Below are 144,179 nucleotides of genomic sequence, written 5' to 3'. Positions count from 1 at the left end.
AGGCTGTAAAAGAGGAGATGTAATTGTGAAAGAACCTGTGAAAAGGTTAGGAGAATCTACTGGGAGAGAATAATGGGTAGCATGAGGGAATTTAGGAGTGTGGAGATATTCTGGGAGATATTCAGGGAAAAGAGAAGAGGTGGAGAGAATCAGGCAAGAGGTGGAGATATTCAGGGAGTGAATCATGGAGAAATCAATGGGATTTGATGCTTGATGTAAACACTATAAATTGAGGCATAGCCCTAATGAGAATTTGCTGGTTTTTGAGTATCCATGCCTACATTAATCTATTTGCTAATTATTTACTAATTACGTCTTAATCATTTCTTAATCACTTTGTTAATCATGTTGATTCTAGTGTATGATCCACCATAGCTCATCATTATGCTCAAATTTCAACATGGTATCAGAGCCATGCCTAGAATCAACTAGATTTATGAGCCCATTAGTGAATTAATCAGGATTAGTAGGTAATTAGCAAAATAATCAATTTTTAGTGAGTTTTTTCATTTCCCCTTCACCCCCAGCCAGTGGAGGGTCTCTAGCATCCAGCACAGTTAAAATTAGGTCATGAGCTTCTAGCTTAAGCTAGCTAAGCTCATTAGCTTCAAGCCCATCCACTCCACGCTGCAAACCGCGCAGAAATGAAGCAGAAATCAACGTTTGAACCGGTGCGTTTTTTCTGAAGCAAACTGCAGATTTCTCTTGGCTCCAGTCAAATTACTTCAATTCCTCCTAGCCCAAGGGGTAATCAAGCATGCTCTACAAGCTGGTGAAGACAGAAATCAATTTCATCAAGTCTACAGAGAGATCAAAGCTCTTCATCAAATCTGCAGGTGACTTTGGTAAAACAGAGATTAAGCTTTCATTATTTGGTCAAATCTTGTGTTTCTTGGCTTAATCCTCTACTAGACTCATTGCTATTGATGCCTTTGAAAGCATTTGAGCTCATTTGAAGTGGAAGGCACCAGATCTGAGCTCCCCGCATACTCTGTTTTCTGCACACAAACCAGAGCATTAATTTGCTAATCAGTGATTAATCAGTGCTAATCACTGTATTTTGGTGCAATTGAGGGTTCAAATTAACCATTAGGTATCTGATACAGATCCCTATAACTTCAGATTTCAAATCGGAGTTGGTTTGATACTCCAACCATCCCGTACAAATTGGTTACTCTCAATTTAGTGTAATTTCTGGTAAAATTGTGCTGATAAAATTGTGAAAATCATCATTTTGCATTTAACCCTTGGTTAATGCCTGTAAATCTCACTCAAATTCAAGATTATTCACAGCCAAAATTGCATTTGGAATGTGCATGAGAATGAATGCTATACGCATTATGTATTGGGCACATTTTATCAGTGTAAAAATGGGAACAGACACTGCCCTTGTCCAGATTAAGGCAAGAGGTAAGACCTCCCGCATAAATTTGGGTTTGCATTGCATAATGATACAAAATAAACATAAAAAGCCCAAAGGAACTATCAGCAAAACATTGAAACATGTTGCTCACATGGAGCAAAATGACCTGACGGACGAGCTCATGGCCCCAGCCACGAAAGGAGAAGAATATCTCTTCCCAAGAAGAGGATCCACACCGAGAAGAAGACCTGAAGGAAGACATGGACACGAGAAGAGAAGCTGCCACAAGAAGAGATGCTGCCACGAGAAGAAGACTGAAGAAAAGAAAAGATGTGAGGCTCCAAAGAGTGAGGAGCCATGTGAAAATCTCTGAGAGAGAGAGAGAGAGAGAGAGCCCACAACCCAATGTAACCTGCCCCAATAAAGTAAAACCACCTCTGAGCCACCGATGATGTAGGCCAAGTGGTAGATGTATGTGTGAGCACTTTAGTCAAGGTCGCGGGCACTTATAGTAGCCTTGGACACATAGAGAGAGAGAGTGTCAAGGACTATGGAGTTTAGGGACTTGAGGCACTGGTCGCGGACTGTCAAGTAAGAGAGAAACTTGATACAGGGTCCAGGTGTGCTGAGATAACTTGAGGGGAGGATAGACACTGGTCGCGGACTTCCAAGTAAGGGGAGGCAAACTTGGTATAGGGTCTAGGTGTACTAGGAGTATTCACTTGAGGGGAGGTGTTGAAATATACAAGTGAATAGGGTGTGTGTGGGAACAAGCTCTTGGATAGAGGCTGTAAAAGAGGAGATGTAATTGTGAAAGAACCTATGAAAAGGTTAGGAGAATCTACTGGGAGAGAATAATGGGTAGCATGAGGGAATTTAGGAGTGTGGAGATATTCTGGGAGATATTCAGGGAAAAGAGAAGAGGTGGAGAGAATCAGGCAAGAGGTGGAGATATTCAAGGAGTGAATCATGGAGAAATCAATGGGATTTGATGCTTGATGTAAACACTATAAATTGAGGCATAGCCCTAATGAGAATTTGCTGGTTTTTGAGTATCCATGCCTACATTAATCTATTTGCTAATTATTCACTAATTACATCTTAATCATTTCTTAATCACTTTGTTAATCATGTTGATTCTAGTGTATGATCCACCATAGCTCATCATTATGCTCAAATTTCAACAGTTTTTACGATAGAAAAAAAAAATCCCGGACAGAAACTGTTCTATGGATAGGAATCAACGGCTGTGCCTCTTGAATGGGGAAAAAAGCGTTGATCCCAATGATCCAAGTGCAAGTTTCTTCCTTGAACTGACTAAGTATCTTATAGATGTAATCGGATCATCTCGATCAGAAATGATCTTGACTACGTTAGAGTAAAAAGTTATCCTGGTGGAATCGCCCGTGCTTTCCGGTAGAGGAAGTTTTTCCGGGTTCGGTTTTGGAACAACCGACGGATTAGTCTCTTATCCGGATATCCGTGGGCGAGGCCCCGAGTGTGGGACCCCTGTCCCGCGCGAGAAGCGCTACTTCCGCTACCAGTACCTTGAATCCGTTACTCGGTGGGAACAGGGATCTTACAGTTGGTATCAGAGCATTTGGTTAATAAAGATCAACTGAGAAGACAAATATATCAAAAATTTATCAAGAGACACAAAAAGATTATAATTGTGTGAGATAATTCATACAATTTGATATTCAAACTGAAATTCGTAATTTGGTAATTGAGTCTTCAGATGGAAGTGCCGCAATTATATAGAATCCCTGACGTGCTTGAGGCCTAGACATGATAGTATTTACCTTATAATTCCAAGGGCCGTGACTACCCCTATATACCGAGAGTATACTGCAGCTCTTTACTGACAGTATATACGAGTAAATCTAAGACTTGAAATTATAAGTGTTAATGCTATCCAGATGATGATTTCGAATGTGATTGATATGATTTTTAATTCTGTTTGAGAATTGATGAATTGATTTGGATTCTGATTGAAAATGCTGATTGAAAAATGTTGATTTTTAAAAATTAGTTGAAATATAATGAAACCACAATGAGGGGGAATGGGACGAGTCCCTGTGATGATATTCATAACTAGAATGATGATAATGAATTCAGCCAATCACTATGAGGTTAGTGGGTTGTGCTGTTAGATTGCTACTGTTAATACTTGACCGGTAGATCAAGTTAAGGGATGTCAAATTGAGGACTAGCTTAACTGAAATTCTCGTGAAGGAATGTTCAGAAGGAAATTTTTCGGTCTAATGGACCATTATCATGTTAAAGATATGAATGATAAGATCTGAATGAATTGTTATTATGAGTTCTATATAAGGGATATTTATCCCAGTATTCTGTTGAGTTGACCAGAATATAAGGAACCCCAGAATAAAATTGGATCTTAAGAAAAAGAGTTGTCCTCTACCTTGCGAGATGAGGACATCTCGCACTTTTTAAGTGGGGTAGGATGTAAGATTCCTCCCCAGCCTTCGAGGTATACAGGAGTAAGAATCTCCCTTTCGGATCTTATAATTATTCCCTCTCTAAAATAAAAGAAAGTTTCTGTTTAAAAAAAAGGAAGACCCTTTTCCTAGAATACTTCTCAGGAGTCACGCCTATTTTAAGGATTCAAAACAATGAGTTCAGAAGTGAAAATCGGTGTTTTGGATACCAAGATTTTGGTTTTCATTCGAGTACGGCCCAAAAGAAGTTCTTTATCTCTTGGGGAGTATAAGAAGTTATCCCCCAGATATTGTGATCCTTATATCTAAATTCAATGAAAGTAGGTGACTTAGCCTACAAGTTTCTTTTATCTCCTCATCTCAAAATTCTTAATGCCTTCTATAGAAAAATGTGTCAAACTCAAATTCATGGAAAGACGGTAAAACTTCAGTGGCAAGTTACCGAGATGGCTTCTAGGTTACGCTAGCTCCTTCCTCTATATAAGTCGTAACTTTTACTTGTCGCTCACAGTAATCTTACTCCCATCAATCTCCTTTCTTTCTTAATCTCCTTCATGGCTTGGCAACAAGAACTAGTTTTATCCATGATGATTTCTCACCTTCAAGACGCAAGAGAGTCTGTGAAGAAAGACTTTATAGAACAGTATGAGCGCTCACTTTTTCCTCACCTAGGAACTTCTGTAGCGCAGACCAAATGGCGGACCTATCAAAACATAACTAGGGTAACACCCTGGGGTCAGCAGCACTTTCGTAACAATGTCCGCTTGGCCATGGTTATTGAAGCTTTGGGTTTGGGTCCCCGATACTACTGCGTCATGAGATCAAGACATCTTGGGTTTTCTGAGCGGGTCTTCTTACTGGCGTGTTTTCTTCCTCATGAGAAGATATGCCTTTACCCCGTTTTTGGCTTGCCTCTCAGAGGTCCTTTTGTTGGATCACCTCATACCACTGAGATAGGTGCGGCAATAACCAGCAGAATCATTCCCATAGATGAGTTACCCTATACTTGTGCAGCTTGTGAGGATTGCTTTTGTGACCATATGATGGACGGGCTTATGGAAGTGTAAAGAGTTCTTCTATCTTTACTGTATAAGTTCCGAGAATGAATAAAGTTTAAATCTTGTTCTTATCTTGCCCTCTTTAAGACTTTTCTTGGTGGTTAATCTTGATTAAAATTTTTCTCTAAGTCTCATATTCGTGCATCTTGCGAAATTATCCCAAGTTGCGAGATGAGGACATCTCGCGTTTTTTAAGTGGGGTAGAATGTAAGATTCCTCCCCCAACCCCTTTTTGATGTCTAGTATCTTCCCCTGTAATCAATCCCTCTTCAGAAATATAAAGACCTTGTTCTAACTGTTTTAGCCTAGTGAGAGAAAAATATTCTAGAGAGAGAATATTCAGATTATGAATATTTTTGGATAGAAAAATAACTCATCTTATTAAAATAAGTTCCCCTGAAATAGAAATTCAAAAAGAATTTTCCAATGTGCAATTGGAATTAATTGGAAATAAGTATAAAGAACCTTAGTCTAAGGGTCTAGATTTTCAGAAATTTTTAGATTATGGTCCAATTAAGGTTCCTATGGACCAATAGCATCAATCCATGTGTAGGGAGGAGATAAATCCAATTTGAAAAAGAAGATACCCAAAAATGAGTAAATGCTCACATAAGATGAAGAGTTGAAAATGTACAAGGTTTATTAGAAAAAAAAAAACTATGACACATATGTAAGGAAGAGGAGTTCTTTAAAGAAGGTGCATATTTCACATAAGATGAAGAGTTGAAAATGTACAAGGTTTATTAGTAAAAAATTATGAGCAATATTAAAAATATGAGATATTTTGGGTATCCAAAAATGAGTAGATGCTCACATAAGATGAAGAGTTGAAAATGTACAAGGTTTATTAGTAAATAAACACATATGTAAGGAAGGGAAGTTCTTTAAAGGAGGTGCATATTTCACATAAGATGAAGAGTTGAAAATGTACAAGGTTTATTAGTAAAAAAAACTATGACACATATGTAAGGAAGAGGAGTTCTTTAAAGGAGGTGCATATTTCACATAAGATGAAGAGTTGAAAATGTACAAGGTTTATTAGTAAAAAACTATGAGCAATAAAATTTTGACACATATGTAAGGAAGGGGAATTCTTTAAAGGAGGTGCATATTTCACATGCTTGAATGAGTTTTAAACTCAAAAATAATGTACTGTAAGATCCCTGTTCCCACCGAGCAACGGATTCAGGGTACTGGTAGCGGAAGTAGCGCTTCTCGCGCGGGACAGGGGTCCCACACTCGGGGCCTCGCCCACGGATATCCGGATAAGAGACTAATCCGTCGGTTGTTCCAAAACCGAACCCGGAAAAACTTCCTCTACCGGAAAGCACGGGCGATTCCACCAGGATAACTTTTTACTCTAACGTAGTCAAGATCATTTCTGATCGAGATGATCCGATTACATCTATAAGATACTTAGTCAGTTCAAGGAAGAAACTTGCACTTGGATCATTGGGATCAACGCTTTTTTCCCCATTCAAGAGGCACAGCCGTTGATTCCTATCCATAGAACAGTTTCTGTCCCGGATTTTTTTTTTTCTATCGTAAAAACAAAAGTTTGAGTCTCGATTTACGGATCCATCAGTCCAGCCTAACCCCATCCAATCCCATGGGTTAGCCAACCGCCCAACCACTGTAGTGATGGGATCCAATTAAAAATTTGGTTAGGTTTTGTCCCGGGTACCAAGGAAAAGAGTTCCAAGGCCCCCTAGCCGGATGTTCATGCAAAATAAAACTAGTCACACCACTCACACACCCAATATGAAATTGCCTTTTTCAACCAGATTCAACCAGTTTAAAACAATCCTTTAATAAAACCATAGTATCATTGATCACCATCTTCCAATTTATCCAATTGATTCTTAATTTCCCATCATTCCTTCATCAGAGTATCTATGGCATCATTGGCAACTAGAACGCTCAGGAGCCGTTTCGATAGTTCCTAGCCCATAATACTTGGCAATATAATCACTTAACATGATGGACTCTCGTTGAAGATCAGCAAGATCAACCAACAGATCCATATAAGGAGCCATGGACTCATCCATTGAAGACCAGCAAGGTCAATCAACCAGATCCATGCTCGATTTCAGAAAACAACTCCAACTCTATTCCAATATCTTCCTCGACGCACGCGTGGGTATCCTAGGCGACCCAGAGCCCGAGCACCGTATGGTCAGCACCCTCTAGGATCCTTCGCAGGTAACCTAGCGCTTCACGCATAGGCCGCTTCCTTGGCCCCTCATCCACCGTACCGGAATCTCACCATTTTAATCGCACCGAGGCTGGTCAAGACCTCGGCCGACCTTGCTACGCGAGACGTCCTTCATTGACTCCCCGTCAGCAGGGTTGCAACTTTCTCATCACGGCCTTAATCACAAGACGGTCAAAATGCTCCCCCCAGCATTCTTGACATAAAACAATCATTTACAGACAGCATTTTCAAACAGCATTTACAAACAGTTTACAATACAATTTCTATTTTAACTTTCATTTTTCCACATTATCCCTCCTCAATCTACATTACTTATTCCATATTCCATTTATATGTATACTCATCCCATCACATCATTTCCATCTCATCACTTCAGATTCCCTCACATCACAATCGTATATTCACACCCATACATCCACAACTATATGCGTACATTCACATCTACATGCATACATCTACATCCCTATGCATACATCCACATCCACATTCACATTCACCTCCATACATCTACATCTACATGCATACATCCACTCCACATTCACATCCACATCTATACATCTACATCTACATGCATACATCCACCTCTACATCCACATCTACGTCTATACACCTACATCTACATGCATACATCCCCATCCACATCCACATCTACATCTATACATCTACATCTACATGTATACATATACATCTCCATTCACAACTACATCTACATGTATACATCCATATCGCCATTCCCATCTACATCTATACATCTACATCTACATGCATCCATCCACCTCCACATCCACATCTACGTCTATACATCTACATCTACATGTATACATCCACATCTCCATTCACATCTACATCTATACCTCTACATCTACATGCATCCATCCACATCTCCATTTACATCCTCATCTACACATCTATTTCTACATGCATACATCCACGTCCCATGCATACATCCACCTCCACATTCACACTCACATCCATACATCTACATCTACATGCAACATCCACATCTCCATGCATAATAAAATTCTTTTAATTAATCTAGGATGATAGTTCCTAGAATATGGTAGGAATTCCTCTTTTTATACTTTGAATGAATTTATTTTATGCGTAATTTCTATAAAAATTTTGCCATAGCTCCGCTACTATGACTGATAAATCTCAATTTTTTTCTAAGGGATAAAGCTCATTATTAAAGAAATAATTAGAATGGTCTCTAATTGGATCATCAATCCATAATGGTCTCTAATTGGATCATTAAGAAAACAATTAGAATGGTCTCTAATTGGGTCATCAATCCATAATGGATTGAATCATCATTGTGCATAAACTAAAAGCATAGCAAAAAGCCATTAATTTGGCCTCAAGCCTAGCTTAATCTTGGATTAAGGAAAGGTTTTATGAAAAGCTTCATTTGGATTGAGAATGGTTCATGAGTATGACCATTTCTTGAGTGAGAGAGAGAAATTACATAAAAACCATTAGAATTTAAACATAAATGGAAATTAACTTCTATAGCATTTATTAAATTATGTAACTCTTCACTACTATTCACCAATTAACTTCAATAGCATTTAAAAAACCATACCAATTAAACTTCTCAAGCTTGAGAGGGGTTGAGAAGAGAGAATCATTGAGAAATTATAGAAATATCAAAATTCAATATACTTACCTTATAATTTGCTTGATTCTTTATTCACGGTAGAGGCCCCCAACCAATCAATTGGTTTAGTATGTTGATGGAGCCACCAATGGGGATTGAAGAAAGAGAGAAGTATCAAAAACTAGTGAATTATTAAAGAATTCACAACTCTTGGCTTAGGTAGAGTAGAGTAACAATGCATAAGACACTCTATATTTTGGCTTAGGTGGAGTAGAGTAACAAGCATAAGACTCTATCTAATTTGGCTTAGGTGGAGTAGAGTAACAAAGCATAAGACTCTATCTAATTTGGCTTAGGTGGAGTAGAGTGACAAAGCATAAGACACTATCTTTTTTTCAACAAGGGGAGGCTTCTATTTATAGGAAAATTTGAGCTCCTAACCAAACAAACTGATTCTAGAATTTTCCAAGTCAGTTTGGTTGAATTTGGACTAGATTTGGACCTAGTTTGGTTACTTTTTGATTCGGTTTGGTTCCAAGAGAGATGAGAGATAAAAATATCACATTATTTTTGAGTTTAAAACTCATTCAAGCATGTGAAATATGCACCTCCTTTAAAGAATTCCCCTTCCTTACATATGTGTCAAAATTTTATTGCTCATAGTTTTTTACTAATAAACCTTGTACATTTTCAACTCTTCATCTTATGTGAAATATGCACCTCCTTTAAAGAACTCCTCTTCCTTACATATGTGTCATAGTTTTTTTTACTAATAAACCTTGTACATTTTCAACTCTTCATCTTATGTGAAATATGCACCTCCTTTAAAGAACTTCCCTTCCTTACATATGTGTTTATTTACTAATAAACCTTGTACATTTTCAACTCTTCATCTTATGTGAGCATCTACTCATTTTTGGATACCCAAAATATCTCATATTTTTAATATTGCTCATAATTTTTTACTAATAAACCTTGTACATTTTCAACTCTTCATCTTATGTGAAATATGCACCTTCTTTAAAGAACTCCTCTTCCTTACATATGTGTCATAGTTTTTTTTTTTTTCTAATAAACCTTGTACATTTTCAACTCTTCATCTTATGTGAGCATTTACTCATTTTTGGGTATCTTCTTTTTCAAATTGGATTTATCTCCTCCCTATACATGGATTGATGCTATTGGTCCATAGGAACCTTAATTGGACCATAATCTAAAAATTTCTGAAAATCTAGACCCTTAGACTAAGGTTCTTTATACTTATTTCCAATTAATTCCAATTGCACATTGAAAAATTCTTTTTGAATTTCTATTTCAGGGGAACTTATTTTAATAAGATGAGTTATTTTTCTATCCAAAAATATTCATAATCTGAATATTCTCTCTCTAGAATATTTTTCTCTCACTAGGCTAAAACAGTTAGAACAAGGTCTTTATATTTCTGAAGAGGGATTGATTACAAGGGAAGATACTAGACATCAAAAAGGGGTTGGGGGAGGAATCTTACATTCTACCCCACTTAAAAAACGCGAGATGTCCTCATCTCGCAACTTGGGATAATTTCGCAAGATGCACGAATATGAGACTTAGAGAAAAATTTTAATCAAGATTAACCACCAAGAAAAGTCTTAAAGAGGGCAAGATAAGAACAAGATTTAAACTTTATTCATTCTCGAAACTTATACAGTAAAGATAGAAGAACTCTTTACACTTCCATAAGCCCGTCCATCATATGGTCACAAAAGCAATCCTCACAAGCTGCACAAGTATAGGGTAACTCATCTATGGGAATGATTCTGCTGGTTATTGCCGCACCTATCTCAGTGGTATGAGGTGATCCAACAAAAGGACCTCTGAGAGGCAAGCCAAAAACGGGGTAAAGGCATATCTTCTCATGAAGAAGAAAACACGCCAGTAAGAAGACCCACTCAGAAAACCCAAGATGTCTTGATCTCATGACGCAGTAGTATCAGGGACCCAAACCCAAAGCTTCAATAACCATGGCCAAGCGGACATTGTTACGAAAGTGCTGCTGACCCCAGGGTGTTACCCTAGTTATGTTTTGATAGGTCCGCCATTTGGTCTGCGCTACAGAAGTTCCTAGGTGAGGAAAAAGTGAGCGCTCATACTGTTCTATAAAGTCTTTCTTCACAGACTCTCTTGCGTCTTGAAGGTGAGAAATCATCATGGATAAAACTAGTTCTTGTTGCCAAGCCATGAGGGAGATTAAGAAAGAAAGGAGATTGATGGGAGTAAGATTACTGTGAGCGACAAGTAAAAGTTACGACTTATATAGAGGAAGGAGCTAGCGTAACCTAGAAGCCATCTCGGTAACTTGCCACTGAAGTTTTACCGTCTTTCCATGAATTTGAGTTTGACACATTTTTCTATAGAAGGCATTAAGAATTTTGAGATGAGGAGATAAAAGAAACTTGTAGGCTAAGTCACCTACTTTCATTGAATTTAGATATAAGGATCACAATATCTGGGGGATAACTTCTTATACTCCCCAAGAGATAAAGAACTTCTTTTGGGCCGTACTCGAATGAAAACCAAAATCTTGGTATCCAAAACACCGATTTTCACTTCTGAACTCATTGTTTTGAATCCTTAAAATAGGCGTGACTCCTGAGAAGTATTCTAGGAAAAGGGTCTTCCTTTTTTTTAAACAGAAACTTTCTTTTATTTTAGAGAGGGAATAATTATAAGATCCGAAAGGGAGATTCTTACTCCTGTATACCTCGAAGGCTGGGGAGGAATCTTACATCCTACCCCACTTAAAAAGTGCGAGATGTCCTCATCTCGCAAGGTAGAGGACAACTCTTTTTCTTAAGATCCAATTTTATTCTGGGGTTCCTTATATTCTGGTCAACTCAACAGAATACTGGGATAAATATCCCTTATATAGAACTCATAATAACAATTCATTCAGATCTTATCATTCATATCTTTAACATGATAATGGTCCATTAGACCGAAAAATTTCCTTCTGAACATTCCTTCACGAGAATTTCAGTTAAGCTAGTCCTCAATTTGACATTCCTTAACTTGATCTACCGGTCAAGTATTAACAGTAGCAATCTAACAGCACAACCCACTAACCTCATAGTGATTGGCTGAATTCATTATCATCATTCTAGTTATGAATATCATCACAGGGACTCGTCCCATTCCCCCTCATTGTGGTTTCATTATATTTCAACTAATTTTTAAAAATCAACATTTTTCAATCAGTATTTTCAATCAGAATCCAAATCAATTCATCAATTCTCAAACAGAATTAAAAATCATATCAATCACATTCGAAATCATCATCTGGATAGCATTAACACTTATAATTTCAAGTCTTAGATTTACTCGTATATACTGTCAGTAAAGAGCTGCAGTATACTCTCGGTATATATGGGTAGTCACGGCCCTTGGAATTATAAGGTAAATACTATCATGTCTAGGCCTCAAGCACGTCAGGGATTCTATATAATTGCGGCACTTCCATCTGAAGACTCAATTACCAAATTACGAATTTCAGTTTGAATATCAAATTGTATGAATTATCTCACACAATTATAATCTTTTTGTGTCTCTTGATAAATTTTTGATATATTTGTCTTCTCAGTTGATCTTTATTAACCAAATGCTCTGATACCAACTGTAAGATCCCTGTTCCCACCGAGCAACGGATTCAGGGTACTGGTAGCGGAAGTAGCGCTTCTCGCGCGGGACAGGGGTCCCACACTCGGGGCCTCACCCACGGATATCCGGATAAGAGACTAATCCGTCGGTTGTTCCAAAACCGAACCCGGAAAAACTTCCTCTACCGGAAAGCACGGGCGATTCCACCAGGATAACTTTTTACTCTAACGTAGTCAAGATCATTTCTGATCGAGATGATCCGATTACATCTATAAGATACTTAGTCAGTTCAAGGAAGAAACTTGCACTTGGATCATTGGGATCAACGCTTTTTTCCCCATTCAAGAGGCACAGCCGTTGATTCCTATCCATAGAACAGTTTCTGTCCGGGATTTTTTTTTTCTATCGTAAAAACAAAAGTTTGAGTCTCGATTTACGGATCCATCAGTCCAGCCTAACCCCATCCAATCCCATGGGTTAGCCAACCGCCCAACCACTGTAGTGATGGGATCCAATTAAAAATTTGGTTAGGTTTTGTCCCGGGTACCAAGGAAAAGAGTTCCAAGGCCCCCTAGCCGGATGTTCATGCAAAATAAAACTAGTCACACCACTCACACACCCAATATGAAATTGCCTTTTTCAACCAGATTCAACCAGTTTAAAACAATCCTTTAATAAAACCATAGTATCATTGATCACCATCTTCCAATTTATCCAATTGATTCTTAATTTCCCATCATTCCTTCATCAGAGTATCTATGGCATCATTGGCAACTAGAACGCTCAGGAGCCGTTTCGATAGTTCCTAGCCCATAATACTTGGCAATATAATCACTTAACATGATGGACTCTCGTTGAAGATCAGCAAGATCAACCAACAGATCCATATAAGGAGCCATGGACTCATCCATTGAAGACCAGCAAGGTCAATCAACCAGATCCATGCTCGATTTCAGAAAACAACTCCAACTCTGTTCCAATATCTTCCTCGACGCACGCGTGGGCATCCTAGGCGACCCAGAGCCCGAGCACCGTATGGTCAGCACCCTCTAGGATCCTTCGCAGGTAACCTAGCGCTTCACGCATAGGCCGCTTCCTTGGCCCCTCATCCACCGTACCGGAAGCTCACCATTTTAATCGCACCGAGGCTGGTCAAGACCTCGGCCGACCTTGCTACGCGAGACGTCCTTCATTGACTCCCCGTCAGCAGGGTTGCAACTGTAAGATCCCTGTTCCCACCGAGCAACGGATTCAGGGTACTGGTAGCGGAAGTAGCGCTTCTCGCGCGGGACAGGGGTCCCACACTCGGGGCCTCGCCCACGGATATCCGGATAAGAGACTAATCCGTCGGTTGTTCCAAAACCGAACCCGGAAAAACTTCCTCTACCGGAAAGCACGGGCGATTCCACCAGGATAACTTTTTACTCTAACGTAGTCAAGATCATTTCTGATCGAGATGATCCGATTACATCTATAAGATACTTAGTCAGTTCAAGGAAGAAACTTGCACTTGGATCATTGGGATCAACGCTTTTTTCCCCATTCAAGAGGCACAGCCGTTGATTCCTATCCATAGAACAGTTACTGTCCGGGATTTTTTTTTTTTTAATCGTAAAAACAAAAGTTTGAGTCTCGATTTACGGATCCATCAGTCCAGCCTAACCCCATCCAATCCCATGGGTTAGCCAACCGCCCAACCACTGTAGTGATGGGATCCAATTAAAAATTTGGTTAGGTTTTGTCCCGGGTACCAAGGAAAAGAGTTCCAAGGCCCCCTAGCCGGATGTTCAAGCAAAATAAAACTAGTCACACCACTCACACACCCAATATGAAATTGCCTTTTTCAACCAGATTCAACCAGTTTAAAACAATCCTTTAATAAAACCATAGTATCATTGATCACCATCTTCCAATTTATCCAATTGATTCTTAATTTCCCATCATTCCTTCATCAGAGTATCTATGGCATCATTGGCAACTAGAACGCTCAGGAGCCGTTTCGATAGTTCCTAGCCCATAATACTTGGCAATATAATCACTTAACATGATGGACTCTCGTTGAAGATCAGCAAGATCAACCAACAGATCCATATAAGGAGCCATGGACTCATCCATTGAAGACCAGCAAGGTCGATCAACCCGATCCATGCTCGATTTCAGAAAACAACTCCAACTCTGTTCCAATATCTTCCTCGACGCACGCGTGGGTATCCTAGGCGACCCAGAGCCCGAGCACCGTATGGTCAGCACCCTCTAGGATCCTTCGCAGGTAACCTAGCGCTTCACGCATAGGCCGCTTCCTTGGCCCCTCATCCACCGTACCGGAAGCTCACCATTTTAATCGCACCGAGGCTGGTCAAGACCTCGGCCGACCTTGCTACGCGAGACGTCCTTCATTGACTCCCCATCAGCAGTTGCAACTTTCTCATCACGACCTTAATCACAAGACAGTCAAAATGCTCCCCCCAGCATTCTTGACATAAAACAATCATTTACAGACAGCATTTACAAACAGCATTTACAAACAGTTTACAATACAATTTCTATTTTAACTTTCATTTTTCCACATTATCCCTCCTCAATCTACATTACTTATTCCATATTCCATTTATATGTATACTCATCCCATCACATCATTTCCATCTCAGCACTTCAGATTCCCTCACATCACAATCGTATGTTCACATCCATACATCCACAACTATATGCGTACATTCACATCTACATGCATACATCTACATCCCTATGCATACATCTACATCCCTATGCATACATCCACATCCACATTCACATTCACCTCCATACATCTACATCTACATGCATACATCCACTCCACATTCACATCCACATCTATACATCTACATCTACATGCATACATCCACCTCTACATCCACATCTACGTCTATACACCTACATCTACATGCATACATCCCCATCCACATCCACATCTACATCTATACATCTACATCTACATGTATACATATACATCTCCATTCACAACTACATCTACATGCATACATCCATATCTCCATTCCCATCTACATCTATACATCTACATCTACATGCATCCATCCACCTCCACATCCACATCTACATCTATACATCTACATCTACATGTATACATCCACATCTCCATTCACATCTACATCTATACCTCTACATCTACATGCATCCATCCACATCTCCATTTACATCCTCATCTACACATCTATTTCTACATGCATACATCCACGTCCCATGCATACATCCACCTCCACATTCACACTTACATCCATACATCTACATCTACATGCAACATCCACATCTCCATGCATAATAAAATTCTTTTAATTAATCTAGGATGATAGTTCCTAGAATATGGTAGGAATTCCTCTTTTTATACTTTGAATGAATTTATTTTATGCGTAATTTCTATAAAAATTTTACCATAGCTCCGCTACTATGACTGATAAATCTCAATTTTTTTTCTAAGGGATAAAGCTCATTATTAAAGAAATAATTAGAATGGTCTCTAAATGGATCATCAATCCATAATGATCTCTAATTGGATCATTAAGAAAACAATTAGAATGGTCTCTAATTGGGTCATCAATCCATAATGGATTGAATCATCAATGTGCATAAACTAAAAGCATATCAAAAAGCCATTAATTTGGCCTCAAGCATAGCTTAATCTTGGATTAAGGAAAGGCTTTATGAAAAGCTTCATTTGGATTGAGAATGGTTCATGAGTATGACCATTTCTTGAGGGAGAGAGAGAAATTACATAAAAACCATTAGAATTTAAACATAAATGGAAATTAACTTCTATAGCATTTATTAAATTATGTAACTCTTCACTACTATTCACCAATTAACTTCAATAGCATTTAAAAAACCATACCAATTAAACTTCTCAAGCTTGAGAGGGGTTGAGAAGAGAGAATCATTGAGAAATTATAGAAAGATCAAAATTCAATATACTTACCTTATAATTTGCTTGATTCTTTATTCACGGTAGAGGCCCCCAACCAATCAATTGGTTTAGTATGTTGATGGAGCCACCAATGGGGATTGAAGAAAGAGAGAAGTATCAAAAACTAGTGAATTATTAAAGAATTCACAACTCTTGGCTTAGGTAGAGTAGAGTAACAATGCATAAGACACTCTATATTTTGGCTTAGGTGGAGTAGAGTAACAAGCATAAGACTCTATCTAATTTGGCTTAGGTGGAGTAGAGTAACAAAGCATAAGACTCTATCTAATTTGGCTTAGGTGGAGTAGAGTAACAAGGCATAAGACTCTATATATTTTGGCTTAGGTGGAGTAGAGTAACAAAGCATAAGACACTATATATTTTGGCTTAGGTGGAGTAGAGTGACAAAGCATAAGACACTATATTTTTTTCAACAAGGGGAGGCTTCTATTTATAGGAAAATTTGAGCTCCTAACCAAACAAACTGATTCTAGAATTTTCCAAGTCAGTTTGGTTGAATTTGGACTAGATTTGGACCTAGTTTGGTTACTTTTTGATTCGGTTTGGTTCCATTTTGATTTGGTTTGGTTCAAGAGAGATGAGAGAGAAAAATATCACATTATTTTTGAGTTTAAAACTCATTCAAGCATGTGAAATATGCACCTCCTTTAAAGAATTCCCCTTCCTTACATATGTGTCAAAATTTTATTGCTCATAGTTTTTTACTAATAAACCTTGTACATTTTCAACTCTTCATCTTATGTGAAATATGCACCTCCTTTAAAGAACTCCCCTTCCTTACATATGTGTTTATTTACTAATAAACCTTGTACATTTTCAACTCTTCATCTTATGTGAAATATGCACCTCCTTTAAAGAACTCCCCTTTCTTACATATGTGTTTATTTACTAATAAACCTTGTACATTTTCAACTCTTCATCTTATGTGAGCATTTACTCATTTTTGGATACCCAAAATATCTCATATTTTTAATATTGCTCATAGTTTTTTTTACTAATAAATCTTGTACATTTTCAACTCTTCATCTTATGTGAGCATTTACTCATTTTTGGGTATCTTCTTTTACAAATTGGATTTATCTCCTCCCTACACATGGATTGATGCTATTGGCCCATAGGAACCTTAATTGGACCATAATCTAAAAATTTCTGAAAATCTAGACCCTTAGACTAAGGTTCTTTATACTTATTTCCAATTAATTCCAATTGCACATTGGAAAATTCTTTTTGAATTTCTATTTCAGGGGAACTTATTTTAATAAGATGAGTTAATTTTCTATCCAAAAATATTCATAATCTGAATATTCTCTCTCTAGCATATTTTTCTCTCTCTAGGCTAAAACAGTTAGAATAAGGCCTTTATATTTCTGAAGAGGGATTGATTACAGGGGAAGATACTAGACATCAAAAAGGGGTTGGGGGAGGAATCTTACATTCTACCCCACTTAAAAAAATGCGAGATGTCCTCATCTCGGAAACTGGGGATAATTTTACAAGATGCACGAATATGAGATTTAGAGAAAAATTTTAATCAAGATTAACCACCAAGAAAAGTCTTAAAGAGAGCAAGATTCAAAATAAGAACAAGATTTAAACTTTATTCATTCACGGGACTTATACAGTAAAGATAGAAGAACTCTTTACACTTCCATAAGTCCGTCCATCATATGGTCACAAAAGCAGTCCTCACAAGCTGCACAAGTATAGGGTAACTCATCTATGGGAATGATTCTGCTGGTTATTGCCGCTCCTATCTCAGTGGTATGAGGTCATCTAACAAAAGGACCTCTGAGAGGCAAGCCAAAAACAGGGTAAAGGCATATCTTCTCATGAGGAAGAAAACATGCCAGTAAGAAGACCCACTCAAAAAACCCAAGATGCCTTGATCTCATGACACAGTAGTATCGGGGACCCAAACCCAAAGCTTCAATAACCATGGCCAAGCGGACATTGTTACGAAAGTGTTGCTGACCCCAGGGTGTTACCCTAGTTATGTTTTGATAGGTCCGCCATTTGGTCTGCGCTACAGAAGTTCCTAGGTGAGGAAAAAGTGAGCGCTCATACTGTTCTATAAAGTCTTTCTTCACAGACTCTCTTGCGTCTTGAAGGTGAGAAATCATCAGGGATAAAACTAATTCCTGTTGCCAAGCCATGAAGGAGATTAAGAAAGAAAGGAGATTGATGGGAGTAAGATTACTGTGAGCGACAAGTAAAAGTTACGACTTCTATAAAGGAAGGAGCTAGCGTAACCTAGAAGCCAACGGTAACTTGCCACTGAAGTTTTACCGTCTTTCCATGATTTGTGTTTGACACATTTTTCTATAGAAGGCATTAAGAATTTTGAGATGAGGAGATAAAAGAAACTTGTAGGCTAAGTCACCTACTTTCATTGAATTCAGATATAAGGATCACAATATCTGGGGGATAACTTCTTATACTCCCCAAGAGATAAAGAACTTCTTTTGGGCCATACTCGAATGAAAACCAAAACCTTGGTATCCAAAACACCGATTCTCACTTCTAAACTCATTGTTCTAAATCCTTAAAATAGGCGTGACTCCTGAGAAGTATTTTAGGAAAAGGGTATTCCTTTTTTAAACAGAAACTTTCTTTTATTTTAGAGAGGGAATAATTATAAGATCCGAAAGGGAGATTCTTACTCCTATATACCTCGAAGGCTGGGGAGGAATCTTACATCCTACCCCACTTAAAAAGTGCGAGATGTCCTCATCTCGCAAGGTAGAGGACAGCTCTTATTCTTAAGATCCAATTTTTATTCTGGGGTTGCTTATATTCTGGTCAACCCACAGAACACTGGGATAAATATCCCTTATATAGAACTCATCATTAAATAACAATTCATTCAGATTATATCATTCATATCTTTAACATGATAATGGTCCATTAGACCGAAAAGTTTCCTTTGGAACATTCCTCCACACGGAAATTTCAGTCAAGCAAGTTCTCAATTTGACATCCTTTAACTTGATCTACCGGTCAAGTATTAACAGTAGCAATCTGACAGTACAACCCACTAATCTCATAGTGATTTGCTGAATTCGTTATCATCATTCTAGTTATGAATATCATCACAGGGACTCGTCCCATTCCCCCTCATTGTGGTTTCATTATATTTCAACTAATTTTTTAAAATCAACATTTTTCAATCAGCATTTTCAATCAGAATCCAAATCAATTCATCAATTCTCAAACAGAATTAAAAATCATATCAATCACATTCGAAATCATCATCTAGATAGCATTAACGCTTATAATTTCAAGTCTTAGATTTACTCGTATATACTGTCAGTAAAGAGCTGCAGTATACTCTCGGTATATACGGGTAGTCACGGCCCTTGGAATTATAAGGTAAATACTATCATGTCTAGGCCTCAAGCAAGTCAGGGATTCTATATAATTGCGGTACTTCCATCTGAAGACCCAATTACCAAATTACGAATTCCAGTTTGAATATCAAATTGTATGAATTATCTCACACAATTATAACCTTTTTGTGTTTCTTGATAAATTTTTGATATATTTGTCTTCTCAGTTGATCTTTATTAACCAAATGCTCTGATACCAACTGTAAGATCCCTGTTCCCACCGAGCAACGGATTCAGGGTACTGGCAGCGGAAGTAGCGCTTCTCGCACGGGACAGGGGTCCCACACTCGGGGCCTCGCCCACGGATATCCGGATAAGAGACTAATCCGTCGGTTGTTCCAAAACCGAACCCGAAAAAACTTCCTCTACCGGAAAGCACGGGCGATTCCACCAGGATAACTTTTTACTCTAACGTAGTCAAGATCATTTCTGATCGAGATGATCCGATTACATCTATAAGATACTTAGTCAGTTCAAGGAAGAAACTTGCACTTGGATCATTGGGATCAACGCTTTTTTCCCCATTCAAGAGGCACAGCCGTTGATTCCTATCCATAGAACAGTTACTGTCCGGGATTTTTTTTTTTTTAATCGTAAAAACAAAAGTTTGAGTCTCGATTTACGGATCCATCAGTCCAGCCTAACCCCATCCAATCCCATGGGTTAGCCAACCGCCCAACCACTGTAGTGATGGGATCCAATTAAAAATTTGGTTAGGTTTTGTCCCGGGTACCAAGGAAAAGAGTTCCAAGGCCCCCTAGCCGGATGTTCAAGCAAAATAAAACTAGTCACACCACTCACACACCCAATATGAAATTGCCTTTTTCAACCAGATTCAACCAGTTTAAAACAATCCTTTAATAAAACCATAGTATCATTGATCACCATCTTCCAATTTATCCAATTGATTCTTAATTTCCCATCATTCCTTCATCAGAGTATCTATGGCATCATTGGCAACTAGAACGCTCAGGAGCCGTTTCGATAGTTCCTAGCCCATAATACTTGGCAATATAATCACTTAACATGATGGACTCTCGTTGAAGATCAGCAAGATCAACCAACAGATCCATATAAGGAGCCATGGACTCATCCATTGAAGACCAGCAAGGTCGATCAACCCGATCCATGCTCGATTTCAGAAAACAACTCCAACTCTGTTCCAATATCTTCCTCGACGCACGCGTGGGTATCCTAGGCGACCCAGAGCCCGAGCACCGTATGGTCAGCACCCTCTAGGATCCTTCGCAGGTAACCTAGCGCTTCACGCATAGGCCGCTTCCTTGGCCCCTCATCCACCGTACCGGAAGCTCACCATTTTAATCGCACCGAGGCTGGTCAAGACCTCGGCCGACCTTGCTACGCGAGACGTCCTTCATTGACTCCCCGTCAGCAGTTGCAACTTTCTCATCACGACCTTAATCACAAGACAGTCAAAATGCTCCCCCCAGCATTCTTGACATAAAACAATCATTTACAGACAGCATTTACAAACAGCATTTACAAACAGTTTACAATACAATTTCTATTTTAACTTTCATTTTTCCACATTATCCCTCCTCAATCTACATTACTTATTCCATATTCCATTTATATGTATACTCATCCCATCACATCATTTCCATCTCAGCACTTCAGATTCCCTCACATCACAATCGTATGTTCACATCCATACATCCACAACTATATGCGTACATTCACATCTACATGCATACATCTACATCCCTATGCATACATCTACATCCCTATGCATACATCCACATCCACATTCACATTCACCTCCATACATCTACATCTACATGCATACATCCACTCCACATTCACATCCACATCTATACATCTACATCTACATGCATACATCCACCTCTACATCCACATCTACGTCTATACACCTACATCTACATGCATACATCCCCATCCACATCCACATCTACATCTATACATCTACATCTACATGTATACATATACATCTCCATTCACAACTACATCTACATGCATACATCCATATCTCCATTCCCATCTACATCTATACATCTACATCTACATGCATCCATCCACCTCCACATCCACATCTACATCTATACATCTACATCTACATGTATACATCCACATCTCCATTCACATCTACATCTATACCTCTACATCTACATGCATCCATCCACATCTCCATTTACATCCTCATCTACACATCTATTTCTACATGCATACATCCACGTCCCATGCATACATCCACCTCCACATTCACACTTACATCCATACATCTACATCTACATGCAACATCCACATCTCCATGCATAATAAAATTCTTTTAATTAATCTAGGATGATAGTTCCTAGAATATGGTAGGAATTCCTCTTTTTATACTTTGAATGAATTTATTTTATGCGTAATTTCTATAAAAATTTTACCATAGCTCCGCTACTATGACTGATAAATCTCAATTTTTTTTCTAAGGGATAAAGCTCATTATTAAAGAAATAATTAGAATGGTCTCTAAATGGATCATCAATCCATAATGATCTCTAATTGGATCATTAAGAAAACAATTAGAATGGTCTCTAATTGGGTCATCAATCCATAATGGATTGAATCATCAATGTGCATAAACTAAAAGCATATCAAAAAGCCATTAATTTGGCCTCAAGCATAGCTTAATCTTGGATTAAGGAAAGGCTTTATGAAAAGCTTCATTTGGATTGAGAATGGTTCATGAGTATGACCATTTCTTGAGGGAGAGAGAGAAATTACATAAAAACCATTAGAATTTAAACATAAATGGAAATTAACTTCTATAGCATTTATTAAATTATGTAACTCTTCACTACTATTCACCAATTAACTTCAATAGCATTTAAAAAACCATACCAATTAAACTTCTCAAGCTTGAGAGGGGTTGAGAAGAGAGAATCATTGAGAAATTATAGAAAGATCAAAATTCAATATACTTACCTTATAATTTGCTTGATTCTTTATTCACGGTAGAGGCCCCCAACCAATCAATTGGTTTAGTATGTTGATGGAGCCACCAATGGGGATTGAAGAAAGAGAGAAGTATCAAAAACTAGTGAATTATTAAAGAATTCACAACTCTTGGCTTAGGTAGAGTAGAGTAACAATGCATAAGACACTCTATATTTTGGCTTAGGTGGAGTAGAGTAACAAGCATAAGACTCTATCTAATTTGGCTTAGGTGGAGTAGAGTAACAAAGCATAAGACTCTATCTAATTTGGCTTAGGTGGAGTAGAGTAACAAGGCATAAGACTCTATATATTTTGGCTTAGGTGGAGTAGAGTAACAAAGCATAAGACACTATATATTTTGGCTTAGGTGGAGTAGAGTGACAAAGCATAAGACACTATATTTTTTTCAACAAGGGGAGGCTTCTATTTATAGGAAAATTTGAGCTCCTAACCAAACAAACTGATTCTAGAATTTTCCAAGTCAGTTTGGTTGAATTTGGACTAGATTTGGACCTAGTTTGGTTACTTTTTGATTCGGTTTGGTTCCATTTTGATTTGGTTTGGTTCAAGAGAGATGAGAGAGAAAAATATCACATTATTTTTGAGTTTAAAACTCATTCAAGCATGTGAAATATGCACCTCCTTTAAAGAATTCCCCTTCCTTACATATGTGTCAAAATTTTATTGCTCATAGTTTTTTACTAATAAACCTTGTACATTTTCAACTCTTCATCTTATGTGAAATATGCACCTCCTTTAAAGAACTCCCCTTCCTTACATATGTGTTTATTTACTAATAAACCTTGTACATTTTCAACTCTTCATCTTATGTGAAATATGCACCTCCTTTAAAGAACTCCCCTTTCTTACATATGTGTTTATTTACTAATAAACCTTGTACATTTTCAACTCTTCATCTTATGTGAGCATTTACTCATTTTTGGATACCCAAAATATCTCATATTTTTAATATTGCTCATAGTTTTTTTTACTAATAAATCTTGTACATTTTCAACTCTTCATCTTATGTGAGCATTTACTCATTTTTGGGTATCTTCTTTTACAAATTGGATTTATCTCCTCCCTACACATGGATTGATGCTATTGGCCCATAGGAACCTTAATTGGACCATAATCTAAAAATTTCTGAAAATCTAGACCCTTAGACTAAGGTTCTTTATACTTATTTCCAATTAATTCCAATTGCACATTGGAAAATTCTTTTTGAATTTCTATTTCAGGGGAACTTATTTTAATAAGATGAGTTAATTTTCTATCCAAAAATATTCATAATCTGAATATTCTCTCTCTAGCATATTTTTCTCTCTCTAGGCTAAAACAGTTAGAATAAGGCCTTTATATTTCTGAAGAGGGATTGATTACAGGGGAAGATACTAGACATCAAAAAGGGGTTGGGGGAGGAATCTTACATTCTACCCCACTTAAAAAAATGCGAGATGTCCTCATCTCGGAAACTGGGGATAATTTTACAAGATGCACGAATATGAGATTTAGAGAAAAATTTTAATCAAGATTAACCACCAAGAAAAGTCTTAAAGAGAGCAAGATTCAAAATAAGAACAAGATTTAAACTTTATTCATTCACGGGACTTATACAGTAAAGATAGAAGAACTCTTTACACTTCCATAAGTCCGTCCATCATATGGTCACAAAAGCAGTCCTCACAAGCTGCACAAGTATAGGGTAACTCATCTATGGGAATGATTCTGCTGGTTATTGCCGCTCCTATCTCAGTGGTATGAGGTCATCTAACAAAAGGACCTCTGAGAGGCAAGCCAAAAACAGGGTAAAGGCATATCTTCTCATGAGGAAGAAAACATGCCAGTAAGAAGACCCACTCAAAAAACCCAAGATGCCTTGATCTCATGACACAGTAGTATCGGGGACCCAAACCCAAAGCTTCAATAACCATGGCCAAGCGGACATTGTTACGAAAGTGTTGCTGACCCCAGGGTGTTACCCTAGTTATGTTTTGATAGGTCCGCCATTTGGTCTGCGCTACAGAAGTTCCTAGGTGAGGAAAAAGTGAGCGCTCATACTGTTCTATAAAGTCTTTCTTCACAGACTCTCTTGCGTCTTGAAGGTGAGAAATCATCAGGGATAAAACTAATTCCTGTTGCCAAGCCATGAAGGAGATTAAGAAAGAAAGGAGATTGATGGGAGTAAGATTACTGTGAGCGACAAGTAAAAGTTACGACTTCTATAAAGGAAGGAGCTAGCGTAACCTAGAAGCCAACGGTAACTTGCCACTGAAGTTTTACCGTCTTTCCATGATTTGTGTTTGACACATTTTTCTATAGAAGGCATTAAGAATTTTGAGATGAGGAGATAAAAGAAACTTGTAGGCTAAGTCACCTACTTTCATTGAATTCAGATATAAGGATCACAATATCTGGGGGATAACTTCTTATACTCCCCAAGAGATACAGAACTTCTTTTGGGCCATACTCGAATGAAAACCAAAACCTTGGTATCCAAAACACCGATTCTCACTTCTAAACTCATTGTTCTAAATCCTTAAAATAGGCGTGACTCCTGAGAAGTATTTTAGGAAAAGGGTATTCCTTTTTTAAACAGAAACTTTCTTTTATTTTAGAGAGGGAATAATTATAAGATCCGAAAGGGAGATTCTTACTCCTATATACCTCGAAGGCTGGGGAGGAATCTTACAGCAACTTTCTCATCACGACCTTTATCACAAGACGGTCAAAATGCTCCCCCCAGCATTCTTGACATAAAACAATCATTTACAGACAGCATTTTCAAACAGCATTTACAAACAGTTTACAATACAATTTCTATTTTAACTTTCATTTTTTCACATTATCCCTCCTCAATCTACATTACTTATTCCATATTCCATTTATATGTATACTCATCCCATCACATCATTTCCATCTCATCACTTCAGATTCCCTCACATCACAATCGTATATTCACACCCATACATCCACAACTATATGCGTACATTCACATCTACATGCATACATCTACATCCCTATGCATACATCCACATCCACATTCACATTCACCTCCATACATCTACATCTACATGCATACATCCGCTCCACATTCACATCCACATCTATACATCTACATCTACATGCATACATCCACCTCTACATCCACATCTACGTCTATACACCTACATCTACATGCATACATCCCCATCCACATCCACATCTACATCTATACATCTACATCTACATGTATACATATACATCTCCATTCACAACTACATCTACATGCATACATCCATATCGCCATTCCCATCTACATCTATACATCTACATCTACATGCATCCATCCACCTCCACATCCACATCTACGTCTATACATCTACATCTACATGTATACATCCACATCTCCATTCACATCTACATCTATACCTCTACATCTACATGCATCCATCCACATCTCCATTTACATCCTCATCTACACATCTATTTCTACATGCATACATCCACGTCCCATGCATACATCCACCTCCACATTCACACTCACATCCATACATCTACATCTACATGCAACATCCACATCTCCATGCATAATAAAATTCTTTTAATTAATCTAGGATGATAGTTCCTAGAATATGGTAGGAATTCCTCTTTTTATACTTTGAATGAATTTATTTTATGCGTAATTTCTATAAAAATTTTGCCATAGCTCCGCTACTATGACTGATAAATCTCAATTTTTTTCTAAGGGATAAAGCTCATTATTAAAGAAATAATTAGAATGGTCTCTAATTGGATCATCAATCCATAATGGTCTCTAATTGGATCATTAAGAAAACAATTAGAATGGTCTCTAATTGGGTCATCAATCCATAATGGATTGAATCATCAATGTGCATAAACTAAAAGCATAGCAAAAAGCCATTAATTTGGCCTCAAGCCTAGCTTAATCTTGGATTAAGGAAAGGTTTTATGAAAAGCTTCATTTGGATTGAGAATGGTTCATGAGTATGACCATTTCTTGAGTGAGAGAGAGAAATTACATAAAAACCATTAGAATTTAAACATAAATGAAAATTAACTTCTATAGCATTTATTAAATTATGTAACTCTTCACTACTATTCACCAATTAACTTCAATAGCATTTAAAAAACCATACCAATTAAACTTCTCAAGCTTGAGAGGGGTTGAGAAGAGAGAATCATTGAGAAATTATAGAAATATCAAAATTCAATATACTTACCTTATAATTTGCTTGATTCTTTATTCACGGTAGAGGCCCCCAACCAATCAATTGGTTTAGTATGTTGATGGAGCCACCAATGGGGATTGAAGAAAGAGAGAAGTATCAAAAACTAGTGAATTATTAAAGAATTCACAACTCTTGGCTTAGGTAGAGTAGAGTAACAATGCATAAGACACTCTATATTTTGGCTTAGGTGGAGTAGAGTAACAAGCATAAGACTCTATCTAATTTGGCTTAGGTGGAGTAGAGTAACAAAGCATAAGACTCTATCTAATTTGGCTTAGGTGGAGTAGAGTGACAAAGCATAAGACACTATCTTTTTTTCAACAAGGGGAGGCTTCTATTTATAGGAAAATTTGAGCTCCTAACCAAACAAACTGATTCTAGAATTTTCCAAGTCAGTTTGGTTGAATTTGGACTAGATTTGGACCTAGTTTGGTTACTTTTTGATTCGGTTTGGTTCCACAAGGTTTATTAGTAAAAAATTATGAGCAATATTAAAAATATGAGATATTTTGGGTATCCAAAAATGAGTAGATGCTCACATAAGATGAAGAGTTGAAAATGTACAAGGTTTATTAGTAAATAAACACATATGTAAGGAAGGGAAGTTCTTTAAAGGAGGTGCATATTTCACATAAGATGAAGAGTTGAAAATGTACAAGGTTTATTAGTAAAAAAAACTATGACACATATGTAAGGAAGAGGAGTTCTTTAAAGGAGGTGCATATTTCACATAAGATGAAGAGTTGAAAATGTACAAGGTTTATTAGTAAAAAACTATGAGCAATAAAATTTTGACACATATGTAAGGAAGGGGAATTCTTTAAAGGAGGTGCATATTTCACATGCTTGAATGAGTTTTAAACTCAAAAATAATGTGATATTTTTATCTCTCATTCAACTCTTCATCTTATGTGAAATATGCACCTTCTTTAAAGAACTCCTCTTCCTTACATATGTGTCATAGTTTTTTTTTTTTCTAATAAACCTTGTACATTTTCAACTCTTCATCTTATGTGAGCATTTACTCATTTTTGGGTATCTTCTTTTTCAAATTGGATTTATCTCCTCCCTACACATGGATTGATGCTATTGGTCCATAGGAACCTTAATTGGACCATAATCTAAAAATTTCTGAAAATCTAGACCCTTAGACTAAGGTTCTTTATACTTATTTCCAATTAATTCCAATTGCACATTGGAAAATTCTTTTTGAATTTCTATTTCAGGGGAACTTATTTTAATAAGATGAGTTATTTTTCTATCCAAAAATATTCATAATCTGAATATTCTCTCTCTAGAATATTTTTCTCTCACTAGGCTAAAACAGTTAGAACAAGGTCTTTATATTTCTGAAGAGGGATTGATTACAGGGGAAGATACTAGACATCAAAAAGGGGTTGGGGGAGGAATCTTACATTCTACCCCACTTAAAAAACGCGAGATGTCCTCATCTCGCAACTTGGGATAATTTTGCAAGATGCACGAATATGAGACTTAGAGAAAAATTTTAATCAAGATTAACCACCAAGAAAAGTCTTAAAGAGGGCAAGATAAGAACAAGATTTAAACTTTATTCATTCTCGGAACTTATACATTAAAGATAGAAGAACTCTTTACACTTCCATAAGCCCGTCCATCATATGGTCACAAAAGCAATCCTCACAAGCTGCACAAGTATAGGGTAACTCATCTATGGGAATGATTCTGCTGGTTATTGCCGCACCTATCTCAGTGGTATGAGGTGATCCAACAAAAGGACCTCTGAGAGGCAAGCCAAAAACGGGGTAAAGGCATATCTTCTCATGAGGAAGAAAACACGCCAGTAAGAAGACCCGCTCAGAAAACCCAAGATGTCTTGATCTCATGACGCAGTAGTATCGGGGACCCAAACCCAAAGCTTCAATAACCATGGCCAAGCGGACATTGTTACGAAAGTGCTGCTGACCCCAGGGTGTTACCCTAGTTATGTTTTGATAGGTCCGCCATTTGGTCTGCGCTACAGAAGTTCCTAGGTGAGGAAAAAGTGAGCGCTCATACTGTTCTATAAAGTCTTTCTTCACAGACTCTCTTGCGTCTTGAAGGTGAGAAATCATCATGGATAAAACTAGTTCTTGTTGCCAAGCCATGAAGGAGATTAAGAAAGAAAGGAGATTGATGGGAGTAAGATTACTGTGAGTGACAAGTAAAAGTTACGACTTATATAGAGGAAGGAGCTAGCGTAACCTAGAAGCCATCTCGGTAACTTGCCACTGAAGTTTTACCGTCTTTCCATGAATTTGAGTTTGACACATTTTTCTATAGAAGGCATTAAGAATTTTGAGATGAGGAGATAAAAGAAACTTGTAGGCTAAGTCACCTACTTTCATTGAATTTAGATATAAGGATCACAATATCTGGGGGATAACTTCTTATACTCCCCAAGAGATAAAGAACTTCTTTTGGGCCGTACTCGAATGAAAACCAAAATCTTGGTATCCAAAACACCAATTTTCACTTCTGAACTCATTGTTTTAAATCCTTAAAATAGGCGTGACTCCTGAGAAGTATTCTAGGAAAAGGGTCTTCCTTTTTTTTAAACAGAAACTTTCTTTTATTTTAGAGAGGGAATAATTATAAGATCCGAAAGGGAGATTCTTACTCCTGTATACCTCGAAGGCTGGGGAGGAATCTTACACTTGGTGATTTTCACATGAACCTTCAACAAGGTGTTATGAGCTTTTCACATGATGGACAGCTTGTGGTATTGGCTGGAAATACACCAAAAGAGCTTTCTTTGATCACTCCAAAGAGACTCAAGAAGGAACTTAAAACTCTTGGTACAGTGTATGTGTTGCATGTCACTCAAGAAGGGATGGATAGCAATGGACAGCACATAGACAAGGATATGGCAGCTCTTCTCAAGGATTATGAGGACATTTTCCAAGTGCCAAAGAGTTTGCCACCAAAGAGGGAAATCGACTATGCCATTGTACTTGAGCCGAATGCAAAGGTTGTGAACAAACCTCCTTACCGGTTGTCAAAGGTGGAAAGGGAAGAAGTGGCAAAGCAAGTGCAAGAATTGCTTTCCATGGGTCTCATTCAACCCTCACAATCTCCGTTTGCATCTCCTGCTCTATTGGTGAAGAAGAAGAATGGTTCCTTTCGTATGTGCATAGATTACCGTGATTTGAATAAGGTAACCATCAAGAATAGATACCCCATACCTCGCATCGATGATCTTCTTGATGAGCTAAAAGGGGCAAAGCTCTTCACCAAGATTGACTTGAGATCGGGATACCATCAAATAAGGATGAAGGAGGGTGATGAAGAGAAGACGGCATTTAGGACCGAAAGAGGATTGTTTCATTTCATGGTTATGCCTTTTGGTCTCACGAATGCCCCGGCCACCTTCCAAGCACTCATGAATAGGGTGTTGGCTCCTTTCTTGTTCAAATTTGTACTTGTGTTCTTTGATGACGTATTGGTCTATAGCAAGAGCAAAGAAGAGCATTTGGTACATGTGAAGCAAGTTTTTGAGGTCATGAGGGAACATAGATTGTTTGCAAAGGAGACCAAGTGCACTTTCATGGTGGTGAATGAGGTTGAATACCTTGGACACTTGGTGGGAGAAAATGGCATTAGGGCTGATCCAAAGAAGGTGGCATGTGTCAAAGAATGGCCAACCCCTACTAATGCAACTAAATTGAAGAGGATTTTTGGGTCTATCTTCTTTCTATAGAAGATTTATGGAGCACTATGCATTAATTGCGGCACCTCTTACCGATCTACTTAAGAGGGAAGCTTTCTTTTGGGATGCCATTGCCGACAAGAGTTTCAATGAGCTCAAGGCTTTACTTACATCAGCTCCTATTCTTGTTTGTCCGGATTTCTCAAAGACATTCTATGTGAGAGCGGATGCAAGTGGAAGAGGTCTTGGGGCAGTTTTGTATCAAGAGCATGGTGTCATTGCATTTGAGAGTAGGAAGCTTTTCGAGAAGGAGATGGAATTGCATGTGTATGAACAAGAGATGTTGGCTATACTTCATGCAATCAAGAAATGGCAGCACTATCTTTATGGTGCTCATTTCAAGGTGAGAAGTGATCATAGGGTGCTGAAATTTTTCCTCTCTCAATTCAATCTTTCTCCCAAGCAAAAGAGATGGTTGGCTATGCTTCAAGGATATGACTTTGAGATATCCTATACTCCGGGAAAGGACAATGTAGTAGCGGACGCATTGTCTAGAATGTGGGCTTGCACCTTGACATCAATTATGGAAGTGTATAGTGAATGGATAAAAGGGATACAAGAGGAGTATCTTGTCAATGAGAGTGCTGCCCATATTTACAAAAAATTATAGCAAGGAGATGGTGAAGAACTTCCTCATTATAAGCTTCAGAATGGTCTACTATGGCACAAGGATAAGGTGTATTTGGTTCCAACATCATCCTACATTCCCAAGGTGCTTTATGAGATGCATTCTTCACCGCTTTCGGGTCATCTTGGTGTTCTCAAGACATTTGACAAAGTGAGCAAAAGCTTCTATTCGAAAGGCATGTGGAGGGATGTCAAGAAGTTTGTTTTGGAATGTGTGTCATGCCAAAGGAATAAGGATAGTCACCAATTGCCAAGTGGTTTACTTCATCCTTTGCCTATTCCGGATGGAAAATGGACTCACATTTCCATGGACTTCATCACAGGTTTGCCAAAGACGAAGCATGGATGGGATCAAGTATTTGTGGTGGTGGATAGACTCACCAAATCAGCTCATTTTATTGCTTCCAAGACTACTTATGGGGCCTCTCACATTGCCAAGCAATTTATGGAGCATGTATTCAAGATACATGGTTTGCCACTCAATATAGTTTGTGATAGAGATACCAAGTTCATGGGCACTTTTTGGAGGACATTGTATGAGAACTTGGGGACTCAAATCACTCCTTCTACAGCCTATCACCCTCAAACAAATGGGCAAACGGAGTTCACAAACAAATGGCTCGAAGTGTACTTGAGGCACTATTGTCATGACATGCAAGCATCATGGGATGAATGTCTTTACCTTGCTGAATTTTGTCATAATTCAAGCAAGCATTTGAGTATTGGGATGTCACCTTTCGAGGCTCTTTATGGGTATCAAGTGCATGTGCCATCTATTGCCTTCCAATGAGGATAAAATGGTTAATCCTTTAGCCAAGGAAGAGTTGGAAAGGATGAGACAGCTTCTTCAATTATGCAAGGATAATATGAAGAAGACACAAGAAGCCATGAAGGCAAATGCGGATGAGCATAGATGCCACTTTCAATTCCAAGTTGGCACATAGATACTATGGACCATATTTGGTAGTCAAGAAAGTGGGTGATTTGGCTTATAAGCTTGACCTACCTCCTTCTACAAGGATTCATAATGTGTTTCATGTATCCAACCTTAAGACGTTTGTGGGATCTCTTCCTCAAGAGATTGAAGAGTTACCACCAGTGGATGAAGAAGGAGAGATAATCTATGAGCCGGAGAGGATTGTGGACAAGAGGACAAGGGTTTTGAGGAACCAGAACATTGATGAATTCCTTGTGAAATGGAAGCGCTTGCCCATAGATGAGGCTACTTGGCAATCAAAGGAGTATGTTCAACAACATGGTTTACTTGATGGAAGTATTCCTTGATCAAGTGGCATGATTATTATGTGAAGAATGGGCATATCATGAGATTTTATATGTGCTATAATTTCTGGACAGCTTTGGTTGGATCTATTGTTGGGGTTACCAATCTATTCAAACACACTTGGAAGATCATTTGGTTCGATGACAAATACGTGGGACCCTTTTGGGTGCGGCTACGCATCATTTGCAGCTCATTTTTATGGAGGTTTCATGAAGAATTTCAAGGGAAGCTTCATCGACAACATGGCTGCCATAACAGTCCTACATGCTATTTTTAGACAAAAAGGATGCACATGTCATACTCACATGATTGAGCCAGTTTGATAATTATTTTTCTGGAGAGATTTTTTTAGAGAAGGATAAGGTTAAATGTGCTACTAATTATTTCATAGGCAATGCAGCTCTTTGGTGGAATGTTATTAAATAGGGCAAACACAAACCAAAGTCATGGAAAGAAATTCCAAAAGCTAATCAAGAAGGATTTCTTACCTCCGTCATATAAGAGAAAAGCCAGACAACAATGGGATAATTTTAGACAGCTTTGAAAAGGAGAACATATCCGTGTATGTTGACAGATTTTGGCAAACTTTATTGCAACTTAAAGCTATAGAGAAAGTGCGTGAAAAGACAAAAAGAGGAAGTTCATAGCAGGTCTGAAGCCAGTTATTAGAGCAGAAGTGAGCATGTTTCATCCTCATTCTCTTAGCAATGCCATCTCTCTAGCAACAAATTGCGAAAAGAAAAATGGGTTTCCGAGGAACACTACAATGATAGATTATCATATTCCTTAGTCTCCTCAATCTACACATTTTGAGAAGTTTTAGCACAAAGATAAAGCAAAGAAGCACAATGGTCCACAAGTAAATGGAAAGAAAATTGAAGCTATGAAAAAGACCAACAATGAAGATCGAAAACCTCATGTGATTACATGCTATAGGTGTGACAAAGAAGGGCATTATGCATATGAGTGTCCAAAGAAGACAAATAATCGAGCCACGATCACGAATATGGTTGAAGACAAAGACAAAGGTGACCAACCCAAACAAGAGGGTACTCCCAATCATGATTTCTACCACTAGATAGGTAAGCCTAAAACTCATACTTATGCATTGTTTAGTTAAATTCAAATATATTAGTCAAGATACTTCAATGATTGATATGTACTTTCTACATGCGGAAGAAAATACATATTAGACCATTCATCACTATCAGGACTTGAGTGAACTAACAATGATGCACATAAGTTTTTCGACTCATCACTAAAGAATGTAAGAAGTTATTGTTATTTCACATTCAACCTTTAAACTTTAACACCTCATTTAAAACACTTTCTTCAAGGTATTCTCTTTTCTATTTTCAAATAAGGTTAAGCAGGTGTCTTTGAGAGATACTTGTGTTAGTGTCTATGAGAGATGCTTGTATCGATGTCTATGAGAGATGCTTGTATCGATGTCTATGAGAGATACTTGTGTTGGTGTCTATGAAAGATACTCATGTTAATGTCTACGAAAGATACTCATGTTAATGTCTATGAAAGATACTCGTATTGGTGTATGTGAAGGATATTCTTTTGATGTCCCCGTGAGGGATAATCTAAGTGATACTTATCTATGACGGATAACTTATCACAATCTAGTGTTGAGAGGGATTCTACCTCTGATGGATATTATATTCTGACTCTCTTCACTCAAGCAAGAGGGATGTTATAGTAATAAATTTATTATTGGGTGACCCAATAAGTGAAAAGAATATCTTGGGTGATCCAAGTGTGATTAAAGAATTATTTGGTTGTGATGAGTGAATCCAACCAACTATGACATATATGACGCATGTAAGAAATGTGCGAGTTTGATTGTGACTGAATCCGTTCAACTCTTTTGAATTAGTTTTTTATGAGGGTGACCTAGTTGGTTGTGAGTGAATCCAACCAGCTGTGAGACGTGTGGTATGCTCTGTGAATACGTGTGACACATATGAAAACAATGTGAGTGAATCCAATGTAGAAGTTTGATTGTGAGTGAATTCGATCAACTCTAAGACACGTTTGATGGATGCAAACATTATGGGAAATTGATTGTGAGTGAATCCAATCATTGGGAGGAGTGAATCCAATGTGGGAACGATTAATGTGTTTGATCACTCGTGCGTGCTCATAGTTACAACCGAGGACGGTTGTCTTCTTAAACGGGGGGACTATCATGGGAGTGAGATTTTTTAGAATATTTTATCATGGGAGTGAATCCAATTAATTACGTGTGATGCATGGTTTATGTGAGTGTGAAGCATGGTATTAAATGTTTTCCATTTGTTAGAATTATTTTTGTGAGTGATTCGAGAGTAATTATGATTTAACATCGTGGACTATGTTGAGTATAGATCACGATTTTGGAAAAACCAAGGTGGACATTTGATGAGATTATCTAGCTAAGCACATGTGTGGTAAATATTTGATTTTGTGTGGTTTGGCCCATTGTACATACTAGTGGCTTTGCCTGTCCTCCCTGACAGGCAAGAGTATTCTTACATTCATATTTGTCGATCACAAATCAGTGCAATAGAGAGAGGTGTTGCTCTAGAGTCCCAACATGGGTTCAAGCCCTCATTTGTGAAAGCGATGGCATGCACGGATGTGTGTGTTTTTTGACCTTCTAATTCCAGCCAATTGCAAAAAAAAAAAAACGCTCATCCTCGAAGGGTAAGTAGGGAGATAAGCCTTATATTTGAAGCCCATGATGGGGCCCATGGTCCCTAACTTGCTAACCTATGTATAAACACACCATGCTTTCCATATATCTCCGTATAGAAGCTCCTAAAGCACTTAATTTCATTCAATAAAGCACCAAACTTGGTGTAAACAAATAGCTAGCATTTCAACCCAATATAATGTTGACGATCTCAACACACCTGAACAAAGATTTAAAACAATATTTGGACAACTGGATTATCTCTCCTTGGAAGCCTATACTCCATGCCTCAATCTAGTAAAAAATATTTAAGAAAAACACATTAACTAATGCAAGATCAACTTTTCGTGGAAAAAAAAGAACTAAAACAACAAAACCTTACAGAACTTATTTGCTGGGTCAATATTTAAGGCGAATGGGGTTTGAACATGCTTGTAGACAACAAACTAAAAAATTTTGTATTGTCCAGTTCCTATGACTCCAAAATCTAACCTATCAGGCTTTTCATAGTCCACAAACATTACATGTACATGAAGTTGATCCGCGATCTTTTGTAAGCTCAGACTGTAAATTCCAAGGAGCCCAAAGCTCTCATTGTAAGGGTCTTGACTATACAAACCCAGAAATAATATGGGTTCTAAAAAATAAAGATATTCCCCTTTGCAAAAAGAATGTTAAAAAAAACACAAAAGCTACATAAAAAAAAGGTTTCTATATATACCGTAAAACATTGGTGCCCTCTAACATTTCAATAATTGGAGATGCTGCTACTTGTCCTTCCCAAAATCTAGGATCTACAATTCAACCATGAATATTACATAGATTATGGAAAATAATAATACCTAAATTATAGCAATCTCAAAAATAATAATACCTAATTATAGCAATCTCAAAAATAATTACCTTCAATATCCTGGCCATCACCATAAATAAATGAAAATGATCTCCTTGCCACCTCCATTCTAAGAAATATACCCCTCATATCAAATATAACACTCACAACACTAATCATTTACATAACACTTTAAATTCTCCCTTTCTCCCTATATATATATATATATATATATATATATATATATATATATATATATAGTTTAGTATTTTGTGCCAAGCAAGAAAATAAATAATGCTACGTATATAAAAGCAAGTCAAAAGTAAACGTTTGCTTATCCAAATGTCAAAAAAAATAGGAACTCACCGACACCCATCCGCCATCTTAACAATTAGAACCACCTCTTGAGAAATGACGAGGCACTCCTTTTTGTGGATCGCTAAATCCAAGTAGATTTATACACATGAATTCAATAATACCACAAAGAGAGAAGTTGCACAGAAAGACAACATAGATTACACATGTTACATCATTGCAAACATTGTCTTCATTGATATAGAGATATCTATGAATGTAGTCTCTAGCGTTTGTAAGTTGCTATATCAATAGCTTGTTCTCTACCTTTTAGGCAAAGATTAAATTCACATCCTGATTCATGCCATTTGGAAAACCTCCTTGTAGACAATATTGGTTGTGAAGACTTTGGTTGAACCTTCTATGCTACTTTCCTATTCCATGTAATGCTTTACACATACTTTTATTGCATCAGATGATCTAACATGTAACATAGCAACGTACAACTGTCCATGTGTGAATACTTGGGTGGCCAGGTAAAGTCCCAATACACTCAATGTTTGTCCTTGGGAATGTATTTATTAACATACCAAAGGCTAACCTTGTAGAAAATTATCTCCTTCTCATGTCAAAAGGCAATTGCAGCATAGTAAGAATGAAAGTTGCCCTGGGAATAAAGACCATGTCTCCAATGTTTGTACCTATAATGCTTTCTGCTTCTATCACCTTTGAGTGACATTGCTTGCATATTAATCTGGTACCATAATAAAGTCCCCGCCAAGGATCCAAATTGTGGCGCAACATGATAGAAGCATTAATCTTTAGAATCAAGCGATGAGGAGGGTAACTATCACCCAAGTTCAAACTGTTCAAGTACTCAATTGGGTACAATATTGTGTCATTTTTGGAAGAAGAAACCAAATCAGCACTGAGGTATTCTCTATGCACTCGTCGAGGCTAGTTCATTAATCTCATCAACCTCTAGATTTCATGGTGCAAGTATAGCATGGTCTTTAAAGAAGCATTATATTCTTCCACCCTCCTCTGAAGATCTTTGTATACCCATTCTACTAAACTCAAAATGGAGTTTCCATGGATCAACATTCGTGGTGGTATTACCACTCTACCTTCATTTTTTGGATGGCCTATAGAGTCGTCTCCGATTTCTAATGTCCATTTGACAAATTCATGTTCTATACAATCATAAGCACTCTGTCTAACCCGTATATTTTGGGTGAGCTTTAGAACATTCACATATCTCCAAATATGTGATCGGTATAATGCTGCATCAACAATGTCCTCATGCGATCCCTTTGGCATAACCGATAAGATTTTCCTGAAGTCACCACACCAAAGAGAATAACTTTCCCACCAAGCATTGTATCACTCTGCATAATGTCTTTCAATTTCATGTCCAGTGCTTCATATGCATACCGTTGCATCATTGGAGCCTCATCCCAAATAATTGAACTTGTAAGCACTTCAACACCTTCGCTAATGGGCTGTTAGATTTGATTCCACAAGTTCTAGAAGCATTGAGCACCAATGGAATTTTAAAACGTGAGTGCATTGTATGACCATTTGAAAGTAACAATGCAACTATTCCAGACAATGCACATGCCAATGCAACTTGATTCTCTCCACGTAATCATGACAGCAAGGCATTATAAAGATAGGTTTTTCATAATCCACCTGATCCATTAAGGAAAAAAACACCACCCTTGTTCAAAGAAAGAGCCTCAAGGATGTGTCAAATGCTCTTGCTTAACAACTATTTAGACCCCTTTCCATGGAAATGAACAAATTAGCCTACAGAACAGAATCAAACATCATCTCTTCCATCAGCAAAAACCATTATTGACACTGGTAACACTTGATCTGTTAGGAATAGGCAACCCTTCAAAATCATGCAACTACTTTCCATGCTGTTGTAAGAGGTCTTGCATTTGTAACAGAGTTTGATTCTTTGCTATAGAATGAAAAACACCATCTTCACACCCTCTCTGCTATAAGGAATGGAAACAATCATCTAAAAGCTCAGTGGAGAATTTATTCCAAAGGTGTCCAAGGGATATAGGCTCACAAAAAACCATTATAATGACAAACAATTGACGCAGCTGGAATCGCATTTTCTGAAATGCAGCTTCTCGGAGACACATATACCACTCCTCATTGCTCTCTAGCATTCCTTTGGCTTCACATGTAGCCTTAAAACAGGGATATAAATGTCCACTCACCGTTCGTAAATCCTCAAAATATTTACAATCTTTGCACATAGTAAGTAACATGCATAGGTAATATTGCTCACCTGCACTCGGACTAACATTATACATATGTCCAATCACATTTTCCCTTTTCCTTTTAGTCCATGAGCGCAAAGCTGAATTCCACACCTACTTACAAGGGAAATCAACATATAGCAGGCTACTTGCATCTGTATGCAGCTTTGAACCATTTAGTCAAAGATGCTCTTTGGTTTTGTCACTCACAACTAATCACATCATGCAAATCATCCTAATAATTGAATATGACATTGTTGTGCATTGGGAGATGGACATGCAACCTTTATATATCAGGCTTTTGATCATGCAAATCATATTGGTATATGCACCAGCATGCCTTTAACACAGACACGTACCGTGCATCCAAATATTGACTAACCTCATCAATAACCCCGTGTGAGTCTTGCAACTCTATAGTAGCTCTATCATGTCCTTTGTATACATACTTATACAAATACTTTACGGCTGTAATGGTAGAGCATACTTCAATGTTTATATGGGATTTGTACCTAAAATTAGATAGAAAAGGGTTATATGGAACAACCCATTGACTATCCACTCTCTGCATGTAAGCTGGATATCCATTTTCATCAATACTAGTAGTCTCAAAAAAAATTCAAGGGTACCGATGTTTGCACCTCCCGTTAACCATGCAAGGAGAGTGCATATTTAGTTCCCCACATGGTCCATGGATATTACAATGACTATTTATAGTGTGCAATTTAGCAAACATCCTCTCCTCGAGGAAATAGAAGAACATATAATAGAGGCATATACGAACAGTGCAAGTTAGATATTTTTTTTATAGTATCTATGCACAAGACTATTTGAATATCTCTATGCCCCACATGTAAATCATTTCCTTGACTCGGCATGATAGGTGCTACCTCGCTTCCTGCAGGAACCAAGTATTGCCTCTTGAAGTTGATCGCGCTTCAGTGATGACCATTCTCAAATCTACATGTGGACTTGACTGCAACATTTCTCTTATTATACAAAGTGCACAAGCATACGGAATATATCCATACATCATTGTTTGTAACCTCTTAATATATTATGATTTAAAGAAGGCATTGCATGAATTCTATTATCTAATTCATGCTCTGTATCATACACATATAGTTGGGCAAGTCGAGGAGCCGCAGCTCATGTTCCATGAGGTATTACAGAACCAACACAATGATAGGTAGTACCATGGATTCGAAAATTAAATACTCCTCCCCCTAGTGAACTGATTATCCAAGTGAGCACCTAGTGAAACAAATTCCAAGGCGTTATTTTAAGAGCGAATATTCTTTATGTATTCCTTACTTGCATTATCATTACCAAGCAACATCTCAGCCAATGTAGGAGGTGGATTTTCCAAAGGTAGCAAAGAGACATTCCCACTTCCACAGCAGTGTATGCCTACATATTGTCTTAGATTTCTTGATGTCTCACATTTCCAAATTAATGCATTACAAAAATGGCACTTATAAGTAAGGGATCCTAATGAGTGAAAAGTTCAATCTCTGGAATACACCACCATAGTTGTGGCTGGTGCTAAACATCCCAAGGAAATGAAAATGCACGCCTTATAGAGTGACATTTGGATTTAATATCTTTCACATCACCAACAACACAACAAATAGAATGAAAATTATCATTTATAGGCGGCTCATTTATAGGCAGCTCATTTAAATCAAAATGACAAGGAGCCTCGTTCAATATCTCTCTGTGGTTGTGCATTTCGATGTTCATTGATAGGTTCTTGAAGTACCATAGCATTGGTAATTGCTCTATTTCTTGTGAGTGGATTCCACCATGGATTCCTCTGTGTTCCTCTTCATTTTCAATCCTTTCACATGTTCCAACTTCATTTTCATTAACTTAATCCATTAAATTAGCAACATTTTATTTTTGAATGCAAGCCCTTGTCCTTGAATGGTTACAAGACGAGACACAAGTGTTGCATCCAAAACTCAAAGTCGACGAACTTGGTTCAAACCTCAAGTATATATAGATCCTAACCATCTTCAAATCTCCTTCAAAACATAAAATAGCGAAAACTAACTTCCTTTTTTAACATTCTTAACTTCAAACACCAACATAATATTGTACTTCAAGAGCCATTATCACACATGTGACCCTGCTCCAAATAGACCCAGCTCAATAACAATGTAGAGAAGTTTTTAATAAATATGTGAGTATAACATATACAAACCATTTCCTACATAAATAAGTGAGCATACCATATACAATCCATCTCTTACAAAGATAAAGGGTAATAACATATACAATCACAAAAATAGATAGATAGTGAGAGAGAGAGAGAGAGAGAGAGAGAGAGAGAGAGAGAGAGAGAGAGAGAGAGAGAGAGAGAGAAGCAAAGAGAGGAAATAGAAGTTGAGACATAGTAAAAAAAGTGCGAGAGAACAAAATAAAAGAGAGAAGTATTGAATTTGAGAAAATGGAACATACATATAGCCAAAAGGGAGAGCAAATTCTGAAAGTTACAATACAATTTGTGCCTTGAGTAAAAACATCATTACTCTCACCAAAACCCTAGGCAACTACCCGGGCTTCTAACATATGGCTCATCTTTTTCATAATAGCATTGAGTCGATTAAAAGATATCTTAAGACTCAATACCTCTAAGCCTAAAGAACGTACTTGGTCTTTTAGAGAATCCACTTGTTCTTTACATTACCCATTATCCATGACATTGTTGATTGAAATAGGTATGTCCAAAAATTCTATCTAAGGCCAAGAAAGATACAATGTTGAGGATTAGAGACCTTGATAATTGGATACCTCTCTTTTTTAATAACTCATAATCTATCACAAAAAAGAAAGTTGCAAAGGCCAACAACTTCTTTTTCACTCTAAGTTGATCATCTTGAAGATTATGCTTCTTTTAGCTTTCTTCCTCTTTGAAAACTTCCAACCACCTATGCCTCTCTTAAGAGAAGTCCTTGCCTTGTTTATAATAGAAAGGTAAGACTTATTTTGCAAACATCTTTAAGAAAGGTTTATCCAATAATTATCTCTATATTGCCCAATCACCCTTATTTGTTTATGGAAGTATATATATGTATGTATGTATGTACATACATACAAACATATATAAATACATACACATATATATGTATGTGTGTATGTATGTACATACATACATACATACATACATATATACATACATACATACATATATACATACATATACATACGTACATGCATGTATGTATATACATACATATATACCTTCTAGGTATATATGTATATATATATATACATATAAATACCTTCTTGGTCATACATACATTTCAAGGCCATCTATATATATATATATATATATATATATATATATATACATACATACATACATATATATACCTTCTTGGTCATACATACGTTTCAAGGCCATCTATCTCATACCTCTTTTTCTAGAAAAAAGAAGGTCTCAAGGTTGGAAATTGCAATATGCATGGTGTTGACATTCAGGGGGGAGGCTATGTATATACATATATACCTTCTAGGTCATACATACCTTTCAAGGCCATCTATCTCATACATGCATCCTCGTGCTGCATACTCCCATTCTTCCGCCGTTGTGATATGCAGCCCCTCGCCGCTCTCTGCTCTCTCCATTTCCTCATGCAACCAATCAACATGGATATCATTCGGAAGTGTTGCTAGATGCTTAGGGTACGCTTACGAGAGCCATGTTGCCTCTTTCTGCTTGCCTTTTTGTCTTTGCATCATTATATCATGTCACCCATCTGCTCATCACATCACTATTAAGGATGCAAGTGAAATTGAGATCATCAATCAATGTTCTGTCAATTACTTTACTCTGTCCTTTTCCTTGAGACACAATAGAGGTCATCCTCAAGTCCTCTTCATTGCTCCATAGTCGTGGCAAAGAGCTGTCCACCTGACCAAGAAATTCTAAAATATATACAAGAGACTCTTATATCAACCAACCCTCGGCCATGCTTCCTTCGGGCCTTGCACTTTGCCTCACAAAGTCTTTTAAGGTCTTCATGAAGCACTCTAGGAAGAACATCCAATGTGCATGCACAGTGCCACATAAAGCAATTTCGTCCACTAAATGCACAATGAGATGTAGTTGACTTGTGAGAATGGTTCGCGGAAAAGTCTCCTCTACCAAACAAACCACCTCCACTGCCATAACACGCGCATCATCCAACATGGCTGAATCAATTGCTTTGGAACTAACATATCTGAAAAATAAATAAATAGTACGTTATACCTCATGCACGTTCATTTTGCAAGGTATAATGAAGGGTGATCTGACATGGGTTTTACATACCTCACAAGCTTGCCCATCTTATAAATACATTTTTTCAAACTCTTATTTGCACAATGGTCGATGCTAGTAGGTAGTATGAACTGCGCATATAAGAGCACATGTATGTATGGTTTATGGCATTACAAAATTTAATTTCAACGTACAAGACTTGGAAAACACTTACTTAGAGCATCTTGTGCCAATCGTGGGACTTCAACCCAGATAGTTGCTCAACGCCTCTTTTCTTAGTGGTTGTAAAGGCTCCCTTCAATGATCTCATGCATCCAGTGGGAGTATGCAAAGTGGTGATGGCCTGCTTTACACGCTTCTCCTCTTTCTTTGATATAATCCATGGTGCAGGCGGAAGACGAACGTGCCCACCCTCCTCTTGTACGCTAACATTGTCTCGTTTACTAATAACATGTTTCCAAATACCAAATCCCACATTCTTGAAGATGTGCATGGGATCAAGAAGATGGTTGATCTTAAGATGGGTCCAATATGGTAGCCGAAAAAAAATGGAGTACCTACACAAGGGATTGTTCTATGTGATCTTTAATCCAATTAGAGACTACACAAAACAAGATTGAAAAACATTACTATACCTAATCATGCCATCTGGAGGAAGAATATTTGACTCCCAAATACGCTTCCAATCTTTTGCACGAAGTGTTTGTGGAGGAATGTTACTCTTACTAGCAACATATTTAGGATGATCTGACGGGAGAAATCGATGATGATTATCGAATATGGTCTTACACAAACCGTCAGCATACTCATGTACTAAGGGCCACAAACAGGACATGCATGTTTACCTGAATATAAGTTAGAATAATAAAGTCAATAGTTATAATTAATATAGTCAATAGTATTAGAGTAGGGAGGTAATTAGAATTCTTACCAAAACAATCGCTGTATCTTGGAAAGTCATGCATTGTCCACATCAACACTGCTTTTAAGTCAAAGTGTCGAGAGGAGGGAGACCTACTAATGTCCACCACCGCAACACCTCTCCATAGTTCCTCCAACTCATCAATCAACGGTTCGAGATAAACATCCATATGCTTGACTTTATGTTTCCCTAGAATTAGAAGGGATAACATAAGATGTCCCTTCTTGATCGCCATTGATGGTGGAAGATTGTAATTCACCAACACAACTGGCCACATGCTGTATGCGGTGCTTTTGAAACCAAATGGATTCACTCCATCCATACCTAGGCCAAGTCTCAAGTTTCTGGGCTCTGTTTTAAAGCTGGGCCACTCATCTTCAATATGCTTCCAAGCAGGAGTGTCTGCGGGAATTCTCCACATGCCATCATCCAATCGATGTGAGGAATGCCATGACATGAGCTCTGCTATGGATTTGCACTTGAACATGTGTTTGATGCGAGGAATTATAGGAAAGTGTTGCAAGACTTTACGAGGTACATCAAAACTCTTCACATCTGTTCTATACCTTGCTTCACCACAAGTGGGACAATGTCGAGCCTCCTTATGCGTCCCACGAAAGAGAATGCAATCATTGACGCATGCATGTATGCGATCATAATCCAATCCTCCAAGAGATGTCAAATAGCGCATCACTATGTCTCTTGAGGTAGGTAGTCTATTCCCCTTTGGAAGCATGTTTGATAATAGCCTGCATCCAATATCATCAATTAGTCCTAAACCCTAAACCACTAATTTAAATTTGCAAGTTAGAATGCTTACTTCAATAATGCATCAAGACTTGCATTGCTCCATCCATAAACTATTTGTATATTGAGTAGTTCAAGTGAAGCACGTAAAATAGAGAATGTGCACCCTTCAAAAATCGGTGTCGATGAAGCCTTGTAAAGATGCTCTTGTTCCATATCATTGTCGTCCATACCTTTGGGATCATCCCTAAAAAGATACCGCACCATATCATCAAACACTTCCTCTTCCACAACTTCGTGGGGTGCAGGGCTATTGTCATCCCTTTCCCACTCATCTCTGACAATAGATCCCGAAGCTCCAGCATCATCTCGTCAACGCTTTGCGTGCTCTCGCCGCGCATAGGACACCATGTAAGGGTGTGGTACTGCATCCTGCTTCAATTAGAGTATATATATTACAACTCCATTAATTTAATTTGGATACCATGAGTTATTCGAATACTATCAATTTACATCTACTCACCTCTAAACCTGTTCGATTCCATTCTCCATACATGGAGATGTGATTCAAGGTAATTCGACGTGCTCGTACAATGCATCCTTGACATCGATTACACATACACTTGATCCTTTGTCCCAACCACACATCGCGATTACGATGATGCATTGTCTCATCCTCACCAGAACTGCTTGAGGAGGTGGATGACATTCTATGTACAAAAGAGCAAACACAAAATCATAATCAGTTTTTAATGAAAGTATAAAAAGTTCTATAAATTGCGTGTAACAGCGCGTATATATCCTTAAAATGGCGTGTATCAGCACATCTACATCCTTAAAATCGCGTGTATAAATGTGGCTACATACTTAAAATCGCGTGTATATACGCGACTACATCCTTAAAATCGCGGGTATAAACGCGGTTGTTTTTTTATACACACAAAAATACATGCGCTGTTACACACGACGACCTGTCTATACCTAAAATAACCCGTCGCCTTCTCAAAAAAACATTTTCAAACTAAGATTTCCTCTCCTTCGTCGTCGCCTCTTCCAACAGAGCACTAAACCTAAGTGCAAGGAGCAGACAAGGAGCAGACACGGGTGAAGGAAACCAGCCAAAAAGAAGACTCACTTTTTCAGAAGTGAGTCAGTTTGTCCTTTGTCGTGTCTCTTTCCTTCCATTTGTTTATGCTATTGTCTCTTTTCTTTATGCGGTTGTCTCCGTCCTTCTCTGGTAGTACTTTTGTGAACGATTGTGACAGTGGGCTTTTTTTATAAGGACGATTTGTCGGTGGTCGCTCGCTTTCAAAAAAAAATTTGTGCAGGCCGCGTGTAGGAATGTGTGTATCCTGTTTGCACAGACGTTCACGCGCATATACACACGTTTTTGGACGGGTGTATACATGCGACTGTGTTTCACCCATGCTTGCGATCCAGGTTCTTCAGAGAGATGATCCCATCTACATATGGCTTGCTTCACAAAATCATATGTGCTAGCTTGCATTTGTGCTTTGATGCAATCATGTATATACTTTTATTTTTGCAGATTCTTCATGGATCCAGGTTCTTCATCCGATCCATTTGCGTACGGCACTTGGATGATGGAGATGCTAAATCATTTTGGGCGCCATCCTGGTCCAGTTGAGCTTACAGAGTACATGTATGTCCATCCCCCTCCTGGATTGCCTGGTATCTATACCCCGCCCCCGAGTATCCATGTCACTCCACTGCCATCTATGCCTGCGAGTCCGATGAGACGGCATGCAGCTTCTCCTCTTCCATGCCCACCGAGGAGACATACCCTGTCCCAAACACACTCACGCACACCCTCCCAGGCACCATCACGTCAGGGCTCACAGCCACCATCACGTACTCCCTCACAACCACAGTCACGTAGACAATCCCCCAGTCGTGACTCCACCTGCAGTACAGAGGAGAGCAAACGCCACAGTAGGAAGAGTGGGAGTAGAGGATGCGGCAGGTACTTTGGTGGGGAGGTAGTAGGGCACGCGATGAGAGAGGAGATAGAGGGAGAAGAGTTAGAGGAGACAGTTCGGAAGAGGAGAAGATGAGAGAGATGGAGAGAGTGGTCTGCTATGATGTGACGGATAGGGGCGGGATAGTGATGGATGCGAGGGGGAGGGAGGTAATGGAGTACATGCGTGGGGTAGTATCAAACTCATATAGAAATTGTTTTATTAAATTTAAAGATCAAAACAGCCGATTAGTTAGGGAGGTGATAGAGGCTGTACATAGTCGGTACCCCAATCCCCCACATGCTACATTCTCGGATGTATGGGGAAGGACGCGAATAAGGGAGATCTTAAGTAATAAAAGATCTCACCTTAAGAAACTCGCATACGATGATGGGCTAAATGTAGCTGCGGCGGGCGGCTATCCTACCAAGAAACCTGCCACTGCGCACAAACGCGAGTGGAAGGAGGCAAAGAAATGAGCAGAGGGTGGCGTGAAGAGCAAGCAGCATGTGGAGGCACGATAGATCTAGATGGAGACCATTGGATTTTTACATTTTGGATCTGGCAGCGTCGAGTCATGGGAGGCAGAGTTCGTAAGTATCTTGCCACTTTATTTGATTGTTTACTTAATTCATTGATTCTATGATTGTTTTAATCTTACAAATTGTGTTAATTATGATACAGCGACGGGTTATGGGGAGGAAGCCCACAGCCCACGATACTGGGTATGCTCGCCGGCATAGCAGACGTGACACGTGGGCCCTCTTCAGAGCCAAGGGACATTTTACGTACGCGTAGTTTGAGATGGCCATGAGACCATACGGTCGACAGGTACTTGAAAACTCTAAACGAATGATTTTGGTTTATTAAATTACATATATATATACTTATATACTATATATTACTTGAACAGGCACAAGCTGCTGCTGCTGCACCTGCTGATGATCCTGCCCACTGATGATCCACCCGCCGCCACTGCTCCTGCTGGATGTGAGTACTACTCATCAGACATTCCGACCGATGTGAGCTCATCTGATCATGGAGGGAGCAGCGAGTCATCATCTGGGTCTGAGTAGTACTTAGACTGCTCCTGCTGGACGTGAGCACTACTCATCAGACATTCCGACCGATGTGAGCTCATCTGATCATGGAGGGAGCAGCGAGTCATCATTTGGGTCTGAGTAGTACTTAGACTTATAGTATCACATTCCATATTGAGGATGTGGTTGTATATATATTTTTGTAACTGAAGCCATGGGCTACTTCGACATATGGACTCCCTTGTATATATGTGTACACATAAAATTTTGATAGTAATATTGAATCGTGAATTGATAGTATTGCATTCATGTCTGTCTTGAATCGTGTATTGACAATGTATGCATTCATGTCGTTCTTGAATCGTGTAATGACAATGCACTAAATCTTCCTCGTGGATGGTGCAATGCACCCAAAAAAAAATACAGAGAGTGCTATTGGGTGCTGGAATGCCGGAACAGCATTCAGGTACCAAATAGCACTCTCTGGATTTTTTTTTTACTCTCTATTTGCGTGTATAGACGCGTCAACTCTGCAAAAGTCGTGTATATACGTGGATACTCTGTGAAATGCACGTATATAAGCGCAGCTAAACTGACAAAATGCGTGTATACACCCTCGTATCAGCACGTCTAAGCGTAGCTAAACTGACAAAACACGTGTATACGTCCTCGTATCAGCGCGTCTGATTACTTCTATACACACGCTTTTACACGCATGTCTCTGGCCGCGATGATACACGCGCTGATACATGGGCCCGTTACTTTTTTCCACGTCATTTTTAGCGGCTAGGAGCGCGGGTATGAGCCCGATCCCTTGTAGTGCAAAAACCAAAGAGCATCTTTGACTGAATGGTTCAAAGCTACATACAGATGCAAGTAGCCTACTATATGTTGATTTCCCTTGTAAGTAGGTGTGGAATTTAGCTTTGCGCTCATGGACTAAAAGGAAAAGGAAAAATGTGATTGGACATATGTATAATGTTTATCCGAGTGCAGGTGAGCAATAGTACCTAGGCATGTTACTTACTATGTGCAAAGGTTGTAAATATTTTGAGGATTTACGAACGGTGAATGGAAATTTCTATCCCTGTTTTAAGGCTACATGTGAAGCCACAGGAATGCTAGAGAGCGATGAGGAGTGGTATATCTGTCTCCAAGAAGCTGCATTTCAAAAAACGAGATTCCAGCTGCGTCAATTGTTTGTCATTATAATGGTTTTTTGTGAGCCTATATCCCCTGGACACCTTTGAAAAAAATTCTCCATGGAGCTTTCAGATGATTGTTTCCATTCCTTATAGCAGAGAGGGTATGAAGATGTTGGTGTTTTTCATTCTATAGCAAAGAATCAAGCTCTATTACAAATGCAAGACCTCTTACAATAGTTTGGAAAGCAGTTGCATAATTTTGAAGGGTTGCCTATTCCTGATCAAGTGTTACCAGCGTCAATAATGGTTTGCTGATGCAAGAGATGATGTTTGATTCTGTTCAGTAGGCTGATTTGTTCATTTCCATGGAAAGGGGTCTAAAAAGTTGTCAATCAAGAGCATTTAACACATCCTTGAGGCTGTTTCTTTGAACCAAGGTGGTGTTTTTTTCCTTAATGGATCAGGTGGATTAGGAAAAACCTATCTTTATAATGCCTTGCTATCATGATTACGTGGAGATAATCAAGCTGCATTGGAATGTGCATCGTCTGGAATAGTTGCATTGTTACTTTCAAATGGTAGTACAATGCACTCACGTTTTAAAATTCTATTGGTGCTCAATGCTTCTAGAACTTGTGGAATCAAATCTAACAACGCATTAGCAGAGGTGTTGAAGCTTACAAGGTCAATTATTTGGGATGAGGCTCCAATGATACATTGGTAATTCATATGAAGCACTGGACATGAAATTGAAAGACATTATGCAGAGTGATACAATGTTTGGTGGGAAAGTTATTCTCTTTGGTGGTGACTTCAAGAAAATCTTACCGATTAGCTATACCAAAGGGATCGCATGAGGACATTATTGATGCAATGTTACGTCGGTCACATATTTGGAGATATGTGAATGTTCTAAAGCTCATCCAAAATATGCGAGTTAGACAGAGTGCCTATGATTGAACAGAACATGAATTTGTCAAATGAACAAATAGGAGATGGCTCTATAGGCCATACAAAAAATGAAGGCAGAGTGGTAATACCACCACGAATGTTGATCCATGGGAACTCCATTTTGAGTTTAGTAGAATGGGTATACAAAGATCTTCAGAGGGTGGAAGAATATAATGCTTCTTTAAAGACCCTGCTATACTTGCACCATGAAATCTAGAGGACGTTGATGAGGTTAATGAACTAGCCTTGAGTGCATTGCCCAGTCTTAAAAGAGAATACCTCAGTGCTGATTTGGTTGCTTCTTCCAAGAATGACACAATATTTTATCCAATTGAGTACTTGAACAGTTTGAACTTGGGTGGTGGTTACCCTCCTCATCGCTTGATTCTAAAGATTAATGCTTCTATCATGTTGCTCCACAATTTGGATCCTCGACGGTGATAGAAGCAGAAATCTTTACAGGTACAAACATTGGAGACATGGTCTTTATTCCCAGGGCAACTTTTATACCTACTATGCTTGCTGCAATTGCCTTTTGACATGAGAAGGAGATAATTTTCTATAAGGTTAGCCTTTGGTATGTTAATAAATATGTCCCAAGGACAAACATTGAGTGTACTGGGACTTTACCTGGCCACACAAGTATTCACACATGGACATTTGTACATTGCTATGTCACGTGTTAGATCATCTGATGCAATGAAAGTATGTGTAAAGCATTATATGGAACAGGAAAGTAGCATAGAAGGTTCAACCAAAGTCTTCACAACCAATGTCTACAAGGAGGTTTTCCAAATGGCATGAATCAGGATGTAAATTTAATCTATGCCCAAAAGGTAGAGAACAAGCTATTGATATAGCAGCTTACAAACACTAGAGACTACATTCATAGATATGTCTGTATCAATGAAGAGAATGTTTGCAATGATGTAACATGTGTAATCTATGTTGTCTTTCTGTGCAATCTTTCACATTGATGCTTCTCTCTTTGGTATTATTGAATTCATGTGTATAAATCTACATGGATTTAGCTAAAGATACCATGTAGATCCACAAAAGGGAGTGCCTCGTCATTTCTCAAGAGGTGGTTCTAATTGTTAAGATGGCGTATGGGTGTTGGTGAGTTCCTTTTTTTTTACATTTGGATAAGCAAACGTTTACTTTTGACTTGCTTTTACATACGTAGCATTATTTATTTTTCTTGCTTGGAACAAAATACTAAACATATATATATATATATATATATATATATATATAGGGAGAGAGGGAGACTTTAAAGTGTTATGTAAATGATTAGTGTGGTGAGCGTTATATTTGATATGAGGGAGACTTTAAAGTGTTATGTAAATGATTAGTGTTGTTAGTGTTATATTTGATATCAGGGGTATATTTCTTAGAATGCAGATGGCAAGGAGATTATTTTCATTTATTTATGGTGATGGCCAAGATATTAAAGGTAATTATTTTTTACATTGCTATAATTTAGGTATTATTATTTTCTATAATCTATGTAATATTCATGGCTGAATTGTAGACCCTCGATTTTGGAAAGGACAAGTAGCAGCATCTCTAATTATTGAACTGTTAGAGAGCACCGATGTTTTACGGTATATATAGAAACCTGTTTTTTATGTAGCTTTTGCGTTTTTTTTATACATTCTTTTCGCAACGGGAATATCTTTATTTTTTAGAACCCAGATTATTACTGGGTTTGTATGGTCAAGACCCTTACAATGAGAGCTTTGGGCTCTTTGGAATTTACAGTCTGAGATTACAAAAGATCGCGGATCAACTTCATGTACATGTAATGTTTGTGGACTATGAAAAGCCTGATATGTTAGATTTTCAAGTCATAGGCAACACAAAATTTTTTAGTTTGTTGTCTGCAAGCATGTTCAAAACCCATTCGCCTCAAATATTAAGCCAACAAATAAGTTCTATAAGGTTTTGCTGTTTTCCTTCTTTTTTCCACGAAAAGTTGATCTTGCATTAGCTAATGTGTTTTTCTTAAATATTTTTTACTAGATTGAGGTGAGGAGTATAGGCTTCCAAGGAGAGATAATCCAGTTGTCCAAATATTTTTTTAAATCTTTGTTCAGGTGTGTTGAGATTGTCAACATTATATTGGGTTGAAATGCTAGCTGTTTATTTACGTTAAGTTTGGTGCTTTATTCAATGAAATTAAGTGCTTTAGGAGCTTCTATATGGAGATATATGTTTATACATAGGTTGGCAAGTTAGGGACCATGGGACCCATCATGGGCTTCAAATATAAGGCTTATCCCTACTTACCCTTCGAGGACGAGCGTTTCTTTTTCTTAGCAATTGGCTGGAATTAGAAAGTTAAAAAACACACACATCCGTGCGTGCCATCACTTTCACAATGACGGCTTGAACCCGTGACCTTGGGACTCTAGAGCAACACCTCTCTATCAAGATGCAATCTCAAAAGCTTGTCAATTATTCTTCTATGCATGCAAAGTGCATAAGTGAACATTCTTAAGAGAGATAGGAAGAATGGGATCCCAAATGTCTTCTTTATTCTTGAACTTACTCAGATCTATAGAGTCTCTCATTGGGACTCTCCTTACTGGTGGTGGTCCCAAATTGCTCCACTCTTTTGATCCCATACCTTCCATACAATAAATGCAAGGATACTTTGCATTAGCCCCGTTCATTATTCCAAGCATACATTTGATAGTCTTTAAGTCAGCACCCAAATGCCATTCCACTTTGAAATTGCCAACTCCATCAACTATCAACATATCTCCAGTACTTTGGGATTGAATGATATTAGGGATACCTGTGTGGGAGGACAACTATTTGAGAATTTGATGATTTTCAGTTGGTATCTAAGCTGCACCAACTAACCAAAGCTCCATCTCCGACTGTATTTTATGTTCTGGTTCCTCTCCTCTACCATTGTTGTACTCAATTTCCCTGTTCATGATGGATATGCTCACTCTTTCCATCTTTTGTCCTTTTTGGACATGTGCCTCATCTAGCTTCAACACGAAATTTAGCACACCACCACATTCTTCTACATTAATTTTATACATATGCACGATTGCAATTTGTACTTTTCTAAGATCCACCCATATGTTGTTGAATGCATTATAGACAAATGTACTCTTTTTCTTCTGCTTCTCATAAGGCAGTATCCCTTCAATATGTATGTACTCTCCAAAAATACTCAAAATTTTTTGATTCATAGCTGTCCTAGCAGTAGAAACTGAAAGGGATCTAGGCAAACCAAAAGCTCTTATTCTCTTGCATCAAAGATTTTGGAACCATAATCCAGAAAGAGCTTGGTAACCTTTGCGACTAATACCCACAGTGTCACAAGTCTACTATTTATTTTGGTTTCACAATGGTCCTTAAGTCTCTTACCAACTCTTTGAGAGTAAGATCTCTTAAATTTGTATTCTCTAGAGATTGAAGAATTCTGACGAGGTCTGCCTTGTTCATGGTGGTTTCCATGAGAAGCTTGATTCTCTCCTCATTTCGATGGATATTAATACCCGAAATGTGAAACACATTTCTTTGCAAGGTGGAGTCTCCTCTTTTTTGAAGAATTCTGACCAGGTCTACCTTGTTCATGGTTTCCATATCAAAAGCTTGATTCTCTCCTCACTTCAATGGATATTAATACCTGAAATGTGAGACACTTTTCTTTGCAAGGTGGAGTCTCCTCTTTTAGCCCCACTACTTTCAGACAACTCACTTATATTCTTTAAAGTTCTCTTCCTCTCTCTGAATCCTCCTGGGGTTTCTTTCAAGTTTACTAGTTTCTCTTTCAAGGAGTGGTTTATAACTTCTAGCTCTCTAATCTTATCATAAAGCTCTAAAATAGTTTTTTGAGATGTTAATAAAGTTTCTTTCACTTGATGCATTTGGACTGAGCACATAGAAGATGCAGAATATAACTTTATATAGTAACCAAGCAAACCATCAAAACCATCTCCAACAAATCTAATCAAGTTATGAACATCTACAAATGGAGGAGGTCTACCAATTGAAGGATCATTGGGATAAATACTTCCATCCACCCACAAATCAATGTGTTTTCTTCCCTCTAGTCGTAGTCTGTTTGCCTCATCTTTGTCCAACAATGCTCGGTGATGAATACTTCTCCAAGATGAGTAGACCTGATCTATGTTAATAGCAAGTCGTTCTCTTGCATTGAGTAAAGAGTTAGAGATAGAGAATAATCCACTATGCAAGGGTATAACATAAAAGAATAGAAGAGAAGAAAACACACACACACACACACACACACACACACACACACACACACACACACACAGAGAGAGAGAGAGCACTCAATTGATGATGAGACAAAAAATGGACATGTTTTGGTGGAAATATTTGTACAATAGACGTTTCAAAAGTTCAAATAACATTGAGAATAATGACTAAAAAGTAGCTCTAACATAATTTAAGGAATGTTAGCGTTTATTGTGCCCGTCTCTTCAATGCTCCAAAAGTACTTCTAAATGGTCAAATTTGGAGATCTCATTCTACTAAAACCTCAACTAATTAGTGTTTTAATCAAAACCGTAAAGGACCCATTTTTCTTCGTTCTTGGCCCTAATGATTTATTTTCTTCAGTTTGCTTATAATAATACTTGTCATACAGCTACTGGTCGATCACCTTTCAAAATTGTGTATGAAAAATCTATTCTGACTTCTAGACTTTCCTACAAAATCGAGGCTTCTCATCAATTCACTGTCGATTTTAGTAGCATTCTGAATGATGTAAAACATCCTATTTTACATGCTCAAGAACAATATGTTAAGAAAATAAATCGTACACGTAAAGCTCTCTCTTTTGAAATTAGAGATTATGTACTTTTGAGAATTGAGAATAGTAGACTTAAGAGTGTTGAAAAATTCCGAACTGTTAAGATTGCTCCAAGATTTTATGTACCTTTTAAAGTGATTCACAAAATTAATGATGTTGCTTACAAACTTGAATTACCTTCTCATTGGTGCCAAATTTATAACTCAGTTCAATGAGCTTATGAAAATCTTTCAGGGGATCAATTCCCACTCATATTGTGTATGAGGAACCACCTCTTATTGACGGTAAAGAAGAAGTTTTGATTTCAGAAACTATCATTGATCATCAAATTACGTCAACTCATACGAAAAATCAATATATCAAATATTTGGTAAAGATTCAAAATCATCCTCGTAAAGATGCAAGATAAGTATATGAGAAATACTTTCGTGTCTTCGTTGAGATCCTCCATTCTTTTCAATAAACCCACAATTAAGAACAATTCCAAACTCAAGCAAGAGAATATTATGAGAATATATTTTAAGCTCTTAAAAATATTATTCTACACTTAGATCATTCAAGGACGTTTGGATTATCTTTGCGTCATGCCAATTCACGTTAATATCATGGGTTATGCCATTATAAATATTAATATGTTTCGTATACATTGACGTATGATTACAACCTCTAATGTTTGTTATACTTGGTTTGTATGGAAGGGTGATTCCTAGGTTACTTACACTTGACAAACATGTGTGGTGATAGTTCGTATACTTATGGAACATTTGTTTACCAATTTATTGTTGTTGTGGATTCTCTAGCATTGCGAATACTGGAATCACCTCGGAGAGAGCACCCACCAACCTGTTTACTCGAAACCAGATGCCACCCACGAACAGCAAGGAACTTTGCTTAGCCACAAATTCCAACACAAGTGTGCAGTGAACTCTAAGAATAGATGATGAGCTACATGACACACCCCGCCCATAATCTCCCCAATATTGGACAGAACACACCACGTCCGAAAAGCCTCGAACAATGAACTTGGAACAGATCCAGTTCATAATCTCTGTTGTACCAAGGATAACCATGTCATGCCAGATGTCTAATGCTTGGAACTCCGATTCACGGTCTCCATGCACCAGTAAGTGGAGCTATAATCAACCCCCTCTCCCGCCCCACAAGGCTCTTCTGACTAGTAGCACATGGGCGGGAACTGCATGTATACTCGAGAAGTACACCATCTGGGTTCTCCTGAGCCGGCAACGCCCTGGGAGCCCTAGAAGTAGTGCTAGAATCTATATCAATATCATGTGTCGTATCTCTATCTTTTCTCTCGGATGAAGCCTTGCCCTTGGTCTTGTCCTTCTTCTTGGACAAACAATCTTTGGACAAATAGCCTCTTTTCCCACAAGCAAAGCAACGACTCCGACCTCCGACTTTCTTTTGAACTGAGGAAAGTGCTTGGTCAAAACTGTTGACCTGACACCTTCAATGTACCCCGTGAGAAGAGCATGGACGACTCCTCCAAAAGTAGAGCTAAGATCATCACAATCCAACTGAGTGAATGTGACCTGGCACCGCAAAGATAAGAGCAAAGAGAAATCACATCATAGTCCAGAGGAAGCTTGGTGACGATAAGAGCAACCAACTGAGAAGAGAACAAAGCAACACCCATTGCCAATAACTAGTCATGGATAACCTTGGCCTTCATGAGTAAAGACTGCATTGAATTGCCTTCAAGAAATAACAAACCATAGAGCTGCCCTTGCAAGGTAACTGCCCTCAACATCGATGTATCTCATGCAAAGAGATCTCCAATTTTGACCGTACCTGATGAGCATTGGTGAGAGTTTGCACGGCCGGTGAGACCTCCTCGGTGATGGTCCGCACAAGCATAGAATGCGCCTTCGAGTCCCGATTCTCCCAGTCTTGTAATTCCACAGCAAATTCATCCTCCTGATCTTGAGTCCACTGCCTCTAGAGTTTTGAGGACGCTCGGGCTTCCTTTCAATACCTTGAACAATGTCCCACAAACCCTTGTGGATGAACCAGATCCGCATCTAAAGCTTCCAATAAGCATACACTACAAGGGATTGGGCTCATACCCGCGCTCTTAGCCGCTAAAAATGACTTGTGAAAAAAAGTAGCGGGCCCGTGTATCAGCGCGTGTATAATCGCGGCCAGAGACATGCGTGTAAAACCGCGTGTACAGTACCTCTCAGACGCGCGTATACACGGGTGTGTAGCCGCGTTTTTTTACACAGACGCGTTAATACACGCCCCTATACACGCTTCTTATTATATTAGACGCGCTTATACACGGGTGTATAGCCGCATCCTGTTCAGTTCCCATGTCCCAGACGCGTTTTTACTTGCGTCTATACACGCGTTTCTTTAATTTAGATGCGCTTATACACGCATTATTGCCAGTTTATACGCGTTAATACACGCGTAATTTCCAGGGTATCCGCGTAGATACACGCGAGTTTTAGCAGTTTTGACGCGTTTATACACGCGAACAGAGAGCAAAAAAAAAAATCCAGAGAGTGCTATTTGGTGCCTGAATACTGTTCCAGCATTCCAGCACCCAATAGCACTCTCTGGTTTAGGGTTTTTGGTGCATTAGACCATCCCATTAGACCATCCACGAAGAACATATGCACGAGGGAGATTAAGACAAGAACGACATGAATGCATACATTGTCATTACACGATTCAAGACAGACATGAATGTAATACTATCGATCAATCAATTCAATATTACTATCAAAATTTCATACATGTATACAAGGGAGTCCATATCTCGAAGTAGCCCATGGCTTGAGTTTACAAAAAAATATATACAATCACATCCTAAATATGGAATGTGATACTACAAGTCTGAGTACTACTCAGACCCAGATGATGACTCGGTGCTCCCCCCATGCTCAGATGAGCTCACATCGGTCGGAATGTCCGAGGAGTAGTGCTCACGTCCACCCTCTGCAGCGGCGGCCGGTGGATCATCAGCAGCTTGTGCCTGTTCAAGTAATATATAGTATATAAGTATATATATATGCAATTCAATAAACCAAAACCATTCGTTACGAATTTTCAAGTACCTGTCGACCGTATGGTCTCATGGCCAACTCAAACTGCGCGTCCGTAATACGTCCCTCGGCTCTGAAGATGGCCCACGTGTCACGTCTACTATGCCGGCGAGCATACGCAGTATCGTGGGTTGTGGGCTTCCTCCCCGTAACCCGTCGCTGTATCATAATCAACACAATTTGTAAGATTAAAACAATTCATAGAATCAATGAATTAAGTAAACAATCAAATAAAGTGGCAGGATACTTACGAACTCTGCCTCCCATGACTCGACGCCGCCAGATCCGAAATGCGAAGATCCAACGGTCTCCATCTGGATCCGTCGTGCCTCCACATGCTGCCTGCTCTTCACGCCACCCTCTGCTCGTTTCTTTGCCTCCTTCCACTCGCGTTTGTGCGCAGTGGGGTAGGTTTCTCGGCAGGATAGCCACCCGCAGCTACATTTAGCCGGTCATCGTACGTGAGTTTTTTAAGGTGAGATCTTTTATTACTTAAGATCTCCCTTATTCGCGTCCTTCCCCATACATCCGAGAATGTAGCATGTGGGGGATTGGGGTACCGACTATGTACAGCCTCTATCACCTCCCCAACTAATCGGCTATTTTGATCTTTAAATTTAATAAAACAATTTCTATATGAGTTTGATACTACCCCACGCATGTACTCCATTACCTCCCTCCCCCTCGCATCCATCACTATCCCGCCCCTATCTGTCACATCATAGCAAACCACTCTCTCTATCTCTCTCATCTCCTCCTCTTCCGAACTGTCTCCTCTAACTCTTCTCCCTCTATCTCCTCTCTCACCGCGTGCCCTACTACCTCCCCCACCTCCCCCACCTCCTCCACCAAAGCACCCGCCGCATCCTCCACTCCCACTCTTCCTACTGCTGTGCGGGTGGAGTCACGACTGGGGGATTGTCTACGTGACGGTGGCTGTGAGCCCTGACGTGACGGTGGCTCTGAGGGAGCACGTGATGGTGGCTGTGAGGGTGTACGTGAGTGTGTCTGGGACGAGGTATGTCTCCTCGGTGGACGTGGAAGAGGAGAAGCTGCATGCCGTCTCGTCGGACTCGGAGGAATAGACGGCACTGGAGTGCCCTGGATACTCGCGGTAGGGGTATAGACACCAGGCAGGGAAGGAGGGGGATGGGCATACATATACTCTGTAAGCTCAACCGGACCAGGTTGGCGCCCAAAGTGATTCATCATCTCCATCAACCAATTGCTGTACGCAAATGGATCGGATGAAGAACCTGGAATATCCATAAAGAACCTGCAACAAACATCTTCATGTACATCATGGGCTGTCTCTTGACTCACACAAATATCATCATTCAAGTCAGTTGCCTGCAAATCATGAAATCTGAAACGCCGCAGTTTTTTGTCTGCAGAAACGCGTGTATACACCCGTCAAAAAACGCGTGTATACACCCGTCAAGAAACGCGTGTATACTCGCGTGAAAAAACTCTGCAGACAGGTTACACGCGCTGCTACACGCGTTCGTACACGCGACCTGCGAAAAAAATTTCTCGAAAAGACCGACCCCCCGACAAAGACAGAATGTCCTTATAAAAGGACTAGCCATTGTCGCCCCTGTCAGGATGCAGTAACCCAATCGTGTGCAAAAAGACAAACCCAAAGAGCAAAGAGCAAAGTAAACAAATCTGACAAAAGAGACAAGGCACAGGACAAAGTGACTCACCTCTGAAAAAGTGAGTCCTCTCTGCTCCTTCTCTGCTCCCTCCTTCTCCCGTGTGTGTGCTCCTTTCTCTGCTCCCTCCTTGCTGTTGGAAGAGGCGAAAACAGGCAAAAACGCATGCACTGTTGATTTCTTAGTTCAAAATCTATATTTGGGGAAGGCGGGCTGTTTTTAGTTTAAACATACCGCCGCGTTTATATTCGCGTTTATGAACGCGGGTATATTCGCGTGTATGTAATTTTAGCTGCGTTTATACACGCGTTTTGCAGAATTTAGCCGCGTTAATACACGCGATTTTTAGGAAGTAGCCGCATTAATACACGCAATTTTTAGGAGATAGCCGCGTCAATACACGCGATTTTGTGCTTTCATTAAGAACATATAATGATTTTGTGTTTTCTGATTTGTACACAGGATGTCATCAACCTCTTCAAGCAGTTCTGGGGAAGATGAGACAATGCGTCATCGTAATCGCGATGTGTGGTTGGGACAACGGATCAAATGTATGTGTAATCGATGTCAAGGATGCATTGTACGAGCACGTCGAATTACCTTGAATCACATCTCCATGTATGGAGAATGGAATCAAACAGGTTTAGAGGTGAGTAGATGTAAATTGATGGTATTCAAATGACTCATGGTATCCAAATTAAATTAATAGAGTTGTAACATATAATTTGATAAATTGAAGCAGGATGCAGTACCACACCCTAACATGGTACCCTACGCGCGACGAGAGCACGTAAAGCGTCGACGAGATGATGCTGGAGCTTCGGGATCTATTATCAGAGATGAGTGGGAAAGGGACGACAATAGCCCTGCACCCCACGAAGTTGTGGAAGAGGAGGTGCTTGATGATATGGTGCGGAATCTTTTTAAGGATGATCCCAAAGGTATGGACGACGATGATATGGAACAAGAGCATCTTTATAAGGCTTCATCGACACCGGTGTTTGAAGGGTGCACATTCTCAGTTTTACGTGCTTCACTTGAACTACTTAATATACAAACAGTTTATGGATGGAGCAATGCAAGTCTTGACGCATTGTTGAAGTAAGCATTCTAACTTACAAATTTGAATTAGTGGTTTAAGGTTTAGGATTTAAGACTAATTATAATTGATGATATTGGATGCAGGCTATTATCAAACATGCTTCCAAAGGAAAATAGACTACCCACCTCAAGAGACATAGCGAGGCGCTATGTGACATCTCTTGGAGGACTGGATTATGATAAAATACATGCATGCGTCAATGATTGCATTCTCTTTCGTGGGACGCATAAGGAGGCTCTACATTGTCCCACTTGTGGTGAAGCAAGGTACAGAACAGATATGAAGAGTTTTGATGTACCTCGTAAAGTCTTGCGACACTTTCCTATAATTCCTCGCATCAAACACATGTTCAAGTGCAAATCCATAGCAGAGCTCATGTCATGGCATTCCTCACATCGATCGGATGATGGCATGTGGAGAATTCCCGCAGACACTCCTGCTTGGAAGCATATTGAAGATGAGTGGCCCAGCTTTAAAACAGAGCCCAGAAACTTGAGACTTGGCCTGGGTATGGATGGAGTGAATCCATTTGGTTTCAAAAGCACCGCATACAGCGTGTGGCCAGTTGTGTTGGTGAATTACAACCTTCCACCATCAATGGCGATCAAGAAGGGACATCTTATGTTATCCCTTCTAATTCCAGGGAAACATAAAGTCAAGCATATGGATGTTTATCTTGAACCACTGATTGATGAGTTGGAGGAACTATGGAGAGGTGTTGCGGTGGTGGACATTAGTAGGCCTCCCTCCTCTCGACACTTCAACTTAAAAGCAGTGTTGATGTGGACAATGCATGACTTTCCAGGATACAGCGATTGTTCTGGTAAGAATTCTAATTACCTCCCTACTCTATTACTATTGGCTATATATATTAATTAGACGGTTTGACTTTATTATTCTAACTTTTATTTATATTTTAACAGGTTTGAAAACATCGGGTAAACATGCATGTCCTGTTTGTGGCCCTTCGTTAGTACATGAGTATGCTGATGGTTTGTGTAAGACTATATTCGATAATCATCATCGATTTCTCCCCTCAGATCATCCTAAATATGTTGCTAGTAAGAGTAACATTCCTCCACAAACACTTCGTGCAAAAGATTGGAAGCGTATTTGGGAGTCTACAACTATTCTTCCTCCAGATGGCATGAACAGGTATAGTGATGTTTTTTCAATCTTGTTTTGTGTAGTCTCTAATTGGATTAAAGGTCACATAGAGCAATCCCATGTGCAGGTACTCCATTTTTTTCCGGCTGCCATATTGGACCCATCTTAAGATCAACCATCTTCTTGATCCCATGCACATCTTCAAGAATGTGGGATCTGGTATTTGGGAACATATTACTGGTAAACGAGACAATGTTAGCGTACGTGAGGACTTGCGGGTCGCAGGACGTATGCGTCAAGCTTGGCCACGAGAGGTGGGTGGGCACGTTCGTCTTCCGCCTGCACCATGGATTATATCAAAGAAAGAGGAGAAGCAGGTAAAGCAGGCCATCACCACTTTGCGTACTCCCACTGGATGCATGAGATCATTGAAGGGAGCCTTTACAACCACCAAGAAAAGAGGCGTTGAGCAACTATATGGGTTGAAGTCCCACGATTGGCACAAGATGCTTCAAGTAAGTGTTTTCCAAGTCTTGTACGTACGTTGAAATTAAATTTTATAATGCCATAAACCATAAATGTGCTCTTATGTGCGCAGTTCATACTACCTACTAGCATTGACCATTGTGCGAATAAGAGTTTGAAAAAATGTATTTATAAGATGGGCGAGCTTGTGAGGTATGTAAAACCCATGCTCAGATCACCCTTCATTATACCTTGCAAAATGAACGTGCATGAGGTATAACGTACTATTTATTTATTTTTCAGATATGTTAGTTCCAAAGCAATTGATCCAGCCACGTTGGATGATGCGCGTGTTATGGCAGTGGAGGTGGTTTGTTTGGTAGACGAAACTTTTCCGCGAACCATTCTCATAAGTCAACTACATCTCATTGTGCATTTAGTGGACGAAATTGCTTTATGTGGTACTGTGCATGCACGTTGGATGTTCTTCCTAGAGCGCTTCATGAAGACCTTAAAAGACTTTGTGAGGCAAAGTGCAAGGCCTGAAGGAAGCATGGCCGAGGGTTGGTTGATACAAGAGTCTCTTGTATATATTTCAGAATTTCTTGGTCAGGTGGACAGCTCTTTGCCACGACTATGGAGCAATGAAGAGGACTTGAGGATGACCTCTATTGTGCCTCAAGGAAAAGGACAGAGTAAAGTAATTGACAGAACATTGATTGATGATCTCAATTTCACTTGTATTCTTAATAGTGATGTGATGAGCAGATGGGTTACAAGATATGAGGATGCAAAGACAAAAAGGCAAGCAGAAAGAGCTCTCTTTCGGAGGCAACATGGCTCTCAGAAGGCGTACCCTAAGCATCTAGCAACACTTCCGAATGATATCCATGTTGATTGGTTGCATGAGGAAATGGAGAGAGCAGAGAGCGACGAGGGGCTGCATATCACGGCGGAAGAATGGGAGTATGCACGAGGATGCATGTCAAAGGTACATAGAACTAATGTTTTGCATTAGTTGTAAGTGATTTGCTTTTAATATTTATTCACATTGCTTACACAAATATTGCTTCTATTTTGGTCCAGTGCACTATGTTCAATGCTATATGGTGTGAAGGCAAGCATTTTCGAACACAAAGAATTGATGAAAAGAGAAATACACAAGATTGCGGTGTCATTAGTAGCTTTGAGGGAGCTAATGGAAAAATGGATGATTATTGTGGCATAATCCAAGACATATTTAGGCTTGACTTTCGTCGCTTCTTTGTGTATGTTTTGGATATCAAATGGCAAATGAACGTGGTAGAAAAAGGGCCTGATGCAACGATAAAACGCCATGCAAGTGGATATGTAACTATTGACTCTACAAACTTCTGGCAAACAAAGAAAGATAGGCTCGTATTGCCACAACAATGTGAGCAGGTATGCATTTTTTTACTAATGTGTTTCATGTACATATATATCTAAGCTCGCGTACCCCTTGACTTTTGATATGCTAATTAATTACTGTACTGTGTGTATTTGAGTAGGTTATCTATCTACCAATGGTGCATGACATCAAATGGTGGTACGTCATCCCTATTGCACCACGTTCCAAAGTGATGTATAATACATTCACTGATATGGAGCATATGGACGATGTAACAAGCCGCAATGAAGATGACGTCGAACATGCCATTGAAGATGTTGTGATCGATGATCAAGAAATAAGAGATGATCGTGATAATGAGGATGAGCATGCCATTTCTCATGATCATGAGAATGACCCTACCATTGAGGATGATGGTGATGTTGATGAGGATAATCAGGACATCGATACCATTATCAATGGAGTACAGAATATCGATAGTGGAATAAATTTAATCGTAGCCTTACCAATTGATCAAATGGATATTGATGTTGATCGTTTGGCAAGGATGGATCTTATTGAAGATGAGATCGAACCCTAACCAATCCGTCACTGTATGTTCTAAATTGATGACATTTCTATCATCTCATATGCATGATTTATTTTTGAATATATTTCATTGTTGTAAATGCATGTAGTGGGATTGTGTAATGATGTATACTGTAATGTACTATGAGATGGTTTAAGGAAAATAGTTTTTAATTTTGTAAAGGAATTCAATTTTTCTTCAGTTTTTCTCTGCCATGCGTGTATTAATCCGTGTATAGTAGCGTGTATTTATCCGTGTATAATAGCGAGTATTAATCCGTGAATAGTGGCGTGTATTTATCCGTGTATAATAGCGAGTATTATCCCGTGAATATTATCGTGTATTTATGCGTGTATTACTACGTGTATATAAACGCGTTTATACACGCGTTGATAAATGCAAATATACACGCGAACTTAAATGCTAAAATACACGCGCCCGATTCTATTCAAATACAAGCGCGACAATACACGCGTTCGTAATTTATCGCGTGTATGAAACGTGTGTATGGCAGCATTGTCTTGTAGTGATAGTTGAGTCCTTTCAACTTGTCATCGTTGTTCGTACAGGGGAGGAGCCATATCCACAGAAACAAAGAACAAACCTTAGCTCTCAAGTGTTTTCCAACAAAGCGAAGCACCAGGAACAATACGCCCCCTCTCAAACCTGGAGGAAGAAGACAATGTAGGGCCGCTTGTCTGGCAGTACCAAATGCAAAGAACTCACCAAAGCAGAAAACACAACCACAACTCCACCTCTTGCCTCTGTAGAAGAAAACGCAACCAATAAGGATTGGCCCTGAAAACGCAACACAATCGGGAAACACAGCCATTGTTGTCTTGGATCTGCAACCAGAAGAGTGATGGAGGAAAAGGCACAAAAAAGATGAGAAAGGTGGACAAATTTGCAAAGCTTGGACTAGCCTGGACCTAAGTCAATGATACCATGAAGGAGATAGCACAGGTGGAAACATAAACAATAAACTTCTAAGAGAGTGCAAAGGAGATTGAGGGAGTTGCACAATACCACCTTTTATAAAGGCAATAAAGCTTTACAATGGCAATACCCAGCAACTGAGTGTTTGAACAATGTGCAAGGGAAGTGGATGAATGAGAGAATAATGGGAGAACTCCTTATATAGTGCAAGAGAGACTTTGGCCGACTGCCTCTAGGGGTGGCCAACTGGCACTGGACAAATAAAAAGGAGTAAAACATATAAAATACCAAATAAATGGTAAAGCCCTAAAACACAAAGATGCACAAATTATAACATCTCTTGCTCTCCTATAGCGCTATCCGGTGCTTCTTTGCTTGTTGTCCATTGGCCAACCTTGCTCTCTCTCTCTCTCTCTCTCTGCGTAAAACAATAATGTATGCTTCTCCTCAAGGCGGTCCTACTATGCCTCCTACACAACTATTCACATCCCAATGAGCAAGGGAAAATGCTGAATCCATAAGAATTTTGCTCGGGATTTCCAAAAATATATATACGGACGCAAATTTCTCATAGCTGTAGCCGCTTGGGGGGAGAATTTTTCAGAGATCGTAGAGGCATTTAGGTATTCAACATTTAATACAATCAACATTTACAACAGAATCAATATAAACAAAGCACTCTTTATGTGCGTTTGTATGTGGGCTAGAAAGATTTATTGTAGATGTTTATGTGGGCTAAGAAGGCTAATTTGTAGCTTTATTTTTTCTTTGTGAATAAAGACAATACGGGTAGGGGGGAAGGACCAAGAAGGCACACTGGTGTGAAACGTAAACCTACTAGGCTCTTGTAGACAAGTTCAACATAACACTATTGTTGAGTTTCTAATACAGCAAAGCGCAGTCAGCCCTTAGAAATTGTGCATGTAAAACATGATTGATCCTAGCAATGATGCACTGCTTGCATTTCAACCGTGTAGCAAACAAAAAGCCATCCCCAACTTCTGGAACCTTGGAAACTGGAGGGACTGTGAACTTGCCACTTGGCATCTTCTTTTGCCTGCCTCTCTTTAAGTTGAATTTGTTAGCAGCTTGGTTAACTACAATGGCATGTCACATGCATTATGGATCACAGTTGAACATGCTAGATGAGAAGTCCATGGCCGATAACTTCACCGCTTCTGCAAGCAACTGGAGCCCAGATACCAGTTCATCCAGTTACCATACCGTAGACACTCAGATTTTTATTGGGAAAAAAAAAGTTGTTAAAAGGGTCCCAAGGTTGGAATTTGTGAACAAGCTCACCTCATACTTCCTCCAGTCCTTACAAGAGCAAGAGGAATAGCAGAGGCAAAGCAGGTACCGCTAGTGACTCGTTGAAAGCCCCTAAGTTCCAGTTGATGCACAAATTCATCACATTCTTTACATAAAGGGCCAAAAGCAGAAACCAGTTGGTGAAAGCCCTTACAAGTCCAAGCCCATCAGACAGGATAGCATCCATAGTTTTCAGCCACTTACAAACCAGCTAGAGTACACCTACAGTTGACCACTCAGCAAGCTAAATAGATGCTAACAGTAAAATATCTTAGCTCAATCATGCCAGCAGCGTAGCACCGAAAACTCCCCAATCAAAAAACCTTGCAATTGTGAAACCGAAGACAAGCCTTTGATCAAGTCAACCACTACAATAAGAAGGGGGGAAAGAGGTGGGGGGGATTGCTCCCTGGTGTTATCTTCTACAAATTTGATCAGGGCTATGACAGTATTGACACTCCAGAAAAAAACTCCCACGGGCGCACACATCGGACTTCACAAGTAAAGCATAAAAAATGCAACTGCCCACATTGACGTTTGGTTGGTTATATACATTCCTGGAATAAGTGAAAACTTCTAGTGTCTCTGTACAAATCTCATGCAAGGATCCAATATGTCCTGTTACTGCCTCTTATTCACACCTGCATTGACACGAGTGCCTTGACATGAGCATGATTTCAAAAACCACACACATCATTGATATGTATTCGGAAAGCCAAAAACAAACCTTGACGACCCAGGCGAAAACCCCCAGAACCAAAAACAACATGGTGTTTCTCCATTTTGGACCTCAAGGTAGCTACGAAGCCCCAATCACAGAGACAGGTCGAACAGAAGATCGTGATGGAAGGCCTAGAGCATCAGCAATACTTCGAACAGCTGCAATCATTGCTACTTGATTTTCCAGCTTATTGATAGCTGAACCAACTCCCTGCAAGCACAGAAGAACAAATCACGACTGAGAGGAGTTTCTGGATCAATAACATTAGCTTTCCAGCAAAATAGAGCACCTAGCATGTGTAATAACATGGCTGCTCCCAGCATGGTAGGGTAGCAAGAAGCTACTTCCTGTAGGGAGCTTGCTACAAGGAGGTACAATTTCAAAAACAAAACTAGCCATCAAATGTCATATGTAAGAATGTAAAGGTAAAACAAGGTACAAGAAAACATGTTTGCCTCAATACATTACTTGTAATTACCACCAAAAAGGGTTGAAACATCGAAATACATATGTAAACCTTCACAAGATTGGAACATACCCAAGCTTGCACTCAATGCACCCAGGTGGAGGTGTGATATCTTCCGCTACCACTCTACATGGCAAGAGAAGAATCCAGCATTTCACAGATAAGCAACCTACACCCGAGGTCAAGCAAACGGCTTGGCTCCAGCCAGGGTAGTATCTTAAACCATGCCAGTGGCCACACATGACATTTGTTTATGGTTCATAATAGCCCTTAAATGACATTCGGCCAAGGATTCAAAAATACATGATATGGACTGCCAATGAGGCATGTAACTTAGGTTGTAAATGTTCTGTTTGAAAAATTTACAGTTCTCTAAAGGATATGATTCTTATTCAGAACTCCCCCCAACAAAGAATCCACATCTCACAGCAATTATGGAATAAGCTGCTATCATAACGACTTCAGCTGTAAGGCCATAAGGGTTGACTATAATGAAATTGCATGACACAATAGAGGGTCTTTGAGAAAGCAAACCCATGACATTTTTCAACTAACCGGTTCCTTGCTTCAAAATTGTCATTGAAGTAGTCTCAATAGGCTCACCTAAGGTCTCTCTTCCAGCAAAGTCAATCAATCATGCACTAGGGTCTACTCACGACTTGGCATTAGCCTGAACATCACACAATGGGTCTTCTTATGTACAATGGAGTCAATATACACAAAGAGATTAGGACTACAATCTGTACATCAAGACGATCAAACCCAACCAGCTTTAGACTCTAAGCCACCAATCACACAATGTTTCATGATTCCAAGATCACTCAAGAAGGGGATAGGCCAACTGGCCACCCAGCCATTGCTCCACACTAGAGCTCCCCCAAGCCTGGGCCTAGACCAACACTGTGTGATGACTCCTCACCCAATTCCTGGCATCCCACACCACCAGGACCCACCTCTCAGGTGTTAGGCTTAAGCTTGGCATAGGCCTGTTCCATCTTGACTTTCCGCAGTTATCCTCTCTCATAGAAATCCCCAATAATGAGCTTTCAACTCCCTTAAATAGTTTATTAAGCGAGGTGCCCTGAAATCAATTTACACTGATAGTCCATTAATGCGGCAGTCCCAACATTCGCATTAGCCTAGCCTCATCATTAAAGTCAAATCAGTTACGTCTTTTGGAAACAGCACCCTTGAAGATATAAAGTTTTAAGTTACAAGACTCCAAGCAACAATACATGACTTTCAGTTAAAAAAGACGACAGGTAAGAGACATACCACACCAGCAGCCCCAGCAGCCAATGCCAAAGGAGCTGTCACGGCACTTAATCCTGAAGCACACATTACTGGAATTTCAACTGCTTTGGAGATAGAGTATGCTGCAGCAAGAGTTGGGGCCGCCTGCCATACAAACAAAGCTGTATTGAATCTGCTTGTGGGAGAGAGGAGACGGTCTGCTCTAAAGAAAATCACTTCAAATCATATTATGCATTACCTTCTCAATCAAACCATGGACTCCTGGATTCAAGGGGTTTGAGCTTGTTCCACCTTCTGTTTGGATGATATCAACACCTTCTTTTTCAAGCATCTCCGCAAGTTTAACCTATAACAAGCATGAAAACCTGGGTCATTAACCACTTCCAGCCATCATGACTAGGCAATCCAACTCACATTTACCCACAAAGACAACCATAAATGTACTACACATTTTCCTTGCCATTAGGCCTACAAGTGCTACCTAGGACTGTCACAACCTACTTGTTCACACATGACCCCATTTGGTGTCCAAACATGGATGCCAGGTGTCCAACTGCTCATTGGGGGCCTTACAAACATGAGCGAAAAGTTAAAGGCTAAGTGATGATGGGGGTGGCTCATGCAAGAAGTTGAGTCTGGAAACCATCCTTAAGGGCCTGTGAGACATTCAAATACATTCTCTTCCAGTTTTTTGAAAGCAAACACAGAATTTCACACAAGATCAGATGCTGTCACCAGTAAAGTATGGACCAACTATAAGATGGGGGGCAACCTGATTCATATGCATGCCACAATGCAAATGTTGGAAACCAAAGAAAGAGCAGATAAGTGACCTGCTCGTCAAGAGTGAGGGTATGTGGGACAGTCACAGACAAAACTGTTACTGGAAGCAGTTTCCTGGTTTGCCTTGCAAGATCCAACACCTGAAAGATTATCCCAAAATGATGAATAAAAATCAAGTACTGAAAGTGAGGCCGCCATTTGGGCCCCAAAGCGGTACCAACTTGAACAGTATAAATTAACTTTCAATGAAAAAGAACTGAACACTTCTCCTGGTGGAAATCAACCATTGGCACTAACCTCTTCTGCAGAAAAGATGCGCTTGCTCTTCTGATAAAAAGAATCATAGTTTCCTATCTCCACCTGCAAAGATAGATCCACAGATGTGGATGAGAGAAATATAAGGGTCTTAAAAGGCCTGCCCTCTGTTTAAAAAGCTGTTAAATGGACAAAATATTAAATAGATAACTGATTATATATACCTTCATAAGATTGGACTATATCCAACCTTACAAATTGAGAGAATAATTGCACTTATTTAACCACAAACAAAGACAAACAAGGAAAACACGAAAACAGGTTTGCAAAGGATACAAGGACAAAGGAAAAAATACAAATTCCGAAAATTTGAAGTTGTAACACAAATGTTCACACTGTCTTCTCTATCCTGAGTTTCGCGAGTTTAGCAATCCACTTTAAGACTTCAAACTTTAAGAGATTTGAGAGAGAGAGAGAGAGAGAGAGAGAGAGATGGAAAACTATACATCGTATGGGGTCCCGAATCACCCACTGAAGGGCCCCCTACCCAGTTATTGGAACAATACTTGCTTTATTACTTTGAAGAGACTGACGGTGGACTGACGATAAGCCAAACACAAGATCTCAGAAGAGAAAGAGTCGGGCTGAACTGTACGCGGCTGTAGAAACACCAATGATGTCCAATCTCGAGCCTATGCACTCTTCCCAATGGAATGAGGAAGGGTTGCAAATCTGAGGCTGAGGTAGGGGCTGTTTGGGATTGTTCTAGGCTATGTATGAATGCTGCAAATGAATATGAATGATGAGTTTTACCTTCACCAATTGGCTGTAGCAAAACGATGAATAGATGAATGCTGAAAACTATGTGTGCGCAGAAAACGCAAGGTTTACTGATGGCTGAATGCTGAAAACTGCTGCGATTTGATGATGGATGCTGAAAGCACATGCTTTGATGCTCCTAGTGGCTGAAGGATGAAATGCTGGCTGAAAACGCTGAAGGCTGAAGTGCTATGGGTGCTGAATCTTCAATCGTTGATGCTCCTGAGGCTCCAACGCTTGAGACTTGTTTGCTGAATTCTGATATGATATGAATGAATGAGCAAAGCACTCCTATTTATACTACTTTGAGGCTGGTCGGTTGGCACTAGATGCTGGCCGGCTGAATATTAAATGCTACATGACTTATAGATGATAGATAAATAGTATTAAATGCTGAAAATTATGAAAAAAATGTCAGATAAATCCTAATAAATATTCTAAGGTTACCAGATGCTATTTCAAGGCTTTTGGAATGATCTATATGCAATGGATGAATGATATGTAATATGCAGAGTGCTTTCTACTGCAAACCCTAAGGTTTCTTTTGACTCTACATGCATGAATGCGTCTCTTCAAGTGGGTTAAGGGACTTGTATTGACTGACTGACTGACTGACTGTCTAAGGTTGAGAATGACCTACGTAGCTCGTGCCTAACTTATCCTAGACTGAGGATTACAAAGGGGTCATGGCGTACGACAAATATCATCCTAAAAGAAACTAATACTGTACAATGTTGCACTGATGATGATGAGCTAGCTTGTCACCATGCACTACAGTGCAGAGTGCATGTGACAAGACCGTCTCCCTTGTCTAGCACTAGAGTCTTCTATGCAACTGTATCATGAGAGGGAGCGAGAGAGTCAAGCCAGACTCTTCTCTAGCTCGTAGAGAAAATGGCCGCCACCCTTACCACAAGAAACCTGACGACAATAGGTATAGTACTTGAGGTAATTGAATGGTTTCATGCACATGGGTTGCATTGTTTTCCCACAGCTTATACCCTCTACACCTTGACCTCTAATGTAGGAGATCAACCAAATCATCTGGGTGGATCTACTCGGCCTACACATACACCAGACTTGGGTGTCATCATTAGAGACTGGGACGAAATGTGAGGTTTACAGAGAGCATTTTTTTGAGACTCGCCAGGGATAGATTCTTTGAGACCCCGAGGTGATCCACATGTCACATGCTATCCACATCGCGATTGGTCAGCTCAGAGTATCCTCCCACCACATTTGAGTAGATCTGGAACGTGGGAACACTGTTCCTCCCATGCGGGGATGTCAGAATGCTCCGGAACAAACTGGAACGTTCCGGGATCTGGAATGGCCAATTGGAACGTTCCGGAACGTTCCCTCACCTACTTATGGGCCATTCCAGAAGATGTGGCCAAAAGCCATTTAAAACGGCGAAAGTAACAAAAAACGCGAACTTTCACCGGCTGGCAGCCACCTGTCTGTTTTTTTTGTGTGCATGCGATGGTTCTGAGTGCTCGCGTGCCAGCATTGCTTCTTGCTTTCCGCTCTTCGCTTGCCAACATCTCATCGCATGCTTTTGCCTGCCAGCATCTCATCGCTTGCTTGCACCTTCTTCCATTAGAAGATCCAATCTAGGCTCTTGCATTAAAAGGCTCATCGCAGCTTGCACAGTGGATAGCAAGCATCTGATGATTCATTGCCTACCCAGTGCCAACATCGCCTAGTTTATGGCCCCCCAGCCTTGTCACTATCTGTCTCGACTCTCCAAGCAGCATGGCTTTGAAGTGGTGGGACGAGGTTGATAGCAACAACAAATATTCTAGCAAGGGAGGAGCAAGGAAGTGGAAGTGCCGCTATTGTGGCAGCGAGAAGAATGGAGGAACGGATAGAGTCCGTGCCCATCTCATTGGAGAGAAAGGCCACGGCATCAACTTTTGCCCTCTCATTCCAAATGCAAAGAAAGCTGCTCTTACCACATTCGCAGCTTCATTGGATGCACCCAAACCGGGGAGGCCACTAGCACCTATGGTATGAGTTGTTTCTTCATCATTAGGATCAGGAGGAGGTGGAGCCCCTAATTACAAGGAGATGGTTTAGGAGTTTGCCAGGATTGGTCCCACTTATGAGCCACCGTCACTCTCATTGGAGATGGTGGGAGGGACACAAGGTCTCGCTCCATTCAAGGCATTGATGTATACTCACGGGGTAAGTCATACTTTGTGAGTTCCATTGATAATGCCGAGGGAGGCAAGACCACAGAGAGACTTGCTGATATTTGGAGTGAGGCCATTGAGTATGTTGGAGCCTCAAATGCCTTGCAGTTTATTGGAGATGGGAAAAATGCCAATAGGGCAGTAGGAGCAATCACTAAGGCATGCTATCCCCACATATGTTTTAGTCCATGCATTGTCCATTGTCTTAACAATCTCTTGAAGGATATTGGGAAATTGCCTTACTACTTGCCTGTCGTTGAGATGGGGAGAGAGGTGGTGACCTTCATCACACGCCATCATTATATTCTTGTGGTCTATCGCAAGATTGGTTCCAAGGATCTTTTGAAGTACTCTGACACACGCTTTGCCTATAACTTCTTGATGTTGGAGCGGGTGGATGAGTGCAAGTTGAAAGCTTGAGAGCTTGAAACTTGAGAGATGTGTGGCAAGAAGCCCACTTGAGGGGGTTTATAAAGGTTTCCAAAAAAACTAAAAGCCCCCAAAAGCTAACTTTGACTTTTGCCTTTGCTTTTGTGTTCAAACAAAAAGATCAGTCAAAGACAAAGTCAAAGTCAGCTAAGTAGAAGTCAAGGTGGGGGGGGGAGGGGGAACAACAAACAAACTCGTACCGTACGGTACGAATAGGTTCGTACCAATACGAGAAACAACCATGCACTTAGTGCAGGGTTCCTTAAAATGTGCCTCGAAGCACTGTCTCTCTAAACAGGCAAGGTAGAAAAGGGGGGCATGCCCTCATGCTAATCTGTCAATGGTGACAGCAATAGTCATACTGAACACGAGCCTGTAAATGCGACTCTAAGGTATACATATATCTTGGCACAATCTCCACTACCCCTTTGTATAGGAAGAATAGTTGTGAGGTGGTCAGCACGTTGGTGTTATATACCATCACTTTCATTTTGCCCAAATTGACTTTTAGGTTGCTCCCCTTGCATAATCTGTCCATAGCATCTCGGTGTTTTTGCAATCCCTCCTCTGAATCTAAGATGAGGACAACCTCATTGGCGTATAGCAATATGCGCACCCTTATTCGGGCCAAAGGTGATCCTCTATCATTAAGCTCTCAGATCAGTCCAAAGGCCTAGCAACACGCACGATCAATTCCAACAGGTGATCCGACACTATGTTAAGGGTAAGGGAAAGCAGGCATGGGGACAACAGTTGAACAAGTGCTCAATTCTTCAGCGAGACTTGGAAGTGGAGATCAAGAGTGAATAGGTTCGTGGTTCCATTGCCGGGATAGGGTCCTCTTTTCTGCAAGAAGACAATGCCGAGTGCAGGATTGGTACCTGACATGGTTGGTGACCAGCCATGTGATAATGCTACAGAATTGTGCAGAGCATGGGGTAAAATCAGAGATGCTACAGTGCTGATTTTCTTTGACCCTGGTGCCCGAGCCAACTTTATTTCACCAGCATTGGCAGCCAAGTTGGGAATTTGCTGAAGAGATGGGACCAGTTGGACAGGCTGATTTGGCATGCCCTAGGCATTCAGTTCCTGTCACTCCTATACTTGGCAAACTTCGCATGCATATACAGAGTTATGTGGACACAGAGGAGTTTCTTATCATGCCCTTGGAAGGATGTGATGTCTTGTTGGGAATTCCATGGTGTCATAGGAAACATGCAGTGTTGGATGCTTTCAACAGGGAAATCACAATTGTACATAGGGACAAGACTCATGTTCTGGATGTGAAGCTGAAAGGAGAGTATGTCCCAGTTATTTCTGCTTCTGCCATAACTTCAGTAATGAAAAATCATCTTTCTGCGTACTTGGTTTTTGCAAAGCAAGTGAATGAAGTTGAAACTGATTTGTCTACACTAGACGAAGGTAGAAAAGCTTTCTTGGATACGTTCAGAGACTGTTTTTCAGAGTCTTTACCAGGAGAGTTACCCCTTGAGAGGCCAGAGGATCATGCCATAGATCTTATTCCAGGGTCTAGTCCGCCCAATAGGCCACCATACAGGGTTAGTGCAGCCCAGCAGAAAGAGATTATGACACAGGTTAATGAGCTGTTTAGAGAAGGGACTAATTCAGCCTAGTAGTTCCCCGTTTTGTTCACCTGTGTTACTAGTACAAAAGAAAGACGGTTCATGGCGAATGTGTATTGACTACAGAGCCTTGAACAAGAACACGATCAAGAATAGATTTCCAATTCCGCGCATAGATGATATTCTTGACCGTTTGCAAGGAGCACAAATGTTTAGCAGGATAGATTTGAAGAGTGGGTACCATCAGATTAGAATTAGACCCGAGGATGTGCACAAGACCGCATTTCGCACTACATTTGGTCTCTATGAGTTCTTAGTCATGCCCTTTGGATTGACAAATACTCCTACCACATTTAACAGAATGATGGACAGAATTTTCCGTCCTTACAGAAGCTTTGTGGGCACATTCTTTGATGACATGATAGTCTATTCAAAGAGTGAAGAGGAGCACAGAGACCATCTGACAGCAATCTTTAATGAGCTGAAACACAACAGATTGCTCATTAATGGCAAGAAGAGTGAATTCTTTCTGGAAGAAATTCACTTCCTTGGGCACATTGTATCAAAGGATGGTGTCACAATGGATCTTGCTAAGATTGAAGCAATCATTTCATGGCCAGATTTACAGACTGTGCATGATGTTCGCAGTTTTCTTGGCCTATGCTCTTACTACCGCAGATTTGTAAGGCATTTTGCAGAGATTGCTTCACCGTTACATGCGCTTGAAAAGAAGGCTATTAAATGGCAATGGACAGATAAAGAGAAATCAGCATTTAGATGTCTGAAACAGAAAATGACTACAGATCCTGTGTTGATATTGCCAGATCTGTCTAAGTCATTTGTTGTGCAGTGTGATGCATGTGGGAACAGCATTGGTGCTGTCTTGATGCAGAATGGCCGAGTCATGGCATATGAGAGTAGAATACTCTTTGACACTGAGAAGAACTATCAGATTTATGAGAAAGAGCTGCTAGCTGTGATCCATGCACTTACCAGTTGGAAGCACTATTTGCTTGGTGCTGATTTTGTTGTGCAAACAGATCATCAGACGCTCAGATACTTTCTCACACAAGCAAAGTTGTCAGAGAAACACATGCGCTGGGCAAATTTTCTATCAATGTTCCATTTTCAGATAGTGCATGTGGAAGGCAAGAAGAATGTGGTTGCAGATGCATTGTCTCGCAAACCACAAGTGTCAGTTGTTTCTATTTCTTATCACCAGGAATTGGATGATATGAAAGAGCAGTATGCCAGTGATGAAGATTTTTCTAGAATCTATGAGCAGCTAATGAATAATCAACATCATGATCACTATGTTCAGAAAGACGGCTTTCTCATGATGCATGGAAAGCTATGTGTGACTAAGCAGTTAAGGCCGAAAGTAATGCTAGAAAGTCATGCTCCACCGTATGCTGGACATCGAGGCATTGATGCTACAATGAAAGCCGTTGAGACTTTCTTTTATTGGCCAGCTTTGAGACGTGATCTTGATGCTTATGTCAGATCTTGCCTAGTATGCCAAAAGGTCAAGTTTGACAGACAGAAGGCACCTGGGTTATTGCAACCACTGCCTATTCCAGAGAGACCATGGGAAAGTATTTCCATGGACTTCATTTTTGATCTTCCAAGGACAACGACAGGGAATGATGGAATCTGGACTGTTATATGTAGATTCAGTAAGCAGGCACACTTCATTCCTGTTAGAAAGAAGATTAAACCAGAGCACATGGTTAAGATTTTCATGCAGAATATCTTTAAATACCATGGTATGCCATGGTCTATTGTCAGTGACAGAGACCCAAGGATGACTAGCTTGTTTTGGAAAGCATTGTTTGAGAATATGGGCACGACCTTGAAATTCTCATCTTCTTTTCATCCTCAAACTGATGGGCAGTCTGAAGAGGCTAACTCTACTGTCTTGGATATGCTAAAATGTTATGTGTCAGAACATAAGGCAGCTTGGGAGCATTATTTGTCATTAGTAGAGTATGCTTACAACAATACAGTGCATTCCTCTACTGGCAAGGCGCCTTTTGAAATTGTTGAAGGTGGCAAGAAAGTACCTCCCATTCTGCAGTCAAAGGATAAGATATTTGAAGCAGATCGGTATGTTGAGGGATGGCAAGAAGCGTATAAGAAGGTCAAATATGCCTTGGAAAAGTCACAAGCTAAGCAGAAAAGAGCTGCTGACATGCATCGTCGAGAGCTCTTGTTTAAAGAGAATGACAGGGTCTTATTGCGCTTTGAAAAGGCACGACTAAGAAAAAGAAAGGGCAAGGAACGTCTGTTTCCTAAGCTCAGTATGCGATATTATGGTCCTTTCCAAGTCTCAGAGAAGATTAGTGATGTGGCATACAGGCTGAAATTGCCAGACACTTGGAAGATCCAAGATGCATTCCATGTGAGCCTGTTGAGACCTTTTATTGGCAATGTGCCAGAAGATATGGTGCCAGAGGAACAGCCTGAAGTGGAGGAATTGGATGAAATTCTGGTTCCTGAGCAGATTCTGGCCCATAAAGACAGAAAAGTGAAAGGACAAGTTGCAAGAAGATACTTGGTGAAATTCAAAAATTATTCACCAATGGATGCTAAATGGATGGATGAGGTTGAACTGGCTGATTCACCTCAGTTAATGCAACTTTACAAGGAAGCCTTCCTATTAGAACCTGCACTGATTTAATATGCTTTTTGAAGCTGAATTCTAAATGACCTGTACATTTGTATTATATGTTTGGCAATGTACAGTTTTGACATTTGTTGTCAATGACTTAATCAATGAATGAACTTTCAGTGCTTTGAAGTTGTATCTGTTACGCTTCAAATGAATGATTTACATGTTGTGACACTAATAGTACAAGATATATGCTATCGCCTTGTGTTGCATCCGGAAACATGTATTTGAAAGGCTTGAACTTGCGATGGCACAAATGGTAGTGGGGAATTCCTATCATCGCCCCGTGTCATCCGTTGGCAGGAGATACATGCGATGACACTAATCACCTGGGGAATCTTGTGATCGTCCTGTGTCATCCGTTTGCATGTGGACTTGCAATCGAGGTCGCTTGCTTCTTTCAAGAGGGGGATATGTCACCAGGAGGTGAAACTTTTTGCAGTTGTTTTCTTTATTTACATTTCTTTATAAATATATATTTTTCTTTTCTTTCTCTTTGGTTGCTGTTGCTTTCTCCCGGGATCTCTTGGAAGGGCTTGGGCCATTGCAATGTCAGAATGGGTCAACTAGTGGGACTTTGAACCAGTGGTTGGCTAAGCCTGAGAACTACACTGAAAGATGAATGACAGTGTCCAGGACATGGCCACTGAATGAGGGCATAGGCCGGTTTACACTAGTAAGTGGCCGCCACCGAAATGTGAATGTATCTTGAATTCTAAGCAAATTCTGAAGTGACCATAGTGGTCAAAGATGGTCAGGAGACCAGAAGGAATGCAGATGACATCATCCCTAAAATCTAGGAAACTGCTATTTTGGGCAGTGTCGGAATTGAAAAGTGTTCACGTCAGTTTGTGCGGAATGTCAAGGGGATCAAAAGCTGACAAAGGACTGTTGTGAGAATATGAACCAGTCAGGAGATTTTTAGCTTGGAAGATTGCATGTGGAAAAGGTTTAAAAATGTGCCAAGTGTCAAATTTATGTGCATTTTCCACATTGAGAAGAGGGAAGCGTGGGAATTTGGGCTGAATGAGGCTCATTTGCAGCCATTATGGTGGATTGTTGCAGGAAAACCAGCATTTGTGGTGCACTCCCTTGCCCTACAACTCATGAATTGAGGGTTGAGCTTGCTCCCCACAGCCTCTCTCTCTCTTTTTCTCTCTCTTGCAGACTATGGAAATGCTCTCATCAGATAAAATCAGGTACAGTTGTGTGAATTTCATGCTTATATGCAAAGGCTAGTTGCCTCCTTGAACGGGAACCGGTGTAGTTAGTTCCTACACCAAAGCAGGGACGGAAGAGGGTAATAACCTCTTCAATACAATGCTGTTTCAGCACTGTTTAGGTGCTGTTTTTGGGCTGTTATGTTGCCCGGTTGATGCCAAAATGCAATAGAACTTTGCTTTAGTTCTCCAAGACAGTACAAGGGTTATTTTGGACTGAAAACAGAGCTGAAAACAAGTCTGTGCAGAAAATTACAGCAAGCTGAATTGTGATGTTTTGGACTCCATTGGGTAGTCTAATGCCTATGGAAGTGAGCCTGTCAGTTGGGACTCATTCTGAGATGTTATGGAACAGTTTTAGTACAGTTATGCTGGCAAATTTCTCCCAGAATTTGTAAAACTCAGCTGGTGCAAGTAGAGTGCTTTGTTGCACTCGTGCTTTGTATTTTACAAACTTTTTAACAATAAAGAATACCGCAAGGGACGCCGGACTTCGGGGCCAATGTGTTTTTGAGCGAGGGAGCGAGGATTCAATGATTGTGTGTCTGAATAAGTCCAGGTTAATTGTGAATGAATTTCCGCTTTATGTGTCCATACACCGGTTTTACAAACTCTTTATGTACTTAGTTTGCTGCATAACAATGCCATCATCTCTGTGCATAAACTGAATGCCAATATCGTAGTGTAAAGGCCCCAAATCTAACATATCAAATTCAGCTTTCACATCAGCCTTGAAATCTGAAATTTCTTCTTCACAAGTCCCTGTTATGAGCATGTCATCTACATACAAGATGACAATGAGAATATTGGCACCAGTTTTCTTCACATAAACAAGGTGCTTTTTCAGCTAGACTATTCACATAACCCTAGCTAGTCAAATGAGCATGTATTTTATCATACCAAGCTCTTGGAGCTTACTTCAAACCATACAATGCTTTGTGTAACCTGCATACTTTATGTTCCTCGCCGGGAACTTCAAAACCAATGGGCTGATATACATATACTTCCTCTTACAAATCCCCATTCAAGATTGTAATCTTGATGTCCAGCCGATGCACTTTCCATCCTTTATGTGCAGCCAATGCAATCACTGAACGGATCATAGTCATCATGGAAGTAGGAGAAAAAGTATCCTTATAGCCTTTAGCCACAAGTCTTGCCTTGTACCTGTCAGAATAGCCTTTAGCCACATGTCCTTTAGCCACAAGTCTTGCCTTGTACCTGTCAATGGTACCATCAGAATTTCTTTTGACTTTATACACTTACTTTGTTCCGATAACATTCCTGCCCTCTGGCAAGTCCACAAGATCCCAAGTATTATTCTTCATGATAGAAGAAATCTCATCCTGCATGGCTTGCACCTAGTGCTCATTCTCCAATGCTTCTTCACAAGAAGAAGGCTCTTCTGAATCAAAGAGACCCCCCATGGCAAATGTAGACTCCCCATGCTGTACATTCAATGCATCGCTCGAACTAGCCCTTGTTCTTCCTGTCCAAGAAAACTGAAATTTTGCTATCTTGCAAGGTTTTCAACAACTATCTAGGCACAGATTTGACTCCTTGAATGGCTGTTTGCTCTTCCCTAACAACATCTTCAACCTCTTCCATAGAAGGGGACTGATTTGCTAGCCGTTCCATATGTCTTATATCTTGTTCAACATAACGCATATCGTGAATAGTGGCTGGCTGAACTGAATCCCAACTAATGGCTATCGGTAAAAGCCCATCAAACATGTTCTGTGAGCCTGTATCATGACTTTTATACAAGCTGAGCATGGGCTGAACTGAATTTTCAGCAAATGCCACCTCTCTACTGACAAAAATCCAACGTGTCACTGGATTATAGAGAAGGTATCCCTTGCTCTCATTACTATAGCCCACAAAGATGCATTTAATTGCTTTACCATCTAGCTTTGTTTTGAGTTGCTCTGGCACATGAGCATATGCCAAACACCCAAATGTACGCATATAATCCACTTTTGGCTTTCCCTTGACCAAACCTCAAATGGTGTTATGGTCTTCAAAGCCTTTGTTGGGCACCTCTTCAACACATGAGTTGCACACATGATGGCTTCCTTCCAAAAAGTATGAGGCAACTTCTATGCTGTCACCATACATCTCGCCATCCCCATGAGCGACCTGTTCTTTTCTTTCTCTCAGCTACACCATTCGGTTGTGGTGTATAAGGCATAGTGCATTGATTTTTTATGCCCTTCTCAAAGCAAATAAACCTTGAATGCATTAGACATGTATTTTCCCCCTCTATTTGAGCGGAGTGTTTGTATTTTACATCCAAACATATTTTCAGCCATTGCTACAAAGTGTTGAAAGCATGTAAACACATCTGCTTTTTGCTTTCAAAGGATATGCCCAAGCAAACCTTGAGTAGTAATCAATGAATGTGACAAAGTAAAGATGCCCCCCGATGGATGGTGTCCCCATCGGACCACATACACCACTACGTATGAGCTGTAATGTATTAATAGCTCCAATGTCCATCCTTGGGAAATGGTTTGCAGTGCATCTTTCCCAAAATACACCCCTTACATACATGTCTTGTTGAATTATTGTCTTGCACGATTGAATGTGCAAAATGATAGACCTCTTGATAGAAAGGGCTATCAAAGACATGGCTTGTGCATCCCTAGAATCCCATCTTCTCTCCTCTTGTGTAGAAGAAAGATGTTCTGTCTTAGCTCCTAGAGCTCTTTGAGCAGCTCCCCTCGGAGGTGTTGCTCACTACAAGGTAGGTGGGTATGTGTCATGACCACACACATTGCTCCAAAAGAAAGAGCCCCTCTCTGGCCCCATCTGTTTGTTTTTTCTTCTTGTCTCCCATGATTGAGACCGGGTCATGAACAAAGCCGTTTCGGCTACACTTTGGTAACTAATGTAAGCATCTTTTCTTCTTCTTCTTCTTTTTTGGGGGGGGGACATATACGGTGTGCCATGTACATATGCATAGATGTAAAATACACAGTCCTAAGAAAAAACAGCGTTAATCTCGCTACCCACCCTTCCCGAGGGTCATGCTTGCCCATGTCTCCACCCTAAAAATACAAGCTTACAAGCTCCCCACATTGTCTATAAATCTTTTTTTCTAAATTCCTTAACATTCCAAAACTTGAAATCCCCAAAAAAAAGTTTAATCAATTCTTTACAATAGTTAAAAAAGTTGTTGATTGATAAAATACATACCGGCGTAATTTTTACATGCTTTAGTTTGATTATGAAAAAAATATATCTTTTATTTGTCTTGATAGAGGAATTTAGATTAGTCATGGAAATATAAATTAATTGAAAGATTGATTAAGATTTTTTATGTGAGCTCTCTCTCTCTCTCTCTCTCTCTCTCTCTCTCTCTCTCTCTCGTGAAAGACTACCATGTGAGCTCCAGCATCCATGGCAGGAAGAAAAGCTTCTGGCTCAACAGATGAAACACAGACCTGCTAATGAAAACAGGAGACACCATAGAAAAAGTGAGTGTGATTTTATTGCACCATAATGCAGACAGCCAGTACGTTTTTTTGCCACAAATATCACAATGATTTGAAATAAATATAAATAGCATATGGGCTGAAGTTGCTGACAGGCACGCTTGCCAACTCCATAGCCAACTTCACAAGATCAGGACTGCAGGCAATATCCACATGTGTTGCCCCTCCCTGTAACACAAAAGGCCCACCAGCATATCAACTCACAAAAAAAACAACTAAACAATTTCCTTGTTCGAATTTCGAACAAGTGAAGTTCTCACTACAACATTTCCTGAATTAATTTGCACACATGCATGAGTGAAAATTTATTTATTTACTTTACTTCCTAAACTTAAAGAGCAAATATAAAACCTTGACTACATGATAAAGCCCAATCCTTAATGGCTAGAGTCCTGCACGTATGTATGACCGGTTACATGGCCTCCCAAGGGTACTTTACCAGATGCCATTGTTTTATATCCCCTCTTCGCAGCCTGACAAGTTCGTTTTGAACTGGACATAGCCCAATGCTCTTACATGCATCCTATAAAGGGTATGATGCATACAATATCTTCCTGGATCTGCTCGTCTCAAGAGCAAACTTCTCTGAAGTTTTTGAGCATTGCATACCTGATGAGAGAAAGGGAGTATAAGAGAACAGTCTACTACAGAAAAGGGTTCAAAAGCCCAAGAAGAGACACTGGGCAACTGAAATTGAAACTGACGAGTTCAAGATGCAAGAAGTCCCCCAATAAAACACCAGCATCATAACTGTATTGGCAATTGCAGCACAGTCTCTGCTATTACAAGGAACTTCCCAAGTTCACGTCAGCGCCAAAGCTTAACTGGCTAGCTGGCTGTTAACACTAATGTGCTGTGGAGAATTGATATCAAAAGTGCTCCTAGATCTGTCCTTTCAAAGGCAGCTCCCAGATGCCCATGGCCACAAGCTCAGTGTTGCCAAACGTTTCAAAAACGGCTCGTACGAGACGTTTCAATCAAGTTTCAAACAGGTTTCATATTTGAATGAAACACTTCATAAACGTTTCGTAAAAGGGGAAGGGGGGTCTAAAGCACTATTTTCAAAGGGTATCAGAATAGAGTAGCAGAAATTATGCAGCTGCTTCAAGGAAAATCTACTAGTCAGCCAGATAAGCAGCCAACCAGAACCCTCTATGGAAGAGAAGCGAGATAGCCACTTTTGTTGCTGTGTCCATCTGGCTGCTCCATATTCCATATTCCACCTCATTGCTACCCATAAATTACAACTTACTGTTGTGACTTTGGTTTCTCTGCCACTCAAGACAAGGGATCTTTGATACTCCGAGGAGTCTTCATCCCCCAAGCTCAAATGGTCCATGGACGTTGTTAATACTTACCCTTCCTTGGCATGCAAACACTAGTGAATCACAAAAGCTCACTTCTCTCTCTGGACTCCCTTTACAAGTGTCATGTGCACACATGGACATGACTGATCTCCAGGCTAATCCCTGTTTGGGCAGCAGATATATAGTAGGTTTAGGGCACCCGAAGGCATTCTCTTGGACAAGGACCATGTCAGCCAGGCACAGAAGGTGTCGGCAGCATTTATGCACTTTATTTGTCCAATGGAGTTGGCCGACCAGCAGTCCGCCAGTGAAGGGGCCTATAAAAAGGCTCTTTTGTACTATAAAATATATTGAAAATACCTCTCTCTCTCTCTCTCTCTCTCTCTCTCTCTCTCTCTCTCTCCATGTCTTTGTTGGTGACTTGCACCAAGGTTCCTATTCAGTTACTTAGAGCTGAAAGAAGGCACATAGAGCTTCCGTGCATGTGACATTGCAATTTTTTTCTCTCATAAGGACATAGAAATCCATCATGAAGAATCCCATCATCGTCAATGTTTTCACTTATGTTTGCATTTTTTTCATCAAGACACGTTTTGCAAATTCCATACCACATAGCTCTTGTGTGTGCAAGGGGCGCTCAGTCAAAGGGCAGGAAAGAGGGCCAAATGCACTGTTGGATTAGGGTTGCACAGAAAACAGAGACAAAGAAATGCACACAGCAGCAAGACACTCAAGAGTGAGTGAGAGAGAATGATGATTGATGCTCAAAGAAAGATAGATACAATGTGTGGAGCAAAGAGGGTTGACTCAACAATATCAAAGGACCATACATGTTGTAAACCGGCCTTCAGAAAGCAAAGGGCGGTGAAACAAACACTTGCACATAAAACACTTCAACGCCATTGAGGACCTAGAAAAGGAAAACAAACAGGGGGAGCTAGAGTGCTCCTGCAAATAGTACACGGACACCGATTGGCCCCAAATCGCAGTGGCGCCCCTTGCGGTATTTCTTTAATTGAATATAAGAGCTTTGATTACAATATAAGGCTGGTAATTCAGCCGTCCCAGTAGAACTCCTGTAGCCTGCAAAGAACCTGCATCTGGCTTCTTGTCCACACGGCATCCACAAACAAATCCAGCCATTGTTCATATCGAAAGACTCTTCTCACATTGAGTCTGCATACAGAAGCTTTCTCCCATGATCAAGGCTGCCACAACCATCCATAGCCTCTCACACTATGAACAGCATCACACCCTGACACATCCAATGCTTCTGCATCTCAACACAGACTCCCAAACTGTCTCTCAAAAGAGAACTCGCATCACAGCACAGCATACCATACAGTTGGCACACCTGTACAAGCCCTCTCTACCTTCCAAGGGTACTATCCATCTCTGTCATGGATTCCCTGTCCCCTGTCCTATCAGTAGCAAGGCTGTACCAAACATGTGTCCATTCCTGTACCTTCTACCTGCATGTGACCTATCTCCTGGAGAAACCCAAAAACACGTTTCCTCGTCGACAAACCTACGACCTGTTTCCACATGAAACCCTTAGGCCTGTTTCCCTTTGAAACTTATGTCCTGTTTCCCATACATCTAGTTACATGTTCCCTCATGAAACATCTGGCAACATAGAGATGCCCATAACTGTAGGTCCCACTGTTCCTTTCTAGCAGGAAGAAAACAATCTGCTCCATGAGCACGCAGCCATGCGAGCTTGCATCACTCCCATGCCAAGAAACATAACCAAATAATCTTGTACTTGCAGCCAAAGACCCAAGCACATAGCTGAATTTGCAACCAAACAAAAACAGCCCATAAACTGTCCCAAAACAGTCCTGAACCCAAAGCAAAGAGAAGCTGAAAGTTCCATCAGTTGAACGCCATCATCATTGATGTCTATGTTCATGAATATCCAGCCCTTGTCCACCTTTGTGTCTAGAGAAACCAATCCTTGTCTACTCTTCAGCAGAGGGAGAGAGAGAGAGAGAGAAAGGAGGCCTGTGTCTTTGTTCTGTAGCACAGCACAACAGCCAGCCCTTTAATCTCCAAAAAGCATGCATAAATAGACACTCAGATGCGCCTATATAGCCTGTAGCGCAGCCCGCCAGCAATACCTTCCTGCTGTCCGTATGGGCCTGCAACTACCACCTGTACCAGCCGCCAGCCAACCTGCAACAGCCGTACAGATCTGCCACGTGGACTGTACCTGCACATATGCCGCCTCCAATCCTGCAGCAGCCGGCCTATCCCTGCAGTCCTGTATAACCACACAGTCTAGTCTGCCGGTATGCAAGAGAAGGAGAGGGAGAGATAGAAAAGCCAGCGCAGTCCACTTCTCCTCTTTCCAAAAAGCTCACACGTGGGTATGCTGCAGTCGACTCTTAGCAAGAGAGAGAGAAAGCCTACGTGCTGTTCATCCCCATGCTTCCTTGCAGCCCACCTCTTCCAAAAAGCACACGTTTCCTCAAGAGTTAGGCGCCTACTTGCCTGCCAGCCCCTCCTCTTTCCCAAAAAGCACACGTGGCCCCAAAATAGCTTATGGGCCACGTTTTCTTCGTAATAAATGGCATTAAAATTTACTTTAAAGGTTTTTAAAACCTTTTAAGTTAAAATTCCTTTGCCCCCTTTCACACATGGGGTTATCCACACATGGGCTTCCATCTTCACTCCCACCTGATGCCATTTCACACTGTCCACCATGTCCCCGTGCACACCTGCATATTATCCAGAGAAAAACACAGGGTCGTGACATATCCCCCTCTTGAAAAATGGCAAGCGTCCTCGATTGCACTCAATGGCACAGTAAAGCATCTAATGAGCAAAGACTCCCATATGGCAAAAACAATGGCCTTCCAATGCATCTGGATGATAGAACAATCATCCTACACAATAAGCCACACTGTCCTCTTGCTTGTTCCTTCAAAACCTACAGCAAAAGTCTAAAACCAAATGGAAACACGTTAACTGTGTTAGCCAAAAACAAAACCATGCATCATTCTACATATGCATGACACATATATGCATTCGCAAACAATATGCTCCTCAAAATGCTCTACCTACTCTACAGTAACAGTCTAAGGGCTGCTCGCAAGCCTTACGCCCATGGGCATCCCGCAGGACCCACGACTGAAGGTAAAACATGAGCATATGCAAGCACTCAATGCATCCAAACACTACATCCACTAAGTACTTTCCCACATATGTCTCATGGCCATCCCGCAGGAGTTACACCCATGAACATAATAAAGCACTTGATGTATCATACCAACATACATGCAGCACTCAACACAATGTAGAGTATTTCCCAATGTATTCTCAATGGTACCAGGATCCAATGGCACCAGAATACAAAAATACCTCTACGTCAAAAAGTGTATGCATACATGCACAAACAGAGTTCGATTCATATTTCCATGAACCAAACCAACTCTAGGACTGCTCGCAAGACTTATGTCCTCCATAAAGTTATCCATAGTTGCAGTTATAGTTCAAGGTGCGGCCGACTATGAACCATACCCAACTTTACCATCATCTCATGTGTCTAGAACACAAAATCATAGAAGTCCCATAAGCAGATGTACTGTCAGCCTCAGTACCTTCGGGTGAATACAAAGATGTCACCAAGCGACTCCTAGATAACAACTGAGCCTGTCTGTAACAAAGGAGCGGAGGTGCTACCCCCTTCTTGAGCATCAGGCAATACTCCAGACCTATGCTCTGCTGAACCTGAATGAGCCGTAACAAGAGTCGACTCCAACTCAAAGGCATCAAGATAAAGCTACAAATCCTGAGGTGAATCTGCTAAGTCACCCTCCTCCATCCACTTCGCATCCATCAGTGAACCTCCTCCATCCACTTCGTATCCATCAGTGAATAGCTCTTGAACTTCACAGGATAGCGACGGGAAACCTTACCCTGTACCTTTCTTTCCTTATGTGCCAGTATATGCTCAGGAATAAGAACCTCGTCAAGTTCCTCCACTTCCATCTGAGCCCTATCTGATACATCCTCAGGCACCCAAAACCTGCTTGCACTCCACCCAAGTGATAAGCACAAGTCCTCGATGAAGCATAGTAGATCACCACTGCTAAACATAGAAAGAAACTGTCTTCCGAACCCATGAAGCCTCTATGAAGATACCACTGGTGACAAACTGTCGAAAGCCATAGCCTTCAACGCATCTCCTGCACCATAACACTTCAACTGCTTCTTGTTCCTGGCCGACTACTCCTTGTCCTTGGTGTCTTTTCTCCTGAGCTTCATCTTCAGCTCTTGCTCTTCACCTCATATAGGCAAAGACACAAAATCCTGTACCGTGTCCTCAACTTCCTTTGCACTTTCCTCATGTTGAAGCTTTTAATGTGACTCTCATGAGACAACCACGAGCTCGCCCCCTTAGGAAAGTTGGCGATTGTCCCGACCAAAGCAACCACGGACTCGCCCACTTGAGAAAGTCGACGATGTGTCCCGGCAACGGAACCTTGTAAACCGGCCTTCAGAAAGCAAAGGGCAGTGAAACAAACACTTGCACATAAAACACTTCAACGCCATTGAGGACCTAGAAAAGGAAAACAAACAGGGGGAGCTAGAGTGCTCCTGCAAATAGTACACGGACACCGATTGGCCCCAAATCGCAGTGGCGCCCCTTGCGGTATTTCTTTAATTGAATATAAGAGCTTTGATTACAATATAAGGCTGGTAATTCAGCCGTCCCAGTAGAACTCCTGTAGCCTGCAAAGAACCTGCATCTGGCTTCTTGTCCACACGGCATCCACAAACAAATCCAGCCATTGTTCATATCGAAAGACTCTTCTCACATTGAGTCTGCATACAGAAGCTTTCTCCCATGATCAAGGCTGCCACAACCATCCATAGCCTCTCACACTATGAACAGCATCACACCCTGACACATCCAATGCTTCTGCATCTCAACACAGACTCCCAAACTGTCTCTCAAAAGAGAACTCGCATCACAGCACAGCATACCATACAGTTGGCACACCTGTACAAGCCCTCTCTACCTTCCAAGGGTACTATCCATCTCTGTCATGGATTCCCTGTCCCCTGTCCTATCAGTAGCAAGGCTGTACCAAACATGTGTCCATTCTTGTACCTTCTACCTGCATGTGACCTATCTCCTGGAGAAACCCAAAAACACGTTTCCTCGTCGACAAACCTACGACCTGTTTCCACATGAAACCCTTAGGCCTGTTTCCCTTTGAAACTTATGTCCTGTTTCCCATACATCTAGTTACCTGTTCCCTCATGAAACATCTGGCAACATAGAGATGCCCATAACTGTAGGTCCCACTGTTCCTTTCTAGCAGGAAGAAAACAATCTGCTCCATGAGCACGCAGCCATGCGAGCTTGCATCACTCCCATGCCAAGAAACATAACCAAATAATCTTGTACTTGCAGCCAAAGACCCAAGCACATAGCTGAATTTGCAACCAAACAAAAACAGCCCATAAACTGTCCCAAAACAGTCCTGAACCCAAAGCAAAGAGAAGCTGAAAGTTCCATCAGTTGAACGCCATCATCATTGATGTCTATGTTCATGAATATCCAGCCCTTGTCCACCTTTGTGTCTAGAGAAACCAATCCTTGTCTACTCTTCAGCAGAGGGAGAGAGAGAGAGAGAGAGAAAGGAGGCCTGTGTCTTTGTTCTGTAGCACAACACAACAGCCAGCCCTTTAATCTCCAAAAAGCATGCATAAATAGACACTCAGATGCGCCTATATAGCCTGTAGCGCAGCCCGCCAGCAATACCTTCCTGCTGTCCGTACAGGCCTGCAACTACCACCTGTACCAGCCGCCAGCCAACCTGCAACAGCCGTACAGATCTGCCACGTGGACTGTACCTGCACATATGCCGCCTCCAATCCTGCAGCAGCCGGCCTATCCCTGCAGTCCTGTATAACCACACAGTCTAGTCTGCCGGTATGCAAGAGAAGGAGAGGGAGAGATAGAAAAGCCAGCGCAGTCCACTTCTCCTCTTTCCAAAAAGCTCACACGTGGGTATGCTGCAGTCGACTCTTAGCAAGAGAGAGAGAAAGCCTACGTGCTGTTCATCCCCATGCTTCCTTGCAGCCCACCTCTTCCAAAAAGCACACGTTTCCTCAAGAGTTAGGCGCCTACTTGCCTGCCAGCCCCTCCTCTTTCCCAAAAAGCACACGTGGCCCCAAAATAGCTTATGGGCCACGTTTTCTTCGTAATAAATGGCATTAAAATTTACTTTAAAGGTTTTTAAAACCTTTTAAGTTAAAATTCCTTTGCCCCCTTTCACACATGGGGTTATCCACACATGGGCTTCCATCTTCACTCCCACCTGATGCCATTTCACACTGTCCATCATGTCCCCGTGCACACCTGCATATTATCCAGAGAAAAACACAGGGTCGTGACACATGTGGTGTCCTTTCACACCTAATATCCAAGGGGAAAAACCCAAAGGGAGAAAATTGCCCTTGTTTAGCCCATGTTCACATGTGGCACTACTCATATCATATGTGGCATAACTCATAGCATATATGCCAATAAATCCCCCCCTGTAGTGGCAATGTGAACCTATACAAGGTCTGAGTAGATCACTGTCTGTAGAAGAGTAAGCCTAATGCTTTGCGCAAAGCTTCAAACTTCTCTCGAGGCAACGCCTTTGTAAATAGATCTGCAACATTGTCCCGTGTAGAGCAGTAAAATAATGAGATCTCTCCTGCATGAATCCTCTCCCTGACATAGTGATAATGAATCTCTATGTGCTTAGTAAGTGCATGAAACACGAGGTTGCGTGCCACGGCTCTAGCACTCTGACTATCAGTGAGTATGGTGGTGGGTGTCTGCTAACACTCACAAAGATCAGTCAGTGTCTGCTAACACTCACAAAGATCAGTCATCAATCTCCTCAGCCATACACAATCTATTGTGGCTGTAAAGGCTGCCCTCTACTCAGCCTCATAAGTAGATGTGGCAACAATGGGCTACTTTGTGCTCAGCCATGATATGCATGAATGCCCCAAAAAGAAACAATTCCCATTGGTGGATTGCAGTGTATCATAGTCACCAACCCAGTCAAAATCACTCTAAGCATGTAACTGCAAGCTGCCCTTCTCCAAGATATACCACGCAAGATCCAGGGAGCCCTAAAGATAGTGGAAGATCCACTTCACTTCTTGCCAATGCTTTGTACCTGGGCTGTGCATAAATTTACTACACTGGGAAAACCCAAACTGAATATCCAGGCGCGTGTTGCATAAGTATATGAGGCAATCCACTGCTTGGGTAAACACTCATATCAAAAGGCTCTCCAACATCATACATGCTCAATTTCCGCCCTGGCTCCATCGGAGTAGAGATGGGCTTACAATCTTGAAAGCCAAATTTGTGCAACAGCTTGTGAATGTACTTTGATTGGTGTACATAAATCCCCACATCTATTTGCACAAATTGTATGCCCAAATAATAATGCAACAATCCCAATCTGTCATCTCAAATGGCGTTTGCAATTCAGCTTTGAATGCTGAAATTTTATCGATGTCATTCCCAATTAGCAACATGTCATCCACATAAAGAATGAGCATAATCAAAGTGCCATGATCCTCTTTCACATAGAGGGTGCTCTCTGTTGAACTATTGCAAAATCCCTGCATGGTCAAATAAGTATGTATCTTCCCATACCAAGCTCGAGGAGCTTGTTTGAGACCATAAAATGCTTTTCAAAGCTTACATACTTGCGGTGTAATGAGCTCATTCATGGGCTGATTTTGAGCACTCAAATACTATCCATTAGGCAAAGTTGATGGCTGATCTAGTGATCAACTTTAGGTTTTCTTTCGTGCCAAGCCTCATATGGCGTGATGGTTTTCAATGCTTTGATAGGACATCTATTCAACACATGCATAGCACACATTATTGCCTCCATCCAGAATTTGTGAGGCAATCCTTTGTCTTTAACCATGCATCTAGCCATTTCCATCAAAGACCTGTTCTTTCTCTCAACAACACCATTTTGCTGAGGAGAATATGGCATCATGCATCGATGCTTTATGCCTTTTTCTGCCATAACTGCTTTGAAAGCAATGGACATGTATTCCCCCCCTCGATCTATAGGGAGGGTCTGCACTTTGCAACTTGTTTGATTTTCAGCTTATGTCACAAAATGCTGAAAACATGCAAATACATCAGATTTTGCCTTCAAGGGATACACCCAAGCAAATCTGGAGTAGTCATCAATAAAGGTTACAAAGTATATACTATAGATGCTTTCCAAAAGATGGTGTTCGCATAGGACCACACACATCACTGTGCATAAGCTGTAATTTCCGAACAGCCCTTGTCGATCCATCTTTTGGGAATGCATTTCTTTGCATCTTACCCAATATGCACCCTTCACATACATGTTTTGGTGGCAACTCTACATGAGGCATATCGTGAACCATTTTATACCTTTGCAATAGAATCAAACTACCATAATTCACATGCCCAAACTTGACATGCCACAATTCTGCCTCATGCATGGCAGGTGTAAGAGTGGTAACCACATGAGCATCAAGCTCTCTTCTGTCAATCCTATCAAGCTGATATAATCCATGGTACAATGTGCCGGAAGTGACCAATGCATAGCCACCTTCACGGTCTTTCACTATGCATCTACCGTCCTCAAAGTTCACTGCATATCCTCTTTTAACAAAAGAGGAGACAGACAGCAAGTTCTTCTTGATCCCTAGCACATACAATACATCTGGAAGACATAAGTTTGCACCATGTGCTGTTGTGAGGAGCACCTCACCAACACCCTGAACTGGATAAGAAGAATTGTTTGCACATGTTACCCACTTGCTTTCAGGGGCAGCCATAAGCTTCTTAAACAAATCCCTGCGTGAGGTAATGTGTTTAGAAGCACCACTGTCAAAGTACCATGTGTCGTGTCTTTCATTGACATTGAGAGAAATATGCTCCAATGATGCATCATAACTGCAAGTAATGAAAGTCCACTCATCCTGCACGAGATTTACTGATGCATCATAACTGCAAGTAATGATACATCATAACTGTCAAAGTACCATGTGTCGTGTCTTTCATTGACATTGAGAGAAATATGCTCCAATGATGCATCATAACTGCAAGTAATGAAAGTCCACTCATCCTGCACGAGATTCACTGATGCATCATCTTTCCCTACAGGTGATGAAGAAGAATCTACAGCCATGCCGCTTTCTTTTTTCTTCTCCTTTGCAAGCCTTTTCTTGCACTCATTCAAGTAATGACCTAGCTTCTTGTATTAGTGACATTTGTCCTTTTTCTTGGGCTTGCCTGCATCATTTTTAGCCTTTTGTGAAAGCAATCCCGAATCAACCTTTGGCTGAAAACTGTGTTTGACTTTTCCCTTGTCTTTGTCTTGGGCAACAAAAGCCCCATCACTACCACACATGCTAGAAGATTTGTTCTTCCGATTCTGCTTCTCTTGTAATAACAAACCAACCAACTCTTCAAACAAGATTGGTTCCAGATTTTCCCGTATAGATAGAGTGAGCGATGTGTGGAAATTCAAGTAAGTTTTTGGTAAAGATGATAGTGTCCTGGAAAACAACTCCTTTTCGGAAATGACCTCATCAATATTGAGGAGCTGCTCTTGAAGATCATGGATCTTCGTAAGATGATCAGCCATACTATCACCTTCGTTCATGTCCAAGTTCTCAAGCTCTTTCTTGAGAAATCCTGGCCCCATTCTTTGCCTGATACATGGTTTCAAGTACATCCCAAGCTCGTCGTGAGATCTTGCAAGACCGAATATGTGGTATGATTGATCGCTTTACTAACAAAGCAATCAAAGCCATTGCTTGGACATCTCAAGTATCCCATCTCTTGTGCTCTTGTGATGGAGGAGTGGATACTACTACTTGTTGAGCACCACGGCCAAGCGTGTTAGGTGCTATGTCAACAAGGCGTACATCTTCACCTGACACATAACCCCATAATTCTTTGGCCACAGCCCAAAACTTATCTACATATGCAGACACTTTCATGCTCTTTTTGTCACAAACTAATGGAAGAAACTGCTCATAAAACTGAATTTTAAAGTCTTCCCAAGACTTTGGATCCTTGTTCTCAAGAATCTCGGCCAGCCACCAATTGCTAGCCGTATCCTTCAATACATGCCCACATGACGAAGTTTAGACTTTTCAGTAAAATTGCCATTCACAAATGCAACCTCAAACTGTCTAATAAAAGAAAGAGCTTTAGTAATATCACATTCCCATTATAAGATTCAAACTTAACATCTTTATCCCCAACCTTGAAAGTCTTCAATCTCTTTGAGGGCTTTTCAATGGGAGAAGGAGAACGGGCTTTAAGTTTAGCATGGCTTTTATGATAGCGAGAATGGCTTTTACGGAGAGAAGAACTGTGGCTAGGTGAAGGAGAACGGTTATGGGCATGAGAGCAAGAGCGGGTATGGGATCTTGAAGAGGCTTCTTGAGAGGCATGAAGTGTTGGTTCTCTCTATGCCTCTTCTTCAAAGACTCAAGAGTATGCTAAATTTCTGGGATGGCCAAAATAGACTTCAATTCAGCCACTTCAGACTGTAATTGCTAACCTCACTATGATGTGGAGAACTGCTCATGATGGCTGTTGGAGTTGCCCTTCCCTCAACAAAGCCAGGGAACACAACTAAAAAATATTGTCGAAGCTGTCCAAAACAATGTTTTGCCTGCAACACAATTCTGTATACCCAAGACCAGTCTCTACTCGCGTCTAAATATGATACGAAATAGTCCGCAAGGGTATAACAGTGCCCCTACACGGACATGAGGGCCACAAGGTCTTTCAAACACGCTCACTGCCACCAAAATCGTTGGTACCTCCTTTCGGAGTGTGACAATAAGACGAGGGCTACCTTAGAATCCTAACCTTCCCTCATGGATAATGATGACTCCACATTCTTATCCAATATCATAAAAAGATTTATGCAAAGTAAGAGAACCGGAGCTCTAATACCACTGTCACAAACGGGGGCATGGTTATACAGAATTAAGTACTGAAATCACAAGATTTATCATCCTTTGATCATTGCCATATCCCACATACATAGCCATAAGTACTGAAATCACAAGATTTATCATCCTTTGATCATTGCCATATCCCACATACATAGCCATAACAATTGATTATACAATGTGGAAGTGCTGAAAAGAAATGATACTGCACTAGGGGCCAAAAGATGGGCTGGTCCCCCTCCCCCCCCCAACCCACATTCTCCCCCTTGAAGGATATGTATTGCCTTTAAGGGAGTAAGAATTTTGCAAGTACATAAAACGGATGGCTTGGCCCAGCCATACACCACAGTTTCTTCCAAAATGATTGAACATGAAAACAACTTACAAAAACTATATTTGCCCACAAGTAGCCCAGCTACAAGCTAGCAATATGGTGCCCAACACCCTTCACTAAGATTGCCCAGCAATCCCGATTTCTGCAAATGTAGCTTAACTTCAATGAGATCAACCATCTAGTGGTTGAAAATCAGCCTTAGGAAAATGCCCAGCACTTCCCAAGGGTTCTCCTGCATAGAACTTGTAGCAACCGGAGACAAGATGATTCTTCCACAGCTTCAATCTTTAGAATTTGTCTTCTTCTTCTTCTTCTAACTAGAGTAGAGACTTTCAATTCTGAAAATCAGAATTCAGCCAGCTTCTAAGTGTTTTGGAGAGGTAAAAACACTATGGTATGGCTGGAAAAATACTCTACAATAATTGTATTAGATAGAGCAATAAACGAAGGCCAAGAAGTGTCTTGAATGAGGCTAGAAATCTGAATTTATAGAGTTCTATTCGACCTAGAAGGAGGCGCCTAAATGAAGAGAAGGAGTGGAGGTTATTGCTCATGAAAAGATGTGGTAGGGAGAGGTTTGTGCAAGACTTTTGGATCAAAGAACGGCTATTAGTAGCAAAGTAGCAGCTCGTGTAGCTAAAAGAGGAGGAAAAGTTTACTTTTTATCTTTTTCTTTTGAGTTAACTAGATTGCACGACTCTTTTGGAGAAAAGTGAGCTTGCATGGTTTACTTTTAAGAAAAGTGAGCTTGCATGGCACACTTTTAGATGCATGAAAAGATAAAGCATTGCATGATGCATGCATGTAGCTGAAAAAGCTTGCATGTCGCATGCATGGGGGTTTCTGGCCATGCATGTTGCATGCATGAGGATTTCTGGCCATGCATGTCGCATGTATGGGGGTTTCTCACCATGCATGTCACATGCATGGAGGTTTCTCATCATGGAGAAGAAGTTTATCAACCATACTTAGCTAGACTGTCATGCATGCATGCATGGAGATAGAAAATCTGCATAAGAGTGGATTGCCTTCAAAATGCCAATTATTCTTGTACGAATCCATCAATACAAGTTAATTGAAGACAAGTTATGCAACATACTACCCCATGGATGCAATCCAGGTGTCCCCAGATCCATGAGCTTCTCATGCAATAAAATACAAGCATTGTCCAGGCAAACAAAACAATACATGCAAATAAAAATAAGCCATGCACACAATTGTATGCATTTAAACACATATTTTAGAAGAAACCCCATCTATTTATATGTACAAGGGCTATGGTATTTGTAAATGAGTGCACAAAGCAGAAGCAAATAAGCACTAGAGTGTGATGAGCAGTGAGTACAAGAGAGAGAGAGATATGGAGCAACCATGCTGAATATAATGAAATGATACAGTCCCAAGCAAGAGACAGAAAGTGTCTCATAAGTGAGGGAGCAAAAGAAAGACTAGGCAAGATGAAAAAGTGAGAGGCCAGTCCACCTATTTATAGGTAAGAGGGGCTAGCCGACTGGGTATAGTGCACCTGGCCGACTGGGAAAAATACATCCAGGCTAGGAAAAATTCCAAAAAATATACAAAAAAGGAGTGGCCAGCCCACACTCAGGGGCCATGAAAAGGGACCAAAAGGGACACCAAATATGGGCAGGGGATGAATGTGCTAACACCCCCTCTCAGCACCAGATGCTGAATATACTCCGAGAAGCCGAAGATGAGAAGCCAAGGAAGCCTGAGAAGCCGGCTTGGTAAGAAAATCTACTGCATTCTCCGCTGAAGGACAATACTCCAAGTGCAAATCTCTAGCAAGAACCCGTTCACAAACATAGTGATACTATATCTCAATGTGTTTCGTACGAGCATGAAACATAGGGTTCTTGGCAATGGCGATGCAACTCCGATTGTCACACCAAAGAAGAGTAGATCCGGTAGGAGGACAGCTAAGCTCCTCCAATAATCTTCGCAACCAAATCGCCTCACATGTAACATAACAAACCGCACGATACTCCACCTCTGTAGAGGAAAGCGCCACAGTAGGCTCCTTTTTACTGCTCCATGAAATGGCTCCAGACCCAAGTAAAAAAACACAACCAGTGGTCGAACGCCAAGTATCTGAATCTCCATCCCAATCTGAATTAGACCATCCAAGAAGAGTGCATCCTTGGCCATAGAAGATGCCAAAGTCCAGAGTGCCATGCAAGTACCAAAGAACTCTGAGAGCACACTGCCAATGCTGCTAACGAGGTTTGGATGAGAAAGAACTCGATAAGCTAACTGTGAAACACACGTCTAGGTCAACCAAACCAAACAACTGACGAGAACCCGATACTGTCCCTAATCAATCCCTAGTAAAGCATCAAGAAGAGAAAGCTTCTCACTAGTATCCATAGGAGAAGATACCGGTTTGCATCCAGCCATCTAAAATCTGTCAAGAATCTCCCGTGTGTACTTCTACTGAGAGAAGAAAATGCCCTTCGGGGTCTGCGAAATCTCAAAGCCAAGAAAATAATGCAGAAGGCCAAGATCCGTCATCTCAAACTCTGTCTCCAAAGCGTCCATGACTGAACGGATCCTCGCAGAATAAGAACCTGTAAAGATAGGTCATCAACATAGACCACAATGATAACAATCGACCCCCTCTCAAAGAGGATATAAAGGTTTGAATCTGCATGAGAACGGCATAGGCCGAGCTTCTGAAAGAACTCATCAATCCAAGCCTGCAAAGCCTGCTTCAAACCATATAAAGCTTTCTTCAGCCGGTACACCTGATCCTATTTGCCTGGAACAACAAATCTTGACGGCTGATCAACATAAACCTCCTATGTAAGCTCTCCATTCAGGAAAGCCGACTTGATGACCATCTCGAATACGGGCCATCCATGATGTCCTGCAAGAGTAAGAACACTGCAAATGGTAGTCATCCAGGCCGTCGGAGCGAAGGTCTCATCGAAGTCGACTCCAGGGCGCTGAGCATAACCCTTGGCAACCAACCTCGCCTTGTGCTTGTCCAAGCTGCCATCAGTTCGGAACTTCGATTTGAAGATCCAGCGCATACCAATCACCTTATGCTGCAGTGGCCTAGGTGTGTGGGAGAAACAGGAATTAGGGTTAGGTTAATTCATGTGGGAGACATACACAGAGAAGAACAAGGGAGAGAGAGAAAGAGTTGTGGGGATAAGTCAACTCATAATGATATGAGTGTGTGACTCCCCTATCACACATGTATATTGCACTAGTACACATAGTGCACTTAGTACATTAAAAGTACTAAGTGTACTATGTACTATAACTTATGGGCTTGTACACACTATAAGGGTGGGCATTATGCCTTTACCCCAACAACCTCCCACTTAAAGGCAAAGTGCCCTTAAGTAAAGGAAAAGAAAAAATCAGCATGTACATGATAATATACAAGGCCATATCAAGGCTGAAAATGGCCTCATCCAATGCCCATCAAGTGTCTGCAATGAGCAAACCACTCCGGAGGCAAACTCTTTGTCAACAGATCAGCCGGGTTGTCATCCGTATGAATCTTAACAAGCTGAATTTGCTTGTTCTCTATCACCTCTCTGATGAAGTGATACTTCACATCCACATGCTTCGCCTTTGCATGAAAGACAGGGTTCTTTGCCAACTGGATGGCACTCTGACTATCACAATGCAACAATGGAATATCCCCTGTATAGCCCAAATCAACCACTAACCGAGATAGCCATAATGCCTCCTTGCAAGCCTCTGTTGGCTGCAATATACTCGGCCTCTATAGTAGATAAGGCTGTGCACTTCTGCATCCTGGATATCCATGACACAGCACCTCCTGTGAATGTAAACACATACCCGGTAGTAGACTTCCGGTTATCTGGATGACCGGCATAATCCGAATCCGTGTAACCATGCACTAATGCATCCTGTTTGCCAAAGCAAATGCACAAATCCTGTGTGCCCTTCAGGTATCTCATGACACCTTTCACTGCTTCCCAATACTTCTTGCCAGGGTTGGCCATGTATCTAGAAACCACTCCCACTGCAAATGCAATGTCCGGCCTAGTAGCAACCATGGCATACATGAGACTGCCACAAGCTGAAGCATACGGAACCTTGGCCATATCAGCCCTGTCTCTATCCGACTGTGGGCTGTCCATAGCACTGAGTTTCACATATGGAGGCAAAGGAGTACTAGTCTTCTTCCCCCCGTCCATATTGAACCTCTGCAAAACTTTGCCAATGTATTCCTTCTGAGACAAATACAACACATGCTGATTTCTGTCCCGAAGTATCCGCATACCCAAGATGTGATTTGCATCACCCAAATCCTTCATATCAAAGGTTTGATGCAGCCTCTGCTTCAAGGTATCCATCTCCTTACGAGATTTCCCGGCAATCAACATATCATCAACATACAAGATGAGGATCAATAGACTGCCATCCAAAGCTTTCTTGGTGTACAAGCAGTGATCTATGCCACTTCTCCTGAATTTCTGGGATTTCATGAATGTATCAAATTTATGATACCATTCCCTTGGTGCCTGTTTGAGCCCATAAAGACTCTTTTTCAGCTTGCATACAAGCTTCTCCTTTCCACTCACTGCATAACCCTCTGGCTGCTGCATATATATCTCCTCATGGAGATCACCGTGAAGAAAAGCAGTCTTCACATCCATCTGAATCAAGTCCAGATCATCATGCGCAACCAAAGCCAACACAGCTCTAAGTGTGGTCATTTTGACCACTGGAGAGAAGATCTCATCAAAGTCCACACCATATTCCTGCTTGAAGCCCTTAGCCACTAACCTGGCTTTGTATCTTGGCTTTGCATCAGGTGCACCTTTGAGCCTGTAAACCCATTTGCATGGCAAAACCTTCTTGCCTGCAGGCAAATGCACCAACTTCCATGTTCCATTTTTGTGCAGAGAATCCATCTCTGACTTCATGGCACGCTCCCAAAGAGCCTTGTCTGCCCTCTGTAAAGCCTCTTTATAACATGAGGGCTCCCCACAGTCAGTAAGCATCAAATAGTCAACCCCTGGAACAAACCTGTCAGGGGCTCTGGAAGGTCTAGTGGACCTCCGTACCCAATGACCATCATTTGCAAGTTGCTGTCCAGCCTGCATATCACCCATTGGTGGCTCCTGTTCCATGCCATAAGGCTGAAATATCATGCCCGGTATTTCTTCTAACTGTGGTATATCCATAGGGATATCTTCTGCCATCTCTGGCTGTCCATTTGGACCATTTTCAGCACCATTTAAGGGCTGGTTTTCCTGCTGTAATGGCTGATTTACAGCCCTTTGTTGTTGTCCATGATGTCCATCATCATCAAAGATGACTCTGCCACGCTCCTGTTGCCTTGCAGGCTCCTTATACATGCATGTTTCATCAAAAATGACATCAGCTGCGTATAATCTTTTTATTCACGGGATCCCAAAGTCTATACCCCATTTCACCTCTGTCACCATATCCTAGGAATATGCATTTGTGAGACTTAGGATCAAGTTTGGTGTGCATTTCCCTGCGTATGTGCACGTACGCAACGCAACCAAACACTCTGAAGTGCTTGTATGACGGAGGCTTCCCTGTCCATACTTCCTCTGGCACTTTCCCACCAAGCCTCGTGTTAGGTGACCTGTTTATAAGGTGAACGGCTGTCATAACAGCTTCAGCCCAAAAACCATGAGGTAACGCAGCATGTGACAACATAGAACGGACCTTCTCCTGAATGGTCCTGTTCATCCTCTCTGCTGTCCCGTTTTGTGGAGGATCATAAGGAGTAGAAAGCTCCCTCTTGATGCCTTTAGCATCACAAAAGTCCTGAAACTGTTTGGACATATACTCTCCCCCATTGTCGGAACGCAAAGCCTTCAGTGTTTTGCCAGTTTGATTCTCAACAAGAGCAACAAACTTCTGAAACACTGCGAATGTATCACTCTTCAAACGAAGAGGATAGACCCACACCTTACGTGTGGCATCATCAATAAAGGACACAAAGTATTTTGCCCCTCCCAAAGAAAGCTGAGGCATCTCACATACATCTGTATGCACAAGCTCTAACTGAGCATCTTTCTATCCAAGAGCTTTCTTGTGGGGGCACTGTAGTTGCCTACCATATATACAATGCTCACAAAACTGAAAACTTGAAAACTTTAGAGAAGGCAAGTAACCCAAACGAGACAATTGCTCCATTCCCTTGACACTCATGTGTCCCAACCGGCTATGCCACATAGAAATTTCCGGCAGCTCGATTGCATTTACATTAGCATGGTGACAAACACCTGCATGCATGAAATAAAGAGTGTCCATGTTACGACCCTGTGTTTTTCTCTGGACAAGATGCAGATGTGCACGGGGACATGGTGGACAGTGTGAAATGGCATCAGGTGGGAGTGAAGATGGAAGCCCATGTGTGGATAACCCCATGTGTGAAAGGGGACAAAGGAATTTTAGCTTTGAAGGTTTAAAAACCTTTAAAATCATTTATTAAGCCCTTCATTAAAGAAACGTGGCCCTTATGCTATATTTGGGGCCACGTGTGCTTTTTGGGTAAAAGGAGGGCTAGCAGGCAAAAGAGGCGCCTATCCCTACAGCAGGCGCATGTGCTTTTTGGCTGAGGAGGGCTGGTCGCCTGAAGATGCATGCTGGCTGCGCATGGAAGGGCTGGACTGCAGGTACAGTGTACGGCTGCTGTGCAGGTACAGTCCACGTAGCAGGTCAGGCGGCTGTCTGCAGGTACAGTCCATGTTGCAGATTTTGGTTGTGCAGATTCTGGCGCCTACTGTGCAGGTCTTGGGCTGGCGGCTGGAACAGTAACTGCAAGCCTGTACGGACAGCAGGTACAGTCCAGTACGGAGGCTGTACGGCAGCTGAATTCAGGTGGCAGCTGCACACTGTTTCGTGCAGGTGGCTGCAGGTTGAGTACTGTTGCAGGCGGCGCATCACCAGGATACAGGCAGCGCATAAAAAGCTAGGCCATGTGTGCTTTTTCACTGAGAGGGCTGGTCGCCTGAAGATACATGTTGGCTGCACACAGGAGGGTTCATGCTGGTTTGTACGACTGTACGGACAGCTGTACGAACAGGACAGAATCTGGTGCTGGACAGTTCTGCTGCAGGCGTGTACAGGCAGCGCTGGACAGAGCAGCGCATGTTCTTCTCTATGCGCAAGGGTCTGGACTGCAGGGCCTAGTCGGCTGCATGGATGATGCACGTGGGCTGAACTGCAGGTACAAGGCGGCTGGCTGGTCTGCAGAAAAGTACAGCTTTGGATTCCATGTGATCAGGACTGTTGGCCGACAAGATCTCTTCCAGAGGGTGGCAAGTTGCAGGAGAAATAGTAGAAGGGCGGAAGCTGCGGCACATGCTCTCTTTTCTCTCTCTCTCTCTCGCGCTTGGTGCACAGGAGAGTTGGACTGCAGGCGTTTAGGGCTGCGTGCTTTTCTCCTAGGTGACCAAGGGCTGGTTTTCCATGAACATAGACATCATGTCGATGGCGTTCAACTGATGGAACTTTCAGCTTCTCTTTGCTTTGGATTCAGGATTGTTTTGAGGACAGTTTATGGGCTGTTTTTTGTTTGGTTACAAATTCAGCTATGTGCTTGGGTTTTTGGCTACAAGTACAGGTCACTTGGTTGTGTTTCTTGGCATGGGAGTGATGCAAGCTCGCATGGCTGCGTGCTCATGGAGCAGATTGCTTTCTTCCTGTTAGAAAGGAACAGTGGGACCTACAGATATGGGTATCTCTATGTTGCCAGATGTTTCATGTGGGAACAGGTAACTAGATGTATGGAAAAAGGACATAAGTTTCAAAGGGAAACAGGCCTAAGGGTTTCATGTGGAAACAGGTCGTAGGTTTCTCGATGAGGAAACATGTTTTTGGGTTTCTCCAGGGGACAGGTCACATGCAGGCAGAAAGTACAGGAGTGGACACATGTTTGGTACAGCCTTGCTACTGATATGACAGGGGACAAGGAATCCATGACAGAGATGGATAGTACCCTTGGAAGGTAGAGAGGGTTTGTACAGGTGTGTCGACTGTATGGTATGCTATGCTGTGATACTCTTTTGAGAGACAGTTTGGGAGTCTGTGTTGTGATACAGGAGCACTGGATGTGTCAGGGTGTGATGCTGTTCATAGTGTGAGAGGCTATGGATGGTTGTGGCAGCCTTGATCATAGGAGAAAGCTTCTATATGCAGACTCAATGAGAAGAGTCTTTTGACATGAACAATGGCTGGACTTGTTTGTGGATGCCGTGTGGACAAGAAGCCAGATGCAGGTTCTTTGCAGGCTTCAGGAGTTCTACTGGGACGGCTGAATTACCAGCCTTATATTGTAATCAAAGCTCTTAAAATCAATTAAAGAAATACCGCAAGGGACGCCACTGCGATTTGGGGCCAATTGGTGTCCGTGTACTATTTGCAGGAGCACTCTAGCTCCCCCTGTTTGTTTTCCTTTTCTAGGTCCTCAATGGCGTTGAAGTGTTTTATGTGCGAGTGTTTGTTTCACCGCCCTTTGCTTTCTGAAGGCCGGTTTACAAGGTTCCGTTGCCGGGGACACATCGTCGACTTTCTCAAGGAGGCGAGTCCGTGGTTGCTTTGGTTGGGACAATCGCCAACTTTCCTAAGGGGGCGAGCTCGTGGTTATCTCATGAGAGTCACATCAAAAGCTTCAACATGAGGAAAGTGAAAAGGAAGTGCAGGACACAGTGCAGGATTTTGTGTCTTTGCCTATATGAGGTGAAGAGCAAGAGCTGAAGATGAAGTTCAGGAGAAAAGACACCAAGGACAAGAAGTAGTCGGCCAGGAACAAGAAGCAGTTGAAGTATTATGGTGCAAAACATTCGACAGTTAGTCACTGGTCGTATCTTCATAGAGGCTTCATGGGTTCGGAAGACAGTTTCTTTCTATGTTCAGCAGTGGTGATCTACTATGCTTCATCGAGGACTTGTGCTTATCACTTGGGTGGAGTGCAAGCAGGTTTTGGGTGCCTGAGGATGTATCAGATGAGGCTCAGATGGAAGTGGAGGAACTTGACGAGGTTCTTATTCCTGAGCATATACTGGCACATAAGGAAAGAAAGGTACAAGGTAAGGTTTCCCGTCGCTATCCTGTGAAGTTCAAGAGCTGTTCACTGATGGAGACGAAGTGGATGGAGGAGGTTCACTGATGGATGCGAAGTGGATGGAGGAGGGTGACTTAGCAGATTCACCTCAGGATTTGCAGCTTTATCTTGAAGCCTTTAAGTTGGAGTCGACTCTTGTTACGGCTCATTCAGGTTGAGCAGCGCATGGGTCTGGAGCATTACCTGATGCTCAAGAGGGGGATAGCACCTCCGCTCCCTTGTTGTTACAGACAGGCTCATTTGTTATCTAGGAGTCGCTTGGTGACATCTTTGTATTCACCCGAAGGTACTGAGGCTGACAGTACATCTGCTTATGGGACTTCTATGATATTGTGTTCTAGACACATGAGATGGTAAAGTTGGCAGTCGCGCGCACTTTGAACTCTAACTGCAACTATGGATAACTCTATGGAGGACATAAGTCTTGCGAGCAGTCCTAGAGTTGGTTTGGTTCATGGAAATATGGATCGACCTCTATTTGTGCATGTATGCATACACTTTTTGAGCTAGAGGTATTTTTGTATTCTGGTGCCACTGGATCCTAGTACCATTGAGAATACATTGGGAAATACTCTGCATTGTGTCATGTGCTGCATGTATGTTTCTATGATACATCAAGTGCTTTATTATGTTCATGGATGCACCATTGGGTGTAACTCCTGCGGGATGGCCATGAGACATATGTGGGAAAGTACTTGGTAGATGTAGTGTTTGGATGCATTGAGTGCTTTCATATGCTCATGTTTTACCATCAGTCGTGGGTCCTGCCGGATGCCCATGGGCGTAAGGCTTGCGAGCAGCCCTTAGACTGTTACTTTGGAGTAGGTAGAGCAATTTGAGGAGCATATTGTTTGCGAATGCATATGTGTGTCATGCATATGTGTGCCATATGTAGAATGATGCATGGTTTTGTTTTTGGCTAACACAGTTAACGTGTTTCAATTTGGTTTTAGACTTTTGCTGTAGGTTCTGAAGGAACAAGCAAGAGGACAGTGTGGCTTATTGTACAGGATGATTGTTCTATCATCCAGATGCATTGCAAGGCCATTGTTTTTGTCATATGGGGAGTCTTTGCTCATAAGATGCTTTACTGTGCCATTGAGTGCAATCGAGGACGCTTGCCATTTTTCAAGAGGGGGGTATGTTACGACCCTGTGTTTTTCTCTGGACAAGATGCAGATGTGCACGGGGACATGGTGGACAGTGTGAAATGGCATCAGGTGGGAGTGAAGATGGAAGCCCATGTGTGGATAACCCCATGTGTGAAAGGGGACAAAGGAATTTTAGCTTTGAAGGTTTAAAAACCTTTAAAATCATTTATTAAGCCCTTCATTAAAGAAACGTGGCCCTTATGCTATATTTGGGGCCACGTGTGCTTTTTGGGTAAAAGGAGGGCTAGCAGGCAAAAGAGGCGCCTATCCCTACAGCAGGCGCATGTGCTTTTTGGCTGAGGAGGGCTGGTCGCCTGAAGATGCATGCTGGCTGCGCATGGAAGGGCTGGACTGCAGGTACAGTGTACGACTGCTGTGCAGGTACAGTCCACGTGGCAGGTCAGGCGGCTGTCTGCAGGTACAGTCCATGTTGCAGATTTTGGTTGTGCAGATTTTGGCGCCTACTGTGCAGGTCTTGGGCTGGCGACTGGAACAGTAACTGCAGGCCTGTACGGACAGCAGGTACAGTCCAGTACGGAGGCTGTACGACAGCTGAATTCAGGTGGCAGCTGCACACTTTTTCGTGCAAGTGGCTGCAGGTTGAGTACTGTTGCAGGCGGCGCATCACCAGGATACAGGCAGCGCATAAAAAGCTAGGCCATGTGTGTGCTTTTTCACTGAGAGGGCTGGTCGCCTGAAGATACATGTTGGCTGCACACAGGAGGGTTCATGCTGGTTTGTACGACTGTACGGACAGCTGTACGGACAGGACAGAATCTGGTGCTGGACAGTTCTGTTGCAGGCGTGTACAGGCAGCGCTGGACAGAGCAGCGCATGTTCTTCTCTATGCGCAAGGGTCTGGACTGCAGGGCCTAGTCCGCTGCATGGATGATGCACGTGGGCTGAACTGCAGGTACAAGGTGGTTGGCTGGTCTGCAGAAAAGTACAGCTTTGGATTCCATGTGGTCAGGACTGTTGGCCGACAAGATCTCTTCCAGAGGGTGGCAAGTTGCAGGAGAAATAGTAGAAGGGCGGAAGCTGCGGCACATGCTCTCTTTTCTCTCTCTCTCTCTCTCTCGCTTGGTGCACAGGAGAGTTGGACTGCAGGCGTTTAGGGCTGCGTGCTTTTCTCCTAGGTGACCAAGGGCTGGTTTTCCATGAACATAGACATCATGTCGATGGCGTTCAACTGATGGAACTTTCAGCTTCTCTTTGCTTTGGATTCAGGATTGTTTTGAGGACAGTTTATGGGCTGTTTTTTGTTTGGTTACAAATTCAGCTATGTGCTTGGGTTTTTGGCTACAAGTACAGGTCACTTGGTTGTGTTTCTTGGCATGGGAGTGATGCAAGCTCGCATGGCTGCGTGCTCATGGAGCAGATTGCTTTCTTCCTGTTAGAAAGGAACAGTGGGACCTACAGATATGGGTATCTCTATGTTGCCAGATGTTTCATGTGGGAACAGGTAACTAGATGTATGGAAAAAGGACATAAGTTTCAAAGGGAAACAGGCCTAAGGGTTTCATGTGGAAACAGGTCGTAGGTTTCTCGATGAGGAAACATGTTTTTGGGTTTCTCCAGGAGACAGGTCACATGCAGGCAGAAAGTACAGGAGTGGACACATGTTTGGTACAGTCTTGCTACTGATATGACAGGGGACAGGGAATCCATGACAGAGATGGATAGTACCCTTGGAAGGTAGAGAGGGTTTGTACAGGTGTGTCGACTGTATGGTATGCTGTGCTGTGATACTCTTTAGAGAGACAGTTTGGGAGTCTGTGTTGTGATACAGGAGCACTGGATGTGTCAGGGTGTGATGCTGTTCATAGTGTGAGAGGCTATGGATGGTTGTGGCAGCCTTGATCATAGGAGAAAGCTTCTGTATGCAGACTCAATGAGAAGAGTCTTTTGACATGAACAATGGCTGGACTTGTTTGTGGATGCCGTGTGGACAAGAAGCCAGATGCAGGTTCTTTGCAGGCTTCAGGAGTTCTACTGGGACGGCTGAATTACCAGCCTTATATTGTAATCAAAGCTCTTAAAATCAATTAAAGAAATACCGCAAGGGGCGCCACTGCGATTTGGGGCCAATCGGTGTCCGTGTACTATTTGCAGGAGCACTCTAGCTCCCCCTGTTTGTTTTCCTTTTCTAGGTCCTCAATGGTGTTGAAGTGTTTTATGTGCAAATGTTTGTTCCACCGCCCTTTGGTTTTCTGGAGGCCGGTTTACAGTCCACCTTAGAGCCTCTGGCAACAACCAGTGAGCCCTTACTAATCTTCCACATTCCACGACCAAATGTGGTAACATAATCAGCATCATCAAGCTGTCCAGTAGAAAGCAGATTCTTTTTTATCTCAGGCACATGCCTGACATCATGGAGCATAAGCTGTGAGCCATCTGAAAACACAAGCCTCACATCACCTCTGCCAAGTATCTTGCATGCATGGTTATCACCCAAATAAACCACTCCTTCATTGCTAGCAGTATACCTGACAAACAAGTCTCTGCAACCTGTGACATGAAAGGAGGCACCTGAATCAATGATCCATGAGTGCATACCATGACCACCTGTAAGAAGTGAATGGGCATCAAGTGAAGAAGTAAATAGGACCTCATCCTCACTGCCACCTGCATGTGACACATTGATTTCTTCAATCTTGACTCCACTTTTTCGGCTTTACATCTTTGGCTTCATCTTTCTCTTTGTCTTTGCCTTTTCCCTTTTCCTTTTGATCATTTTTCCATTTGTAGCATTGCTTTTTAATGTGTCCTTTCTTGCCACAATAATGGCATTCCAAATCCTTTTTGGAGCGAGACTTGCTCCTTCCCCTTTCTTGGCTTTTCCCCCTTTGCTGGGATCTCCCACGTGCATTCATCGCATTGGACTTTCCAACAGAGTTGTTTTTCCTGTTCATCTCTTCTTGAAGAAGAGCACCCTCAACATCTGCATATGACAGCATAGCATTCGAATTGCTAGTGGCTGTCCTGAATGTGTCCCAACTCTCTGGCAAAGTGCATAACAGAAAAGTGGCTTTGAACTCATCGTCCATTGCCAACTTTTGATTAATGACCTGGCTGACAGTACCATTAAACTCATTTAGATGGGCTGTCATAGACGCCCCTTCCTTCATCTGAAGACCTATGAGTTTCTTCAACCAATACATTTTGCTTGAGGCACTTTGTTGGGCATACAAGTCCTGCAATCTCTGCCACATTCCCCAAGCTGTCTTCTCTTCACGAATGCTGAAAAGTAATGAGTCTGACACATACAACATGATAGTAGATCTTGCCAGCTCATCCATATCTTCCCACTCTTCAGCAGTAAGAGAAGCGGGCATCACACCCCTTTCTTTGATAGGCTTGTGCTGCTTTTTCTGGAGCAACACATTGTAGCACTGGGTTTGCCAAATATCATAGTTATGCGAGCCTTCAAGCTTCTTGATGTGAAGCAATGAAGAGCTCTCACCTGTGGTTGCCATAGCAAAATGCAACCTGTCAATGCCTGACTCCCTGCAAAATGTGCAAACACTGCACCAAAAGCACACAAAGTGCTCACTGTTGTTCTCCCAAGCTTTATCTCCCACTGCGGAAGCAAGAATGCAACTTTTCTCCCACTTTATGTGATGAAATCACCAAAATCTGGTTGCTGCAGATTTTGGACAGCACCTTAAATGTGCTCTGTTGCCCTTCCAAAGTACTGTACAACAGTACCAATTGCTCACAAATGATGTACCAAACCTGTACCGGCAAGTACAGCAGCTGAAATTGAACCTTTGGTCACTCGAAACAGTGTACAGCCATGCCAAAACTTGCACAAAGCTGTGCCAAATCTGTACCAGCAGGTACAATAGCAATAAATGCTCTCCTAGCTGTCCAAATGAGTGAAAATCAGACTTTTACAGTCCTGTACACTGCATACAACAGTCCCGAACAGAAATTGGGCAAAAGCCCCTTGACTGCAAGCTGATTTTTGAGGATTCAAGGCATAAATGTCTTGCCTGCTGCTTTGCCAAGCTTAACAAGCATAAAAACTTGAAAAGCCCCTTGATTTAAGATCAATTTCTGATCATACATGGTACATTGACGCACATGAAGGCATCCAGAGTGTTCACGATGCTTCCCCCTGGCCACATATACATCAAATACATGAAAGCCCCTTGATTTGCACTGCAATTTGCTGCAATTTTGCCCAAATGTGCGATTTTTCACATCATACAGCATGTATGAGTGCTTAATTGCACAATTACATCAAAAGCCCCAAATTTCGACATTCAATTTCTTGCAAATTGATCCTGATTGTGACCAATGTCACCCAATTTTGCCAATTTTGCTCAAAATTGAGCAATTCGACACCTGTACCTGCTCAATTGTTGATTGTACTTGCTCAATTGCAAATCCCAAAAAAAAATTGAGGAAAATACCTTGTAATTTCTGATTTTTCTTCAATTTGCAGGCCGAATTTTGTTGTTGCATGAAAAGGGGGGTGATGATGCTGCTGCTGTTCTGTGCAGGTGGGCAATTTTGATCCAAGTGCTTGTCTGTAAAGATGAAAGACGAACACTTCTCCAGCCACGTTATGGCGTTCAGGAATGAAGTCAGTAAAACCACTCTCCAAGTCCACGAGATCCCAGGCAGCGGCACTTGGAGAAGATGGTGTAGGAAGAGAAGTTGAGCACTGATTGGGTCCGCGCCTTTCTTCCTGTGACTCTGGCCGGAGGCCTGCGCATCAGACTTGAGCTCGGCTACCGCCGCCTCCGACTTCGCTCGCTTGCCTTCGCCTAGCGCCTAGTAGTTGGCTACGCGGCCAGTTGTGCGCGCTAGCCTCCTCGCTACCTCAGCCACGCTACGGGTTCGCTACAAGCTTGCCTTCGTGCTATGTTCGCGCTGTTGACGCCCGCTGACGACTTCGTCTAGTAGCCTTCGCCTGATGGTTCGCTCGCAACACTCCAACGCCTGTTCGCCTAGCTTCGCCTAGCGCCACTCGCCTAGGTGGCCAGCCGACGACTAACACCCAGCGCTCGCCTTCGCTCACTTCAATGGCTCGCTTGTTCGCCAACGCCTTTGCCAACGCTTCTTCGCTCCACGCTCAGCTGCCTTGCGTGTGATTCAGTGCAGAAGTGGCTGCCCGCCACCTTCTCCTTCCGCCCACCTGATTGCTGTCTAGTAGTTCGCTTCTGGCCTCTTCACACACAGGCTAATGGGAGAGTCGAGCTGCTGGCTGCCTTGCACACAGAGCAGTTGTGTAGGAGAAGGAAGAATCCCCTACGAGCCAGTGATTCAGCACTCGAGAACAAACCCTAAACCAGGGCTCTGATACCAGTTGTGTGGGAGAAACAGGAATTAGGGTTAGGTTAATTCATGTGGGAGACATACACAGAGAAGAACAAGGGAGAGAGAGAGTTGTGGGGATAAGTTGTGGAGACATACACAGAGAAGAACAAGGGAGAGAGAGAGAGAGAGTTGTGGGGATAAGTCAACTCATAATGATATGAGTGTGTGACTCCCCTATCACACATGTATATTGCACTAGTACACATAGTGCACTTAGTACATTAAAAGTACTAAGTGTACTATGTACTATAACTTATGGGCTTGTACACACTATAAGGGTGGGCATTATGCCTTTACCCCAACACTAGGCACCAAAATCTAAGTGCCATTCCGTTCAATAGCATCCAGCTCTGTCTACATAGCACGATGCCAAGGCTCATGTGAAAGAGCCTCGTCCATAGAAGTGGGATCAGAAGGACCATGAAAGGACATAAGAGCATAGTTAACAAACATGTTGCCCTCATGAATTTGTTTCCCTGAAAACTTTAGAAGATCGCCTGAGAGAACCAAGACGAGAAGCAGAAGGAAGCTCACGTAACCCAGAATCACGAACTGTCTGAAAATACCATCTAGGCACAGATCTGCTCGAACTCGCTGGAGGAGGAGCAAAGTCATCATCATCTGACTGAGAATCCACAGCTGGAGGTGTAACAGAAGCAGAGAGAGGAGGAGGAGGAGGAGGCGGAGAAAGAAGCTCACCACCCCCCTCTGAAGATGTAGGAGTCTCGTCGAACACCACATCAACTACTTTGCCGACCTGCTGATCATAAAGACGATATGCCTTGGACACAGTGCTATATTCGAGAAAATTCATGCGCTAAGACTTCAAGTCCAACTTGGAGCGATGCTCCTTAGACACATGTACATACGCAGAACAACCAAATACCCAGAAATAAACAACAGAGAGCTTCTCACCATGGAAAGCCTCATATGGAGTTTTATCTGGAAGAGCAGCAGTAGGAGACCTGTTCTGAATGTAGACAGCAGTGGAAGCCGCCTCAGCCCAGAAACGTCGAGGTAATGAAGAATGCTCAAGCATAGCACAGGCCATCTCCATAATGGTCCTATTCTTCCTCTTTGCAACTCCATTCTGTGATAAGAGTATATGCTGTAGTAAGTTGTCTTCGAATGCCATGAGCCCTACAATATTGCTAAAACTCCTGGGATGTAAACTCACCCCCACTGTCAGTCCTGAGAGCCTTGACCGAGGAACCGGTCTCTTTTTCCACCTCAACTCTCCAATCACAAAAGTGCTGAAAAGCCTCATCCTTGGACTTCAGAAAGAAGACCCAAGCATATCTGGAGAAGTCATCCACCATCACGACCATGTACAACGCCTTACTCAAAGACGCGGTACTCACAGGACCACATAAGTCTGCATGAACAAGAGCAAGTGATGTCGAAGATCTGTGTCGCCTCCTTCGAAACGGCGGCTCGGTGTTGCTTCCCTTGTAGGCAAGAGGAACAAACATTAGATGGAGCCTTGATGGTCGGTAAATCCTCAACCAACCCATCCTTCGAAGCTCGCTGTAGAAACTGATAGCTCAAATGGCCAAACCGAGCATGCCAAAGAGCAGAAGAAGAACTAGAAGAAAGCAAAGCAGTCAACTTGTACAGACCACTATCTTGGATTCCCTAAGCCAAGATGCTACCAATCTCCTTATCACGAATGGTAATCTCATAATGAGAGAAGATCGCCTCTGCACCCTGAGCTGTAAGAGCACTCACTTACAAAAGGTTAAATGCCAAATCTAGAATGTACAAAACATTAGAGAAGTACCTCTTGTCCTCAGAGGAGCAGAAGATAGGGATGGTGCCATGTCCATGCACTGGCATGGAAGAAGAATCACCCAAAGTGATCTCGCATGCAGCGAACACGACCCCGACTGAGAAGTCACAAGAGCAAGTACACGACGAGTACCTGCTAATAGAAGAATGCCATCATCCTTCTTGGTCTGAGACACCGCTGTAGAAGAAAAGTTCTTTGCTTCTTCATCCCGCTTCTTGTGACATTGGGGCGATTTATGACCCTTCTTGCCACAATAATGACACTCAATGTCCTGAAGACCTGATTTTGTCTCTGTTTATCCTTGTCGTTATCCTTGGAGTTCTTGTCAGAACCCCCTTTCCCCTTCTTCTGTTGATTCTTCCCTTTATCTCGTGCAGCCAAAGCTCCATCAAAACCACCAAAGGTGCCAGTCCGCTCCTCAAAGCGAGACTCAATCTGCATAATGGAGGGGAGAACTTCCTCCCAAGTAACTGGAACAGGACGAGGAGAAGAAACAAGAGACTGAAAATAAGCATCAAACCTCTCTGGAAGCTTGGAGAGAAGCCGAATAGCCATATTCTTTGTAGAGATCATAGTGACAAGGGGACGGCGGGATGCCCACGTGGGACATGGAAACGCCGTCCCGAACAACGGCATTTGCGTAACGGCGGTGGGACGGCCTGGGGGACGGAACGGACGGGACGTGACCAGGGGACGGGCGTCCCCGCCCGGAGGGACGGGGGGACGTTGTCAGCCGGGGACATTGTCAGCCGGGGACGTGGGGACGTCTGCAACGGCTACAATTCCAGTCGTTTTTTTTTTCAGATAACGGCTACTAGCCGTTGGCGGCTGGCCATTTGAGAGAGAGAGAGAGAGAGAGAGAGAGAGAGAGAGCCAGCTGCCATATTCTATATAATGGGCTGCAAGCTACTCCTCTTCTACTCAAGCCTTCCAACTTCCAAGACTTGAGTTCCTCTCCACCATCTCCCTCTCCTACTCCACCACCTTCCTCTCCACCCTCTCCTACTCCACCACCTTCCTCTCCACCCTCTCCTACTAGACTACTTCAATCTTCCCTCTACTTCTCCTCCTACTCTACCCTCTAAGCTCTCTCCACCCTCTTCTACTAGACTACTACTAAGTTACTAACTATTCATGGCATCCTCTTCTCGTGCGGGCGGTAGGAGTAGAACGGATGGGTGGTCATGGTGGGATAAGGTCAACTTCGAGCCTCCTACTCATGCGGGGGGTGCACGTCCATGGACATGCAAGCTTTGCCCATATAAGCGTGTGGGTGGGGCAAATAGGGTGAGGGCCCATTTGTTCCATGAGCCCGGTCATGAGGTGAAATTTTGTGAGCGGGTCACACCGGAGATAAGAAAGGAGCTTCTTGCAAAGCTTGCCACCCATCAAGCTTTGAGTGCAAGCCAAAGGGTGCGTGGAGTGGATCCCAACACTTATGTCACTCCAACCCAAACATCAGGTTCTACATCGGGTGGTGGTGCATCTTCTTTTCTGACTTTGCAAGTCTTGACTCTTGACTCTTGCACCTCGTAGCATAATTTAATTTTAAATGTAATGTGTATCATGATTCATAACTTTTGGAGTTAGAAAGCTTGTTGTTATTGATTGATTAATCTTGATTCTTTACTCCTCTAAAATTAACAATTTTGAGTGTTGTCCCCACCCCCCCGTCCCTGTTCCCTACCTTTAGCCGTCCCCGTCCTCCTCCCCGTCCCCTGGTAACTATGGTAGAGATATCCTTGCCACAAACAACAAACTCGTCTGGGAGATCTTTCATCTTCAAGATGAAAGCAGATAAAGATGGAAAGGCAGAAACTGACAAGTTCGTAAGCTGCTTTTCCAACACCAAAATCCGATCCAAAGACTTAATCTTGTAGAGATCTGCAAATGCCTACCAAACTTCATGTGCAGCATCTGCTGTGCGCACATGAGAGAGAACAAAATCCTAACAATTCAACATCAGAAAGGAGAAAACACGATGATCGTTCACCTGCCAAATATCAATCTGTGCCTGAGTCACACCACCGGAAGCAAGGGTGGGAGGGTGCATTGGCAGGTGTAGCAACCAATCCCAGAGATCCACGCCACGCAAGGCTGATTTCACCTTCACCTTCTGCAAAGTGTAGTTGGAACTGTCATGACCCTGTGAAAATGGAACAGCACAAGTGTGGGCATGGTGGTTGCTGAGCAAAAATATTAAATGATTCACATTTGGGGTGCCCGCACAAAGAGAATGATGTGTGGACATCTCCAGGTGTGAAGGGGGACCAAGAACATTAATATAACTAATGTTTGAATCTTGGGTGGCCCCTAGGCCTAAGTGGCCCCTAGGGAACTTTAATAAATATTAAAGTTGGGGGCCTAGGATAATTTTGGAGAGAGGCCACTCCACTTTTGGAGTTACACGCCTCTCTCATCTCTCTCTCTCTCTTGCTTTTTGGGATTACGTGCAAGCTTCAAGCGTGGAGAAGAGGAGAAGTAGGTCGACTGCATAGAAGAGTGCTGACTGCTGTTTTCCGTACAGAAGTGCCCGTACAGCTGCAGGTATAGTCCACGTGGCTGCCCGTACAGGGTACGGCTGCTGCAGGTGCAGGTGGCGCTGACAGGGGCTGAAAGCAGGTGCATGCTATGCTGCAGGCTTTGGCGGCGGTTGTGCTGCAAATCGTACAGAGCTGTACGACAGCAAGTACAGGTGTACGGACTACTGCAGGTTCAGGCGACGCTGACAGAAGCTGAAGGCGGGTACAGTACGTGCTGCAGGTTGTGCTGCTACAGGCGTAGAGAAAGTACGAACAGGTATAGTACGTTGACCTGTACGGACAGGTACCGACTTCCGTACTGTTCCTGAAGTCCTGAACAGACTGCAGGCGATGCATCTCCTGCTGTAGCAGTTGCAGGCAGTGCTTTACCAGAGTTTAGTTGGTGCACCAGTCAAGTGGTTGCAGGGAGGCAAGTACAGACAGTTTCTTGCAAGTACAAACTGGTACGATTGGCCTCACGAGTGCATGGTGGTATGCAGTCCGGAATGCAAGGAAACATGTTTGGGGGCATGCAACTTGGAATGCAAACAAATATGTATGGGGGCATGCAGCCCGGTATGCATAATGGTATGTTTGGAAACATGGCTGGAATGTATGGCATGCCAGTTGTAAGTAGCTGAGAGTACCCAGTCTGTGTCAATGGTTTCTACTGGAAAGCGCATAGCACTAGTGGCAAGGAGATCAAACTGCACTTGCCCCAGCTACAAGCTTATGCTTGCTGCTTGTTGCTTCCTATTGCTGGCAGTTGGTGTGACAAGATGCACTTGCCAATGTCGACCAAGTCCTCCTTGAGTTGTTTGTTGTTTTTTTGTCTCAATTGCCTTGCTGCTCCCATCCTTGGGTAGTTCTCCCTTGCTGGTCTTTTTTTCTCCAAACTCAGAGATCATCTTTTTTCCCTATAAGGTGGATGAAAGGTAGTCAAATTCCTCCATTTTTTTAGTTTCGAGTGTGCTGGGGTCGAGCGACAAAAGGAATGGGTAAAAGCAAAGTTTAAAAACGGTAGAGATTAGAGCACATGGTAGCAAGGAATTTTTGTAGAGTGATTTTTGAATTAGGCTTTTGATGGAGAGATAGGCAACCGTTGTCGTGTTGCACGCCTTCTCTAGGTATGGCCATAACTGCTCGACATCTCCATGATTTCCCCAAATCCCTTTCACAATCTGACCATAAGTGCCTACTACACCCTTAACGAGGTCATTAATGATTGGGTAGAGAATAGGCAACGATGATGCAACACGTGTCCCTTTCCATCCATGCACCCTTTTTTGGGGTGGCAACCTCGATTTTCTCACCACGCGCGACTTTTCTCAAAGGCGATGCATTGCAGTGGTGGTCTACTCTTCTTCTGCAAGGCATAACACCAACTACTTGGGTACAATTTAAACAGGTGTTCTCTTCAGTATGGCTCACATCTACTTTTGAGGTGGATGTAATGACAGCATGGCACAAGTTGGATGCATCAAAGTGTGACAATCTTGAAGAATACAACAAGAAGTTTTGGGAAGCTTTTCTCCCAGTTACTTCTTACTGTGCAGTGCCTTTGTCTGAGCAGGTAGAGAAGTATTGTTGTGGGCTGCCCAAGGAAGTGCGTGACTATTGTATCAAGACTCGAGTAACAAACATGTCACAGATGATAGAGAATGCTATGACAGCTAATGCATTACTCACTGGAGTCTCATCTGGGTTTAAAGGCAGTAAGAACTCGAGCAAGAAATCTGAAAAGTCTAGGCATGCTTCACGTGATGCAAAAGGGTCTACAGAGACGCGGTATAAGAAGTTGCCAATGCCCAAGAGAACTTCTGAGAAGAGACAAGCTTTGAGGGATACTTGGAAATGTTTTTACTGTACAGAAGAGGGACATATGTCTTTTAATTGTCCCAAGAGAAAGTCCCAAAAGGACTCTGACAATAAAGGAGAGCCCAAGTCAAAGAAACCAAAACCTTCTGCAGGGTTAGTTCCTGATCTTGTTGGGGAACAGCCAGGTGGTGAAGAGTCTGAGTTGTGCAGGGCATGGGGCAAAGTGAGATCAAAATGCCTTGATATTCTTTGACACAGGTGCTAGAGCCAACTTTATTTCACTGGATTTGGCTGGCCGATTGGGGATTCGTGCAGAGGAGATGGGGCCGTTATATGAGGCTAACATGGCTTGTCCTAGGTATGCAGAACCCATCACTCCTATTATTGGGAAGCTCAAGCTTCATTTGCAAGGTTATGTGGACAACGAAGAGTTTTTCATCATGCCACTTGATGGATGTGATGTTTTGTTGGGTATGCCATGGTACCACAGAGTACATGCGGTGGTGGATACATACAATAGGAAGATCACTTTGACTCATAGAGGGAAAGAACATGTTTTGGATGTAAAACTTAAAGGGGAATCTGTTCCTATTGTATCAGCTTAAGCAATTTCATCAGTAATGAAAAAGCATCTTTCCGCGTACTTGATTTATGTAAAGGATGCAAAAGATGATGAGTCTAAGTCTAATTTGTCTATGTTAGATAAGAACAGGACTGATTTCTTATGTGGGTTCCAAGATTGTTTCTCCGAGTCATTGCCAGGGGAACTTCCTCCGGAGAGGCCAGAAGATCATGCCATTGATCTAATTCCTGGTAGTACTCCACCAAATAGACCGCCGTACCGTGTTAGTGCAGCCCAACAAGAAGAAATTATGAGTCAGATACAGGAGCTGTTGAATAAAAGGTTGATACAGCCTAGTTCATCACCCTTTTGCTCACCTATACTCTTAGTGCTAAAGAAGGATGGTTCTTGGCGCATGTGTATTGACTACAGGGCGCTGAACAAGAATACCATCAAGAATCGATTCCCCATTACGAGGATCGATGACATTTTGGACCGCTTATAGGGCTCCACAGTTTTTAGGCGGATTGACTTGAAAAGCGGCTATCATCAGATACGTATTAGACCCGAGGATGTGCATAAGATAGCATTTCGAACCACGTTTGGGTTGTATGAGTTTTTGGTTATGCCCTTTGGTTTGACAAATGCACCTGCCACATTTAACAGAATGATGGACAGGATTTTCCGGCCTCATAGAGCGTTTGTGGGCACATTCTTTAATGATATGATTGTGCATTCACAAACTGAGGAGGAGCATAGAAGGCATTTGGCCATTGTGTTTGCAGAACTCAGGAACCATAGGCTGGTTATTAATGGCAAGAAGAGTGAGTTCTTCTTGCAAGAGATACATTTCTTGGGGCATATTGTGTCTAAGCATGGAGTCCGTATGGATCCATTGAAGGTGGAAGCAATTCTTAATTGACCAGATTTGAGGACCGTGCATGATGTACGCAGTTTTTTGGGACTGTGTTCCTATTACAGGCGGTACATACGATATTTTGCTGAAATTGCTTCGCCCCTTCATGCCTTAACAAAGAAGGCAACTCCGTTTAGATGGGATGATCAGGAAAATACAGCCTTCAAAAAGCTTAAAGAAAAGCTTACTTTGGATCCAATATTGGTATTACCGGACCTCCGAAAGGCTTTTGTTGTCTAGTGTGATGCATGTGGAAGTAGCATTGGGGCCGTTCTCATGCAGGAAGGACATAATGTCATGTGCACAGTGTGTATCTATCGTGTGCATCATGCATGCAAGACTAGTTTTGAGGCTTCGGGAAGCTTGGAACTAGGCAGGCTGATTGACGAGCTCAGTTAAAAAGAATGTTGTGGCAGATGCTTTGTCACGCAAGCCACAGGTATCAGCAGTTTCACTTGCTTATCATCATGAGCTTGATGAAATGAAAGAGCAGTATGCCCATGATGAGGACTTTGAAAAGTTGTATGATCAGATATCTGAGGGTCAGCAGCATGAGCACTATACTCTCAGAGATGGGTTTTTGTTGATGCATGGTAGGTTGTGTGTTACCACGCAATTGCGACTCAAGGTTATGATTGATAGTCATGCTCCACCGTATGCAGGTCATAGAGGTATTAACGCCACGGTAAAAGCAGTGGAGACTTTCTTTTATTGACCAACCTTGAGAAGAGATGTTGATGCCTTTGTTAGGCAATGCATCGTATGTCAAAAGGTAAAGTTTGAGCGTCAAAAGACACCAGGGTTATTATAGCCTTTACCTATTCACAATGCTTTTCACGTGAGTCTCCTTAGACCTTTCCGTGGGGATGTGCCTGAGGATGTATCAGATGAGGCTCAGCCGGAAGTTGAAGAACTTGATGAGGTTCTTATTCCAGAGCAGATACTGGCACATAAGGAAAGAAAGGTACGAGGTAAAGTTTCCCGTCGCTATCTTGTGAAGTTCAAGAACTATTCACCGATGGATGCGAAGTGGATGGAGGAAGGTGACTTAACAGATTCACCTCATGTTTTGCAGCTTTATCTCGATGCCTTTGAGTTGGAGCCGACAGGTTTTGCAGCTTTATCTCGATGCCTTTGAGTTGGAGCCGACTCTTGTTATGGCTCATTCAGGTTCAGGAGAGCATGGGTCTGAAGCATTGCCTGATGCTCAAGAGGGGGGTAGCACCTCCACTCCCTTGATACAGACAAGCTCAGATGACATCTAGAGGTCGCTTGGTGCAAGTTTTGGTCTCACCCGAAGGTACTGATGGCTGACAGTACATCTGTTTACGGGACTTCTATGATATATGTGTACTAGTCACCTTGGATGTTGTGGTTGTGTATGGTTCACAGTGGTATACAACTTGGACTACTACTACGCCATTGGTTTGCAGTGAATGATGTTACATATGCATGGCTTAGAGAGATTGGGACGCTGATCTTGCCATATTGTATATTTCACTTTGGATATTTTGTTGTATCACCAGAATGCAATTGAGGACGCTTGCCATTTTTCAAGAAGGGGGGTATGTCGTGACCCTGTGAAAATGGAACAGCACAAGTGTGGGCATGGTGGTTGTTGAGCAAAAATATTAAATGATTCACATTTGGGGTGCCCGGACAAAGAGAATGATGTGTGGACATCTCCAGGTGTGAAGGGAGACCAAGAACATTAATATAATTAATGTTTGAATCTTGGGTGGCTCCTAGGCCTAAGTGGCCCCTAGGGAACTTTAATAAATATTAAAGTTGGGGGCTAGGCTAATTTTGGAGAGAGGCCACTCCACTTTTGGAGTTACACGCCTCCCTCATCTCTCTCTCTCTTCTTGGCTGATCAGAGGGAAACACAGAGTGTTGCTTTTGTGGGACACAGATCTGTGTGTGAATCCTCTCTGCTAAGAGGTCTTGTGGGCTGCCAGATTGGACATACAGGTGTATTCTCCTGGTTGGTTTTGTTGTACTCAGCTTTACGTCTTTTTGAATTTGAATAAAGAAATACCGAAAGGGACACCAAGCTTTGGGGCCAACAGGTGTCGTTCTCATTACAGTTTTGGGGCACTCTAGCTCCAATTAAATTTGTTTTTATAATTGGACTACAAGTGGAAGGGTGACTGCTAGTCTACCGCACTTTGGTTTCTACCAAGGGCCGGTTTCGGGAACCATCCAACTTTGCAGACTCAGAGAACATATGAAGTGTAGTCAGGACAGCCATCACAAAAGCTTGGGCTAAATCTCAAAAATATGCACAATCTCAGAAGGAGTGTCCACCACAGGTACCAAGGTTGCCACCAAAGCCAGAACCACCACAAGACCCCCTCTGCAAAAGGGAATGTCCACTGGAGAGGAAAACGCAGCCAAAGAGGGGCTGCAGTCCTGAAAATAGAGACCGACTGGTTCTAGACTCCAAGTAGAGAAAAACGCTGATAAGAAAAGTACCTTCAGGCTATAAGCGATGAAGCCAAAGTGAAGGGAAAGCAACCAGCAGCAACTATCCAGAAAACGCAGCATCCAGAGGGCTGCAAATCTGCAAAAAAACGCAAAGGTGAAGGGGCTTTAGATAGGGCACAATCTGGGGCAACAGAGAGAATCGCTGAACCAAGAGCGATGATACCATGAATGAGCGCACAGAGCGAAAGCAAATAAGCGCTAGAGTGTGCTGACCAGAGAGTGCAAGAGAGAGAGAGAGAGAGAGAGAGAGAGAGAGAGAGAGAGAGAGATATGGAGCAACTATGTTGAATATACTGAAATGATACAGTTGCAAGCAAGAGACAAAAAGTGTCTCATAAGTGAGGGAGCAAAAGAAAGACTAGGCAACATGAAAAAGTGAGAGGCCAGCCCAGCTATTTATGGGTAAGAGGGGATGGCCGACTGGGTATAGTGCAGCTGGCTGATTGGGAAAAATACATCCAGCTTGGGAAAAATCCCAAAAAAACATACAGAAAAGAGGTACCCAGTCCACAATCAAGGGCCATGAAAAGGGACCAAAAGGGACACCAAATATGGGCAGAAACTGGGGATGAATGTCCTAACAATTTGGCTCTCCAAGATCCATCAAATATCCATCGCATTATGTATTGCATTTGGTTCTCCAAGATCCATCAAATGCTTAACATGCTTCTATGCAGCCAGGATCTCGTAGATACAGCTAGCATGCACATACATGGGAAGCTTACCATAAACATTCCATGGCTACATGTGGTGTCCAACACCCATGTCCATGGATAATAGAGAATTTACAATATGAATCCCGAGAAATTAGAGAGTAGTTACAGTGACAGAAGAAACAACGATTCTGTTACGTGCATATACTAGGAGACTAACCCACATTAGGCTTATGAGCATGGGAGCATGAGAGCATAGGAACAAACTCAAGAGGAGCATGGGTTAGGGCTAACCTTAAGGGTTGAGGTTAGGGTCAGGCATCCAAGGGTCACACATGGGAAATGGAGAGTCAAGAGTCACTTGAGGACCCTCCTATATAATAGGGACATGGGGCACACTCAAGGGATGTTCTCTTGTGTAGAGAATTGTATCTACATTCTTGTCATTTCATAATAGAGCTAAAACAGCTGAGGATGCTATTCAAGCTGCTCAGGTTTTTCACAAGACAATGGTTGGCGCTAATTCATCAAAAACCAGCATCAAGTGAAAAGAAATCCACGTTCACTTATTCAAACAATGGACAGAAAAGAAAATTAGTTTTTGCACCAAATCCTAAAAATGGTGACAACGCCAACAAAAAACCAAAGTTAGTGAGTAAGGAAAATCTCACATGCTTTAAATGCAAAGAGAAAGGGCATACAAAGAAATTTTGTCCTTTGAATGGAGCTACAAAAACTTCGGTGCCTGGACAAAAGACAACACCGAAAAAGTTCATTCCGAATAAATCTGTACATATTACAGAACTTCAAGGTAAATTCTCTGAAGTCAATATTACGCATCTTGAAGGAACCCAATGTTCATATTGTACTTTCAGTAAAGACGTTTATAGTCCAAACAAATTATTTCGTGTTTATGGATCAGTGAAAGGACATCAGGTTCATATTTTGTTTGATCCTGGTAGTACTCACAATTTTATTGACAATATTGTGGTACTACAGAAGATGGAGCTGGAAAACATACATAATGATCACATGTACAAGGTCAGGATGGCTGGAGGACAAGTCCAATTTTGGGACAAGAAGGTGTCAAAACTACCGTTAAACATCCAATTGTACTCAGATAGGCTTGATTTCCATGTCATGAGCTTGGGTCATGTAGATATAATTTTGGGAATGGAATGTTTCATAGCAAAAATAAGAATTTTTCTATTGATTGAGTCAAACATTTGATGTCTTTCCATAACAATGAAAGCCTTGTAACTCTTAAAGCAAACATTGTTGTACCGAAGGAAACTATTATCAATGAGCTGGAGTTAATGGAGGATATTTTTAACTATGAACTTTTCCAGTTGGTTATGGATCCAGTGTCTTCATATATTCATTTTTATGTAAACACTATTTCTTTAGATGTTTGGGAAAGTAAAGTTCCATTAAAAGCAAATTTCATGATGTATTTCCTGATAAGTTGCCTCATGGATTACCTCCTAAACGAGAGGTGGACCATAAAATAGAGCTAGTACCAAGGGCGAAACCTGTTAGTATTCCTCCGTGTCAGCTTAGCCAATCTGAGGAGGATGAGGTAGCCAGACAACTAGCTGAATATTTAAGGCGGAGTCAAATTAGACCAAGTAAGTCTCCTTGGGGTGCACCAGTTCTCCTGGTTAAGAAAAAGGATCAAGGTACTTGGAGGATGTGTATTGATTACAAACGTCTTAACAAGGTTACAATTAAAAATAGATACCCATTGTCTAGACTCTAGATCAGATGATCTTATTAATAGGTTGCATGGAGCTAAGTATTTTACAAAGCTTGACTTGCGAACCGGTTATCATCAGATCCGTATAGCAAAGGAAGATGTACCTAAAACTGCTTTTAGGACAAGATATGGCCATAATGAATTTTTAGTGTTACCCTTTGGTCTCATTAATGCACCAGCAACTTTCCAAAAGATGATGAATAATATATTTCGAGATCTGTTAGCAAAATGTGCGGTAGTTTTCTTAGATGATATTTTGATAAAGAGCAAAACTTTGGATGAGCATGAAAGTCATCTTAAAGAGGTTCTAGGAAGGCTCAAGAAGGAAAAACTGTATTGTAAATTATGTAAGTGTGATTTCTTTAAAAAGAAATTGTTATACTTAGGTCATAAGATCTCTCGAGATGGCTTGAGTATAGGTATGAGGTACTTCATGTAATTCATGTGTGCATCCCTTGGACTCGGGGATGGATGAGTGGATGAGATTATGCCTGATTTATGCATGTTTATGCATGATGATTATCTAGAGAGATCTTAGGGTTTTAACAGATTCTCTATCCCGTACCATGTTTGGTTAGAGGTAACCTCTAGTGATGCCCTCCTTAGCTTTTTTCTCAAGAGTCTTCATGAGCGTAGAATACCAATCTTGAGGACGAGTTTTGCAAACTCACTCTGTTTTGACCTATTCCAACAAGGTCATTACAATGGCCCAACAATTGGGCATATTGGAAGAAGATAAGCTCAAGCAGTTCATTTTGAAAGAAGATAAGCTCAAGCAGTTCATTTGAGGTTTAGACACAAACATTAGGTACACAATTAGGAATTTTGACCCTCAGACATATGCACGGACGGAAGAAAATAGGCTTTGAGGTCAACCACGAAAGTAGCCCAATCAAATTGGAAGTGGCCTATGATGTGGTCTGTGTGAAGTTGTAACCAATGCTTCCACCAAGTAACAACTTCCCGAGTGAGTTGGGGTGCTGCCACATGGACTTTGTCTTGTGCATATATAATTTTAGCTAAAAGAAAATGTGCTTCAAATTGATGAATAAACTGAGTAACAGTAACATGATCACACTTATCATCATATTTACTAAAATTTGGAGAGGTTTGTATGAATGTGGTGGTAGGGGTCGTGGAGGACGAGGTATTGGGGCCATCTTAGGGAGGGATGCTAGAATCTGTGCCATTGCCTACCGATGCTATATTTGCATAGCCTCCCAGTTGAGTCTTTGCTAAAACTCTCGGTCAACGGCTTCTCGAAGCACCGGTCTTCCTCATATTTGCGTCACTTCCTTATCTCTTTGTTCCTCCGCATGACTCTATTCTTCTCTATTTTTTTCTTCTGCTTTTTTTCTTGCTTCTTCACATCTTTCGTCGTCTTTTCTTCTTTGGTCCTCCATACCAAAGAACATATGCGCCAAATCTGAGAGGCCTTCTTTGGGCTTCTCTTTTTCTACGGCAAGCTGGATCTTCAGAAAATTTATTTGCTCCATTATTATTCTCAGGAGCTCTTATGTGCTTAGAGGAAGTGTACTTTTTTTTGGTGTGTCGCGTTGGAAGCTTTGTGCCTCCATAACTTCTTGCTGGCTTTCTTCTTGATGTGATGTCTCTCTCGACATGGTGGCACCCTTTCGGACCGCAGTGTTACCATCCACCAAATGCTCTCACTTCTTTAGGTAGCCGAGTTGGGTCACCAACATGATGCTCTGAAACCATGAAGGAGATAGCACAGGTGGAAGCATAAACAGTAAACATATAAGACAGTGCAAAGGAGATTGAGAGAGTTGGACAAGATCACCTTTTATAACAACAGTAAAGTTTTACAATCGCAATGGCCAGCAACTGAGTGTTGACCTATGTGCAAGGGAAGTGGATGAAGGAGTGAATAATGGAGAACTCCTTATATAGTGGAGTAGAGACTTGGCCGACTGCCTCTAGGACTGGCCGACTGGCCCTGGACAAATAATTAGAAGAAAATCCAGTAAAATCTCAGATAAATAGTAAAGCCCCAAAACACTGAGATGCACAATACTAACACTGATACCAATGTTACATGCACTGAGGTTGATCGTGGTAACGCACAACAGGGCCCTCTTTATATCTTTATCTAGTGAGATCTTTAGCATCCAATTCACAGAGTAGCGAGAGAGAGAGAGAGAGAGAGAGAGAGAGAGAGAGAGAGAGAGAGAATAGAAATGAAGTAGACGACACAATATTGGGACCCAATTACCCACTCAAAGGGCCCCCCCTACAAGTAGGAGTATTTGCCTATATTATTTCTTTGGAGAACTGTTGTACAATGCTTGAGAACAAGCGATATGACTACCCAACGCGAGGCTTAGTATCCACCAATCCAAGGCACTACAGAAGACTCTTCGGGACACTTATGCAAAAGTCCAAATAGCTGTAGGACTGCACATGTGCTGGCTGAATGCTGAAGAGTTGCTCCAATTATTGCCTGGAGAGTGTAGGATGAATATTTGATGCTTGAACAGCTGATGTATTTGCTAATGGATCCTTTGCTGGATTGCTGAATTGCTGAATGATGAATGCTGCTTTTAGGCGCCCCTTTATATATGGTCAATTGCTGCTGGTCGGCCAGTTTGGCTGCTATCAGCCAGCTTAAATTGGACAAAATATGAGTTTTATGCAACATGAAATGCTGCACTTAGCATTTAATGCCACATCTGCTGCTAGCCGACTAGAGGCCCATATCCAACCTGCTGCTATCGACCAAATATGCTGGTCACTTGCTATCATAAGACCTGTGCTGTTGTCAGCTGGTCCCACTTGTGGTCCACGACTATAAACAGCCCTCACAAGGCTGCCGACTAAGTCTTATAGCCATGGGCTAATGCTTCTCCAGGAGGTTAGCCTCTTCGTGACTACTTCATGCTTTTGATGCAAAACCTACTGCTAAGGCTAACTGCTACATGCTTTGTCTGATGAATTCTCCAAATGGGTTAAGAGGACTGACTCCAGAGACTGACCTCTATGGCTAGGAGACTAACCTACGTAGCTCGTGCCCGATTGTCCCTAGACTAAGGGCTCACAATGGGGTCACGGCGTACGACAAATGTTCCTATAAAAAAGGTATTATTCTATACAAATGTTTGCACTGATGAGCTTGGCAGTGTTACTGTGTGCCCCAGTGCAGGATGCATGTGACACAAGGGTGGAAAAAAACACATCAAGGGAGTCCCGATGTGGGCACTCAAAGGCCAAATCTGGGAGAGCATAAGGGCATCTAGATCCAGATAAAAGCACAGCCTATGTAGGCTGCGAGACAGCACACAATAGGCGACCAGATTCAGCAAATAACGCAACCTTTTCAAGCTGCAGGACAGCACTGAGTAGGCGGCCATATACAGCAGCAAAACACAATAGAAGGGCGCCTCCAAGGGGGTACCAAAGCATGTGAAATTGGTATCAGAGCATCAAGCTCAACAAAGCTAAGTGCTGAAGGTGTCCCAAGAAGGTGCACAGGTCCAAGGAAACACAGCCAGGGTAGAAATCACATGGGGCTGGTCGGTGTCAGCAAAACCCCAGGGAATGGCAGCCCTGAGGGTCAGATGCCATTTGGGGCATACCAAGAAGGCTCTCGGGAAAACAGTTCCAAGGGGAGTGGAGCAAGGATGCCATGATCAACCTCGGGAAGGAGACCATTAGTGTGTGTAGGGACAAGGCAAGAAGGCAAGGGGACAAAGTGGAACAGATGCAAAGATCTCAACACCAGATTTGGAGTGGAATCAGAGACATGGCAAGGTTTTCAGTGAAAAGGTTGCCAAGAAGGAAGGATGACGGGTTTGGGAGTCCATGAAAGGGATGATGATAGTCATCCAATGGAATCCCGTCATCAAGTTTGGTAGGAGGGGATGTCACGTGCACACATGGACATCGCTGATCCCCAAGCTAATCCCTGTTTGGGCAGCAGATAAGCAAAAAGTTTAGGGCACTGGCAGGCATTCTCTTGGACAAGGAACATGTCGGCCAGGCATAGAAGGTGTCGGCAGCATTTATGAATTTTATTTGTCCAATGAAGCTGGCCAACCAGAAGTCGACCAAGGGGCCTATAAAAAGGCTAGGCATTGAGTCACTGTATTCATCTGTGACCCTTTTTGGGCAGGTTAAGGGTCAGCCTATAGATGGTCTTAGATTACCTTTTTGGGAAGGCTGAAGGCCACAGATTTGTACAGTCTTTTGTACTATATAATATACTGAAAATACAGCTCTCTCTCTCTCTCTCTCTCTCTCTCTTCTCTCTGCCTTTGTTGGTGACTTGCATCAAGGTTCCTATTTATCCAGTTACTTAAGGCTGAGAGAAGACACACAGAGCTTCTGCAAATGTGACAACAAGACTCAGAACTAGGCCTATGAATCTACTGCTCACACCCAGAGAGTGGGAAAGCATGTCACACTTTTCATGGCTGCAATTGAGAAGCCCTATTATTCTACTAGAGCACAATCCATGATAATGAAATGATTCTGAAAAAAATCTGGGTCCTTAAATTGTGGTCTGCTGATACATGCACCTTGCTAAAGAATAATAGATGTTTGCAGCCTTGCCCCATGGTAGAATTGAGTGCATGAGATGGACTTGCAAGTCCTCCTACAGTTTTTGAATCAATGACACAGAGAGCATCACCACATCCTAGACATGCAATGTATTCTGGAATACCTTCTCTGCAGCAATGACCACCGAAGCAACATTTCTTTTATCAAAATTTTGTAATCCAGAGATGACCTGCATGGACACAAAGCAGCCTTCAGTTCCATCATACTTTTGTGATTTAGAAAACGGCCTGGACACGAGAAAGAAATCCGCCAATACACGCTCAATAACTGCTCACTGCAACCAGGAATATCTAAGTTACTATATACCAATGGAAAGTTCAGGCTACTCCCCAAACTTAAGAAAAACCACAGTGTGATCTTAACTCCATGAGAGTCTACTCACAAAGCTTTGAAACATCAACTCTATCATGCACAGCATGTACTACAACCTATGACATTCCCACTTATGTCATGAGTGACTGCACAGCATGTACTACAAGCTATGACATCCCCATTTATGTCATAGTGGGTAAGAAACTAGATTTCTGTACAAAGTGTACCGGAAGGTTTGATGGTCATACAAGCATTTGGCCATGCAAAATGGCAAAAAAATAATAATTATATTGGCCATACAAATTGTTCATAAAAAAGGGCTACACAGAGTGTACTGGAAAATTCTGATTGTATTCGTGCAAAATGGCCATATACACACACATCAATTGGCAGTACAAATTGTTCGCAACGAGTGTGCTGTACAAAATGTGACGGGGAGGAATGATGGTAGTGTAAACGTTTAGCCTTGCGGAATGCCGTAAAATGTGTATGGATATCAGTGGCCGTGCAAAGCGCATGTGTACAGAAGGGTGCGTCTGTGAGGCATTTTGGCATGGAAGGAAATCAGACTTTGAGAAGACATTGGATCTCCACCGCGAACAGAGCGGGCGGGCTTTGAAAAAACAATGGATTCTCTACAGCACACAGAGCTAGGTAGCTGTGCAGAACATTCAGATGCAACTAAGTGACTCTTTTCATTCGTAAGAGAAGCACCTACATCCTGCATTTCTCGCCACATTTCTACCGAAGAAATCTAGCCTTCTTCCAACCCTAAAAATAGGTATTACAAAACCCTAAAAGCAAGAGGAAACACTACAGAACAGAATCTGTAACCCTTGAGCACGTAGGGAGTACACAGAAAAGCTTAGAGAAGTAGGGTAGTTTTTCTTGCCTTGAAAGCGCGGCGAGAAGCGAAGTCCTTTAGAGCAAACTCCCTGACTGCTGCAGAAGAGCGGGATGCAGACGCAGAGACCCTGGGGTTTTTCCGAGGTTGGACAACGCGGGTGGTGGGTGTCGCAGCAGGGAAGGAGGCGAGGGAGGGGGCGAAGAGACGTGAAGACGATGATGAAAGAGAGGTAGACGAGCATGATAATCGCGGGGAAAACACAGCATTGGTAGCCAACGCCATAGCCAATGGAGTTATCAAAGCTTCACGGCTATGAATAAAATTTAAATTTATTGGCTTACCTTTTAATCCATTTTTTTATTGGCTTACATTTTAATCCTTTTTTTTATTGGCTTGCATTTCAATCCATAACATGAAACCATACTACAATGACTTCAAGAGAAGGCTCCTCGAACCATATACATGGGGTCTAAATCACCACTAGCACATCATGTTAAAAATAGGAAGAACATCCCAATGAAGTGTAAAAATAGAAGAGAGACAAGGTCTGGTCATTTTGGCTCTCTCTCTCTCTCTCTCTCTCTCTCTCTCTCTCTGTGCTACATACTCGCATAATCATGCTTCCATCCTTTCCTCCCTTCCTCCTAGTAGATTGCAGTGCTTATACATAGCCACACCATGGCCTCCGTAGTAATAATCTTTTTACTCAAAGTGCTACTAAATCTATGGAGTGCTCTTCTTCTTGCATTGCAAATTTGTTCACTGGGCAGACAACCTCTTCTTGGAACAATGCAGAGAGGAGGTCGCCATTGCGGGGCTGAAGCATCTGCATGAGTACAAGCCAAATAGCCAAACAAAAAACCCATCCATGTATATAGTGTGCACATGTGCGAGGTTGCTAATGTAGAGACACATGCAAGGCCATTCATGCATTGAGGTGATTCGAGTAGAAACTATATACACAAGAGGCTCTCATGGCCTGCATAGAAGTGAGAAATCAAAAATCTTTACATTTTTCTATGGAATTTTTGGAGCACAACTACGTTAATTTCAAATCACATTTAAGAGCTATAAGGAGCCATTAGGTGAAGGGAAAAATTCTCCTCGAATTTTGAAGTTGTATTCTAATAAACATATAAAGGAAATATAGGTTCACAATTATTATTTCCTCTTCAACCCATGCATGGCAAAAAGGATTCATGTAAGGTTCAGTTTTCTAGCATTGATGTATAGTCACCATATGTGGTCGAATTGTCTATGGCTCTCAATTCAAGTAAGTGTTCAAGTTGTATTTAGCCATTTGTTGGTCATGCTTTGTGCAAATATTGGTTTTGGAATTTGATTTAGATGTGTTTTGATTAGCATTCATTGCGTATTTTTCTCTTAAAATGATTGCAAGTCACTTTGTGTACATACATCATTATAACACCACAAAGTGGCAAGGCATTTTTTTGCAAATGGTTATTTGCACTAGTGTTTCGATGATTTTTGTGTTTTGTGTTATGGTCTCCAAGCATTATGACAAATTTGATGTGAATTTCTTTTTGTAGAATCTTGTCAATTTCCTAGTATTTGTTGGTGGGTTGTAAATTGCAACTATAAAGTAGCATGTGTTTTAAATGAATATTAAATAGGGAATCAATAACTTCACTGCAGTTTCCACATAGCATTTATACATTTGAAGAATGTTTTTCGCACAGCAATGCACTTTTACATGTTAATGGGCTTGAATTTGTGTTGAATGAAGCATTATTGGTATTAGTTTCTTGTAAGCATAAAAATATGAGACTGCATTTGTATTTATTATATCTACATAATGTTTTGCTGAAGATCATGTATTATTAAGTGTATGTATAATGAGCTCAAACTTGTTTTGCTTGGTATCATACTTTTGCAAAAGTTCAAAGTCTTTCCATTTCTAAATTGTCCATTGATAGTGGATGTAACAAAATAAAGTATTTGAGATCTTGTACATGTGGTATCTAATACATGGGATTTTACTATCAAATGATGGAATGCTAACTTTTGTATCATTAGTCCTCATGCTCAATGCATCGATGATGTATAAAAATGATGCTTGTATGGGGGGATACTTACTTTTAGTGAACATGTATGCTACATGGCTACCAAATTATTCTTTTTGGCTTTGCACATATGGGACTAATGTTTTTGTATGTTATGGCCATATAGGTAAGTGTATTTGTTTCTTTTTATATGGTACGCCCATTTCTTTACAAACTAGTTAAAATCTTTTTTGCTTTTATTGGTATATGTAATGTGGAATCTATAATAGATCCATTAATTGGTATATGTAATGTGGAATTTGTAGTAGATTTATTAATTATATTGAATGTGACTTTTCTAGCACATGCCACATAAGGAATGCAAATGATGAATTTGTATCAAATTGTTCTTTTGATGTGTACAAGTATATCCTTGTGAATTTCTTATTATATCTTTTTTTTAAAGACTGTAATTATATTAACAGAAAAAGAGAAGACAAAATCAAATCCTAAGGTCTAGTCAGGGAGTACATCAAAAGCTTTTTTCAAAGAAGCTTAACTCCAAATTAAGCTAGAACATTCCTTATTCCCGTAAGGCTAAGAGTGTAATTATGAAAATCTGAATCTTTAATTAAGAGCTCTACTTCTTCATCAGCTACCAGGCCATCCTAAAATTTCCTTTCATGATGAATTTCCTTGATTTTCTCTTGGAATTCCTCTTTAGCCTTGGTCATCTGTATTGTCTCTTTTGTTGCATTTTTTGTATACTGCACTTCACACGCCTTCAAGCTATAGCTCTATGCAACGTCTTCATCTGCACATGCAGTTCAAATCTCAGTCCGTCCATCAAATTGATTTGTGCATTCTTAAACAAACAGTTATTCCTATTAATCCAAATAGCCCATAGATATTTAGCACGAATGACATTCCAGAGAACAATAGAGCACTTGATTTGTTGTCCAAGAAGGATTTCTTGCCATGTTAGTTTGCCAGCTCTGTATAGGGCTTACACACTAGTTTAGAAAATTAAAAGCTTCTATGTTATGGACACAACCTAAAAACAGGTGCTCAATTGTTTCCAGTGCATTATGGCATCTTGGGCATATTCCATTTTCGTAACCAAAGCGCTCGGCTCTTGAGTTAGTCCAAAGGGCTTTGTGGGCAACTAGCCATAGCATGCAAGATTTTTTCAACGAAATGATGGGTGACCTCATATTTTTGAATTTGAATCCCCACTGTTTCCTATCCTAGAGGGTGCTCCATCTTTTATTCAGCTTGCAGTGTAGAGGTGGGCCTCGAGGAGGAAGAGGCAGAATCGGCAAGAGGCTGCATTTGGACTTCCACGTAGAAGCTTTGTGGATAAAGGGACCCTTGAGTTGGATCTAAGCCTTTCTATCATCATGCCACAACTGCATTCTACTCTAATTAGGAGATTATCTTCTTGTGATAATCTAAAGAGAGTTTTTAGCTCCTGTTTTGTAAGCCATCTACATTCAAATTTGTTTCAAATATCTTCCCAAATTTGAATGCCTTTTTTGTGAAGCTTAAAGGCATGTTTATATTGTTCTGCAGAAATATTGTCAAATAACGCCGCTGAGGAGAACCAAATAGAATCTAAGTGTAAAATGTGAGCATGTTTCCTTGTGCTTCTGTGCAGTACGATTTCTGGTTTGCATATGTTCCATGAACACTGGTTTAATTTCTTGTTATATCAACTTTGACATAGGTTTTTAATTGGTTGTGATCTCTAAATCTAGATGTATATCATAATGTTCTAAATCATTTTTATCTTTATAATTTGATCGTTTTCTCTAATTTTTTATGTCAATTTCCATCCAAATTTATGCATCATGTCAAAATCATTCTTGAATATATGAGCATTTATGTGAAACCTAATTGTTGTTGCTAATTTATAGACTCATAAATGGAACATAGAGCATGATTGCTTCTCTATTAAAGTTTTTAGAATCTTCAACTTTGTTGTATATGACCCCCCAAAAAAATATAGATGGTTTTGCTTCCAAAACTATTTCAATTTGATGTAAATTTAAATAACAAATCATCTCTTAGTTGCGTAGATTTAAATATATGAGCATTTATGTGAAACCTAATTGTTGTTGCTAATTTATAGACTCATAAATGGAACATAGAGCATGATTGCTTCTCTATTAAAGTTTTTAGAATCTTCAACTTTGTTGTATATGACCCCCCAAAAAAATATAGATGGTTTTGCTTCCAAAACTATTTCAATTTGATGTAAATTTAAATAACAAATCATCTCTTAGTTGCGTAGATTGTTCTAAAAGTAATGATTGCTTCTCTATTAAAGTTTTTAATAACTTTAACGTTGTTGTATATGATGCCCCAAAAATTTCTAGACGGTTTCTTATTTTTGTACAAAACTATTTTTTTCAATTTGATGCAAATTCAAATAAGAAAACATCTCTTAGCTGTGTAGATTATTCTAAGTATTGGTCTAGTAATTATTAGAATACTATGTCGATAGAATATTTATTGAGTACTCTTTGTTTTGAGGAGATAGGATCTTTTATTTTATGGTGTTGTATTTATGAACACAAAGTCTCTCATACTTTTATTATGAGATGTAGTAAAAGAACTAAAATGAGGCAACTTGTGAGCTCATTTGTTAAGCGTCTGAGAATGTATTTCCCACCTTATACATTCTTTCATAAGAACCATCCTTTTCAATAAAGCACTTATCTATGGTTTCCTTAAGAAGTTGATTATTATAGAAACATAGTAAGAAATTGCATATGAGTTTAATATAAACAGTACGAATTGTTGCTTTTGCTAAATGTAGTTATCTTAGGATTTCATGCATTTGTATAAATATAGTATGGATCTCTCTTCAAGAAAATTATGTGTTTGTCAAGTGAAGATCCGAACACAATCGAATGAACTTATTCTCAATTAATGCATCCACTAAATACAAGTATTCTTTTTTAAAAGTTTGAGTGTTAAATTGTCACATTTATAAGTTTATTTATTTTTCATGGATTTTGAGCAATGGTGTTAATATCACTGTTTTTTTCATTGATAGTCAAGGGAAGGTGAATCTACATTCTTTAACCTTTTGTACATTAAGTAAAACTATATTTGTGTGTTTGTGCTTTAGTAGATTTTAAAGAAGCATTGCATAAAAGATATATATTTATTATTAAAGTGAGAAACTATGATGTTGCATTTTTTACAATACAAAACCATGGTTACGCTAGCTACCCCACAACTTTGAAACTTTATCACTAATATCTACATAAATAATGTGATTTGATTTAAGGTCAAGAATCTAATAAGCTTATGATTATAGTATTTCACATGAGTTGATGGATGTTTTAAGTCAATTTTATTTAAGTTGAATAACATTCCAATATTTGAGCTCTCTATGTATAGCATGTGACACAGAGGATAACCTTTTTATGTCTTGAGTGTGTACATAGTGGGTCTTCTGTTATGATAATTAATTTATTATTGGGTAATCCAATAAGTGAAAAGAATTTCTTGGGTGACCCAAGTGTGATTAATTTGCTTGTGAGTGAATCCAACCAACTGTGACACGTGTGACGCATGTAAGAAATGTGTGAGTTTGATTGTGAGTGAATCCAATCAACTCTTTTGAATTAATTCTTGATGAGGGTGACCCTAGTTGGTCGTGAGTGAATCCAACCACTCGTGACACGTGTGAAATGTGTGATATACTTTGTGAATACAAGTGACGTGTATGAAAACATTGTGAGTGAATCCAATGTATGAGTTTAATTATGAGTGAATCCGATCAACTCAAGAATTGTGAGTCCGTCCGATCAACTCAAGACACGTGTGACGCGTGTAAAGGTTATGTGAGTTTGATTGTGAGTGAATCTGATCAACTCTAAGACACATACGATGCGTGTGAGGACATGTGGGAGTGAATCCACTTAAATACAAAATGACATTGTGAGTGATCCAATGTGGGAACGATTAATGTGTTTGATCACTCGTGTGTGCTGATCGTTTTACAACCGAGGACATTTGTCTTAAACGGGAGGACTATCACGGGAGTGAGATTTTTCAGAATATTTTATCATGGGAGTGAATCCAATTAATTATGCGTGATGCATCGTTCATGTGTGAAGCATGGTAGTGAATGATATCCATTTGTTAGAATCATTTTTGTGAGTGATTCCAAAGTAATTGTGGACTATGTTGAGTATAGATCATGAGTTCGGAACAACCAAGGTGGACATTGGACGAGATTATCTAGGTGAGCACGTGTGCGCTAAATATTTGATTTTGTATGATTTAGCCCATTGTACATATGTTTATGAATATGATTTAAATACCGTGTGTGGGAGTGGAGCCACACACATCGGGGGGGGGGAGATTGCACCCAATCTTTGGTATCAGAGCAGGGTAAATTCATGTATTGAATTTGGGTCATGGAGAGTTGAAGAAAAATCAAGAAATTAATTTTTATTCTAAGGTTATTGGCTTGGAGCAAATTTGAAGGCTTTTCAACAAATTCAAAATACTTGCACAGAAAGAGCAAAATCTACACCAAGGGTACAAGGACTTTGGACAAAGACAAGATTCATTTAAAAATCCAGGAGGAAATAAAGAAGAGAAGGTGTGGAAGACCTTTGGACAAAGATTCAATGATTTATGGGAAATTTTTGGGCCATCGGATATCAAGGGTTGAGGGCTAAAGCCACCTTTATGCATAAAACCACTTTTTTTAAATAAAACCCCACCCTTCTTCTCCCAAAACCACCTTCATCAATTCTAATCCTCTCAATAATCCATCTTTATGGATGGAATCAGCTCATTGAGGAGATTACTGAACTATTTTCAGAATTGCTAAGCTCTCTATCTACTCAATTTATATATTGGAGGGCTCACAAGTATCTGCAAATCCACGTTTTTTTGAAGTAGTCTCACAGGCAGTTTTACGCTTGTTTATGCTTAAGTTTAGGCATATCTTACGCTTAAATAAAGCCTAGGTTAAGCCTTGGCTACCTACCCAAGCTATAAGCTATAAATAATATTATTATAATGGTGATATGCTTTAAACCCAAGCCTCAAATTATGGACACTCTATTTTTGAAGATAAGAGAGTGTCGTGCAAGAAAAGCACCTTTTTGTATTTTTGGAGGCTATGGCCTAAATTGAAATAAAGTATCTCGTAAATACTCATGTGTGGGGGAAATAGGCCATACACACATGAGGGGGGATGATTGCACCCAATCTTGGAGTCGTGCTTTGTTTTTCTCTCAATTATTGAATGTGTTGAGCATGTGGTGTTTGATGAATTATTTGATTCAAATCAATTCTTCTAAGTTTCTTTAAATTCTATCTCCCTAGAAAATTAGATCCGTGACATTGTTGAGGTTCCCCTCTATTTGTGCAACTCACAAATATGGTGTGGCATAGCTTCCAAAGTTCATGCATTGCCCACGTACTAAGCATTGGCAGGAAGTTGCAAATACTTACAAGGCACTCAAGATCTCAGATTGTTCTATATGAAGGGGGGGTGATTTACAACTATAGGCCTTCAATGATTATGATACATGACAATCCACATATGTGAACTGGTTTTTTATTAGTAATTCGTGCATATCTTTGCTCAGCTAGAAGTAACTAATTGTGGTAAGTGATTATGAACACGATAATCTACATGAGGGAACTTCTTCTTTCTTGGCAATTCGTGCATATCTTGGCTCAATTAGAAGCAACTATTTGTGGCAACATTGTCCTATGAAGCTGAATATAGAGCGGCATTCATTGTGACACTTGAATGTGTATGGTTAAGAAGATTGACGGAGGATCTCTGTGTCTCTTCAAACACACCTACTCTTATTCTCACTATGACAATTAGATTGCAATGGCAGTTATAAAGAATCCTATCTTTCATGCCAAGACCAAGCACATTGAAGTGCATTACCACCATGTCTGAGAGGCTCCATGTAGGGCAGATCAATCTAATCCATTTTAGTACACATGACAATATGGTAGATCTTTTCACTAAGCCTTATCCTATGAAAATTTTGAGGCCTTTTGTAAATATTTGGGCCTCTTCCCTTCCAGAGATTGATCTGCCAATCTTTGTCTCAAAATCACATTTGTATTATAGGGAGATTTGTTAAATATATGGTAGTACTATACTGTGAGGCCATATACTTATGCCATGGAGACTTTTGTCCCACTGGGTCTTTTCCCATGTCTAGGTGTAGGTTTTGGATGAGCGTGATGCTCCTCCATATGCTGGTCATAGAGGCATAATGTCTGCCACACACATGATTGAGTGGTATTTCTTTTGGTCAGGTATGTGGAAGGACATAGAGCCACATGTATGTGCATGTATCACCTGTCAAAAGGTAAAATTTGATAGGCAAAAGGCTCATGGTTTGCTTGAGCCTTTGCTAGTTCTAAACCAGCCATGGGGATGTCACTATTTGGGCATTCTCTGCACTTCCGAATCTATGGACGGGCTCCATAGTGTGGACATGACACCTCATGGTGGCAGGGGACTTACGTCTACGCCAAGGCTCATGTGGACTCACACCTCATGGTAGGGGACTGATGTCAACACTAGGGAGGACCAGTATGCTTGATATGAGAGGCTGGGGATTTTTGGTCTATGCATATGTCTAGATTACGGTATTTTGGTTGGCTTGGGAATGTAGTATCTACGCCCGAAATGACCGCCTCCTACAAGCTAAATGAAAGGGAGATTGACCAATACATTCTTATACATGGCATACTTGTGGACAAGCCCATTATCACCATTCCTCCCTAGGGTACAAACCTTATGTTAGGGCACTCAAACCTTATGTCATGTGTACTCAAACAATTACAAATAAGGTGTAATTGTGCAAATATGCCCTAGGTGCAAAGATAACTCACGTGGTTGGCCAAAAGGACACAACACCGCCCATCATCCCAACTTCATAATGAGTTTCCCTTATATCGGTGCATGCATGTGTCTATACTCTGAGTCACAACACAACTTAGGTAGACTAGACAGACACGCTCCAATTCTAACCTTTCTCGAAACCTTGTCTACCCTCACTAACTTTGGACACTTTACATGTTTGGTGGGAGACATAACAGACACACACGAGGTAAGAGCCATGCCCTTATACATTTACTCATCCATGATAAACCTAAGAGCACAAACTAGCTCTCCACACACATGCATGCACATGATTACAACAATTTTGGACCAAAAAATAGGCAAGCACCCAACTACAACTAAAGAATGGAAGTATTACTCCCCTCTTTATCACAAGAGTTACTATCAATGTAGATGTCATTGCTAAACTAGAGCCTGTAAACCATGGACAATTCACATGGAATATATTGGAGGTGGATGGCCTTGCTAAAGTTGTCAGTGTGTCCACCACATGTTAGAACAGATGAGCTGCACAAACATGCTAATGTCAATGATATTTTTTATGTGGAAAATCAAAAGTTGACACCAATTTTTAATTGAGTTAATGAACGTATGCAAAACACCTTGCCACCAAATCAAATCTTTTGGTGATGATTTTGTGGGAGAGATTCTATAATTTGTTCATGTGAATGCATACTATGTGAATAAGCCCTAAAAAGTGCTTTGATTACTGTATGAACCTCTTAAAAATAGACCACTATAGACCACCCGAGCATGGCTGATTCATTAAAGTGTTCGAATTCTTTATCCAAGGTGTTGGGTTTGATAACACTCAGTGTGTAGCATCACCTTATAAGGGGGCAGCATAGGAATGTAAAGTTAGTTGCTTCTTGTTGAGCCAAGATATGCCCGAACTACCAAGAAAGATGGAGTTCCCAGATGTGGATTGTCATGTGTCATAATCATTTGACCAGTTGGAATGACTAAAGGTCTGTAGTTGTAAATTTCCCCCCCTTGGTATAGAACAATCCAAGATCTTGTGCCTTGTAAGCTTATGAAGATACGTTTAATTGCCTACCAATGTTTAGTGCCTGGGCAATGCATGAACTTTGAAAGTTGTGCCACACCATAGTTGTGACTTGCACAAATAGAGGGGAACCTCAACCAAACCAATGGACCATGCATTCACTTGAAGGGTGATCATCTTGCAAAGATATATTGGGAGACGTGACAAACACACACGAGGTAAGAGTCATGCCCTTTTACCTTTACTCGTCCTCCATGATAAACCTAAGAGCACAAACTAGCTCTTCACACACATGCATACACATGATTACAACAATTTCGAACCAAAAAATTAAGCAAGCACCCAACTACAACTACATGCTCTGTTGGGCAATGCAATGTGTTTGGAGGTGGAGATTAGCTTGGTGAGGCTATGTGTATAGCTAGCTACTTGTTGCCTGCGATGACGATAAACTTGATCAGCTATTGGGCTACTACTACAGTATTCGGCTTGGGCATCCACCTGACCACATGGTGCACCTCTCTTTCTTTCTTCCCTCCCCTGTCTTGAAGTGAAATATAGGAGAATGGCTTAAACTTGATCTTGTCCGAACCTAGGACCAACCTTGCTTTGATTGAGAAAATGGATTAACACTAATTGTGATTAAGAGATACTCATAAGTCAGCAAAACCAAAGGCCAAACCCACACTTTGATTTTCATTAGCATATAAGAGCCTTTAAATAGCCATCAGATCTCCTTACCTTTCTCCATCAAATCTCCACAAAATGCCTCACCTTGATTCTCTCTTGACTCACAATCATTGACCACATCATAAGGAATCTACCTTTACAATCACCAAACCACGTCCAAAAATAACTTTTCATCAAGACCCTTTAGGCCTTACACAAACTATCAAACTCTAAGGTGCATACTTCCTCTCAAGCACACTAAGAGAGATGTAAGCAACCCCCATTGATGAGGTTGCATAGAAGGAAAAAGAAAGCTCAAAGGTAGTACTCTTTTTGCTCCACATGGCAAGTGCAACACCTCCCATAACATAGGAGAAGCGTTTTCTTGGGTTGCCTGCAACATTCCTTGTGCTTTTGTCACAATAAAAAATAGGGTGTCATAAATTAGCAAACTTCAAGATAGAAAAAAACATATATGAAATTTTTTTATAATGCCCAATCATGTGATATCACATGGCTTGGTGTGCTTGTGCAGCATTTTAAAAAGTCCTCTTATGCTACCCAATCTTCTTGAATGTTGAGAATAATGCAGACAATGTGATCATCTAACTTTAGCTTTCAATGACTTTCAGAGAAAGATTATGTTAAATGCATTTATATGCCACAAGTAAACACATCTTGAATGTTAAGAATAATGCATACAATGTGATCATCTAATTTTAGCTTTCAATGACTTCTCAAAAAGAAATATGCTAGCTATATTTAAGACCCACAAGAGCATCTCCTAAGGTCACCTTTCAAAGGCTAGCCACGAGATGCCTGAATATATATTACATAGAGTCAAAGGCTAGCCACGAGATGCCTGAATATATATTACATAGAGTCAAAATATGTGTCTCATGGAACCACACTAAACTGTCAATCCAAATCCTTACTAGCATGTTTTACAACCACCACTAATCTACCAAATTTTTGAATTAAATTTTTGTTTGCTTGCAATAAGCGAGAATTGAACTTGTGATCTACTGGATTGCCCCAAATAGGGCTAAGTTTTTCACCCATCACAGATACATGCTTGTCTACCCTGATGTCCCATACCACCATGGCTTGCCTAGCCAAGGCCTGAATAGGGCAAAGTTTTTCATTCATCGAAGATCCATGCCTGTCAACCTTGATGTCCCAGACCACCATGGCTTGCCTAGCCAAGGCCCTCGGCAAGCTATTTGCATCAAGGATGAATAGGTCCATGAGTGGCTTAATCCCTTAGTCTAAGTTTAGACCAATCTTGTTCTCAAGATAAAACCCCACACAATAGATCCACTCATCCCGGTTATATAGTAATCCCCCATAAAAGCATAAAGAAATCATTTATGGGATTATTAACTTAGACATGTTTATTATAACCTTAGGCCACTAAGCCCTTATAAAATTTCATTATAAGATCTGAATTTCAATTTATGATCTAAATAAATCTCATTAGCTAGGTTATGTTGTAGCTAAGAATTTATAAATCTCATTAGCTAGGTTATGTTGTAGCTTAGAATTTATAAAAGCTTGGTAATTACATCCACACTATGATCGATTTTATTAAAGAGAATAACCATTTGAATATGAAAGAATTGAGAATCTCTAAGTCACCTTACACCTTGCCATATGGCATTCACAAGGTCGTCAAGAGGGATGATAGGGTGTCATCCTCCACAGTTTACATTAGAGGAGTAGATATGTATTAAGAAAAAATTAAGTGCTAACCATTTATCTATTATGAAGGCACATTTACAAGAGGAGTAGATATTTATCTATTCTGAAGGCACAATTACAAGAGAAAGAGTGATAAAAGAAGCCTTAAAAGCAGAGGAATATTGCAATGATTAGCTTGCTCTAGGGTCCCATTAGTTTGCATGCCACAATAATGCCATCTAATATTCTAAATATTGAATTGCATGGATTAAGAGCTTGGGTGTGAGCTTGGATATAGAAGCTAGGCCTTTGGTAAGCAATGGGACACACTACGATAATTCTATGAAAAAAAGGTAATAATTTAAAAAGAGTGAGGTAATAATAAAGGACTAGTAGTTCTCTTTTGATGTTTCTTTTGTGATTTGTGATGATTAGCTACATCCATCTATGGTAGATTGCGATACCATTGCACCACACTAGTAGTTAGTATCATGGGTATTATATATATTAAGCTGTTAATGGTGTTTATGTTTGTGGCTATTGTATGTTGTCATGTTAGGATGGATTGTGGAGTCCAATAAATAGTATGTAACTAACATGGCTATTATTGTGCAATAGGTGATGAGCACTACGATGGAGCCGACTAGGACATCCTATGGTGCAGGGCTGATTGTGATATCATGTAGAGTTACTTTATTCATTTGGCCACGTGCCGAAATTTTGTTATTATGTCCACTGCCCATTTTGTATAGCTCGCATGTGTTACATTTTGTGTACATTGAGTATTTTTGTAAAAGACAAGCCTGATTTTTAAAGGATATCTATCTATGACTCTTTGGGGTATTTTGGAAGAAATATCTAACAGGACACGGAAACGAGAAGGGCTAGGAGGAATTGGGTGGTTCAAGAGAGTCCGGACATATGTGAACGACCAGAGCTATTTTAGGCGGCTAAAGTTCCTATATCCCAGGTTGAGAGTTACCTTATTCTCTTCTAGAAAGAGAGTCCGGACATATGTGGACGACCAGAGCTACTTCTAGAAGGTTGCCTCTCACTGGTATAGGAGCTATGAGATCCGCCCACTAGCGGACTGCGCCATGATCTTCCCGAGCAGCAACCCCTCGCCTTGTCCGCATCAACCGTGGAAGCCATAGCCGTGGAAGCGCAAAATATACAACAGCCATAGCACAGCTGTTGTGCGCACAACACACAATAGTCAAAGCAATACGGCTGTCTCAGTGGTTGCACAGCCAGTCGCCAGCCGCCTTCAGCCGAAAGAGAAGAGAACCAGTCTCTCTCTCTCTTTCGTTTGCTTGACACAGTCATAGTCAGCTGCAAGACATGGCAACTCGACCGGCGCACAAGCCACCCCCGTTGCAACGGCGATCGGCGCACAAGCCACCCCGTTGCCAGCATCTATATCCGACGGCAACACCGTGGACAGCAGCATAACTAGGCGGACAAAAGCAATCACTACAACCCGCCAAACAACTGCTGTGGTTGTCGACGTACGTCTGCAGCAGCCAGCGCATACCCCAAGCCCTGCCGATTTTTGTAGCAGCCGCCGCTTTTTTTTTTTTTTTAAAAGCAACACAGTATATAAAAAAAACTTGGCCATTGTTTGGTTCTAATGGCCGGCTGAGCAAGAAAGAAAGAAAGAAAGAAAGAAAAACTCACTGTTGTATACAGCCATGGAGAGCAACATCATCTCCCTTTCTGTCTCTATGCGCTCTCACAGGAAGGAGAGAGACACGTCTCTCTCTCTCTCTCTCTCTCTCTCTCTCTCTCGTATCGGAGAGAAGTAACACCACAACTCCAATACCGAGGGGTGTCCACAATAGCGAAGAGCAATCAAGAGCAAGATGAGCGGATTTTGGTCAGGTACTCATCTTCATCTTGCACTCGAATTTGATTTGTTACCATGACCTCAGAAGATTCCAAGCACCCCGAGGGTCAGCAGCATGGCGGTCATCCATCTTTGGATACCAATATGGCTGATCTAGATGCGGGTGATCACAGATTTGTGGATTTACATGCATATACTTTATTAGAATTATGCACACAGCATATTGAGCAAAGTTTACTTGTTCTTTCTCAAAGTTTACAGACCATGCAAGAGACTCTTAAGTAGTTGGTCACTAATTCAAAGTTTCGGAGTGTCCCAGTTGATACTCCAAGGGCATCTACTCTTGGGGGGTCAACTCAAGACACCGAAACACCCGTGAATCAAGAAGTGGCAACTATGCTCAAGAGCATGAAGCCTCATGTGTTCCATAGGGAAGAGAAGGAGCGCAATAAAGATGCAATGAACAGTTTTTTACAAAAGTGGACAGACTTGCACCTTTTGAAGTTTTTATGTGATGATGTTCGCACACTCGAGACAAGTCTCACGCTTGAGGGCAAGGCCTAAAAGTGGTGGATGAGTCTCGGCGAGAGCGATAGACCTACGATATAGGCTACTTTTGAGGCACTTTTTCAAAAAAAATTCTTATTTGAGAACGAGAAGGATCGCAATTGGGATGCTTGGGACAACCGTAAGATGAAAGGTCTTACGTTGACCCAATATATTTCTAAGTATCGCGAGATAATTCTCAAGGCCGAAGGTTTGGATAATTTTCAGAAAGTACGAGGTTTTCTACATGGTCTAGATAATGAATATAAGACTAAGGTTAAAACTCAATATCCTAAAACTTTAGAAGAGGCCATAAAAAGTGCACATATCTTCGATGATAATATTGAGAAGAAACGCACGGCCAAGACACCTTGGGTTGGAGCATCCGACTTCCATAGTTCTAAGGGGAACAAACGGAAGGGGGCCAACCAAAGGTAATGATGTGGTTAAGAAGGCCAAGGGGTCCGTTGTCTCTGCAAGTATGGGTGAGCTAAAAAGCAAAATTGTGTTTATTTGCATGAGCCTTCACTGTTCGAGGCAGAGTTGCAACTGTGGAGTGGTTGTTCTTCGCATGTAGTAGGGATTATCTTGACTGATCGCTGAGGTGCATCCCTCGACAAAAGACCGCTGCTAATCACGATAAACAGCATTGTCCAAAGAACAGTGGCAAAGATGTCAATAAAAGGGCGGTAGTAAGGTAGTACATATGGTGCAAGTCTTGCCACTTGAAGCTTCTCAAAAGTTTTCTGAAGTCCAAGTATGCCATACCGATGCCACGCATGAGTGTGGTGTAACCTCTACGATGTGGGTACCCTCTTTCGGGCTTGGTTCGAATGCGTGGATACATCAATAGACAAAGAGTTCGTGTAATGATTGACAATGGGGTTACATATAACTTTTTGAATTATCACTTGGTTAAAAAGTTAAAATTGCCACAAAGCCCTAGTGATCATAAATACATGGTATCTCTTGCTAATGAGCATGATAAGCATGTATGGGACACAATGGTTAAGCAAGTATCACTCATTATTCAGGAACATGAAATGCACTTAGATTTTTAGGTTATGCATATTACGAGAGCTGATGTTATTTTGGGTCGTAAATGGTTGTTTC

The 144,179-nt window shown here is 41.2% G+C and overlaps 1 protein-coding gene across 1 annotated transcript; it reads right to left on the bottom strand.

Moving 5' to 3' along the window:
- Nucleotides 1-66,132: 66,132 nt before the first annotated feature.
- Nucleotides 66,133-128,718, bottom strand: LOC147626259 (uncharacterized protein ycf23-like). The gene is made up of 10 exons (XM_086816408.1): nucleotides 128,452-128,718; nucleotides 127,351-127,416; nucleotides 82,033-82,107; nucleotides 81,826-81,888; nucleotides 69,568-69,630; nucleotides 69,321-69,410; nucleotides 68,726-68,833; nucleotides 68,509-68,631; nucleotides 66,774-66,977; nucleotides 66,133-66,687 (listed from the first exon to the last, which is right to left on the bottom strand). Exons 1-9 carry the CDS (start codon nucleotides 128,686-128,688, stop codon nucleotides 66,846-66,848), a joined length of 957 nt encoding a protein of 318 aa, XP_086672534.1. The 5' UTR covers nucleotides 128,689-128,718; the 3' UTR covers nucleotides 66,133-66,687; nucleotides 66,774-66,845.
- Nucleotides 128,719-144,179: the final 15,461 nt, after the last annotated feature.

Source organism: Cibotium barometz, chromosome 22 (genome assembly GCF_041138505.1).
Source record: "Cibotium barometz isolate CiBa-2024 chromosome 22, ASM4113850v1, whole genome shotgun sequence".
NCBI classification, from domain to species: Eukaryota; Viridiplantae; Streptophyta; class Polypodiopsida; order Cyatheales; family Cibotiaceae; genus Cibotium; species Cibotium barometz.
This window is presented reverse-complemented; position numbering and strand designations above follow the sequence as displayed.

Bases quoted from the DNA above. Each gene is read 5' to 3' on its own strand.
- LOC147626259 (XM_086816408.1), bottom strand. From the start codon at position 128,688: ATGGCGTTGGCTACCAATGCTGTGTTTTCCCCGCGATTATCATGCTCG. The intron at 127,417-128,451 runs GCAAGAAAAACT...GTGTCCATGCAG, and splicing joins CTTCTCGCCGCGCTTTCAAG to GTCATCTCTGGATTACAAAA. The intron at 69,411-69,567 runs GTTAGTGCCAAT...ATAATCTTTCAG, and splicing joins GCATCTTTTCTGCAGAAGAG to GTGTTGGATCTTGCAAGGCA.